Source organism: Artemia franciscana, chromosome 7, assembly GCF_032884065.1.
Source record: "Artemia franciscana chromosome 7, ASM3288406v1, whole genome shotgun sequence".
Classification (NCBI taxonomy): domain Eukaryota; kingdom Metazoa; phylum Arthropoda; class Branchiopoda; order Anostraca; family Artemiidae; genus Artemia; species Artemia franciscana.
The window spans coordinates 17,742,170-17,886,348 of record NC_088869.1 but is presented as its reverse complement, the minus strand read 5'-3'; the positions used below and the strand labels follow the sequence as shown (position 1 = coordinate 17,886,348).

The following is a 144,179-nucleotide window of genomic DNA, read 5'->3' as shown; positions in this document are numbered from 1 at the left end:
CCCTCCTTGACGCCTCACACTTTACAGTAAAGTTTGACTTTTTGTTCAAATCATTAAAGAATAACTCCTGAAACATAAGGGCTGTTTAATAAGAATAATAAGTTGTTTTCGTTCCAAAAAAACTCTAGCATAAAAAGCAAGGTATTGAGGAGGGACAAATTTCCCTCACACACATAATAATTTCTATTCGTTTTAAGTTTTAATGTTACTCGTTACTTTCAATTGAAAAAAAAACTTTTTTTAAAAGTTAATTTCTAATCGCCTGTTAAATAATGTCGGAAAATCCTGCTCCTCCTCCGTGAAAAATTTCCGTACCCCACGAAAAATTCCTCCATGGAAAGACCCTCCCAAGTCACCCTCCCTCGGCAGAAAAATCCCCCTCCCCTCGAAAAATGCTTGTATAATTTTGCATAATTAATACTATATGTAAACAACGGAGAAAGGTCATACCTTGCAACCCTTCCGCCGGGGAGTGCGGGGGGTAAAGTTATCCTCAAATATATATTTTATAGAACTTTAAAATGCGCTAAGCAAAAAAGCTGTCTAAAAATTTTGATCAGCGACTTTGGGGAAAAGGGGGCATAGGAGGGAGGCTAGCTGCCCTCCAATACTTTTGGTCGCTTAACGAGGCACTAGAACTTCTTATCTCTAATCAAATGAGCCCTTTTTATCACTGGTTCGATGCAATCACCAGTCAAAAAAATTAATAAACACGCATTCGAAATACAAAATTTCACATTTTTGTATATAGGAGCTTGAAAAGCCTACAGTAGGGTCATCTGATATATTAAATCTGATAAGATAAATTTCATGAAAATCATACTTTGTTTTGGGGTAAATTTGGGAAAATATTCTCAGGCTTGTAAATTTTGATGGCTAACATTAAACTTGATGAATTTTACACATTATGAATAAGCATCAAAATTCGATTCTTTTGATGCGTGCATTGTTATAAAGACTCTGTTTCATAGAGTTTAGGTTACTATCGAGCCGCATCGCTCCTTAATTACAGTTTTGTTTTTTTTGCGGGAAAAATTGCGAGATGAGGTTTGAAATAAACTGTATTGCGTAGTTATAAAACGATGTTTTCAAACAGTTCGTGGTAACGAACTGTGGTAAGGAGCGACCCGGCTCAGTAGTAACCAAAAATATAAAAACGGAATTTCGATACGAATAGTTACATCAAAAGAATTGCATTTTAATGCTGATTTTAAATATAAAAAATTCTTCACGTTTAGTCTTACCCGTCAAAAGTTACGAGCCTCAGACAATCTTTCTTATTTTACAAAAAAAGGGAGAAACACCCCCTAAAAGTCATAGACTCAACCAAAATCACATAAAATTTTGAGAAAACTATTTTGATCAGCATAGTTAAAAAACCTAATAACTATGTCTTTGGGGACGACTTAATCCACCACGGTCCCCGGGGGAGGGGCTGCAAGTTACAAACTTTGACCATTGTTTACATATTGTGGTGGTTATTGCGAAGTATACAGACGTTTCCGGGGGACTTTTTCGTATTGGGGTGATCGGGGGGAGGGGTTTGCGTGGGACGATCTTTCCATGAATGAATTTATCTTGAGGGAAGAGAATTTCCGTAAAGGAGGCGCAGGATTTTCTAGCATTATTAAAAAAAAACAATGTGAAAAAAACGAATTTTTCCAGCTGGAAGTAAGGAGCAGCATTAAAACTTAAAACAAACAGAAAATATTACATACATAATGGGGTTTGTCCCCTCCACAATACCTTGTTATTTACGCTAAAGTATTTTTAGTAATTTCAACTATTTATTCTACGACCTTTGTGATTCAGAGGTCACTCTTAAAGAATTGGGACGAAATTCAAGCTTTAGTGTAAAGAGCGAGGTATTGACGAGAAGGAGAACCTCCTCATATACGTAATAAAAATAAACAAACATAGAAGTTCGTTAAGTAAGTTAATTCGTAAGTTACGTATATTTATTACTAATAAAACGTTCGTAAAAAAATATAAGGTTCTAGTTACAATTTTTAAGTAACAAAATATTGGAGGGCCACAAGTCCTCCTCTTCCAACCTTTTTTTTATGAAATCGTTCGATCAAAACTATGAAAAAGCCATTTTGCAAAAAAATAACCTGCAAATTTCGTTTTAATTATACATTTGCGGTGAGCCAAAATCAAAACATACATTAATTCAAAAACTTTCACAAATTAAATAAAAATACAAGTTATTTTTTAACGACAACATTCTTTTTATCAAAATCGTCCGAACAAAAATATGAGAAAGCCATTTAGCCAAAAAAAAAATTAATATGCAAATTTGTTTTAATTACTCATGTACAGTGGGCCAAAATCAATGCATTAATTTAAAAATGTTCAGAGCTCAAATAAAAAAAAAACAAGTTTTTTTAACTGCAAGTAAGGAGCGACATTAAAACTTAAAACGAACATAAATTATTCTGTATATGAAAGGGGTTGTCCCTTCCTCAACGCCTCGTTCTTTACGCTAAAGTTTGACTCTTTGGCATAGTTCTACTTTTTAAAACAATAAAAAACCTTACAGTAAAGAGCGAGGCGTTGAGGAGGGGACAACCCCTTTCATTAAGAAACAATTTCTATTCTTTTTAAGTTTTAATGTCGCTTTTTACTTGCAGTTAAAAAAAACTTGTTTTTTTATTATTTAATTCTTATAGTCTATGTGGCTTCTTTTTCTAGAGTGTTACAGCACAGTTTTCTAGGGTACTGTTTTTTGACAAATTTTTGTGGTATTCTTTAAAACAATAAAAAACCTTAGAGTAAAGAGCAAGGCGTTGAGGAGGGGACAACCCCTTTCATTAAGAAATAATTTCTATTCTTTTTAAGTTTTAATGTCGCTTTTTACTTGCAGTTAAAAAAAAACTTGTTTTTTTATTATTTAATTCTTTATAGTCTATGTGGCTTCCTTTTCTAGAGTGTTACAGCACAGTTTTCTAGGGTACTGTTTTTTGACAAATTTTTGTGGTATTCTTTAAAACAATAAAAAACCTTAGAGTAAAGAGCGAGGCGTTGAGGAGGGGACAACCCCTTTCATTAAGAAATAATTTCTATTCTTTTTAAGTTTTAATGTCGCTTTTTACTTGCAGTTAAAAAAAAAACTTGTTTTTTTATTATTTAATTCTTTATAGTCTATGTGGCTTCTTTTTCTAGAGTGTTACAGCACAGTTTTCTAGGGTACTGTTTTTTGACAAATTTTTGAGGTATTCTTTAAAACAATAAAAAACCTTAGAGTAAAGAGCGAGGCGTTGAGGAGGGGACAACCCCTTTCATTAAGAAATAATTTCTATTCTTTTTAAGTTTTAATGTCGCTTTTTACTTGCAGTTAAAAAAAAACTTGTTTTTTTATTATTTAATTCTTTATAGTCTATGTGGCTTCTTTTTCTAGAGTGTTACAGCACAGCTTTCTAGGGTACTGTTTTTTGACAAATTTTTGTGGTATTCTTTAAAACAATAAAAAACCTTAGAGTAAAGAGCGAGGCATTGAGGAGGGGACAACCCCTTTCATTAAGAAATAATTTCTATTCTTTTTAAGTTTTAATGTCGCTTTTTACTTGCAGTTAAAAAAAACTTGTTTTTTTATTATTTAATTCTTTATAGTCTATGTGGCTTCTTTTTCTAGAGTGTTACAGCACAGTTTTCAAGGGTACTGTTTTTTGACAAATTTTTGTGGTATTCTTTAAAACAATAAAAAACCTTAGAGTAAAGAGCGAGGCGTTGAGGAGGGGACAACCCCTTTCATTAAGAAATAATTTCTATTCTTTTCAAGTTTTAATGTCGCTTTTTACTTGCAGTTAAAAAAAAAACTTGTTTTTTTATTATTTAATTCTTTATAGTCTATGTGGCTTCTTTTTCTAGAGTGTTACAGCACAGTTTTCTAGGGTACTGTTTTTTGACAAATTTTTGTGGTATTCTTTAAAACAATAAAAAACCTTAGAGTAAAGAGCGAGGCATTGAGGAGGGGAAAACCCCTTTCATTAAGAATAATTTCTATTCTTTTTAAGTTTTAATGTCGCTTTTTACTTGCAGTTAAAAAAAAACTTGTTTTTTTATTATTTAATTCTTTATAGTCTATGTGGCTTCTTTTTCTAGAGTGTTACAGCACAGTTTTCTAGGGTACTGTTTTTTGACAAATTTTTGTGGTATTCTTTAAAACAATAAAAAACCTTAGAGTAAAGAGCGAGGCATTGAGGAGGGGACAACCCCTTTCATTAAGAAATAATTTCTATTCTTTTTAAGTTTTAATGTCGCTTTTTACTTGCAGTTAAAAAAAACTTGTTTTTTTATTATTTAATTCTTTATAGTCTATGTGGCTTCTTTTTCTAGAGTGTTACAACACAGTTTTCTAGGGTACTGTTTTTTGACAAATTTTTGGGGTATTCTTTTATTATGCACACTTATTCATTGACTTTGCTCTACAAAAAAAAAAATTTGCTTTACTTATTTCTTTATAATTTTTTGCTGACCAAAAACATAACAGTGTGAATATTTTCAAACGGTTTGTACCTGAAAACGTAAAATATTCGTAATGCTATTGTATCGGTTAGTTATGCCTAATATAATTTAGACTTTATTCTTTTTGACTAAAACAAAATGTGTTTGATTAACTTCTATATCAGCATTTCTGTAGTATGCTTTCCAATATTTGAGTCTATGCTTTGAGTCTTGAGTCTAAGTAATATTAGTATGCTTTCTAATATTTGATTTGAGAAAGCTATGACATTATCAACTTTCCCTAATTTCAAAAATAAGCACAAATTTAAACCCGAAACTTTCGAGGCTGATTTTTTTTTTGCTTTTTTAATTTTACTGAAACGCTGTTGATGAAGCTACTCTAAGAGTTTTAAGACCCAAAAGGTGGAGTTATCGAAATAAATTTTTGTAATTCTTCATTCTTACTTGATAGTAGCCTCTTCACACTAAACGATAGGGACTCAATCCAAGTCCATGAACCCTTTTAAAATGAGAGGTGTTTACTGCTGCGTTGAGGGTGGTCAGCCCCCCAAGAACCAGATTAATGGTTCTTTGTTACGCTGTCCAGGGAATGTCAAATATGTCAACACTATCAAAATATTCCACTATTGTAGACTAACAAAATTATAGTTCATGATAATGCAATATTTATACCCCATTTGACCTGGCACGCCCAAGGTTGATTTTAGATAAGGCAAGGTCTATAATGTCCACTTAACAAGCGATCGGATCGTCTTTCTCATGTCTTCTTGAAGTATTGGACACCTTTCAGACAATTGACAACCTGCAAAATATAGTCAGGGTTTATAATAAGAAGTACTGAGTTTAAAGCTGTATTCGAAAAATATGTGAAACAGCAAATATATTAACTATGAGCAGTGAGTTAAAACAAAGCAATTAAGAACATTTTTTTTTAATTCTGGCGCTCTTACGAGTTTTTGCAACAATATGCTAAAGATTAATGGTTAATTCATTACTAAAATTGCACAAGATTCAGCCTAAAAAACTCTCTTTAGCATACTTTCATTTAAAAAGATTTATCATTTTTCGGATCACTCTGGAAATTCACCTTCCGTGGAAATTATTTCCCGGTAATCCTAACACTAAGAAAGTGCCCCCTGATAATATTCCCAGAACATCTCCATATACAAAGTTGAGTAGGCAAAGTACGGCACATAAAAAGAACTTTTTATAGGGATTCTGTCAAATCCCTCTATTTATAACTTCTCCTGGAAAGCTCACCCCCCAGAGCTTTGCCTCCACACGGATCATTCTTTCCAGGAGACCCACCCCAAGCACAAAGTCCCACCACACACTGAAAAATGTCTTTGTACTTTCCGACAACAAATACTATTCGTAAATAATGGGCAAATTTTATAGCTTAAAGACCTTTTTCCAGGGACTTTATTTTTTCCAGGGACCAGGGACTAAAGACTTTTCAACTATTTTGGAAAAAATCTCAGACGATTTTGGGGATTAAGGGATGTGGTAGGGGGGCTAGTTGCCCTCGTGTATTTCTGGTTATTTAAAAATGACACTAAAACTTTTAATTTCTGTTGAAATGAGCCCTCTCCCGATATCCTTGGGTCATTGGCTCGATACTATCACCCCTGAAAAAAAAAACACAACAAAAATAAAACAAATAAACGTGTATCCGTGATCTTTTTTTCTGACAACAAAATAAAATTCTACATTTTTGCAGATAGGAGTTTCAAACCTCTACAGTAGGGTTCTTTGATACGTTGAATTTGATGGTGTGATTTCAATTAAGATTCTTTAACTTTTAGAAGGTGTTCCCTCCTTTTTCGAAAATCTGACAAATTTTCTCAGGCTCATAGCCTTTTATTGGTAACTCTAAGCTTAATCTTATATATATTTGGAATCAGCATAATAAGTCGATTTTCTTATATATCTATTGAAATCAAAATAGCGGTTTTAATAATTTCGGTTTCTATTGAGCTGTGTCGCTCTTTAGTTCGTTACCAAGAACTGTTTGATTAACAAATCTACTTAGTTAAATTTAAAAAGTTTTTAGGGCACTGTTATATTTTGTCACTCTCATAGTAAGGAGCAATCCGGCTCAATAGAAACCGAAACTCTAAAAACGGAATTTTGATACTAATAGCCACATCAAAAGAATTGTATTTTGCTGTTGATTTTAAATATATAAGTTTCATCAAGTTTAATCTTACCCATCAAAAGTTACGAGCCTGAGAAAATTTGCCTTATTTTAGAAAATATGGGTAAATACCCCCTGAAAGTCACAGAATTCACACCATCAGATTAAGTGTATAGGAGAACCTTTTGTAGATAGGAGCTTGAACCAAATTTTCAAGCTCCTACTTACAAAAATGTGGAATTTTATATTTTTTGCCGGGAGACAGATCACGGATGCGTGTTTACTTGTTTTGTTTTTTCCCAGGGGTGATCATATGACTCAGTAGTCCTAGAATGTCGCAAGAGGGCTCTTTCTAACGAAAATTAAAAGTTCTAGTGTCCTTTTCAAGTGACCAAAAAATTCGAGGACCCCTAGGCCCCCTCTCACGCTCTTTTTTTCACAAAGTCATCGGATCAAAATTGAGATAACTATTTTGTTCAGCATATTAATGATTACTGGGGAGTGCACAGACATTTTCAGGGGGACTTTTTCGCGTTGGGGAGGGGGTTCTGGTGTAGGAGGTTACATAAGAGGATCTTTCCATAGAGTAGTTTATCGGGAGCGAAGAGAATTTCCATGAAGAGGGTGCAGAATTTTCTAGCATTATTTAAAAAAAAATAATTTTTTTTTTTAAGTATTTTCAACTGGAAGTAAGGAGCAGCATTAAAACTCAAGACCAACAGATATTATTACTTATATAAGGGCGTTCGTCTCCTTCTCATTACGTCGCTCTTCACGCTAAAGTATTTTTAGTAATTTCAACTATTTATTCTACTGCCTTTATGATTCAGGGGTCATTTTTAAAGAATTGGGACAAAAATCAAGTTCTAGTCCAATTCAGTTCTAGTCCAATTCAGTTCTAGTCCAGCAATTTTAGTGTTTCAGTTTTAGTGTTCCAATTCTAAGAGCAAATTCAAAGCAAAGGGTAGAGCAAAGGGTATAGTTTGAGTTAATCCCCACCCCCTATAACTGTGAATAATAAGTAAAAGTGCACACCTTCTGAGAATATAGCAGATGTACGAAGGGCGTTCTTAATCGCTAGTTATATTCTTAAAATAGGTTTACCCTTCTTTGAACTGAATTGTAGTTAAGGCACTATTTTATACCCACCTGCAGTTCTTAGTCTCTGGTTTCGACTTGTAACACAATCCTTTTGGCTTTATCACTACTTCTTATACTAAGAAGAAAAAGCCCGCATGCTTAGTTTCCTTAGAATCCTAGCCGAAGTGGACTATAAGGGTGCAGGTGTAGTGAATAAAAAATAGGAATAGGTAGGGAGTGATTCAGGCAGTGGTAGGCATTTATGAAAATGCTGAGGCAGGTAAAAGGTGTTTCCAAAATCATGAGAAGGAATCAATTTTTTTTTCTTTCAGTGAAAATCCAAAAAAAAAAATATTGCTTTTCAACGAAAATACTAAAAAGGACATTTGAAATCTAGAAGGGGGGTGGAGAAGCGGGATGAAAGATGCCCCCATTCAATTGAGTCCACTGAGCTCAGGGGTACACAGACGCCTATTTTTTCTCTTAGCCTGTCTTGTGACTTCGCTTGACGGGCAATGTTATCATATGCAGAAAAATTTTAGAGGGAACAAAGTGGGCGCTTGCCCCGGGTGTAATAATTTTGGGGCACACAGCTTCAAATAGATAAACTAACGGTTATCAGCCACATTTCTTAGAAAAAATCTTTCATTTATTTTCCTTGCTATTAAAAGACATTTATAGAGTTTATTTCCTTGTAGAGCATTTGTTCATTTAAAATGAATGTTCAATGAAATTTTTTCTCTTGGAGCAGGGCTTGTTTCTAAGTAATGAAGATATACACTAAGTAATCAAGCAATTTATGGTAGCGTACTGTAAGTAAGGAGCGACTCCTGCTAATAGTAACCAAAACGCTAAGAAAAATTATAGCAACGCTTAAATTTGAATAAATCAAAATAATCCGCGTTTACTCCAAATCTATAAGATCCATTAAGTTTCAAGATGCTCAAAAAGGAATCGAGCACACAAAGTTTGCTGAGTTCATAAGAATTGGAAACATCTCGCAAAAGGAGGGTAATTTAATGAGAATTGCACCATCGAATTCAGCATATCAAGCTACCCTGGCACAAAGGTTTCACCAACAAACAACAAAGAGAAATAAAACTCCACAAAAGCAAACTCAAACGAGACTGCGGCCAGTAGAGAAGAGAGAGATGAAAGACTAAAATAACGCGGCTATTTCGCCTGTATCTAAACTAGGCGTACTCAGCGCAAGATAAAACACTAAACTAAAAACAAACAAAACCACCACTAATAATAATAAATACAATTGTCGCTAATGATCCACGCAGCGAAAAGAAGCTATTAGAGTTACTTCAATGAGAACATCAAAGCAACTGAGGAAAAATTATAAAAATTGAAACTAATTTAACTATTCTGTTGCGAAATAATCCTCTTATTAGCCAATATTCAAGCAACTCTTTTTGGTCAAGTAGGTAATCTTGTCACCTGGTGATTGTGTAAACTTTTTATTCCCTTATTGACTAATGGTTCATTTTTTTGGCACTTGGTATCTACCAAGTGACAGATAGCGACCACAAATTCTGTCGGTCTGTCTGTCTGTCCCGGTTCTGCTATTTTAGGCGCTTTCAGGTAAGCTAGGACGATGAAATTTGACAGGCGTATCAGGAACCAGGCCAGATTAAATTAGAAATTGTCGTTTCTCCGATTCGACCATCTGGGGGATGAGAAGGGGGACGGTAAGTTTTAGTTGCCTTTTTAAGCAACCAAAAAATCGGAGTGCAATTAAGCTTCCTCCCCCGCTCCTTTTTTCTCAAAATCATTCGATCAAAACTATGAGAAAGCCATTTAGCCAAAAAAAATAAATATGCAAATTTCGTTTTAATTACTCCTCTGCGGAGAGCTAAAATTAAAACATGCATTGATTCAAAAACGTTCAGAAATTAAATAAAAAAAAACAAGTTTTTTTGACTGAAAGTAAGGAGCGAGATTAAAACTTAAAACGAACAGAAATTACTTCATATATGAAAGGGGCTGCTTCCTCATCAATGCCCCGCTCTTTACGCTAAATTATTTTACTGTTTTAAAAAAAAGAGTTGAGAGAAAGAGTCAAACTTTAGCGTAAAGAGCGGGGCATTGATAAGGAAGCAGCCCCTTTCATATACGAAGTAATTTCTGTTCGTTTTAAGTTTTAATGTCGCTCTTTACTTTCAGTTAAAAAAATTTTGTTTTTTTTTATTTAATTGATCATTAGACGTAGTTTTTTTTACTTTAAAGTTTTCCTAATACTATCAGATGAATTGGCTTTTTACGTTGATTTCAAGCTAATATCATAAAGAAATTTACAGGAAGATGGTGAACACGCCTAAAAGATGTGCGTGTTCTTAATAAGAATTATGTTATCAAACATGATAAGCCTGAGAGCCCTCAATTGGTCGTCGAATCCCAAATCCACAACTCATTAGTTTTCATATTTTTGTCGAGCAGAATAGTCATCGATGGATGTCTTCCCAGAATAATTCCAGCGAATCAATAGTCGCTGAGCTTCAAAACAGTGCTTATTGGTGAAGAAATTTTAAGTTCTAGTACCCTTTAAAAGTAACAAAAAAGATCGACCAAGTGCCAGTTTTGCCAACTTTATGGCGAAAAACGGTCATTTGCCCCGATCAGGGCCAAAATGGTACAAAGCCAAAATTATAATATAGCAAGCCATTCAGAACTATCAAAAACTGTCTATTTAGCCTCTCAGAGTAAGAAAACATGTTACTATGCTGTGTTATATTTGTCCCTAAAAGTATTTGTATTCCACACACAAAAGAATATTTTCAGCTTCTTCAGTAAGGATAAGAGCTACACACTATTACATAGTTTTTACTAACTAAAAGGAGGGTGTACTCGACTTTTTAGAGGGGGAGGGGTGGCGCTAAGGCCATAACGCTTAGGTAAAATGCGTAAAAAATTCAGTGATTGTTCATTCAGATCAATAAATGGCTCTTTGTCCTAAATTTCTGGATTTAAGGTAATATTTATTTTAAGGAAGATGGGGTTAAATCAGTGGTTAGTTTCAGTATGGATTTCGAATTATTTGGGACAATTAAAATATTGCAAAATAAACTAAACTTGAAAAGACACTTAGAGACACTTTTTATAAGGAAAGGGAGAGGTGAGTGCTTAAATTATTGTTCTATTATTGTGAGTTTTATTTCTATTTTATTTTGTATGTGTTGCTGAATTGTTCTTCTCGGTAGTATTTTATGTGTTGACATGGCCCTGTGGTTTTTTCGCAATGAATATCTGATTATCAATTTCTGTATATTTGTCTTTGGATTTTCTCCATAGGCTTCTTGCGTTTTGAAAGGTCATTTCTCCAATACACATGGTGAGGTAAAATTTTAACAGAAAATCCTTACTCCTTTCTTTTGCGGAAAATAAATTTTTGACGAAAACAATAGCATTGAAACATCCAAGCATTGTAATAAAAAAAAAAACAGTTCAACTTTAATGAGAAGATCGTGGGGTTCATGGGGAGGCAACTTCTTTCATATTTAGGAAAATAATATGTTTTTGTTTCAGGAACGGAAACCTAAATGGGTCCTTAATGTCGAAGCTCTGTGATTAAAAGAATAAACTTTTCTATAAAGAGTGAAGGCTTAGCAAAAACTCAGACTATGGTGTTGAAAAGGAGCAGAAATTAATTTCAAAAGAATTATTTTACAATCAAGCAGTCCGCGAAGACGAACTGTAAGTAAAAAATGGTTCGTTCCAATAATAATCTACTCCAATGAAAACCAAAACGTCAAAAAAAAGGTACTGTGATGGTAACATACATAAACAAAATGCCTTTATATGGTGCTTTAAAATACTTCAAATTTGTTAATGTTTAAATTATGCAACAAAATTAATTAGCAAAAGAAAAGTTGTATAAGTTTAAAAAGGTGGGAAAATACCCCAAAAAGTGAGCCAATGCTGATGAAAATTACATAATTAACTTTAACTTATCAGAAAACCCTGAAATAGAGGTTTTATATTCCTTTCTAAAAAAATACGGAATTCCATGTTTTTCCAAATAAGTATAATCAAGGATGCGTGTTTTTTTTGTTTGTTTGTTCGGTCTTCTGTTGGTTAGCTTGTTGTTATTTTTTTTCATAGGGCGGGTCCTGTTGAAAAAGCGGTTAAAATTCAAAACTTTAGTTTCTAAACCTTAAAGTAGAAATCAAAAAGGGAAATTTTGATTTCAATATTTGCATCAATATAATCTATCTTTGCTGCTAACTTAGATCAGGATTTCAGCAAATAGTACAGTTCAGCTTTTTAAGAGTAGTTCAACCAAAGCTATTAGCATAGAAAGGTATGGATTATTTTAGGAGAAGGGGTGGAGTAAAACATTGAGCATGATCTTAGTGAAAACTACACGATGGAACTTAACACATCTGAGAACCTTAAAAGTTGTGAAATTTTGCTTATTTTTAGAAGCTTAGTCTGCTTTCCAGTGCTTTCCTCTGCTTTCCATCTGCTTTCCATTCTTCCCAGTGGTTGTTGTATTGAGCCAATGACCGCACTATATTGGGAGAAGGCTTTTTCGAAAAGAAACATAACGTGCGAGTAATGTTTCTTTCCTTTTTTTCTTTTTTTTTGTTAAGCAGACACAAGAAACTACCCCAGGACGAAATCCAGATTTCAATCATTTTGTCCTGAAAAAGATCAATTTTGACATGAACAGGACCTATATATTATCGAAACAAGATTTGGAAGTAGGTAATTGACTTAGAATGATCAAAAAGAGATTTATATAGCCTCCCAGTATAAACAGTTCGTGGTAACGAATTGTAGTAAGGAGCGACCCGGTTGAATAGTAACCAAAACTCTAAAAAATGGAATTTCGATACCAATAGTTACATCAAAAGAACTACATTTTTATGATGATTTTTAATATATAAGTTTCATCAAGTTTAGTCTTACCAATCAAAAGTTACGAGCCTGAGACAATTTGCCTTATTTTAGAAAATAGAGGGAAACACCCCTATGAGTCGTAGAATCTTAACGAAAATCACACCGTCAGATTCAGCGTATCAGAAAACCCTACTATAGACATTTCAAGCTCCTATCTATTAAAGCACGGAATAAGATCACGAAAGCTTTTTTTTCCAGGGATGATCGTATCGACCCAGTGGTCCTAGAATGTCGTGAGTGGGCTCACGCTCATTTTTTCCCAAAATAACAAGATAAAAATTTTGAGATAGCCATTTTGTTCAGCATAGTCGAAAAACCTCATAATTATGCCTTTCGGGACGGCTTAATCCCCCAGAGTCCCGGGGGAGGGGCTGCAAGTTACAAACTTTGACCATTGTTTATATATAGTAATGGTTATTGGGAAGTGTACAGACGTTTTCAGGTGGATAATTTGCGTTAGGGGGGGGGTAGGGGTAGGGGGGTTAATTGGGATGATCTTTCCATGGAGGAATTTATCATGAAGGATGTGAATTTCTATAAGGGGGTCTCAGGATTATCCAGCATTATTTAAAAACAAAAAAAAAACAATAAGAAAATAAATAAAAAAAAGTTCTTCAGTTGGAAGTAAGGAGCAGCATTAAAACCTAAGACGAACAAAAAATATTACGAATATAAGGGGGTTCGTCTCCTCTACAGTACCTCGCTCTTTGTGGTAAACCATTTTTAGTAATTTCAACTATTTATTCTACGGCCTTTGTGATTCAGGGGTCATTTTTAGAGAATCGGAACAAAATTCAAGCTTTAGTGTAAAGAGCGAGTTATTGAGGAGGGGGTGAACCCCCTCATATACGAAATAGAATCTTAACGAAAATCACACCATCAGATTCAGCGTATCAGAAAACCCTATTTTAGAAGTTTCAAGCTCCTATCTACAAAATGTGGAATTTTGTATTTTTTGCCAGAAGGCAGATCACGGATGCGTGTTTATTTGTTTGTTGTTTTTTTCCCTCAGGGGTGATCGTATCAACCCAGCGGTCCTATAATCTTTCTAGAGGGCTCATTCTAACAGAAATGAAAAGTTCTAGTTCCCTTTTTAAGTGGCCAAAAAATTGGAGGGCACCTAGGTCCCCTCCTACGCTAATTATTTTCCCAAAGTCACAAGATCAAAATTCTGAGATAGCCATTTTATTCAACGTAGTCAAAAAACTTATAACTATGTCTTTGGGGACGATTTACTCCCACACAGTCCACGTGGGAGGGGCCACAAGTTGCAAACGTTGACCAGTGCTTACATGTAGTAATGGTTATTTGGAAGTGTACAGACTTTTTCAGGGGGATTTTTAGGTGGGAGGGGGGGTTGACAAGATGGTGATATGTTGGGGAAACTTTCCTTGGAGGAATTTGTCATGGGGGAAGAAAATTTTCATGAAGGGAGCGTAGGATTTTCTAGCATTATTTAAAAAAAAAACAATGAAAAAATAAATATGAAAAAGTTTTTTCAACTGAAAGTAAGGAGAAGCATTAAAACTTAAAACGAACAGAAACTATTACGCATGCGATGGACTCACCTCCTCCTAATACATCGCTCTTTACGCTAAAGTATTATTAGTAATTTCAACTATTTATTCTACGGCTTTTGTGGTTCAGGGGTCATTCTTAAGAAATTGGGACAAAATTTAAGCTTTAGTGTAAAGAGCGAGGCACGGACGAGGGGCTGAACCCCTTCATATACGAAATAAAAACACAAGAATACAGAAGTTCGTTATGAAAGCTAATTTGTAATTTACGTATATCTTTTACTAATAAAAACATTCGTAAAAAAATTAAAAGTTCTAGTTGCCTTTTTAAGTGACCAAAAAATCGGAGGGCAGCTTGGCCTCCTCTCATTCTCCTTTTTTTCTCAAAATCATTCGATCAATCCTGTGAGAAGGCCCTTTAGCAAAAAAAAATGAATTTGCAAATTTTGTTTTAATTATTCATCTGCGGAGAGCCAAAGTCAAAACATGCATTGATTCAAAAACGTTCATAAATTAAATTAAAAAAATAAGCATTTATAACGGAAAGTAAGGAGTGACATTAAAACTTAACGAACAGAAATTACTTCGTATATGAAAGGGGATACTTCCTCATGAACGCCCCGCTCTTTACGCTAATTTTTTTATTGTTTTAAAAAGTAGAATTAAGAGAAAGAGTCAAACTTTAGCGTAAAAAGCGGGGCGTTGATGAGGAAGCAGTCCCTTTCATATACGAAGTAATTTCTGTTCGTTTTAATTTTCAATGTGGCTCCTTATTTTCCGTTAAAAAAACTTGTTTTTTTTTATTTAATAAGTTTAAGAAGTCGTAGCATTGGAACTGATATATTAAACTTGCGGCTGAATAGTAGGGGCTAAGAGTCTAGAAGTCCTTCAATAAGACATTATGACATAAAAAAATTACTATTTTATATCATAATTTCGTCATATGTTTTCATGCCTTATCAAATATTTTCTATGCCATAATTTATAAAAGGCTCGAGGGGGTAGACTAAAACTGTGAAAATGCACTTTTATGCACGAGTTTTTAAATATCAACGAGAAATTTGTTAAACCAACATGGAGGAAGATTTATCAATATGAAGGAAGAATTACCCCGTGGCCTCTCTTCGTTTTCATTTAGAGGGATGAACCGTATTTCATCTATGGTGCAAAATGGGCACCAATATTGTCAAACCTATATACAGAGGGGTTAGGGGCTTTGAACCACCGCCTCCGAAATGTTTGTGCGACTCGTAAAAACGTAACAAAATGAAAATAAACAAGTTTTTATGTGTATTTTTGTAAAGCCCCCCTTCCGAAAAAAAAATCCTGGATCCGGTGCAAACTCCTCTGTGATTGCACAAACAGTGACTTTGTATTGATAATGGTATTTAAATCCAAGCTTTATAATCAATTCTATGACAAACCGTTTGTTTAAATAATAAATCTATAAACCATATTTCCTTTACAAAGTATAATTTATAAAAAGAGAATTGGAGCTGATAAACTTAATTGGAATATGTCAAGTACTTCCTTAACAAGGAGATGAGAGATGTGTGATTTCCCCTCTATCCTGGTTTATTAATCGTAGGAAAACTCAACTACTAGTAGTCTTTGATCTTAACGGCTAAATAATAGAATTTTATTTCTTTTCTATTTTCAAAAAGAAAGTGGGATCTTTAAGCATAATTGGTGGCAATTAAAACTGGGCTATAAATCATTTGAAATCTTTATTTTTATTTAATCCATATCATTTTTAAGGAACATAAAAATTTCTTTGAACTTAAAAATAAGGTTTTTATATAAATATAAACAGATACGTTAAAAACTGTAACAAAATAGAAATTATTTATTTATGAGGATGGCTGCCAGAGCATTGACCCCTCCCCCTCTCTTTTCACTAAAGCTTAGCTCTTATCGTAGTTCTTTCATTTTGAATGCTCTGAGAACAGTAATCAGTGTTTTGTTTGTGTTTTCATTAGAGTGCATGAAATTGACAGAATTTGTTTAGTTTTATTTGTTTGAAAAACTACCATTGTGAGTTTAAATGTTTTGAAGGACAAATACAATCTGGAAAAATAGGGGTTTGTGTTTAACAACTAGTTGTCTAAAATTCTTTAATAAATATGATAGTCAAACTTTATTATATGAGATATACATTTATTAAGAATAAGAAAACAAACACTATTCGCCATTCGCCTGCCAAGAAAGGCAACAAACTTGGAAGGGCAAGCAAGGTTATCACCCTCAACTAATTATTACCACGTTTATATCACGCTACTCAATACAAATGAAACTCTACTGATGAAGGAAGAAAGGAAAAAAAGAGAAAGAGGAAAAGACAAGAAGAAGACAGAAAAAAATTAACAGAAAAAAATTTACAGCAAATAAATCAGGGAAATGCCTTGAATAGAATGACAACCTGGAACGGGCCTCACATCAAAATCCCTCACGAGATAAAAGAAACTTCTTTACCCGTGTCTTGAAAGCCGGAAGACTAGGCACATTTTTTACACCCTAGGGCAAAATATTCCAAACATGGGGACCATAATGGTGAATCACAAAAGATACCCGAGTAGTACTCCTTATAAGGTCATACATATTCTTTTTAACTGAAACGTGGCTCTTTGATCTTAGTTGGACTTTTTTTTTATTTAAATACTAAATTAAAAATTTGTAATGATAAAATTTATTGAATTTTAAACTTTATTGAAAGTACCACATCCAAATTCATCCCACTGCTTTATTATTATATTGTTTTTTTTTAGCAAATGCTTTAAGAATGGATTTAGGACTCATTTAGGTCTGCTGAACCTGCACAACATAATAAGATTATCCTAAATATGAAGGCAAAGGAATGACTCTTCACACTACACTTGAACTTATTTATTATAATTTTTGTAAAAAAAAATACCAGTTTCTTTTCAAAATGACGGTTTGTGCAGTGAAATGCTTTCACATTTCTGCAGCTATCTGAAAAAAAAAACGACGTGTCACTCTTTATTTAGTCTACCCCGGAGTGTAGACTTCGATCCTTATTCGAAACACTATATTTGTTTCCGTTTTCCACGCAACCAGGAATTTTCAACAGCAATCAAACTTTTCAACTAAAATTAAATATTTGAATTAGCCAAGTGGTAGGAAAGCTGGAATTAGATTTCTATGTTAATAAGGACAGGGGGTTCAAGTCCCGTTGTCACTATGATTTTGGTTCGGAACGGTGGTCAGCGGTTTGACTCTATAAGCTAAGTCAGAGTCGACCCAGCTCCATGGGGATACCTAGAGAAAAATAGGGGAAAACACAAGAGGCTTCGGATGATTTCTCTCAACCAAAAACAGCACTCCAAACCAAAGGCGAAAAATTGGTGCCTAGGCTACGCAGATCATTGCATGAGAAAAAGTCTATTTTTTAAGTATTGCAGACAATGGGTTTTGGTTATAAACGGCTGAGTTTGCTTCGGCAGTTTACAATTTTTAATAGCGAGATATTATATGAAACCTAAGGAAATAGTAATAATTATCAAAAGTTAAACAGTTCAAAATAGGGATGAACACTGTATATGTGTTCGAAATATCCAGTTAAATAATTTTATATCTATTCACTGTCAAAAAAAAGGTTTCATCCCTATTTTGAACTGTTTTACTTTCGTCATGGAAAGGCAGTGTGGTCTTCGAAGTTATCTAAGTAATAATTATCATTGTTACTGAATCCGATATTTTTATCGTTTACATATCTTTTATTTCTGCTGCTAGAGCAAGAGAATGGAATCTTCGTGCTTTATCATGCACATTGAGCGTGCCATTGCAAAAGATTTCTTGATAATAGCCACAATGATGTGAATAGCGACAATGCTGTGTATGTCTACTTCCTCGGTTGGGGATTGAAGAGTTGATTGACATAATTTGGCCAAATCTGGGGCTATTCCATAAATATTGTACAGTTGCATAAACACAAATAACTGAATGCATTAGCAGTAATCCAAATACATACAAAAGACACTTGGATTTTCAAACTGAACACTTTTTTTCAAACGGGAATTTGTAGTCTAAATTCACGGAATCATTAAGTTATATCGATTGGCTCGCTCCGTCTTTCGTTGTTCTATTTAATTTCTCGATATAGTTTTTTATTAGAAATATTTTTTTTTTAATATTTGGAAAAAATTTACTAAAGGAAACTAAAGATCCATATCAAAACCTAAGATGAGCAGAAATGAGGTCCTAGAACGATCCAGAAAATAAAAATTACTACCGTTGAGTAAATTAAGCCCAAAAGGAACACCAATTAAAAGGAGTGATCCGGTAAAAAAAAAAATATACCATGAATTTTCAGTTTTCAGTTATTTAATAATATCTGTTATGTAGAATGGTGTTTTTATTAGGAGATTTTAACACCCAGGTTGGTAGAAACAGGTATAGAGGGTATCCTTGCCTAGGTAAATTTGGTGTAGGAAATAAAAACAGTAATGGGTACTGACTACTGCAATAGTTTGACTCTTTCTCCCAACTCTACTTTTCAAAACAATAAAAAAAAACTTTAGCGTAAAGAGCAAGGCGTTGAGGAGGGGACAACCCTTTTCATATATGGAATAATTTCTGTTCGTTGTAAGTTTTAATGTCGCTTCTTACTTGCAGTAAAAAAAAACTTTTTTTTAATTTAATACAGTCTTAGAAACATTATCATCAAGTAAAGATTTGAGGCTAGTTAATAGCAAGAGAGAAAAATGTTTTATGCTTCCTGTTTCGGAACATTTGCTCAGATCAATTTTTCCCCGATATTTAAGGTGCTTTTAATTCCTAACATCTATCAGTTCGAGATTAGATTTCTTGCTTTAAAACTTTTAAAAGTAGAAATGAATGCACCCTCCATTTCTATAAATAGGACGAAAATGAAATCATTAAAGAACAAGAAAATAGATATACAGTGAAAATTTTCCTGAATGAAAAAGAAATCATTAAAAAAAATAAGACTAAAAGCTTTTTATAATAATATTCGTACTACAACTAGATAGGTCAAATCCGTTGTAGCTTGGTCATGGAATTTGGTAGAGCGGGATCCGCTCCACGAATCATTTAATTGTTTTAGTTTTTAGTTCCAGTATTCAATTGATACTCTGATTATCTTATTAGGCATTAAAATGCCTTATAAGGGCTGATAACATCCTATTCCATACGTTTCGGATTCACATACAAACCCATCAAGGTAGAACTGCCTCTATGCATCAGTATGTTGTACGAAATGTCTGCTGAGAATAGAATAAAGTGAATTTAAACAAAATACGTATATATTTTCTCAAGATTTAGAAATTTTGTGTGCACGCATAAGCATTACCATCCCATTCTCTTTTTCTACTGTTATCAGTTTAATCATGCAGAACCGAAAGACCTAGGTTTCCTTGTGAAGGGAATTACAGACATAAAAACAATATTCCCTATAACCCCCTCCCCTCCAGAAATTCATAGGCCTACCCCTTATACCCTGGTTTACACATGAAAGGTTTGTTTTGTATTTTTTATAGAATTCATTTTTTTTACAAAGATACAAAGGGGAAGGTAATTTAAAACTCTGCGTTCAAATTTTCCTTCCAATTGACAATTAAATTACAATTCTAATTTTAATTAGACAATATCTAATTAATTTAAGGTTTTTGCCACAATGATGTCAGGAAGTGTTCTGATTTCTGGACATTCTTTGTCAAACAATACCCAATGGATAAATCAATAATTCTAACTTTATTTTTCGAATACTTTCAAATTTTAAATACGGTTGCTATTTAAATGTGGGGAATAGGTCATAAAATAATTTTACGAAATATGTGGTAATACTATGAGTTATCTTGTAACTTTACTTAGGCAGTGCTATTGCGCTGCTTATGATTTTTGTTTCGGTTTTATGTGGTCTGCTGAATCAATTGTATTTATTAATATAAATTGGCAAACCCACTAGCAGATTATCTTAATAAAAATTCATAAATAATATTTAAGTAAATCACGTATATTAAAGGTTTAATACAAATTAAATCTTACAGAGTCAAAATCCATTCAAAATTGTGAGCAAATGAATAGCGCAACGTTTGGGGCTATTAGAATAGAGCTTGGCTCAATTATGAGACTGAGGATCATGTGATGCACGTGGGGATTGGGGAAATGAGGGGGATATATACTGCAGCATTAGTGGTGCATCTGGCTAAAAAAGTCGAGTGTATATGATATTCACCTTCGCCCATGCGAAAGCTTGTTTACGCTATGCTACTATTACCTGCAGTAGCTAATTGCTGACAATTTTAGTAAAGGCCAAGCAAAGCACTTATATTTATGATTGCTAATGTGTGTTAATTGTTTATAATGTATTGTGTCATGTTTTTAAAATCACTAAGAAGAGAATAAATATTTACTGTTGTTCACTACCGCTTGAGTAGCATCTATTTCAATAGCATCCCTCTTGCCCCCCCCCCCCCCCAACTAAAATACTGTAGCTACCACCCTGGGTGGTATTTACGTAATAGTAAGACAGCAAACCTTATTGATTATTTTATTTTAAATCGAAGACAGGCAGGATTAATACAAGATACTAGGGAGCATAAGAGTGCTGTTATCGGTGTTAAAAGTAAAGGTCACCATCTAGTAATGTCAAGGGTTAATCTAAAGCTGAGATTTCGGAAGGGTAACTACCTTCCGGGAAGTAAGGATGTTGGTGACTCCAGGATGAGAATTTGAAAGAAACTTCCCAGAAACAGTTGAATACTAAACTGGAGAGTTTAAAAGTTGACAATGTAGATGATGGATGGAATAATTTTCAACAACAATTTGTCAAGTTGCTGACGGTGCCTTAGAGAAGAAAATTAAGAACGTCGCTAGGAATATTAGTGAATAGCTTTATGTTTAATAGAGAGGAGGAGGGACCTGTACAAGAATTATTCGAGTGGTATATCCTATGAAAACAATAGGAATGTAAAGAAAGTGGAGAAAGCATTAAAATTTAAACTAAGAAGGGGTGAAGTGGAGGTCATGGATAAATTGCCAAGGATCTGGAAGATGCAGTTAGACGACACAATAGTAAAATATTGTACTGGCATGCTAATAAATTGAGAGGGAGTACTTAATCTGGACATGTTTCAGTTAAAGATAGGAACGGGGCCGCAATTAGTGATAAGATAAGAGTTAAAGAGAGATATGCAGAACATTTTGACAATGTGCTAAACCGAGGTAGTGTTCCAGGAAATATATAGAGGAAAATGAAACTGTTGGTAATACCTTGGATGTGAAGGGAGATTTGTTTTATGAGGAGGAATTAGTGACAGCTCTAAAAGAATTAATGAATAATAAACCCCCAGGTGCTGATACTGATAAATGAGTTTCTTAAACGTGGCGGCAAATATGCTGGCAGAAGCTCTGAGGTTATGAACATGGTTTTTGAAAAAAGGGAAGTACCTAAGCCACTGTATAAGAAAGGTGATAAAAGTGAATGTGGTAATTATTGAGGCATTAGCTTGGTCTCTGTAGGTAGCAAGCTACTTAGAAATCTGATATTTTTTAGACTGAGAGAAACAGTAGACTCTAAGTTGGACTCTTTCTCTTAAATCTACTTTTTAAGACAGTAAAAGACTTTAACGTAAAGAGCAAGCCGTTGAGGAGGGAACAGCCCCTTTCATATCCGGAGTAATTCCTGTTCGTTTTAAGTTGTAATGTCGCTCCTTACTTTCATCTAAAAAAACTTGTTTTTTTTATTCAATTTCTGAATGTTTTTGAATTAATGCATGTTTTGATCTTGGCTCTCCGCACATGGATAATTAAAACGAAATTTGCATAATAATTTATTTTTATGGCTAAATGGCTTTCTCATAGTTGTGATCGGACGATTTTGAGAAAAAAAGGAGCGGGGGAGTAGGCCTAGTTATCTTCCAATTTTTTGGTTACTTAAAAATTCGACTAGAACTTTTAATTTTACGAACATTTTTTAGTAAAATTATTAGTAAAAATATACGTAACTTACAAATTAACTTGCGTAACGAACTTCTAAATTCTTCTGTTTTATTACGTATATGAGGGGGTTCACCCCCTTTATCGTCAATACCTCGATCTTAACACTAAAGCTTAAATTTTGCCCCAGTTCCTTAGGAATGACCCCTGAATCACAAAGACCGTAGAATAAATAGTTGAAATTAATAAGGTTACTTTAGCGTAAAGAGTGAGGTATTAGGTGGAGATGAGCCCCTCATGTGTGTAATGATTTTTGTTTGTTTTAAGTTTTAATGCTGCTCCTTACTTTCAGTTAAAGAAACTTTTTCGTATTTTTTTTTTCGTTACTCTTTAAAAAAAATGCTAAAAAATCCTGCGCCCCCTTCAAGGAAATTCTCTTCCTCCATGACAAATTCCTCAATGTAAAGCTCCCCTCGCATAAACCCCTCCCTCCCAACCAAAAAAAATCCACCTGAAAGTGTCTGTACGCTTCCCAATAACCATTAGGCTACTATGTGTAAACACTGGTCAAAGTTTGTAACTCGCAGCCCCTCCCACGGGGACTGTTGGGGAGTAAGTCGTCCCAAAGATATAGTTTATAAGTTTTTTGACTATGCTGAATAAAAGGGCTATCTCAGAATTTTGATCCTGTGACTTTGGGGAAAATGAGCGTGGGAGGGGGCCTAGGTGCCCTCCAATGTTTTTTGTAACCTAAGAATGGCACTGTAACTTTTAAGTTCCGTTAAAATAAGCCCTCTCGCGACATTCTAGGACCACTGGGTTGATATGATCACCCTGGGAAAAAAAAAACAACAAATAAACACGCATCCGTGATATATCTTGTGGCAAAAAATAAAAAATTCCACATTTTTGTAGATGTGAGTTTGAAACTTCAATAAAATAAGGGAAATTTTCTCAGGCTCTTAACTTTTGATGGGTAAGACTAAACTTGACAAAACTGATATATTGAAAATCAGCATTAAAATGCGATTCTTTGATGTAGCTATTGGCATCAAAGTTCCGTTTTTTAGAGTTTCGGTTACTACTGTTTCGGTAACGGTAGAAGTGTAAGCTCCTCACTACAGTTCGTTACCACGAACTCTTTGATACCAGATAAACACATTAAAGTGATTAGTGCTATGTTAGTGAATAATACTGCTGTAGTTAAGGTAGAAAATGAGGTTAACGCCTGGTTTTCTATTAAATCCGGAGTTAATCAAGGTTGTGTTCTATCTCCCTTTATATGGATCATTTTGATGGACTTCGTCTTAAGTAGCACAGGAAAGGCAATTGGAGACCATGGAATCAAATGGGGAGGAAAGACTCTCCTGCACTTAGATTATGCTGATAATGAATGTGTGAGCAAAATGTACGAATTTTTAGAGGTATTGCGAGTTCAAGGTGCTAGAATAGGTTTGAAAATTAATATTAAGAAGACCAAGTCACTAAGGTTCTTTTTGGGTTTTTTTTCTGTGTGTTTTTTTTATACTCCGCAGTGTCAGGTGGGTCACAAATAAATTATTATTAAGGCTAGGAATAAGTGAAGATAAAAAGTTGACTTGGATAACGAAAAGATTGATCAGGTAGACAGCCTCACTTACCTTGGTAGTATTATTAGTAAAGATGGTGGGAGCAGTGAAGATGTTAAAAGTAGAATAGCCAAAGCTAAGCGTGTTTTTTAACAGTTAAAAAAAAGTTCAGAAGAACAGGAAGACAAGTCTGCAAACCAAGATCAAACAGTTCGTTTTAACGAACTGTAGTAAGGAGCGACCCGGCTCAATAGTAAACGGAACTCTAAAAAAACGAAATTTTGAAGCTAAAATATACATCAAAAGAATCAGATTTTTATGCTGATTTTAAATATATAAGCTTCATCAAATTTAGTCTTTGTCATCAAAAGTTACGAGCCTGAGAAAATTTGCCTTATTTTAGAAAATAGGGGAAAACACTCCTTAAAAGTCACAAAATCTTAACGAAAATCACACCATCGCATTCGGCGTATCAGAGAACCCTATAGCATAATTTTCAAGCTCCTATCTACAAAAATGTGGAATTTCGTATTTTTTGCCAGAAGACAAATCATGGGTGCGTGTTTATTTGTTTTTTTTTTTCTTTTCTCCAGGGGTCATCGTATCGACCAAGTGGTCCTAGAATGTCGCAAGAGGGCTCATTCTAACGGAAATGAAAAGTTCTAGTGCCCTTTTTAAGTGACCAAAAAAATTGGAGGGCACCTAGGCCCCCTCCCAAGCTCATTTTTTCTCCAAAGTCAACAGATCAAAATTTTGAGATAGCCATTTTGTTCCGCATAGTCAAAAACCGAATGACTTACTCCCCCACAGTCCCTGGGGGAGGAGCTGCAAGTTACAAGCTTCGACCAGTGTTTACATATAATAATGGTTTTTGGGAAGTGTACAGTCGTTTTCAGGGGATTTTTTTTTTGGTTTTGGGGGTGGGGTTGAGGGGAGGGGGCTATGTGTGAGGATCTTTCCTATGGGAGATATGTCATGGGGGAACAGAAATTCAATGAAAAGGGCGCAGGATTTTCTAAAATTACTATAAAAAAAATGAAAAAATAAACATGGAAAAGTTTTTTCAATTGAAAGTAAAGAGTAGCATTGAAACTTAAAACGAACAGAGATTATTACGCATATGAGGGGTTCTAAAAATACTTTAGCATAAAGAGCGAGGTATTTAGGAAGAGTACCTCGCTCTTTATGCTATAGTATTTTTAGTAATTTCAACTATTTATTCTACGGCCTCTCTGATTCAGGGGTCATTCTTAAAGATTTGGGACAAAACTTACGATTTAGTGTAAAGAACGAGGTATTAACGAGGGTACAAACCCCCTCATATACATAATAAAAATTAAAGAATATAAAAGTTTGTTACATAAGTTAATTCTTAAGTTACTTATGTTTTTTACTAATAAAAAAAATCGTTAAAAATTAAAATTTATAGTTACCTTTTTATGTAACCGAAAAATTGCATGGCAACTAGGCCTCCTTCCCCATCCTTTATTTCTCAAAATCGTCTGATCAAAACTAAGAGAAAGCCATTTAGCCAAAAAAGGAATTAATATGCAAATTTCATTTTAATAATTTATGTGTGGAGAGCCAAAATCAAACATGCATTAATTCAAAAACGTTCAGAAATTACATAAAAAAAACTAGTTTTTTTAACTGAAAGTAAGGACCGACATTAAACTTTAAGCCAACAGAAATTACTCCGTTTATGAAATGGGTTGTCCCCTCCGCAATCCCTCGCTCTTTCCGCTAAAGTTTGACTCTTTGCCACAATTATGCTTTTTAAAATAATTAAAAGCTTTAGCGTAAAGAGCGAGGGATTGCGGAGGGGACAACCCATTTCATATACGGAGTAATTTCTGTTCGTTTTAAGTTTTAATGTCGCTCCTTACTTTCTGTTAAAAAAACTATTTTTTTTATGTAATTTCTGAACGTTTTTGAATTAATGCATGTTTGATTTACCCTGGTAGGATTATTAGTAAATAGGGGTAAAGACGGTTTAAGCAGTGAAAATGTTAAAAGAAGAATAGCCAAGGCTCAGGGTGTTTTTTGTTTTTTTTTTTACAGTTGAAAAAAGCTTGGAAGAATAGGACAGTAAGTTTGCAAATCAAGATCAGAATATTCGAGGCTGCAGCGATGTCAGTGGTCATATATGGTTCTGAAATATGGGCGCTCCGAAAAGCAGATAAAGATTTGCTAGATGTTTTCCAGAGAAATTGCCTACGGATTGTTCTTGGTACCCGACTGACTGACCGTATTTCAAACAGTAGGCTGTAGGAATTAAAAATTTATATTTTATATATCTCTGTTTTTTCCTTAGTAATCCATAGTTTGGCTTGCTATTTATATGTTGGAAAAACTTTTTCATTAATGTCTAACACTGACACAAATAGTATTGTTTTCAGGTCAACTCCTCGACGTCCTCTTGACAACTTGTGTGGGTATAGTGTGTTTCAATTTAGTTTCATATAGTTCCCGAGTTTTTAGTCTGAGGTTTAGTGGCAGTAGTAGTAGTAGAAGCGGTAATAATAGTAGCAGTAGTACTAGTATGAGTAGAAGTAGTAGCATTAGGATGGAAATATTTTCTTTTGGTTAGTTCAACATCCCCCACAACAAGCCCTGTTAGTTTCAACTTCACACACCGAACTGTTGCTAAGATATTGGTTTTACGCGCTTTTGGCAGCCTGCATAGAGACAGTGTGCTGTAATTAAGCTTACATTCCTCCCTCAAAACAAAAATCCTTGAAAATTTCACCTTCATACCCTTAGGCAAAAGCTTTTCTTATGGAAAAAGTTTTCTAAATTAATTTGTGTTTTTTATTGACAAAGTTTTTTCTTGGAAAAAAAGGCGTTTTCTATGTTTTTGATTTTTTCTATAATAACCTATAATTTGGCTTGCTATTTGTATGTTAGAGGAACTTTTTCAGCAACTTTTAATCCTGTCACAAATAGTATTGTTTAATTTAATTTTTTGACCTCCTCAAGTTGACCGGAAAAGTAAAACATAACATCCTTCCTAAGAAAATCTTTCTATAGTCTTTGACACCCTGGACACACTTACACTCCTTTCGTTTATTTAAATTGTAAGAGCAGAAGTAGTAATAGTAATAACCCCAAAAGTTTCGAATTAATACCCCCAGTCGTTCTCGATATATTGCTGAGTTATATTATTGGCAACCATACACACAGTGCTTTTTTGATTTATTTTTAAAGCAACACTTAGTTTTAAAGCATAATGGGATCAGCTACATAATTGTGGGGGTTTGACATACCTGATATCCCTAGAAACAAAGTCACTGGACCGTCCTACTGTGCTAAAGAAAATGGCTGTCTCTAAGTTTTGACCGGATTTGTTCAGAAAACGAAAGGGTTTGGGAGGATGGATGCCTGATTTCCAATCTCTTTTGACTCTTAAATGTGCAATAGAACTTTCTAATTTAGTTTAAAATCCACCTAAATTTTCCTTGAAAGAAGATCTTAATATTTTTACCTGGGGTAGTAGTAATAGTTATAATAGTATGAGTAGCAGTATGCACACAGCATCTTTAGTTTCTGCAAAACCCCCTTCAACATAGGCTGCAAGTTTAAACTTAATACTATCAACCGCTCCTGAAGCATTTCTGATACCTCCTCTTAACAACCTATGTAGGCATAGTGGTGTTTATTTAGTCCCATACTCTTTCAATATTTCCCAAATTTTTTGCCTTACTACCCTTAGTTTTAGTAGCACCAGTAGTTGTATTACCAGTAGAATTAATAGTGGTAGCCTTAGATTTAGTGGTAGCAGTGGCAGTAGAAGTAATAATATAAGTAGAAGTAGTAGTAGTATGAGTAGAAGCAGCAGCATTAGAATGGAAATATTTTCTTTGGGTTACTTCAACATACCCCACAACAAGCCCTGTTATTTTCAACGTCACAAACTAAATTTATCCTGAGATATTTGTTTTGTGCCCTTTTTACAACCTGCATACAAACGGCATGTTGTGATTAATCTCGGCCGAAAAAAACTTATTTTTTAGAAAACCTATTTTAAAAATCTATTTTTTATTTTTAAATATTCACCTTTATACCCTTAGGCATAGTAGTCATATTAGTAGCCTTGGTATCATATAGCATTACCACTAGGATAACACATTGCCTTTACAAGTAGTTGCAATAGGAGTAGTAGTAGCAGTAGCAATGATAGTAATATTAATATAGCGTGCAAATATTGCCTTTTTTGTCTCAGATGATTTTCCCTTTTTAGTATTTTCTGAGGGTTCTAACTTAATACCCACATCAATTCTTGAAATACACTCTTTGACAATCTATATGCACATAGCATCATTTGATTTAGTTCATATATCCCCTAAATATTGTAAATTGATTAATGTGGTAGTAGTAGTAGTAGTGATAGCAGTTGTAGTGATGGTAGTTAAAGCATTAGTGGTAATATGCAAACATGGCCTTTTGATCAGCAAAAAGATCTAAGGCTCACCTGAATGCTCTTTATCTTTTTGGAAAGTGATGTTCAAACATACAGATTTTTCTAAATAACATGTACTATATGTAAACAACAAAATGCCTAACTTACAATTGCATAATTTACAGCCCATGCCCTGACAGCTGCGGGGAGGTTGACATCCCTATAGACTTACTGGACCTTTCAAGAATGCTCAACAAACACCTTTCTTAAAATTTTGATCGGACGTGTTTTCGGAAATGATAAGCTTGTAGGAGAGTGGGTGGTTGTCCTCAATACACTTTTGTGCCTTAAAAAGGGCACTAGAACTTCCAATAAGATGAACCCCATCTGATCTGAAGTTTATATGACCACCCGTCTCATCAGAAACTTATATGCCCAGGAGTATTACTTACAAACCTTACCCCTGGACTCTAGAGAATTGGGTACACCCTGAAGTTATTACTATATGTGCTTTTGATTACTGTGAACAAAATTTTTATCTCACAATTTTGATTGAATTCGTTTGGGGAAAAGACTGTGGTAGGGAGGGGGGGTGCTAGTCGCCTTCGATTCTTTTCAATCTTAAAAGGGAACTAGAACTTTGAATTTACAATCAAATGAACTACCCCTCTAAAGTTCGCACAACTAGCCTTTTCATACAAACCTTATATGCCCCACGGCAAACCATCCTTGCCCCCAGACCTTGGGGGGTTGTTGGGAACCCTAAAGCCCTTACTATGTGATCTTTGGACTTTTTTTGAACAAATGGGCAACTCAAAATTTCTATGGGATGTATTTTGAAAAACTAAGACGTAAGCGGGGGGGGGGGGGGAAGTAGTTGCCTTCCAATCACCTTGACTCTCAAAAGGCACTAGAGCTTCTGATTTACAATCCAGAGAGCTCCGTCCAAAGTTTTTATGACTATATAATTCATAAAAACCTTATATACCCCCACGGCATAACTAACAACCCTTGTCCTGAGGGCTGTGGGTGGGGAGGAGGGGGGTTGTCATCCTCATAGCATTTGAGGAAAATAGGACATAAGGGAGAATAGTTGCCCTCCGACCACTTTGAACATTAAAAGGTGGCACTAGAACTTTGAATTTTCAATCTATTGACCCCCTTACGAAGTTTCTACGACAGCACCTTCTGTACGAAGTGTCCTGGTCTAAGAGAAGGCTAATATATCCGTACGCCCAAATCCTTCTCCTCGTCTAACCAATGTAGTACGTTTCGATAAATCAAGCATTAACTGCATATGTTTCATTCACAAGTTTTTCTTAATACACTTCATCAGAACCTTTTATAATCTATGAAAAAATATGAACGTCTTATAATCGTCTAAGAAAAAAATATTTCGTTTCAATAATATTTCTTGTCTCTCAGAAGGAGGATTTTGTGAAGACACACTATAAGCTTATTTTATTATAAAACCCAATATTTTTATAGCTACCATCTTATTCCTCGTCTAACCACTGTAATACAGTTGGATAAAATCAAGCCGTAATTGCTCATCTTTCATTCGTAAGCCTGTCTCAATACAATTCACCGCAACGTCGAAGAAAATATTTCTCTTCAATAATGTTTCTTTTCTCTCAGAATGAAGACCTTGTGAAGACACTTTCTTCACAACGAGATAATCTTATTTCCATCTTTGAGGCTAACCTTGTTTGCCTTGATTTTAACCGCTATAGAAGTCAGGTATGACATGAGGTTTAAACCTATTCCCTTCTGTTGACAGAAAGGATTAAAGATGTAAGAGATTATGTTGCATGTTTACATTACAGACGAGGGAGGTTTTGATGTAACTTTCATAATCCAGAAATTTCTAAGGTCTTTTCCACTGACAAAACAGATTCTTAATTGAAGATTTATAATCATCAGTTGATCATACTCGTAAGAATTTATAAAACCAGTTCAAAGACTCGGTTATCAAGCTGCAAATTGTGGCAGCAAAATTTATAAGTCCGCAATTGACGACCCAATCAAAAATCCCCCATCAAAAACCACAAATTTTCTTTCAAACAAAAGTTGTTCCAAATCTACATTTGGGTCCAATATTTACATTTGCAACTCACAATCTCGATTTGCAATGAAATCAAAAGGCACAAATTTATGAAAATGTAGAGGGGAGATAAAATGTATATTTCAAATTTAAAGGGGGGGATAATTTTGCTACATTTGTTTTCTCAATTAAAATACCGAAAAAAGGGTAATTTTCAAAAAATTAAAAAGTTTTTGGAGAATTTGTGAATTTACGGTGCAATAATAGGTTTGAAAGTAAGTGTTAAGAAGACTAAGTCACTTAAACTATGAATAAACAAACACGAAGAAGTGATGCTGGATAATGCAAAGATTTACCAAATAGTCAGCTCCACTTACCTGGGTAGCATTATTAGTTAAAGGTGGTGAATATAGGGACGCAAAAAGAAGAATACCCAAGGCCAGTAGTTTTTTTTCACAGTTAAATAAAAGATAATGGTGGGTACCAATTTGACTGACACGAGATATTATTTACGCTACTAAAACGTTTATTATATCATTGTAAATGTTCATTTTTATGTTCATTGTTATTTATATTTGTTAATAATATAATTTGTTTTTCTTGTGTTTCAATTTTAAAGATTTTAGCTTTACCTCGTTTCATTTCTTATAAAAAACCCAAATTATTATTTTTTTTTTATGGAATGTTTATTGGTAATTTTGACATAAATAAAAAGGATGATTTTGTCCTTGAGACAAAGGAAATTCCATATACGGCCAAAATCAACAATTATGGAGACATTCAGATGTTCCATTTGTTTAAATCGTATTCATAACTATAATAAATGCAGTTAAAATTAATAAAATCATAACAGGTAAAAGTTTTCAATTTTTTATTCTTGGAAATTGTTTTCTTTTCACTTGTTAATCTGGAAGAATTGTGTTGACTTCTAAAATTAGTATTAATACTCTCGAAGTTAATTTTATTTGACCTTTATCAAAAAATTAAAAATTTTTGGGAATGACGTTTGATAGTGTCTTCATCTTCTTATTTATTAAAGTGTTCGAGGCTTGAAGTTGTTTTGAATTGGACTGTTATAAATAGGATTTAATCTGTTATCTCCCTCATCTCTAATTATAGTAATTTTCTTATAGATATTTTCTTGTCTTCTGAGGCCTCTCTAATACTTTTTAACAGTTCAACGCAAGCATCAGCTAGTGTTTGATCAAATATTACGTCATCGTTAGACTGGCACGTACGCAGGGGGGGGGGTCTTCGGGCCCGGCCCCCCCTGAAATTTTGTAAAATGTTTAATTTCCCCATGGTTTCTTGGGATTTCTGGCAAAAGTAGGACATTTATTAAGAATCTAGATACATGTGTGAAGCCTTTTTTGGGGGATTTTACAGCATGCAATTATCCGGTCAAGTCACTGCCCAATTATTAGCCCATTTTCTGTCTAACTTTTTACCCTCTTTGAAGTAATTAGCAATTGTACTGTTATTTTTTTTGTAAAGAGAGTTAGTTTTCCACATCAAAATAGAATTATCCTTGATAATAGGGCGTTTTACCCCCCCCCCCCCCCTCCCTTTTTCAGGATAAAGTACAGCTTTTAATGGATCAATTTTGGAAACTATCATTTTTCATTAAAATCTAGGTTTTTTGCAATAGAAGAACTACCCCCACAGCACCCATATAGCACTGTTAACCCTAAAATTTCCCTTTCAGTGGGATATAATAGATTAATCACTGGTTCTAAATCGCTATGAACATAACCTGAGCCCAAAACGTACTTTTGAGGCTTCAGTCTTCTTCTTCCCCTCATCTACTACAATACTACAGATCAAACTTAATCTGTATTTCCCGATATACGTGCTTTTTCTATTACTAAATAAAAAAAAGTGCTACTTTACATCTGCTGTTTCGACGTGCCTGTCGTTAGTTGTATCAATTTTTGATGTATCAAATATTTGGTATTAAAACTTTCCCAGTGTTTTGTAAGTATCCTTTAGTTAGCTGGGGTTTAAAAGCTGTTCTAATAATTGTGTTGATTTTTAGTAGCGAAAAGGAAAATAGAAAAAAGTACCCAAGTACCATCACATCGGAATTGCTAAAGCAGATACTTAAGCTTCTTATTGAAGAGAGTTACTTTTTAAGCAGTAAATGTAGAGAAAAATTTCTAATTGTCAGAAGGGAAAAAGATGTAAGGGCAAAGTTTTGGCTTATGAAATCCATGTTCTAATGATTGTCGTCTTTTAAATAAAAAGTGTACGATCGATAAATTCTCGGAATATACTTTTCAAATTCCAGTTTATTTTTTGTGGACCTTCAAACTGAGAACACTTACATTTAAAGTAAATGATAGAAAGAAAAAATATCAATAATGCTACAAACAAAGATATTTGTCCAGTCATTTCTGAGACATGACATGAATCTGATGCTCCCCATCTATTTAATAGAAAGACGAACACGGTAGTGGAAATTAATCACGGAAGCATGAACATAATAGTATTTTTTTTTTTTTCGGTAGGACGTAATAACCCTAATTATAAGATCACGAAGCCGTTTTGACTGTCCCTCAAGGTCAAATAAAATAGAAACAAAATAAACGAAAGAAAAAATAATTTAAATATATAAATGTAATATTATCTGAATAAGACACGCTTCTGAATTCATTATTTTTATGGAAATTTGTCCTTTGAAGAAATATTCAGTTCCCCCATTTTGAATTTAACTAAATGAAGGAGCTAAGATGAAAACTTTTATTGATTCATCCAGCATGTATCTAGCCAATTGCCATGAATAATTAAATTAACCTTTTCGGTCATATCAAATGATTGCAGTGTGTCGGTTATTTACAATACGAACCACAATATTTTGGACTTTTAATTTTAGCGCCACTCAATACAATCAATAAAGACGACGTCTTCACGTGCATTTGTGTTCAATAGACCAATTGCACACATTTACTTAAGTAAATTAGTTATTTATAAGAAGAAAATGAATACATGGCTCTCAATACTTGTCATGTTTTGTTTCTGTTTTCTCTTTTAAAATGCCAACTTATTTCTTTCTTCAACATAAAATTGATCCCACACCAAAGCTTGCCAACGACGATTTCGATTGAAGCTTAAGCCTTATAATATCACAAAGGTCCAAATAAGATCATCTGTTTGGGCATTATTCATACGGAATTATCATATATATATATATATATATATATATATATATATATATATATATATATATATATATATATATATATATATATATATCAGTTTCTGGCCATGGATTTTTGTAGATCAGCCTCTTTTACTGATATTGACATTCAACGATAGAAACAAATATGTTCACATGCAATGATATTTATGACCATAAGAAACTAATAAAGCATTGTTTCGTCTGGAACTGAAGAGTCTTTATAATACATCTTGTTTGTTCTATAATTTTAACCCTCAAAAGACTTTTTTTTACCACAGTGTCCTAGGTGTCAGCCCAATTGTATTCTTAGCTATATAGAATATTTTTAGTCATAGCCGATTCCGATTCAAACAAAATTAAGAGAAATGTTTATTAATCTCCTCTGAAAGTTGCTGAATAAATATTGGCCTATTGCAAAAAATAGCTGAAATTCTGCATGAAAAATGGGTGTTATTCAAATGCGGAAAAATAGGATTATCAAAGCAGCAGGAGCTGTTGGGTTGTTGTGTCTTGTCTTTTTTCTCATTGCAAGTAATTCTAGCAGTGATTATGTTCACCTTCAAAAGGAAAACCTGTCTAAGGTATGAATCATACAAATTGAATTTGAAAGGTATGAATTTGTAAGGTAATAATGTAGGTGTATCAACCTCTATAAAGAGACAGGTTAAAACAAAAAGATTAGGCTAGTTGCCAAGGTTACCAGTAGCCTAGACTCCTTATTTTATAGTTTTTCCAAATATAATTAGTTTTATTCTGAAAATTTGCCCAATTACCACTAATTTCCCCTTTTGTATCTGTAACAGAGCATATTTGTTTGTTGTGTTTCTATTTTTTGTTATGTTGTAGACTATAACAGGTAGGCCTAGGGTTGCTTGTCTAGACTTTGTGCTGGAAATGAACTTTACCCCCACCCCTATATAAGCCCTAAACCAATTCAAGATATATGTTTACACATAAGGGGGTGGGAATGCCAATGAATGTTAAATTTGGATTCATGATGCAATTCTGACTCTATAGGTAAGTTTATTCCTTAGGTACCTGAATAGTATGTTAATATAAATATTAACTAATATATTCTAGATAATTATATTTCTATAGTCTATAATCTTGCCTGTGATTAAGTAGATTATTTACTGAAATAGGTATTTTTTTTTAATTATTCAAAACAAGAGCTAAGAGCTCATATGGCACTTGTGACAGGAGATCAGATCTGGTCCATTTATGTCAATTGTGCATCTAGATCTTGTGCTTTTTCTTGAACTCACCAAAGCACTAGAATTTCCCCTGTACTCCCCCAAAGAGATTAGATCTGGTTATGTCAATCATGTATCTGGAACTTGGCTTATTCTTTCCATCAAGTTTTATCCTGATCTCTCTACTCTAGCTGCTCTCCAAGATTTCTGTTTCCCCTCTCCACCTCCCAATGTCCCCAGATCCAATCCAAATTGAAAATAGAGCATCAGAGACATTACATCTTTCCACATATCAAGTTTGATTAAGATCCAATCACCCATTTGTGAGATAAGTACATCTCAATTTTCACAATTTCCCCTCCCTCTAGCCCCCCAGATGGTCAAATAAGAAGATTACTGTTATCAAGTCAATTTGTGCAGGTCCCTGACATGCCTACCAATTTTCATTGTCCTAGCATATCCAGAAGCACCAAACTTGCCAAAGCACTGGAAATCCCCCCCCAAAATCCCCCAAAGAGAGTGGATGTGGTCTGGTTATGTCAATCATTTATCTAGGACTTGTGCTTATTCTTCCCACCAAGTTTCATCCTGATCTCTCCACTCTAAGCATTTCCCAAAATTTCTGGTTTCCCTCTCCAACTCCCCCTAATGTCACCAGATGCATTTTGGATTTAAAACAAGAGCTTTGAGACACAAGGTCTTTCTAAATATTAAATTTCATTATGATCCAATCACCTCTTTGTAAGTTAAAAATACCTCTTTTTTTCTAACTTTTCCAAATTAACCATCCTTCCACTCCCCCCAGGTGGTCAAATTGGGGAAGTGACTATTTCTAATTTAATCTGGTCTAGTCCCTGATATGCCTGCCAACTTTCAGTGATTGCTATATTGATCACAAATCTAGTTTCAGATCTTCTTTGTGTAAAAATTGGGGTGGTCCAGGATTCAAGCCTGAGACCTCTCACACCCTAAGCAAGAATCTTACCACTAGACCAGCAAGCCACACTTAAGAACAACAATCATCTGTTTGTTGTCAAATAAAATTCTTCTCAACTATCTTGTTTGCTTGCCCCCCCCCCCTAGATGGCTAAATTGGGGAAGCAACTATTTCTAATTTAATCTTGTCTGGTCCCTGACACACCTAACATTTACTGTCCTAGCTGACCTAGAAATGCTCAAACTAGCAAAACCAGGACCAACAGACAGAACTTGCAATTGCTATATGTCACTTGGTAAATACCAAGTGCCATAAAGATTAATAACAATAGAAATAAACCTGATGATCTAGGCTAATTAATGGCCTTGAAATATCACTGAATACTTTAAAGTAAGGTTTCATTGCTTTGGTGTGTTTTTCTTTTACCTATTTATGTATTCCTACATCTATATCTGGAGCATCAGGGATGGTTCAAGATTCCTAAAATAAGGGATCTAATGGTAGGCCTGCTGCTACCAGTTCTTGTCTTTGCAAGACAAGAACTGACTTGCAAACCAAATCCAAGCAGTTAGTAAAAATTGTTTCTAGTTAGTGGTTTTATGTGCCAAATTCTAATTATTAAATTTGTGGTTTCAAAATATACCTGTAAATTTTTGCCAAATTTTGTTGATAAGTAGTAATTTTTCCAGGTTTTTTGAAACTCTTAATGCCGGTCAGAATTTAAAATAAGACCTCTGAGTCATGATGTCCTTCTAAATATCAAAATTCATTAAGATCTGATCACCCACTCGTAAGTTATAAATACCTATTTTTTCAAATTTTTCCTCTCTCTTTAGCCCCCCAGATGGTCGAATCTGGGAAAACAACTTTATCAAGTCAATTTGTGCAGCTTCCTGACACGCCTTCCAATTTTCATCATCCTAGCACGTCCAGAAGCACCAAACTCGCCAAATCACTGAACCCCTCCCCCCAACTCCCCCAAAGAGAGCAAATCCGGTACGGTTACGTCAATCACGTATCAAGGACATTTGCTTATTCTATCCACCAAGCTTCATCTCGATTCCTCCACTCCAAGTGTTTTCCAAGATTTCCCCCTCCAACTCCTCCCAATGTCAAAAGATCTGGTCGGGATTTGAAATAAGAGCTCTGAGACATGGATTCCTTCTAAATATCAATTTTCATTAAGATCCGATCACCTATTCGTAAGATAAAAATACCCCAATTTTCACGTTTTCCAAGAATTCCAGTTTCCCCCTCCAACTCCCCCCAATGTCACAGGATCTGGTCGGAATTTAAAATAAGAGCTTTAAAGCACAAGATCCTTCTAAATATCAAATTTCATTAAGTTCTGGTCACCCTTTCGTAAGTTACAAATACCTCAATTTTCAAAATTATCCCCCCCAACTCCACCAAAGAGAGCAGATCCGGTCCGGTTATGTCAGTCACGTATCTTAGACAAGTTTTTATTCTTCCCATCCGGTTTCATCCTTATCTCTCCGCTTCAAGTATTTTCTAAGATTTCCGCCCCCCCCCCAATGATGCTGGATCTGGTTGAGATTTAAAATAAGAGATCTAAGTTACGAGGTCCTTATAAATATGAAGTTTCATGAAGATCCGATCACTCCTTCGTAAGTTAAAAAAACGTCATTTTTTCTAATTTTTCAGAATTACCCCTCCCCAATAGAGCGGATCCGTTCCAATTATTTAAATCACGTATATAAGACTTCTGCTTATTTTTCCCACCAGGTTTCATCCCGATCCCTCCAATCTAAGCGTTTTCCATGATTTTTGGTTCCCCCACCCCACACTCCCCCTAATGTCCCCAGATCCGGTCGGGATTTAAAATAAGAGCTTTGAGACACGATATCCTTCTAAATTTCAAATTTCATTGAGATCTGATCACCCGTTTGTAAGTTAAAAATACCTCATTTTTTCATTTTTCATAATTACCTCCCCCCAACTACTCCAAAGAGAGCGGATCCGTTCTGGTTATGTCAATCATGCATCTAGGACTTGTGCTTATTTTTCATACCAAGTTTCATCCCAATCCCTCCACTCTAAGTGTTTTCTAAGATTTTAGGTTTCCCCCTCCCCCCCCCCAATGTCACCAGATCCGGCCGGGATTTAAAATAACAGCTCTGAGACACGATATCCTTCCAAATAGCAAATTTCAATAAGATCTGATCAGCCATTTGTAAGTTAAAAATACTTCAATCTTTCTATTTGTCAGAATTAATGGGCCCCCCACTCCTCCCAGATGGTCAAATCGGGAAAACGACTATTTCTAATTTAATCTGGTCCAATCTCTGATACGCCTGCCAAATTTCATCGTCCTAGCTTACCTGAAAGTGCCTAAAGTATTGAAACCAGGACTGACAGACCGACAGAATTTGCGATTGCTATATGTCACTTGGTTAATACCAAGTGCCATAAAAACTGCCGATTTTATTGCTTTCTGTCAGCTAGCCTACATTGTATATAAACAAAATATAAGCATATAAGTACAATATATAAACATAACGTACAGCAATTAGCCCAACTGGCTTGTCAAATAAAAGAATAATTCATAAATTCTTTCTGAAAGGATTAAAGTGACTCTCCCCTTTATGTGTTCTAGCTAACACTGACTTTTTTATTACACATAAAAAGTTACAGAATTGTAGAAGTTAAAGTAAATTAGATATCACTGACTTCTTTTAAAAGAATACAGGCACTAATGACTAATATTAGTAAAAATTAACTTATTTTCATTGAATTTCTTTCTGAAAGTCTCAGCAATGGGGATATTTGTATAGTAGCCTAAATGAAAAAGATAGAATAGAAATATTCTTGAAAGTAAAAACCTGATAGATTTGTCTTGAGAATCACTAAAGATTTCCTAATTTTGTGCAATTCCTGAAAAATTACTAATTCACCTGCTTCCGATTATTTGTCCCATCAGGACAATTTTTCTGTCATGATGGTACAAATCAGCTTGTGGAGGCGAATCTACACTTTAGATTCATGTTTAATTGGAGTAAAGATAAGACAAATAGTTTCCATGAGATTAAAGCTGGCTTAAATTTTTCAGAGTTGTATAAAAATGACAATAGTCTATCATCCATCTTTGGGTAGACCTAAGGTAGATAGGCATAGAGTAAGCAAAAATAAATGTAATTAAAACCTGTATAAAATTAACAATAGAGCTTAGGAAGTGCAGAGGGGAGATGAGGTGAAGGTTTCTTTACTACCCTTAGGTCTGCTACTGCATCTACTTAAACTGGACTTATTTTTCAGGGGCTAATAAAACACAGAGAGGCACCAGTATTCTTGCATGGTCAAATTGGTAACTTTGAGCCAGAACCATGGCCAGAAAAAGATGGCCCTGGTGAAGGTGGCAAACCTTACAATGTACCATCAAACTTGGAAAATGAGGCCCATCAGTCAGTTAATGAATATGGTATTAACATGGTTGTTTCTGATGCTATTGCTATGGATCGAACTATTCCGGATACTAGGCTTGAAGAGTATGTATCATGAGAAGCAGCAAAATAAAAAAGAACAAAAGCTGTTTTCATCATCATTATCATTTATTTATCTTAAATATTACACGACCAAAACAGGCAGATAAAAAAGAGGTCCCTAGAAGCAAGCTTTTGGAGAGACAAGCTTCCACTTTTGTCTTTTTAGCTAAAGTATTATCTGAAGACAATATTGTCTGAAGCTTTGTCTGAGACATTATTGTCAGACAATATTGTCCAAAGTTTTGAAAAAAAAATGTCTAATGGCAATTAATTAAAAGAGGTGTTTCTTATCCACAATTAAACGCGAGAAATATTGATACAAATTTTTGCTGCTGATCAGGAGTTTTATCTGGGAAAATGTAGTTTGGAAGAGCTTTAATGCTTTTATTGTTTAAACTAGCTTTTTTATGTAGAATAATGTCTACTGATTTGCACCATATATTCCATCAATCTGGCATGCGGAAAGGGATCCCCCTGTTATTGGTTTAGATTGAACACATCTTAGAAAAATTATAGCTTAGGAGTTTACTTTTCATGCAAGCACATACGCAGAAATTTGTTTCATGGGGGGGGGGGAATCCTTCAAATCCCTTATTCTGTTAGAAGTATCAGAAAATTATGAGAAAATAAAGAAAAATCACGAGAATTCGGGGGGTTGGATCTGGACCCCCCCCTCCCCAACCCTAAGTACGTGCCAGTTGCCTCGTTTGAAAAATATTAAACTGAAAATCACAATTAATATAAATAAAAAGATCAATTCTTATACATCAAAAGAAAAAAACATAAGTTTCCTTTCCGGTTTGAGAATGGCTCTTTTAATATCCAGTTTTATTTGTTGAGTTTCTTAATTTGAAATCTGGCATTTTAAATCTTTGTTTATTGATAAATGGTTATTTTTCCTTTATTTGGCTAGGATTCATTTTTACATTTTCTGTTTTGGCCTTATTTTTTTTCTGCTCTTTGATTTTCTATATTGTCTGGAACCTCTTTCTTCCACCTGCTAAAGATGGCATAACAGAAGCCTTTGCAGTGGTATCTTTTCGTGTTTTGCTCCCGGGCCAAAATTTCTCCTTGTTTTTGTTCTTTTTTGCTGTTTTAGAGTAAATATTTTGTTATCAGAAATAACAAGTTTATAAAATTGTTTGAAAGTGAACCTGTTTCAGAACTCTAGATTAGAATCAGCTTATAGCTGCCTATGGATGAACCTTGAGGCGAGGGGCATGGATGGATAGTGTCCCCAAGGAAACCCATTCCACCCTCCCCTATCTACCCATGAAAAAATTGACAAAAAAATGTAAAGCTAGGTTCTGAGAGATTATAGTAAAGGTTTGATGCATTTTATAATTAAGTCAACTCAACTGTGTATGTTCTTAGGAATATTAGGAAGGATGGTCCCATAGCTTTAGCGCCTTTTTTTATCCGCCGAGACTTTCTAGGCTTCAACTCCCGTCGTTGAAGTTTCGTAGACGTCTTAGTGACCTTATAAATGCGTTTCGTATACTTAAAGGAGTGGATGATGCTGATCCAAATTTATTTTTTAAATTTAGCCATTATCACTCTACTCATCAGCATGATTGCAAATTATAACCCACAAAACCACTTAAAAAAACTGGTCAAGTATCTATCGTTAGTAGAGCTGCCGGAACATGGAATGGTTTGCCTTTGGAGGTTGTTGAGGCAGAGAGTGTTCGAATTTTTAAGAGTGCATTAGTAAATACGCCTTCTTATTTAGACGCTTTTTTTGTGTAGTTTGGTGTTATTTAGAAGTTTTTGCTGTTTAGTTTGTCGTTGCCAGTTTACTTTAGATTAGTATTATGATTTTGTGTTTTTGCGACAAGTATTGATGCCTACCGCTATTGGTAATAATAAACAAATAAATAAATAATTCCCAAAATGAAAAATGTTTGGGTAGAAAAATAAAAATAATTAAAAGTAAATTAGGCTAATCTTAAATAACACACAGTTTTACAGATTCTTAATATTTCAGAAACTCAAAAGTAATCAGTGCAGGTTTTTTTATTTATACAAAGTAAAATTTGTGCATGGTGCCAGTAATATGCAATATCATATCAATTTTACAAGAGAGGTGAAAAAACAAGGAATTAAGATGGTTTAATTATCAACTTAATTGGTTTAATTAAGGCATTAAACTAGTTTAATTCATCTAAAGGAATTAAATGGCATGGAAGGTTTATCTTAGCATTCAAGATATGACAAACTGATTTTAATAATTCACCACTTTATACCACTAGAGAGAATGAGATATTTCTAAATTCGGCTAAATTTTTTATATTTTGAAAAATATTGACAGTTCTACATATCACTTGACAATTGAGAAAGGCACGAAAATGCATCAGACCGATCAATCGAACGTGTTGAGTTAAAGGTGACTTCCAATCCTATTTTGGAATAAAAGTCTTCCAAAGGAGAAAGAAAAAAAAAAGAATAGAAATATAACTGATAGAAAAATGTACAAGTCATCAATCTAGCCTTCGTTATTCTTTTTCTAAATCTAATACATTTTTTTCCCATTACTGTCAAAATCTAGCCTTTATTTCATCCTTTTCTTCTTTGAATAGGTGTCAGTACTGGGAATATCCTGAAGATCTGCCAAAAACTTCGGTTGTGGTTGTATTTCACAACGAAGGATGGTCTACACTATTAAGGACAGTTCACACCGTGATTGACCGGTCACCACCCCAATTTTTAGAAGAGGTTCTATTAGTTGATGACTTTAGCGACAAAGGCAAGATTATTACATGCTGTCATTTCTTGATTTTTATTTTCATGATTTTTATTCTTTTTATTCTTTTATTTCCTCTTTGATTCTTTTATTTTTGCTGCTTGTTCAAACGATCTAAGCTTCTCAAAGGTGTTAGTCTTTTACCATTACGTTAAATGTGAACTGTATGTTTTTTAAGGCAACTTAAATGAAAGGAATTTAATAAGCAAGCTTTGATTTCTTTATATGGATTTGAGTCTCAAATCTATTTAAATTTTTTTGTAAGTTGCAAATAGAGCTCAATATATTCATCGCAATACTTGTAGTTCAGTATAGACTATATTAGCTATTCTGAATGTTTTTGAGAAATCTGAAACCCTAAACACTAACATGTTTTTTCGCTTAGTGGTATTTTTTTATTCTTAAGAGTTTTGGTCTAGCAGTTGTTTTGCTCTGTGTTTCATCGTGTTTTGTGTAGTAAACTCGAATTCTGTAACAATATGTAGGTGAAGTATGGGTATATTCGATCAGTTAATAGCTTCCATAATGACATTTTACCTTATTTTTCTGCCGTATACTTTGAAACTAACCTCAAGTAATGGTCTGAGGGTAAAAATTAATGTTAATTAGCCCCCTAATGCTTGTTGTGTCCTGCTATGATTAGAAGTTAACCTTATCCACATTCTGTAAAAAAAAAGAAGAAAGTATCAAAGAAGGTGATATTTTCTTAGGCCAAGTAACTATAAGTGATTTGGCGAGACTTCTCTTATCTCTTCAACACAAACGGATTCGAATTCAAAGCATTCTAATTGCTTGGCTTTTAAAATGATAGTCTGAAAACTCAGGACTCTAAAAAGTTATAGCAGCTTTATTGCGCAGAAATTTCTCATACACCACTAAATGGTGCAGAATGACTTTGTAGGCTACAAGAAACTCAAAACCGTAGGCTACAAGAGACTCAAAACCAGAAATATTTGAACAATATACTTGTATATAAAAACCAAGGGGGAGGGATAGAGGTGGATAAGTATGCAGAATATCATTTCGGGAAGGAAGCGTATTTTAAGGGGCTATTTGTTAGAGCAGCAAAAAGAATGAATTAAATCAAATTGAATGAAAAAGTAGCAAAAACACGGGGCTGGGAAAGGGACCAGGCATCTAGCGCTCTTCCTCCCCTATATACGGGCTTTGAAGGGGATTTGGGTTTAATTCTCTTAAAAGAGTTCACGGACCTTAAGGCAGTTACTTGAAGATAAATTAAAATGCATACAATTAGGAAATTTTTGGTATACAATTTTTCGTATTCAAATAATGGATTCCTCAGAAAATTTCTCAGTGCCTGTATCAGATCTGATTCCCTTAGGCTTGACAATTTGGACTAAATCTTCACTCCTAGGGTCTTTTTTCATTAAACTCAAAGATGCCTCTACAAAACTCCTAGAAAACCCTTCTTGTCAATCCTGGAACTCCTTTTCTTCTGAGCCATATAAACTCATTTGAACATTTATCCAGGAAAAAGACACCCCTACAAATATGCAGGTACACTGTTCGCTCCAGTTGTCTAAAGGCGGAATTACCTAAAAAATAATGCGCGAAGAGCAGCCTTGTTTGATCTTGCATATTCCTATGTGGTCTATTCCGTCAAAGTTACCTGTTCATTCTCTTAAGTGAAAAATTATCAAATTCATAATACTTCGTAATCTAATACAGTAAAGGGTAAGGGGCATATTGAGCTCTATGCGTGTGCCTAGCATCACAAAATATGCAAAAAAAATTATTTCTGCTATCAAAACATTGAACTTTGGAGGAGCCTATCCAGAGGGAGGGAGCTAGGGAGTTGACCCCCCCTCCATTGGTTTTGACAAACTCGATGCTATATTTAGCTATTTTTCTTGTTCTTGACAAAAGAAATGTTCAACAATTGCATGTTTGTAACTTCAAAGTCGAATCTGTGTTTTGAATGTGACTTCATGACTTTATTCCCTTTTTGCTTGATATACGTACTGAAAGCGGCACGAAAGTATGCTGAATTGCAGTTTCCTAGAAACTGCAAGTTTGAAATTTTGGGACCAAGTTGTAACCTGGCCCAAACTATGATTGATTATAAGCTGACATTGCTTTTAGGCTCTGGTTCTGAGACTCTTCAAAGAATTGAACAAAATGAGCTATAATTAACTGATAAGCGTTCATGTAACCTGGCCCAAACTATGATTGATTATAAGCTGACATTGCTTTTAGGCTCTGGTTCTGAGACTCTTCAAAGAATTGAACAAAATGAGCTATAATTAACTGATAAGCGTTCAATAAAATTTAATCTTTGTTTGTAACCGTTGTGCACATTTTATTGTTTTTGTGTGACCAAATGTTAATAGAATTACATATGCAACAGCTCTTATTTGTGCTGGAAAAGTTTGTGTCAAAAAAAAAAAATTGGTGGAGATATACACTGTGTGTTGATCAGCTTGAAGAATGTTACGTGCCACAGTATAGGTATCTATACAGCAATGAGCGTTCCTTCTCCATTAAAGAAAAATGGGACACGGTATGTCTCAGACATTTCTTCTAGGCTCCTCCTTCACGCGTGCGCTTTAACAAATTTAAATACCTTCGCTATGCTTTCATACGCTATTAGGAAACCGATAAATAGTTCAGTATCCTCACCACTGTCCCTTGACGGCTCAGCGATTTGTTCTATTTTCGAAACAAATTTTTATAACTATATATATGTGAATAGACTATTGTTACCTACCTTTGTAATTTCTGACATGTATAGTCTATTTATTATATATTCTGTATCTTTTGTTGTGGTCACTCCGAATACATAGCAACCTGTCTTTAGTTTTGATAACCTGTAATGCGATGTCATTTTTTTTTTCTTAGTGGTTTCTATGTATTTAAAAATCTCAAAATACATTTCTTTTATTTTTAGCCAATCTTGGAAGGCCCTTGGAGGACTATATTAGAAGATTTAAGGGAAAAGTGCGCCTTATAAGGAACAGGGAAAGAGAAGGACTAATTAGGTCAAGGACTAAAGGTGCGGTTGAATCAAGAGGAGAAGTTGTCTTATTTTTAGATGCACATTGTGAAGTTGGACGTAATTGGCTTCCTCCTCTTCTGGCGCCTATCTATTTGGACAGGTACAAATCGATTTGAACTGGTCATACTAAAATGGGTAACATCTCTAAAAATTTGAGTTACAATAGTAACTATAATGTAATGGCCAGGAATGGTTTTAATATTTAACGCCATCTTTGGTGGATATAAGTATAATATCCTTGGCCGCACATTATCTTGTCTAGGAGTGTTGCCTCTTGAGAATTATTGTCTGTGGTAAAGGCTAACTACCTATACAGCTGATAATTATCCAATTGTCAAAGCTGATTTCAAATGATGCTAAAAACAGTGGAGTTGACTTAGTAAACACCGATCTGTATCTTGTTTTTTTCCAGTCTCATCATATAGAGCGGACCATCGTAGAAATTGGGGGGTGGGTTCACTCGATAGTAAAGTGAAGTTCCAAACTGATGAATTGCCGAAACTGATAGGAGGCCAATATCCTCCAGAGTTATCACTTGAACTTCCAATGTCTCCCCTCCCCCCACCAACTTCATGTAGCACGGGATCCATTTCAAAAAGGTCATTTTATTTTGAACGGTCGAAATATGCAATATATGTGCCTCTTAGGGTGACATAATATATGTTGTTCCACATTTCAGGTGTTTAGGCCCGGTTTCCTCTCCAAGTCACTTCAACTAAAATTTTGCAAAAATCTATGTTATCTATATCGATCTATGTTAGTAACTGAGAATCTTTAAAAGCCGAAGCAATACTGTTCAAAATCAAAACATATTCAGTACATATTTCCCAAATAGGCTAGTGTTTAATCTATGGTACCGATGGTCAAATAAAACTGAAAAACGGCTCATTCAATCGAGCTTCTTTTAGTTTACATGGAGTTTTTAAGGGAAAACCCGTTCAGAGAAACGTGACGACTCACTAATTCCCGTATGTATCTCTGGTTATTCCTGCAGCCCCGTATGGTATCGGGTCAGAAGTTTGAAATAAGCCTTTAATCAGACTGGTTGGAAAGTAAAAAACAGTTCATCCAGAAATAGCATGGTATGTGTAGATGTAGAGGTGAAATTATGGGATTTGTCCATGTAAAATAGAAACTAAGTGAATAAGCTTTAATAAATGGTGGACGTAGGGGTAGATGTAGATGTAGCTGTAGGGTAGATTTAGGGGTGAAATTATGGGATCTGTCTATTTAAAATAGAATGTACATGCATATGTTTTAATCAAATGGTGGACATGCTACACTTTGTTGGAATCAAAAGTCATAGAAATATATTTAATGTGCATGATTAAACAGCCTAAAGAGAGTCCTTTGGCTCCATGTCCCCTCCATATTCCCTAATCCCAAGCTGCCAATTACTATCATGTTTATCTCTTTCGGCTGACGACCCTTCGGGGATAATCTAGGAATGGTCCTAGAAGATCAAATATCAATTATCAAAAACATCAAATACAAACAGTAACAAGTAAAACAATTAGGAATTATGCTAAGGCAGTGAAAACTTTTCTAAAGGAATATTTCGACTCTGTAGCTAGGAGCTGCCATCAGCAAAGCACAGATAAATATCGAATAAGACTTAAATAAAATACTTGACCATTAAAACTAAATTAAAACAGTTCTAGAACCATCCATTCATGGAAGTTCAACCAGGACTGAAGAAGAAACACGAAACAAGGTATTTTTCAGGATGTGATTCTTGCTATAATAATAATTTATTTATAACCCACAAAGTACATTAAACTGTGGAGTAAACACACAAAAAAAGAAAAAACAAGACAAAAAACATAACAACATAAATAACATAGCAGCATAACGACATACAACATAAATAAATTACCTCCAATCAAAAAATGGCCAAAGAGGGTCAAAAACACCGACCATTTGCCGAGTTTTAAAACATATATCTTTAGATAAATGTTTCAGTCGCGAGGGCGCATCAACGATGTCAAATTTAGAGACGACTGTATGATTCCGATACCACCGAGGCAGACGCAGCAAATACTTGCAATACTTAAAATATCCTGAGCGTATTTTCTTTGTATCCTTCTTGCGAAGGAGGAAAGCAAAACCAGAAAGATAAAAAACAGCAGGGGCACAAAAACTAGACTAAAGACGGCATAGTCCATTTCGGTTATACCGACCACGATTTGGTGAAATTTTCGCGTATCCAACCCGCATACTTTTCAGCACGCTGGACGTAATAGCGGAGCAAGTAGACGAAAGTGACGTGGAAAAAGTGAGACCCAACCATTTAATACTTGCTGAACATGGTATAGTTAAAGAACCCAAGCAAAGAGGTGATGCTGGTGGAGGACTCCCAAAACACAAAAACTCACATTTGGAGGCATTAACTGAAAGGCCTACTGTGGATAGTGCGGCTGAAAGCCGGTAGAAGTTGGTAATTAGACTATTTTTTGTCCAGCTAAGAAGCAGAACATCATCAGCATATGCAACGTGACTAATGCCTAAATTATCATTGTAAAAAATTGACGGTTGAAGACGTTGGAGACACGAAGCTAAAACACATTTAAAAATGCTCGGGGATAACACGGCACCTTGCCTAACGCCTTTTTTAACAGAAATATACTCCCCTACCGTACCATTCCACTTCACCCTAACTGAAGAATTAGCATACCAATACTTAAGCACGGAAACAATAGAAAGGTTAACACCCGAGGCTGCTAGAGAAAACAAAGCATTTGAATGAATTACATTATCAAAAGCACTAGATATGTCAACAGTCAAACAATACAGGGGACTTTTTTGAGCAACAGCTTGTTTCATTAGCCTACCCACAATATGGTGAGCTTGAAAACAGCCCATACCTTTTCTAAAACCAAGCTGGAAGGGAGTAAAATTGCACTTGGAGTTAATGGCCGGTAGCAGTACATATTCAAATAGCTTACTAACAAAACAAGACACAGTGATAGGACGATAATTAGAGCAAGCACTGGGGTCCTTACCCCTCTTGACTATGGGAGATATACAACCGGACAAAAAACTATCTGGCACGACGGACTGTGCCAAACACATCTGAAACAATAATTGCAAATGCTTCAGCAGTTCAGGACAATCATAAGCAAAAAACTTGAAGCAAAGACCATCACTATCAAGAGACTCAGACTTATTCACTTGCATAAGAGCTCGGACTTTTTGGGCAGCCAACCTAAAAGGTCTTTTTGGTACAGGCTCATTGGTACCAACTATTGATTTTGCAATGTATTTTTTAAAATTATTTTGAATCAGATTTACACGTAATGGAAGAATATCCTCCCAAATTTCTATTTAAAGAAGTATTATTACTTAACTTAAGTTTAATTTCTATTGCCTCTCGAACAACTTGTTTAGTGCCCAAATCCTGGGTAATGAGGCAAGTGTTTTCAAAAAGTATTTTAAGGCTATGGTTTTCAGAAATACGGCTAACCAGAGCAGAATTAAAAGAACTAGGGACACTATTGGAACTTAAAGCCTTGGTTATATCATCCTTATGCTGTTGCAGAAGTTTTTCCAGATTTTAGTGAGTTCTACCCACATAATAATCACCGCACCCATATGGTATTTGATGAAACCCTCTTTGGCGAGTAACTTGGGTCTTATCTTTACCAATTTTTAGGATATTTTGTTTTTGAACTAATCGCACAGCTTTTACTATCCATGAGATCAAACGCTAAATTTCCATATAAAACAACCGATTGCTGTCTTGTAAAACCACCCCCCTTCCCTTATATTGGTCCAAAGCTCCATCTTAGAAAAAAAGAACTACTTGTACAAAAGTGCACACTGCTCCCCCTCCCCTTTCTAGTTTCTCTCGGAAAGCTTCTCTGATTTATTCCCAATAGGCAGACCAGTGTTTGCGTATGCCTCTCAGGTTGTACGAATACATTTCTCGTTTAAACCTTATATTTATATTAACGAACAAATAGATATTCAAATGTTGGTAAGTTTATTTATTAGACAGTGAAAAGAGATGCAAAAGCTTGGATGTTTTGACCACCTATACAGCGATTGTGATCAGCAGATATACCAACGCATTAAAATTTTAATGCTTTAGTATATCTGCTGATGACGATCGCTTTATATGTGGTTGAAATATCGAGACTTTTGTATCTTTTTTCACTGTCTAATAACTGGACTTATCCCCATTTGAATGTCTATTTGTTCGTCATAGAAAGGCAGCGTGATCTTGGAAAAAAAAAATAATTTTAAGTGTTTACGTCGAAAATATGTATTTTTATTATAAAAATTATCTGACTTATTGTTTCAATTTTTAATAGAAGTTTTTTTACAGAGCTAAATACAGACAGAGATTATGTTTACACGATGCTAATTAACAATTGCTCAATGCAAATGATAATGTTTAAGAACTAGGTGGTATCTTTTACAATGCTATAATATAACATATTCTTCGCTAATCTTCAAAAATGGAAATTTCTTGCTACATGTAATTAAAGAAAAGAATAGGGCGGTGGGGATAAATTTTGTTTAAGGAACACAATAAAGAAGAAACAAAAACATTTTTTAAGTATGAAAACCCAATAAAGGTTATTTAACCTAACGTTCTTATTAACCCCATGCACTCATACCTACACCCCCCCCCATCTAGAGATTGTTGTTAATAATATTCAGAAAATGCACCCTTGCTCCTGGTAAATCCGATGCATCAGTATCAGCATCAGTCCTTTGTACACTTGTTCTTTTATTTCTTGAAATTTGAAAAATAAATCGTCATCGCTACCAAAGATAAAGCGAATTTCTGGAATTAGCTTTAAATTTAAGTAATAGCCAATAAATAAACTAGGAAAAGAAATAAAGATTGTTATTGTTCCTCTTAGTAGCAGACCAATGATAGTGGATAAAATTTCTGGCAAAGTGACGTCTTCCCATTTAGTGTCGCCCTAAGCGTAAAGAGTGCACTCTAAGAGCCGATTATAATCAATGATAATTAATTACTTGTTATTTTCTTTGCGTTCCGTTACTCCGGATCATAAAAGAATCCGGTCAATTTTTTGCACTGTAAGTGCTAAAGGAACTAATACTAACTTGAAATTAACTTGAAAATTTCGGCTTTTTGTTGAAAATCGGAGTGAAAAATTTTACTTTAATATTTTATATTTTGAATAATTGCTGGAATTGGGGTCCAGAGACAAAAAAATTAAGAGTATGAAAAATGGAATTCTTAATTTCCTTCTTTTTGTCAAAAATTTGGAGTACTTTTGTTTTTTAAATTATTATTGCTTTACGATTGTGTTACTATTGTTTAGAATTGTTACTTATATTTCAAAGTGTTCTTTTTAGAATTTTGAGACTTTTCATCGTTTTGTGACTTTTAGATGCATGGCAATTTAATAGGACACAACTGACATGATCACGTTGCAAGCAAAAATAATAAATAGACTTCCAATTGATGTTGACAAAATAGGATCAGGACAATGTAGTTCAAAAAGGAAAAAAAAAATACCTCTAAAATTTTTGCCCGTATAAGCATCATGGTGGTTTCTCAGCAGACAATCCAGAAAAGAAAGCTGTTAAGACCTGAAAAAGGAGCTGACTTTAGAAGGAGAAGTAAAAATTGAATAGAAACAACGAAAGAACTGGAATGCGTTGCCAAATAAGAGCAGAAAAAATTTTCAAATATGCAGTTCTGATATTCGATACAGATAAAATGTTTATGATTTTTTTTTTTTTAATTTGACTAACATAAACTCAGTTTCTTAGTCAGAATCTCATATTCTTTCCGTCTTTTTTCTTTTTTCTTCTGTTTTTTCTCCTGTTCTTCTGTTTTTCTGCTTATTTTCAGTTTCTTCCTTTTTTCTTCTGTTCACTGTACTACTTCCCATTACCTTGCCCTCTATATGGAATATGTAAATTATTTAAAAATCTATAGACATTTTAGATACGCATTTGGCACATTATAAATATTTTAATCTCTTTTTTAGAACTACGATGAGTGTTCCTATTATAGATGGTATTGATCATGACGATTTTACTTATCGCCCAGTATATTCCGGGAAAACACATTTCAGAGGAATCTTTGAGTGGGGAATGCTGTATAAAGAAACGGAACTACCACTCAGGGAGGCCAAAAAAAGATCTCAAGAAAGTGAACCATATCCGTAAGTAAATAACTGCTACTCATATTGCCATTAATAAGAGGGAATGTTTCCTCCTATTTGTAGGGTAAGATGTGAGTGATTTTCTCCGGGGAGTGCTGTGTATTGAAACCGAGCTGGCAGCCAGAGAGCCTAAAGAAAGAGATCAAGAAAGTGAACCATATGAATTTTTAAATGACTGCCACTCTCATTGATATTAGTAAGAGGGAATATTCTCTCCTATTTGTGGGGAAAGATGTGAGTAATTTTTGAGTGGGGAATACCCTTCAAAGAAAGTGAACTGCCACTCGGGTGGCAAGACATCAAGGAAGTAAGCTATATTCGTAAGTAAATAACTGCTGCTCTTATTGAAATACTGCTGCTACTACTAACAACTCACTGCAGTACCAAGCTGCCTGAGGCCAACACAGCTACGCACGCTCCTCCTCCACCGAATCTATTCAAAGCCTTCCTCTTTACACCCTCCTTGGCAGTTCTCATTTCCTTTAAATCTTTCTTTATGACATCCTCCCTCACCAGACAAGGACGACCTGCTTTCCGTTTAGCCCTAGTTGGTTGGCCGAAACGGACAATCTTTGGAAATCTGTCATCCTTCTTCCGCAGAACATACCCTAGCCATCTCAACCTTTCTTTCATTTTAACTCTAGAAAGCGGGATTGAACCACATTTATCGTACAGCTTACTGTTTGAAATACAGTTAGTCAGCCGGGTACCCAGAATAATCCGTAGGCAATTTCTCTGGAAAAATCTAATAAATCTTCTTCTGCTTTTCGGAGCGCCCATGCTTCAGAGCCATATTTGACTACTGTCATCACTGTACCTTCCACTATTCTAATCTCGCTTTGCAGACTTATCTTCCTATTCTTCCAAACTTTTTTAGCTGTGAAAAAAACACCCTGAGCCATGGCTATTCTACTTTAACATCTTTAGTGCTCCCACTGCCTTTACTAATAATACTACCAAGGTAAGTGTAGCTGACCGCTTGATCAATCTTTTTGTTACCCAATGTCACCTTTTCATCTTCACTTATTCCTAGCCTTAGTAACTTAGTCTTCTTAGCATTACTTTTTAAACCTATTCTAGCGCAATGAACTCGCAAAACCTCTAAAAGTTCATTCATTTTGCCCACTATTTTATCTATGATGCTTTAATCATCTGCATGATATAAATCCAGGAGAGTTTTTCTTCTCCATTTGATTCTGTGGTCTCCTATTGTCTCTCCTCTTCTTCTTAAGGTGAAGTCCAACAAAAGGATCCATATAAAGGGGGATAGAACACAACCCTCCTTACCTCCTGATTTAATACAAAACCAGCTGCTAACCTCATTTACTACTTTAACTGCAGCAGTATTGTTCTCGTATATAGCACTAATCACTTTAATGTATTTGTCTGGTATACCATATAAGGATAAGACCTTCCCTAAAGCTCTATAAAACTCATTAATCTATAAAACTGGGGACCAAAGGTGTTTGACAATGAAGGAACTATTTAGTTATTAACCTAAGAGCGAAAACTCGGTCGACACATCTTCTACCTTTTCTAAAACTGAACCGTTTTTCTTTTGAAACTTTGTCAAACAGCATCTCTATTAGTTTAAGAAGTATCATATTACTAAGTAATATAGACTAATGCCTCGATAGTTACGGTAGTTACTCTTATCATGTTTCTTATACAGTGGTTTAATTAAGGTTTTCCTAAAATCGTTATATACTTCCCCTTTTTCAAAAATCATATCCTTAATCTTTAGTAGCTTATTTTTAACCTCAGAGCCACCATATTTAAGAAACTCATTTACCACAGTAAAAACACCTAGAGCCTTATTATTTTTTAACCCTTTTAGTACTGTTGCTAATTCTTCCTCGCAAAATAAATCTTCCTTCACATCCAAGGTATCACAAACCGTGATAGTTATTGATATAACTAAAGGGTAATTCTTCTTTCTATTGATAAGAGGGAAAGATCCGAGGGATCTTGGGATTGGTTGGGATAGCCTAAAAAAATCATATGTTTATATAATCATATATTTATGTATATATTATCTGTCTATCTGAGTTGCCTCTAAAGGAAGTCAAGGCAAGATCTCAAAGAAAGGATTTATGCCCGTAAATACTACTACTACTACTACTAAAACCTCAATGTCGCATCACACCGCCTAAGTCCATCACAGTTGCGCACCCTCCTCTGTCCCAGTTTATTAAAAACTTCTCACTTTACATCCTCTTAAGAAGTTCCAATTTCCTATAAACCCTTTCTTACGATCTCTCCCTTTCCCTTTCTTCCTACTCCTTCTTTCATTTGGCCCTAGATGGAAGGTTAGAAAGGACGATCTTTGGCAATCTGTCATCCTTCATCTGTGAAATGTGTCCTTTCCATCTCAACCATTAAATCATTATAGACCTAGAAAGTGGGATAGAACCACAGTATTCTACAGCTTACTGTTTGAAATACGGTCAGTCAGATGGGTGTCCAAAATAATTCGTAGATAATTCCTCTGGAAAAAAATTAGCAATTACTCCAGAACCATTGTCATCGCTGTAGCTTCCAATATTTTTATCTTGGTTTGCAGATATATCTCCGTACTCTTCCAAATTTTTTTTTAACTTTAGAAAAACATCCTGGGCCTGGGCGTTTCTGCTTTTAACATTTTCATTGCATCTACCATCTTTATTAATAAAACTAACCAGGTAAGTGAAGCTATCCGCTTGATTGATTTCATTGTTACCTAGCATCACCTCTTCACCTTCATTTGTCTCTAGTATCAGCGACTTGATCTTCTTAGAATTAATTTTCAAACCTGCTAATGCACCCTGAACTCTGAAAACCTTCAAAACATCGTTCGTTTTGCTGCCAGTTTCATCCAGGAAGCTCAAATCATCAGCGTTCAGGACAAAGTCCATCAAAACGACCCAAATAAATGGGATAGACCGCAACTCTGCTAAACTCCTGATTCAATACAAAACCCAAGTTTTCAGACATGCCTTGCTCCCCTTTTCTCTCTTTAATGTTGCTGTCTTCTTTCGAATAGCGTTAATTTTACCTTATTATATATTTTTTATGGTTTTATTTTTCTGTGTATCCTCTCTCCTACTGCTTAGGGATCTTGGGTTTTGACTAAGTAGATCCTTTTAGTTTTGTAAAATGCTCCAGGGGTTTTGTTTTGTTCTTTCTATTACAAACCGATATTCCACATGTTAATGAAGCTTGAGATATAGGAAATATGTATCTGAACATATTTTCAGTTTGCGATATGTTTGCAAAATCCTCTAATGAAAAGTTACATTGATTTAAAGCTTTTCAAGTTATTCTGACGTGGCAAAAACTCTTAGACAGTTTATTTTTGTTCCAAGTTATAAATTCTGACTGGGCATTTCTCCAATACGTTTTTCAAACAGAAATTGCTTCCTTTTTCCCGTAGAAATCCGAATATAGTAAACTTGACGAGAGGCTGTCATTTGAGATTATGAACCTAATCTCAATGCTCCCAGTAGTGGTGTTCTGAGGTCTCCCTAGGTTTTTTGTCATTACCAGACAGACCTTTTCTCTTCCCTTCAACTTTTTCTCCCACACAGTCGATAGGCCTATGTAAAATATATGCTGATAATTAGGCTCATCAAGATGAAGGGACCTCGTTTTTCTATGGATATGTAAACAAAAGGCTTTTACGTTTATCCTAATTCTCTTGTTTAATTTAGGTTTCGGGAATCACCAAATATATATATATATATATATATATATATATATATATATATATATATATATATATATATATATATATATATATATATATATATATATATATATATATATATATATATATATTTATATATATATATATATATATATATATATATATATATATATATATATATATATATATATATATATATATATATTTATATATATATTTATATATATATATATCAATATAGATAGATACAAACAGTATGATCATTCTTTATCTCAACCATTAGGCAAAGGCTGACCGAGATACAACTGCTCCAGAGAACATAGAAAACAAGTAGAAACTTAGCGACATTAAATTTTTTCATGGGTAGGCACGCGTGTGGTAAAGGTATTCACAGGCAAGACAACAAGAAAAGAAATTAGACAAGTCGAGCGTCAAGGGGATAAGAAAAAATGCAATACGTTGCATAGTCTTTATTGTCTTATATAGTCTTATATTATCTTTATCTACACTGCTTAATTGTATTCGTGTGCCTTATCATCTACTCCAATTGCAAGTAAAGGGTACTAAGCGTGATCTTGATAGATATTATGATGATATAATTAGATGTATGAAAGAAGCTGAAAAAATTGCGGTTCCCGAGGAACGTATTCGTATAAAAACGCGGAAATTTATATTGGCTGCCGATCCTGAATTAAAGAATTTTAAAAATAAGGCAAAACTTTGGCTTCGAATTTGGGTTGATTGTGGTAGACTTACAACGGGGTCTGTTGCGGATATAAAGCAGAAAATAAAGAATGATTATAAAAAGTACCTTAAATCTATTCGTTATAAGGGTATGGAATTTCCAGCCTCTAAAAAGGATTGGTCTAAATTGATCAATTCTGAGAAGCTGGATAAAAGTGATCTTTATAATAGTGATTCGATTTCTAGTTCAACTTGGTATGTTTACTGTTCGGGAATTTTTTCCAAAATTAATTTTTTCGTGCAGTCACGTTATTTTTGGTTACTTTCTAAAATTCTTCCGCCCTTCGCTTCATCAAGGCCATATTATTCCAGTATCAATAACTGCTGTTGAAAATGCAATTAAGCAACTGAAATCTTCATCCATTGATATTGATGGTATTAGCGTAAATAATATAAATCCAAAGTGTGTTGTTCTTTTATTTCATTTGCAGTTGTTGTTCCAAATGTGTTTAACATCTTCTCTGGTTCCGGATAGCTTTCTTTGTGGAAATGTCACCTCAATTCTAAAGCGGGGAAAACTCCCTTCTCAATGTTCATCTTATCGCCCTATAACCACTACGTGTAACTTGAGTAAAATCCTTGAATATATTTTAATTCCTCATTTAAATGAAAATATAAATTTTGGATCGAATCAATTCGGGTTTCAAGCTGGTATTGGTTGTCAACATGCACACCGTGTTCTTTCTTCCGCCCTTAAGAATAGCATGGCTGAGGGGTCGCCACTTTATATGTGTACTTTGGACCTTTCTAAAGCTTTTGACAATGTAGTTCACAGTCAAGCTTTTTTCCCCCTTTTAATAATGGTGTAAATCTTTCAGTCATTTTTCTTCTTCGTTTTTGGTATGAGAATTCTTTCCTCCGAATCATGTCCGTTTATGTCGAGGTGTCAAGCAGGGAGGGGTTTTATCACCTAGTATATTCAAAATGTGCATTTCTGGTATTTTAGATAAAATTAGATCAAATTATTTTATTGGACTTTCAGATGTTTCTTATCTTGCTTATGCAGATGACCTTTTACTTTTGTGTAAAAATAAGCAAGGTCTCTCGTTTATGGTTTCAAAAGTTTCACGTCTATTTTCTAATATTTGTCTTTCTCTTAATGTTGAGAAATGTGAATTTTAGTTTTTAATGGTCCAACTTCCTCTAATGCTCCCTTAGCTTGTCGCGGTTTTTCTATACCCTTTGTTTCCGCCTTTCGGTGGTTGGGTATTACTGTTACGAATTCAATTTCTTGCCTACGGCAGTGCACTGTTTGTGATGTTCAAAAGAAAATTCAAATGGGCTATTCTAAGATAGTTGCTAATCGAGGGAAGTATAATAGACGTGCACTCGGTAGACTATATGCTACATTCTGTGATCATTCTGTCCTTTATCTTTCTGGTCTTTATCCCCTTCTAAAGAAAATAGATGTTAATCAGATTCGGACTTTTTATTTCAGATATTGTAAATTTTTACTTTATCTCCCCCCTTGGTATAGCAATGGGAAGATAATTCGTAAGTTTGATGTCCCTGATATAAGTGCAAAGTTGGCCCTCCTGCATGGAAGGTTGTCGGAATCAACATTTTATCGTTTATCGCCTCTTCATCCTTTGGTCTGTCTGTTCGGTTAATCTCATTGTAGCGTAGTGTTTTTCTATTTGTAGTGTATTTTACTTGCAGTGTATTTCTTCTTTTTTTTTCTTTTTGTTACTCCACAAGTGCCATAACTTGTTATGATGTGGATTATAAATAAATTAATATTATTATAGATAAAAAGAAAAGCAAAATAATTGTTATGGCTGTAATAATTCAAAAGGTAAAGATAACATTGGTTGAGAATGGAAAGGAAAACAAAGAATGAATTTATAACGATAATCAAGGTAAAAATTAATGTGAAATACCAAATAATGTTGCTTGCTCTAAAGGCGGATAAGACAAATATATTCAAAAGCAGAAAAAGGCTTTATCCTTCTGGCTCCAAACACACCCTGGGCAAAAAAAAGTTTGATAAGCAACTGATAATAAACTTGGTAACTAGAATGATTAAATAATTTTTTTATAATCTTAACTCAATTCTGAAACATTTCAAGTTTTATACCTAACTTGCACGTAACCTGAAACTGGAAAGACAATGAAAAGAATCGTGAAGGTTAACTTAATTTGTCACAAAAAAAAAGTTCTTTCTGATGAGAAGTTTTACATAATTTGCAAGTTTGTGGCAGAATATTTACAACAATAATAATAAAAAGCATTACTTATGTCCTTCTTTTAAATACAAATACAGTTCTTTTCATGCCCTTTAATTTACTAAAAACTCACTAAGAATATCAAGAAAAGCAGTTCTTTAAAGACGTTTGATATTTTCTTCGATATGTCTATTCCACCAATTTATTAGAAGAAATACAAGTTCCTATATCAAATATTGAAGGACATTCTTATGGCCCAAAAAAAGAATAAATGAGGAAAAATTCAAGGAAATATTTTTACCAAAAAAAAAGTCTTAACGCTCTATGGCGCAATATTACTGACTAAAACCACAGATTATTGTGAAACCTAATAGATAAAACTATTAGGTCCCCCCTTTGTGGTAAAACATTGCGTGGCAAATTTCAAATAGTCCCGCCACGTCGTGGATCCCTCTCCCCTATTTATCAAATTCCAGCTATTTCTCTGTTGCATCGTTGATTAAAAGTTAGCACTAGAAATTTCATTATATGCTAAAATTTTATCCAAGCCTTCCTTTTAAAAATCCTTGATAGGTCACTCAATTAGATCAAGTCATACCTGTGAGATGGGACAGTAGCGAACCACTTCTCCGGCTTACCACATTTCTTTCTGCTTTCACAATTATGAATAATAAAAATTTGCACCATTATTCAGTGACTGAAAAATATACACGGGATCGTTGGGAGAGCAAATGGGAGGAGCTTTTATACCAAGACTGCAGTTGACAAATATTTTTGATTATGACCCTACTGGTTAAATTTATCTACATTGACATATATATATATATATATATATATATATATATATATATGTATATATATATATATATATATATATATATATATATATATATATATATATATATATATATATATATAGATAATATAATATAGATAATACAAAAAATAATTTTTCTTATTTTTACTCACATTTTTTTTTCCATAACAGCCGCATTGTCACCTGTTTTGTATATTTTAAACAACTTTTGAGACCTCAGTTGCATTTACAGCATTTACTAAAAAGGTTAACATGTATACAGGGCTACATAATACAGGGCTATAATATTGGGCTTCTGCTGAAAAAAGTAAACTTTAAAGCGAGTAGATTTGACAATCGACTTTAAATAAAAAAAAAATTATAATTTTGCGCTCTTTTGGAGTCCTAGGTGTAGCAGAAGACCTTCGCGCAAAACGTGTGGCAGTTCTCGTGTGCATTGCAATAGCAATTAATATGCATATGATGCTCCAAATTGAACTTTAATATGTTAGATCCTAAATATTTTTCCCTGTGAAGTTAAGGTGGAATGAAAATATATGACAATGGTAGGATTTTTAATTTATGCTGTGGAAAAATATCGAAAAAAATATAATATTCTAATGAAAGCCCAAATATTTTGGCTTCACCTCCAAAAGTTTTTCACCTCCAAGTTTTTATTAACAAAAAAGGAGAGAGAAAAAAAAATTAACTACATAGCATAAAGGGATGAAAAACAGTATACAGCAAAATAAAAAAAGGAAGAAGAGTGAAAGCAACTCAGATATGCCACACCATAGTTGGTATTTAGTTGATAATGGCTTCCCAATGTGAAGCCAAAATATTTGGGTTCTTATAGGGTTTTAGGTAAAATTATTACAGTTTGACCCTGAGCTTACATCATTGTTGTCTTGCCTGTACGTTGCATCACCTTATTTTGCACCTTTGAGATAATTGTCGTAATCGATTTGCTAAGCTTTCAAACAGGAGCGACCTGGCTCAATAGTAACCTAAACTCCAAAAAAAACGGAATTTTGATACCAATAGATACATCAAAAGTGTCGGATTTTTATGCTGATTTTAAATATACAAGTTTCATCAAGTTTAGTCTTACTCATCAAAAGTTAAGAGCCTGAGAAAATTTTCCTTATTTTCGAAAAAAGGAGGAAATACCCCCTATTTGTCAAAGAATCCTAAGGAAAATCACACCGTCAGATTCAGGGTATCAGAGAACCCTATAGTATAGGTTTCAATCTCCTACCTGCAAAAATTTGGAATTCTGTATTTTTGGCCCGAAGAAAGATCACAGATCTGTGTTTATGTGTTTTTTTTTCTGGGAGTGATCGTGTCGACCCAGTGGTCCTAGAATGTCGCGAGAGGGCTAATTTCAACTGAAGTTAAAAGTTCTAGTGCCCTTTTTAAATGACCCGAAAATTGGAGGGCAACTATTCCCCCTCCCGCTCTAATTTTTCCCCAAAGTCACCGTTTCAAAATTTTGAGATTGTAGTTTTGAGTTCAGCATAGTCGGACAATCTAATAAATATGTCTTTGAGGACGACTTAATCCCCAACAGTCCCCGGGGAAGGGCTGCAGTTTGCCCATTGTTTACATATAGTATTGGTTATTAGGAAGTTTACAGACGTTTTCAGGGGATTTTATTTGGTGGTGGGTTTGGTGGAGGGGGTTATGCGTAGGATCTTTCCAAGGAGGAATTTTTCATGAGGGAAGAAAATTTTCCATGAAGGGGGTGCCGGTTATCCCAGCATTGTTTAAAAACGGTCAGATATTAAATAAATAAAAAAACAAGCTTTTTCAACTTGAAGTAAGGAGCAACATTGAAACTTAAAACAAACAGAAATAACTACGTATATGAGGGGATTTGCCCCCTTATCTGTATCTCGATCTTTGTGCTAAAGTATTTTTAGTACTTTCAAAAGAGCTATTTATTCTAATTTAACGGCCTTTGTAATTCAGGGGTCATTCTTAAAGAATTCGAACAAAATTCGAACTTTAGCATAAAGAGCGAGATATGAGGGGGATGAACCCCCTCATATACGTAGTAATTTCTATTCGTTTTAAGTTATAATGTTTCTCCTCATTTTCAGTTGAAAAAACTTATTTTTTGTTTAATTCTTAATGGAATGATCAGCAAGGCAATGTAGATCAGGAGCACGAAGTGTAAGTGAACATATTCTACCCTGATGATTCTTTCTTTGACTACTCCTGCGTTATCATATCACAAACTTAAGTTTTTTTGGAGCCCTGTTTATCTTAGCCCTGAACTTTTCGACTGTAAACTCAAAGACAGGTGTTTATTCATCTTAAATATTTCCGTTAAGGTACATTTTATGATCAGAGTGGCTTCACATTGTTCTGTGGTTATACATGTCAAATAATACGTATAATATGTATGCTATTGTCATATAATATTGATGGATATATAATTGAATGTTCGCATCAAAGTTTGATCAAGACAAAAGTGTTGATGTTGGCCTGCCCCATGTTCCTTCTTTTTTTTGGCAGGTCTCCCACTCATTAAGGTGGATTATTTGCAATTGTCAGGAATTGAAAATTTCTGAATATACCATATGTATGCTATTGTCATATAATATTTACAGATATATAATTGAATGTTTGCCTCTACGTTTGATCTAAACAAAGGTGTTGACCTTCCTATGTATCTTTTTTTCTTGTCAGGTCTCCCACTCATGCAGGTGGATTGTTTGCAATTGACAGGAAGTACTTTTTGGAGTTAGGTGCATATGATCCAGGACTCCTTGTTTGGGGTGGAGAGAATTTTGAGCTGTCATTCAAAGTAAGTAAATGTTTTATGTCAGTTTAAAGCACCTGATTCCAAGATAGTCCTTAGATTTGATAAAATATGTCATTGAATGTTAAAAGCTCTATAGAAAATGTCATGAAAGCAATATTGCAAAACGTTGTTTAGTTTAGAACATTTTTATTTAAACACAAATGTAAATGCAATCTTAAAAAACAGCGGACATACAAGTGGCATACTTCAACACTGCCAATTAAATAGCATTAAAACTAAAGCCACTTAAAGTAACTTATCAAATAAAAAAAGCAAAAGAATCAAAGGAAAAGAATTTGAACTATTGCTCCGCAGATTCAACGTTAAGATATTTCCGAAATTTACGTTTTTCAGAATCTCCCGAAATTTAGTTAGGCTATAACAATTAGAAAAAGCTGTTAAGCTACAAAAAAAGTTGTTAAGCCACAATCTCTGTACATATTGAAAAACAAATAGCCGGAGTTTTGAAAATAAATAATAGCACAAAGATTTGGCAGCATAGATAAAACTGAATTGAAAGATATGAAAAGACTGACCAATAAATTTCATTTTCTTTCTTACATTAATATCCCCTGGTAGAACAGCGGATTAATGCTGTGCTCTGCTATACGGAGCCCACCAATCGATTCCAGCTGCCGCAGGACTGGGTGACAAGGCTTTCACTTGTCCTTTAAAGAGACCGGAAATGAAACGTTGATTTGACTGACCCCCTGTGTACTATCAATATTTCTGCAGTAGCCTCATCCTATCGTATTCCTTTTACATTAATAATGACCAGAATTTGTTGCATCTTATCAAAAATAAATTTTTGGAGGACTTAATAATTCTTCATATGAAACAGATCTTTTTTAATCTCATGTGTCTAGCCTAGGTTAATATTCAACACTAAATATTCAATATTTGACAGTTTTGACGAGTGTGGGTAACATGCTAACTTATGAGAGTAGAAACTGACGCTAGTGTCGAAATGAAAATTCACTAACGGCATGTAATACTGCCGCTTGTTTTTCTTTTCTAGGACTTTAAGATGCTGCGTAGGGTAAAGAAAGCAGATTTCTTTCCCATTCAGCCCTTAGTTTTTTAATGACAACTGATTAGCTTAACATACCAAAATTTTTCCCAAATTAACCTAGACCTAATTTGTGCAGACTGGATTTTGGCGTTAAATAATTGTTGAAAAAAATGCTGGTTAATTATTCAGCTTTAATCACACTGAACTGCAGAAATCTTACCAAATATCTAATTTTCTTTGACATTTTCTAATTTTTTAATCAACCAACCTGACGCTACACTGTCAATGGCGCCGGTAGTTTTTAATCACCGTCTGCCCCTGTCAAATCGCCGAAACTCCTATGAGTTTCAGATTTTTTTTTATTCAGTATGAAACAGATTGCATCAGCATGAACTTCTTGTATTAAAGCTAATTTTGATAGATAGATGTGTATTCATACAGTCGACAAACAATTAGTAAAGAGTAGGCTAACAGCACATGCATCATCAGAAACAGATATGATCCCATACCCATCAATATGATCTCGTATCCATGTCAATCAGCTTTGATCTTCCATGTGAAAATGACATGTGAAAAACCATTTTGCGTCATGCATTACGCTTGCAGCTGAGAGGAGAGACGTTTTGCAGCTGTGTTGGACTCAGGTAGCTTGGTGCTGCTGTGAGTTGTTAGTATTAGTAGTAGTAGAGGGTATAATTTATACTTAGTGAAGTTCGGTCATTTTTGAAGCGTCAGGTACTCACGCTAGGTAAGTGAAAAGCTAATGACGTCATCTAGAGCATTTAAGCCAGGAGACGCCAGCTTGTCAATTAAAATTATTGGTCTTGTCACTAGATTATAATTACAAGAAGAAGTATGTCGGTCAAATGATAATATCTCTGAATAATTGATATAATGGACTATGACTAGAAAAATGCCTTGGTGTGGGGAAGTTAGATGTGGCGCGGAATATACTGAAAAGCCTATTTTTTTAGACAAAATATTGTCAAAATATTTCGAAATATTTATGCAATTTCCAGTTTTTACATTCTAGTTTCTTTTCTTTTATTATATAGAAGATATAATCTGGCGTAACAAACATAGTGTAACAGACATAACAGACAGACAACTTGTTTTTATATATATAGATATCCAGCTTTATGAAGTTGGTCTGCTCTTTTAAATAGTTTCAAAAAATGTAGCAAGAGGTCTTGCTGTCCACCAGGGATATGGTGAACATGTTATTTTGTTTTTATTTTGAAAAATTTTGATTAGACCAAACTTGTGCTTGATTTGCCCAAGAAAAGTAGGTCAAAGAAACATGAGCTGTTTTGATATCTTAGTTTGAATGTTGTTCTCTATTGCCGTTCTCCCATCCCCCGGGGGGGGGGGGGGCGGGGCTGAAAATCAAAAGTTTCCGTGGCCGAGAGTTCAATATTGATTATATTTTTCTTCAATAAGAGGCACATGAAATATTTTATTTAAATACTGCAAGAAATGTTGGCTACATGAGTTTTTTTTTGTACTGTATCACAGTTTTAGCCTATTTTGGTAATTAGTGAATTCAAAACCTCTCCTGCGTTTAACATTGAAATCTACTAATTATAATTAGTGAGAACTCAAGACCTCTCCTACGCCAATTTTATTGAAAGTCAAGTACCATTTGCAAAATATGTACTTACCGTTTTTCGAAATATGTACTTACCGTTTTTCGATTTGGCCTGTTGCTACTACAATACTAGCCTCACATTTGTAATCAACTAGCTCAGAAATCCATAAAAATCAACTTCGGTGAAATTCAAACAGTTTGAGAAATATTTCCTTAGCCTGTTTTAACTTTATTTTTCTATTGCAATATTGATCTGGGATTTTTAATCAGTAAAACCCAGAATTTAAATGTCACTTTCGATAAAAATTTGGCAGGATTATTAGAATATCCATTGTGTTTTATATTGGACTTCTTTAGTCTAGTAATCCCAGGGTTTCAAGCCACTGTCTTAGAAATTATTCAATGCAAAATTATGGCTGAATTTTGATTATGGGCTTGCGTATTGCAAATGAGATTCAGATTTGTAGTCAGTAAGCTGAGGAATTATTAATTGCGAACTTGGGTGTAAATCAAATACCATTTGCGAATTTTGGTCTTACTGAGATTTTATTTTGGGTTTCTCTATTGCAAAATTTGCTGTAAATTCTTCAGCAAAAGCGTTAAAAGTATTGATTTTTGTGGAAATCAAATGCCATGCGTTGAAAATATACTTAAATTGTTTTGATTTTGTAATGCTTTGCAGTATTACTGCAGCATTTTGCTGGATAGTGCTGTTTTCGCTGTTATCCAGATCCGTGATCAGTGAGCTTGCAAATTATTGGATGCCAACTTAGTTGCAAATTAAATGGTATTCAATAAGTATGTACTTTAAGATTTCTCGATAACTCAGCTTATTTGGCCCTTCAGCTCTTGCAAATACAACCTAACGTTGTTCCCTCCCCACATCTCCTCTCTTTTGTATGCAATTTAGGAATTTACTAAATAAATATCTATACGCAGTATAATTAACCAAATCTGATTTGTGTTTGTTTCTAGATATGGCAATGTGGTGGAAAGATAGTGTGGGTCCCCTGTTCAAGAGTTGGTCATATTTATCGTGGTTTCATGCCATACAATTTCGGAAAGCTCGCTGAAAAGAAAAAAGGACCCCTAATTACTATTAATTACAAGCGTGTCATTGAAGTTTGGTTTGACGATGAATTTAAAGAATATTTTTACACACGTGATCCTATGGCCCGATTCTTGGATTCAGGTAATTCCTTTATACTAGAATTTGAATCTACTGTCGTTGAAATCTCAAGATTAAACATAGAAATTAACAATAATTTTCTTAGGTAAACATTTTCTGTGTAAACAGGGATTTAAAAAAGACAATCCTGTTGGCTAATCGATGCACCAGCAAATATGAGGCTCCGCTCCTTGTAAGTAAGTATTGGAATTCCCTTTTAGGAACAGAACTATTCCCATAGGAACAGAATAAAACAAACTAAATTTAAAATACTAATACTAAACTTTTAAGCTTAAAGAGCATATCTAAGAAATCCAAACGTTGGTAATGAAATCTCAATTGAAGGCATCCATCCGTTTTTAACCACTTAGCATAGTTTTTTTTTACGAAAGATTCAAGACTGGACCAGCATCTTGATTTTATCAATTGGTTGATTTTTTCTCTGATATCCTAAAACTATACGTTATTATACGTAAATTAAACAATAAACGACAACGTTCGTGTTTACCGATATTTTTAGAAGAGTAGTTCTTATTTCTTTACGTAATTTGCTTTTGAAGCGAATGTCGTGAAGTTTGGAGTCTAATAGTTTAGGTAACTTATATTTTGGATGTGTTTTTGCTGTTAAAAAGAGTTTTTGCCTAGTTCGAAAAAATTCTTACAAAATAATATCGCATGACTATTTCTTCTGGAAAACACTCTTTAAGAATAATTTCTTTTGCTTTTAATTGACAATGTTTTATGTAATTTTTAAAAATTACAAATTTTTGTGAAGTTTTTCAGTTGTTTTTGGTTAAGAATAAGTTGTTTTTGCTGAATATGCTGAATGTTCTGAGGGGAGTCTAATGTCTCTTCCGTGGTCATAGTTTTGTGTCACCAAATAATAAAACGTTTTTACGTGGGGAAATGTTCATCGTTGTCTAAAACTATCTAAAAACACTGAAGGAGAAGTAAACCCAGCAGTTAAGTGCCGCTAGGAACCTCTAGAAGTGCATTTCAGGCCCCATAATCAAACTTCTTTAATACGTCTTTACGCTTAAACTGAAACCGATATTTTCAGAAGAGTAGTTCATATTTCTTTACGAAATTTGCTTTTGAAGCAAATTTCGTGAAGCGTGGAGTCTATTAATTTAGGTAATTTATATTTTGGGTGCGTTCTTTTTTTCTTTGGGTTAAGAAAATGAGAGTGTGAGTAATTATAAAAAAAAATTTATGCAACCATAGCAATTTGACGTCTATAAAACGGGCTTTTTATTGCTCTAAATTGCAAACTTATACTTGAACTTTGGTAATTGTTTTTTTTTGGTATTTTTTACAAGTTTTCTATGTTCTTTTTCTGCCCTGCAACGGTTTTAATGTGTCAGTGTAAGATGAAATTTATGTTATCGTCGATCGCTGAGATACGGCCTTATCCATCTACTAAATTACATTTCTGAACTTTGCTTAGCATTTTCGATTGAAAAATACATTAGAACGGGACAAAAATAGGTAAACGGGACAAAATAGGTAAATTTCCCTCTTTTTAAAGCAAGTTTAGGTCGTTCTCAAATACTCCAATGGAAATAATTTTATATAATTCATATATATATATATATATATATATATATATATATATATATATATATATATATATATTTTTATATTATATTGCTGCTATATTCTATTTTAACCTTCCGGATGGTTACGATATCGATAGAGTCCAGGATGAGAATTTGAGAGAAGCTGTCCAAGAGTAAATCGGTATTAAACGGGAGAGTTTAGAATTTGGTAATGATACCATCTTGTAATTTTTGCATAAGTCACGGCTGTCGGATCGTAGTAGAAATCAGCACTTGCCTTGCCTATCCTTAGAAATGCTGGTAACAGAAAGAAACATTTCATTTCAACCACTGGCTTATGATATTGCTTGTAATTTTTTCTATGAAATTTTTTTAACCCTTAAATAATTTCTGGGATCACACTGGCTAGGCATGACTTTTTTTAGTGCTTGTTTTTTACGGTTTATTTTTCTATTTCTGGACTGATGACCGCTGAGCGGAGGTCTTGACCGGAATATTTGCACTGTTTTTTGGTTTTCATGGGCTGGAACTATTCTCGTTGTTTCTTCTCTACGCATTAACTTTGTTCTCATCTTCATCAAATTACAATTTGTCTACCAGAATGTTTCATTTCTTAAAGTTCCAAGGGTGGTGAAAACGAAATATGACTGTTTGAATCGGTTAAGTGGAAACTTACACAACTCCAACGTCAATATGCTGGTATGCAGTTTTTGATTGTTGCGGTTCACAGATAAAAAAAAAATGAGTGTTGGTGAAATATCATACAAAAATGAGCTAAAAACATATACCTAATCAAAATAAGCTAAACATATCATTAATGTTTAGTGAACATATTATAATGTTGAGCTTATAATAAAATAATTCCAATAAGCTCATAAAGTTCAACGCTCAAAGGAGGGAACGCCATCACCTCCTAACCACCCGGGTTGTAGACCTGTAGAACTCCCTGAGCAGACATACTGTTTCCAGTAAGATCGTCGAAGAATTCAAAGTCTCACTTGACAGGGAGTTGAGCAATAAGGAATGCAGGGTGGAATGGGACACCTTGGAGTCCCAGATCAGAGCTTAAACCCTAATCAATCAAACCCTTTTAATATTCAAAACAATTTCGAATCGATCCACATGGCAATTGTTGAAGAAAATACTGGACAATGATACTGGATGAAATCCTTCAATTCCTCCCATTTGCAATTTCAGGTAATATTACATTAAACTGAAAACATATTGCATCTTGGGACGCATAGTTGTCTTTTGGGATCGGCAGATTGTTAATATTTGGTTTTACGGATGGAAAGTGCAGTCAAATTGAGTTTAATAGATTTGCTTATATATTTTCATAGTTCAACGTGGCAGCACTGTAAAATATGGTACTGCCCTTTAAACTTATATAGAAAAAAATATTTTGATGTCTGTGGTTGTTTATTGAAATGGGTTATTTTAAAGACACTTAGAAAAGAACACAATTTTTCAGGGGATTGATTATTTAGAAGCTGTCCATCTAAAGGACTTGGGTTGATTCATAAGTCCAACAATTTTTTTTTTTTTTTTTTTTTTTTTTTTTTTTTTTTTTACAGTTTACCTTGTAAGCATTGACAGAGAATTACGGCTTTTCAGGGTAGTCTTAAATTAACCTGCTTGCAATGTATCATGATTTCTTTACCTTAGACCTTAGTTCCTCTGGGACCATTAGTGTCCCATAGGGTGTCGACTAAGCCTCTCCTTTCGTCCTGGAGTGATACTACAGCGGTGACATCTTTCCATTCAGGTACTAACGAAGTCCGTCAGATCTTGGTCAAAAGTTCACCGCAAAGTTTTCTTTGGACAGCCCCGTCTTCTTCTTTCGCCTGGTTTTCAGTCTTGGGGTGTCTGAGGAAGGCGGTCTTTTTTCATGCGGAGCACATGTCCTAAGTATGTCCACTTCTTCTTTTTTAGAACAACAATAATGAGAGGCTGGCCAGTTCTATTACGAACTTCAGAGTTACTGACTCTGTTGCCAGCTTATATTTAAAATTCTCCTTAGGCACATATTCTGGAATGCAAGAATTCTCTTTTCAAGCTGTTGATTCATTTTCCAGCACTCACTAGCGTAGAAGAGTATGGAGAGCACATTGCTTCTGAAGGGACGTAATTTCAGTCGCAAAGAATATTTGCTGCTCTTCCAAATTGGTTTTAGTCTATTAAAAGCTCCGGTTGACTTCCAATTCTGCGTTTAATCTCGGATATTATTTTCCCATCACAATTGATCCAGCTACCCAGGAATATGAGATTTTTCATCTGTTCTATATTTGTGTTCTTGTGATGTAGAACAAGCGGTGAGTTTGTGATGGACATGCTCTTGCATCAGGATTAATAAATAAAATACGAGTTCCCACAATCCAGGTTGCTGTTTGTAATCAAACATACAGCTAGAATTATGTTCTTGAATGTTTTTGGAGGAGGGGGAAACAGATGCCTAGTAAATATCTCATTGTAGATTCTATCAGAATTATTCATGGCAATCACGAGTTTAAGTTATCTCGTAGGCTAGACTTGAATCCAGTAAAGCTGTATTCTTACATAGGCTGATTTTCACTTGGATCTTCTATTCGAGGACTCTATTCGCAATACTTGGAGCACTCTGAAAAAAGAAAAAAGAAATTCAAGATTTTTCCCCGGGATTATTACAAATTTGGTTGTGGATTGATATGGTTACATCCTCATGTATGAAAGTGATCATAAACCATTAGCCTGAAGTATTTTTCGTTTCAGGCAACTTAACGGAACAAATTGAATTAAAAAGACGCTTACACTGTAAGTCATTCAAATGGTTTATTGAAAATATTGCTTACGACGTTCTTGACAAATATCCTTACTTGCCTCCTAATAGTCACTGGGGAGAGGTAAGTTTTTTTTTTGTATCTTTAGTCTGCTCATGCGGGGGCACCAAGGGAGTTTTAGTAAGGACTAGGTTAGGTATGGACAAAGTTCCAAAGCTGACAATAGCAAAATTTGACAGAATTTTAAAAACTGCCGACACTTTAGCAAAACCTTAGCAACATTTTAAACTTGTGTTTTGGCAGCTTTCCTTTGAGCAAAAAGTATTTTAAATGTAAATATGGTATTTTCAGGTAAAATCTGCCAACAAATTTGAAAACTGCCAAGTAGCTTTGCTTCTCTGATACCCCACTTTTTCCATGGTGGGACTAGGCTATGTGGGGGAATACTGGGGGGAAAGCATTTATATGGTTGATCAATCTCAAAAAAGAATTAGATCAGATCTAAATAACACGCTAATTTTATACTTTATATTTAGTATTAAATTTCCTCTTAGTATTAGAAATCTTAGATTTTGATGATTCAAACCATTTAGATTGATGATTCAAAAGTATTTTGCTGCTCTGAATTTTTCAAGACCACGAAAAACATTCTCATTTAAAATCAAAAAAGTTGTTTTAATTTCCAAATACATATTATTCCCTCTTTATTGTTTATTCTAGCTTTATTTTTTTTATCATTTTTCTATTTGTTTCTCACCTCATTTCTCTTGTTTTCCTTTTATTCTCCATTTTTTCTGATTATAATTGTTGTTTGTGCTGCCGTTAAATTCTTTTATTTTCCTATTCTTTTATTATTCGTTTTATTTAAATAGTAACCCACCATCTAAATCAACGTTCTGAAAGGAATTAATCGTTCTGAAGGCTGTCATTATCCCCAGCATTATAACTTCCTCTAATGACGACTTACTAACCGCGTCGGCAGTAGTGCCTCAAAATAATAATACTCTATTAGTTTAAAATTCTTTTCAAATAGCAAAATTATTTTATCTATATTAAGTTCAGTAAAGTTGATTTCGAAACAAAATAACAATAATAGTAATTTTGTAATATTGGCACTGTTTCATACCGATTTTCTGTACAAAATAACATTTGGACTTTATTTGTCTGTTATAGTATCAAATTGAAACTATGCCGCTTGTTGTTCTTGCACGTGCAGCTGTTTACGTATTAGGAGCTAGTGTTGTTTTATGTTCTGTTCTCCAGCCCCATAAAGTTTTCATAGATCCAAGGACCCTGAGAAGTCCTTTTGATGTGAAACCTCCGAGTGACGTGAAATTACGGTAATAAGGATCCGTAATGGTAATTATGGTTGCAGTTGGGGCTGCAACTTAGGAAAGAGTGAACCATGGCCCACAGCAACTGGAAGTTTCTAAGCGTTTTGTTAAAAAACTTTCCGGTGAGGAAGAATCTCCGTTTGAAGCTGAATCAGCATTGGTAACTGTTATTTCGACTGATCTTAATAGTAAAAGTCGATTGCAAAAACAACTTATGGATATTTGGATGAAGAATTTGGAATCCCTCGAAAATGGTTTCGGAATGAAATGAAAACGGCACCAATGAAATTATTGTGGTCGAAAAGTCCATACGGAGAATTACATATAGGAGAATTATAGTCCCATATCTTGAACAACAAGGATGATCGCTTTTTCCATGTGAAGCACTCACATTTCTCCTGATTTTGCTATAGTTAATCCTACCGAACCAATGCTAGAAAGAATTTTGGGAGAGGGCTCATTTCAAAGAACATTGACATAACTGCTGGTTCTTAAGTAATAAAATATGATATTTAAAAGTGAAATGCAATTTTCGAAAAAAAGTGCATCCTCATGAAACAGATTATCTTTTATATATATAAAAATAAGTTGTTTGTGTTTTATGTCTGTTGCACTATGTCTGTTACGCCAGATTATATCTTCTATATATAAAAAGAAAACAAACTAAACTGTAAAAACTGGGAATTTCATAAATATTTTGAAATATTTTGACAATAGATTAAAGTAATTCGAAAACCTTAAAACAGATACTTAAATTTTTTGAGGTTTATTATAAATTGTCGAGCTTTAGCAAGCTTGGCACGTAAAGAGGAATTTTTAGTATAGATCTTAAAATGACAGCCGAGGAAGCTGCTCAAATAGTTAATTCAAAGAAAAATGTTAGTATAAATCCTACAATGGCAGAAAAAACAGCCGAGGAATCTGCTCAAAGGGTTAATGCCAAAAGGCTTGCGGCTAAAGAACGCAAAACCGCGCAGTTAGATGAAAATCCACCTGGACAGCGAGAGTCAAAACGTATCAAAGCTGAAAATGATAGCGATGATGATTGGGTTTGGGATTTTGACTTGGATAAGGTCATCAATGCCTACCAGATTTTAGTTAAAAAAAACAAAGGTTTGGCGATATGTATTTCATAGTGACGCTGAAAAATAAAGAAGAAAAAGAAAACTGAAGAAAGAAAAAGGTAAAAAACTAAAAAAAGCTAAAAAATTAAAAAAAGAAAAAACCTAAAAAGAAAAAAAGGAAAAAATAAAAAAAGGTAAAAAACTAAAAAGAAAAAAAACTAAAAAAAAAGCTAAAAAACTAAAAAAAAAGAAAAAACTAAAAAAACTGGGAATTGCACATATATTTCAATATATTTTGACAATAGATTAAAGTAATTCGAAAACCTTAAAACAGATGCCCAAAATTTGAGGTTTATTATAAATTGTTGGAGCTTTAGCATGCTTGGCACGTAAAGATTTTTTCAAGTGTCAATGTTAGAATGAACATTGACAAATTGAAGAAAACAAATCAATAAAAAGAAGAAACTAAAAAAAAGAAAAACTAAAAAAGAAACAAAATAAGAAAAGAAAAAACTTCAAAAAGAAAAAAAAACTATAAAAGAAACTGTATCTATATATGTAAAAATAAGTTGTATATATGCATGTTTGTTTGTTTGTGGGTTTGCATTTGACGTCATTATAAGTATATAAGGCTTTGTATATGACGCCATTATAAGATGACACTACAGACCGGGACACCGGGACACAAATGACGACCGGGACACAGGGAATATAAATGACGACCGGGACACAGGGACACAACTACAACGGGGACGCCGGGGGACACAGTGGGGGATATATAAATGACGATTGGGACACAGGGAATGTTCGATTAGCAATCACCATCAACAAAGCTCAAGGGCAATCATTAGAATAATGAGGTATAGATGTGAATACGGAATGTTTTTCCCATGGGCAATTATATGTTGTATGTTCAAGAGTCGGTAAACCTGACAATCTTTTTATATGCACAGACAATGGGACAGCGAAGAATGTTGTATATTCGCAATTTTTACGTAGGTAAAAACATATATATATATATATATATATCTATCTATATTCACAGGTGGGACACGGGGACATAACTTCAATGGCGCGTAACTAATATGGCGCGTAACGACTTACGCGCGCAGGGGGGCTTGGGGGGGTTGCGCGAAGCGCTCCCACCAACTAGGTGTTGGGGTGGCGCGAAGTGCCACCCCAACAGCTAGTATAATATAAGTATCTTATGAAATGCTGCTTCTCTGGAGTAGGCTTAGAGCACCAAGTTGAAACTTTTGGGGACTTGAGGGGTATGTTGAACTAACCAAAAGTCACTAAGGATATACTGCTAATGCTACTGCTTCTATTAATACTGCTTCAATTACTTCATATTTTAATTCAGATTTTGGATTACAAATGAAAACTGGATGGCTCTCAAGGGGAACAATGACATTATTGCTAAATTCTCTTACTTCCAAAACTTGATCAAAACAAAATACATAAATTCCTTCCCTGAAAAAAAGGTAAAAACATGTTCTAAAGACAAACCGTACATTACTAGCAAATTGGAAAAGCTAATAAGAATTAAAATGGATATACTTAAGAATGGTAAAACAGCCGAAGCTAACTCACTGTGTAAACTCATAAAAAAGAAATTTGCAAATCTACTTCTTCATATTACAAATGTAAAGCCAAAGATTTGTTTTTTATTAAGCCAAAACAGTGGTATAATAGAATAAAAAAAATGCGGAAAAACACGTAATAATATAGATTTTCATTTCCAAGAAGAGCCCTCAGTTACAACCAATTATGTGAACAAATTTCTTTCTTCCATAGTTCAGAACCTCCATCGCCTTTCTTTTGACACTCCTTGTGATTTATGCTCTCTCAATTTTCCTGTTATTTCGCCTTCAGATGTGGAGACAAAAATTAAGAACATTAAAAAGTGCAGTACTTGTCCGCTAGACATCAGGATTGTACTAATTAAAGCCTTTGCTGACACTCCTTTGCTAGGCCCAATTTTATTTCTTGAATGATAAACAGCCTTGGTGTCGATTTCTCGGATATCTGGAAATTTATTGATGATATAACTGTCTTACAGACATGTTTCAAAAATTTAAATAGTAGGCAAATGGGCATCTTGGAATCGATATCAGAGGAAGCTTTTACTAGTGATATGATAGTCAACGCCTTAAAGTCAGCGGTTTTAGATATTAATTTCCTTAAAACTTCCCCTTCTTTCACCTGCCCAATCCCCCCTGAAATGTCTGTCACCACTATAAAATTACTGGGTGTTACCGGGTCAGGCGACGTAGATTGGGATTGCCATATTAATAATATTTTAAAACGTGCAAATTCTGCATTTTCCCTCCTTAAAACTCCTTAAAAATTTTAATGTCCTAAATCGCATTGTTTGATGATTTTCCTCTCATTTGTACTCCCAACCCTTGAGAAAGCTTGTCTTGTTTTGCATCCTAGGATCTCCATTGAATTGAATCCGGACAGAATAGAGGCAGTCCAAAGTAGGTGCCTAAGAATTATCTTTACTGAGGGTAAAGTGCCTTATATTTCCCTTCTTCGGCGAGCCCATCTTGTTACCCTTGAGGAAAGGAGAGTAAAAATTTCCTTGCGTTTCGCTAACAATGCCCTTCATAACAATTGGACAACTGCCCTTTTCCCTAGTCAATATTCACCCCGTCAATATTTTATCCCTTATATAATTGACATATTCAATCAGTAAATCTTCTCCCCCCCTTTATTCCCTTCTTACCTTATAATTTTAATGTCTCACTGTGCAAGTTTCTATCGTTCTGGTTTTTGGTCGCATAACTAAATTGTTTTTGTTTTAATTATTTTATTCCCTTTTTAATTTTACGAGTCCTTTTTGTTTTATGTTGATGTTTTTCTGATTCGGAATTGACCTTTTAATTTTTGAGTTTTAATTGTCTTTGACATTTTTAAGTATTTAATATTGACCATTTTATAATTTTTTCGTTTTTTTCTTTTGTTTATTGACGTTAAATTGCAAATTCGGCCCATTTGGGTTTTTGGCAAATTCGGCCCAGTTTTTGACCAATAATTCTTATCTAATCTTACTTCTGCTACCTGGGCTAAGAGTATTACAATGAAACTTCGAGGACATATTTTAGTGGATATTGAGCTAAATTAAAGCACTATGAGCATGCAGGTTGTCTAAGGGGCGTATTAGCAGTATTCCAGGATTGGCTTAGGGTATTATATTGATTCGTTCTGTGCATGTTAAGCGTGATGTTAATGTTTAAGTAATCAAAAGGAACTATCCACATACTACCATTATTACTACTACTGCTGCAACTGCCACTACTACTACTACTGAAGCTATGGGTATTAAGCTGAAACTTCGGAGAATGTTGGACTAAATTGAAAGCCATTGTTTGAATACAGGTTATCAAAAAGGCCAACCACCAGTTCTCTTAGGGGGAAAAGGGCCTGATAAGCTCGAGTGCCCCAAGCTGAGGTTGGGACCTCGTAGCTATGATTAATGCTCCCGTCCCTAGTGAGGCTAGAAGAGAGCCCTAAGTTGCACTTAATCGCTTTGGAGTGGCGAAACCTTCTGCTGGTTGCCCAGCCCGACCGGCAGAACAGCTAACGCAACGGGGTGCCAGAAGTTTGGATAGCTGCTGGTCAAGAAAATTTACATGAAACACCAATTGATACAGAAGATTCAGATATAATGATCAATACTACGGTGTTCGCGGTAGCCGACGCGGATAAGGTTTGGATGGTGCCTGATTCAAGGAGTGGGCTAATCATCCCCGCAAAGAAACTTAAAGTTGGTTCTGTGAATCTAAGAAGTTGCAAGAACGATTCAATTCAGATACTCCTTGCTAATGAAATGAAAAAGTATGTTCTCAATATATGTTGCCTTTTGAGACTATGTTGAGCGATTTTCTGACAAAGTCAATTGACCTCACTGATTCAGAATCATTTAAATTTTACAACTGTGGGCTGACTGATGGGAGTGGTCTCCACGGAGTTGAATTCCTCCTAGACCCAATTGTTACATTATCTGTCATTTCTTGGCAGCCAGTGTCAGCTAGAATCTTTACCCTGAGACTGAAAAGCCGGATTTGTAATGTTACTCTATTGTCCGTCTACGCGCCTATCAGAGATAGCCCTGATGACGGCGAAAATGCGCTGTACTTTGAGCTGCAGAGAATACCTGTCCCAGGATGCGACATACTATCTGTCGCTGGTGACCTTAACGCAGGGGTCGGTAGACCAGATGCAAACACCGAAGGAGGGATTCAATGCGCTACCATTGGAGGTAAATGCTCGAACAGCGAGAAGTTGCTACGGCTTGCCGAATACAATTACCTATATCTCGTTAACACCCAGTTCGAGCACAAGAAGCACCACCTTGTGACCTGGAGATCTAACGATAGGGTCACCAAAGCCCAGATCAACCACATCCTCGTCAGAAGACGTTGGAGGAGCTCACGTCTGGATACAAGAGTTTACAAAGGCACAGATACAGACTCGGTGAAAGGCTCCGATCACTTTCTTCTCATCAATAAATTCAGTAAAAGACAAAGATAAAAACCCATCGGTTTGATGTATCAAAACTAAAACTACTGAGCCCACAGATCAAGACTGATTTTGAGCTACAGCTTAGCAACCGATTTGAGGCCCTTAGTGACTATAGTGACATCGAAGACCGATTTTCCAAGCTGAAAGTCTTGACGCAAGAGGTTCCTGAACAGGTTCTTGGTCACACCAAGAGGAAGCAAAGGCTCTGGATCTGGGCCACCACAATTGAGCTTGTGGAAAAGAAACGGCCTCTTCTCAGTGGCCCTAAAGAACCCCTAAAAAAATGCTCGCAAGCTGGTAAAGCAGTCTGCCCATAGCGACAGGGAGAAATACTGGTCGCAAGTGGCTTCTGATATGCAACAAGCAGCAGAATCGTATAACCTAAGTGAAACATTCAAACTGGGGGAAGCGACAGGTAAGTCGTCCATCTCCACGGACTCCCTGAAAGACAAAAAGGGGAACCTTATTCAGACGGAAAAATACCGCATTTAGAGATGGAAAGAACATTTCTCCGATCTCCTTAATTCCACGGAAGCTCCGTGTGATCTACCTGATTTCCAGAGTTTCCCGAAGGAGCCCTACTAGATAGACACTGTCACTTTCTGATGTTCTGTGGGCACTGAAAAACGTGAAAAATAACAAAGCCCCCGTAGAGGATGGTATCTCAGCAGAGATGTATAAGCCATCGCCCACACTTTTATGTCAGCTGAAAGACTTGCTAGTTGAGATATGAACGACAAAGAAATTCCCGAAACATTGGAAACTTTCAGTACTTATACCGGCTTATAAAAAGGGGGACAAGGCAGTCTGGTCGAATTGCCGAGGTATATCACTAACGTCATGAAGGTCTTTTGCATAATCGTCCTCAACCGTTTCAAGGACACCCGAGACAAGTTGACAAGACCAGAACAAGCAGGTTTCAGCCAGTTCGTCAAGAACATATTCTTACTCTCCGAACATATTCTTACTCTCCGCCTCAGCCTACAATAGAGCGAGAGATTTTAATACTCTCCCATAATCGCCTTCATCGACTTTGTTGCCGCTTTTGACTCCCTTTTCAAGGCCGAGCTTTGGAAGATTCTGGTGGAAGACGGTATCCCAGCAGTACTGATCGAGATACTCAAAGGAGCCTGTGAGTTTACAGTTACGAGAGTCCGAACTGCCGACGCCGAAACAACGGAATTTGACGTTGAGTCAGGGGTCAAACAGGAGTGCCCTCTTTTGCCAGCTCTGTTCAATTGCATAATAGACTGGATAATGGTGAATTCGCTTTGCACCCACAAAGGGTTTGTCGTCGGTCAGAAAGAAGACAACTCGATTGTCTTGACAGACCTTGACTTTGCAGACGATGTGGGTGCCATAAGCAGCTCATCGACTAAGTTCATAAAGATGGTCAACGGTGAATCTTCTACATCAAAGAAAGTTGGCCTCATAATCAGCAAGTCCAAAACAAAGGTCATGAAAGCAAATGCCCCAAACCGCCCAGATATTCAACTAAGGGGTGAATCCATCGAGAATGTTGAAAAGCTCCGCTACCTTGGTTCTATTTTAACACCTAACGGAGGTGTAGAAGCTGACGTTAGAGCTCGGATAGGAAAGACATGAGGTGTCTTAACAAGTATGAAAAAGTAGCTTTGGAATAGACGTGAAATTAACATCAAAACGAAGATGAAGGTCTACAAGGCAACTGTTCGATCGATCCTGCTGTACGCCTGTGAAACTTGTCCTTTAAAGGCCGAAGAAACTGTTCATTAGAAGCATTCGACCATCGCTGCATGAGGCACATGCTACGGGTTAGCCGATGGTCTAACATCCCAAACGCTGTGGTTCGAAAGCTTTTTGCCCAGAAGGCCCCTCGGTAATGATAAAACAACGGTGATTGAAATTCTTGGGACACGCACTCTGACGGCCTGTTGGAACCATATCGCGTGATATCCTCACGTGCGACCCCCTTCCAGCTTGGAATCGAAGACCAGGCAGCCAAAGAAAGAGTCTCTGGTAGAGATTCAAGAATGACCTGGATTCTTGGGGTGGCTTCCGCAGACACGGACATCATTGCGATAAGGACTGGCTGAAGATTGCAGAAGAGGTTGCTGCTGACGGAAGTTTTCAGCCCTCCAGCCTCAAAACTGAAGAAAATTAGATTATAGCCTTTTCTACTCTTTTTCCCTTTTTTTTACTGGCGCTAACAGGGCACTAGAGTTTCTTTCTTTTTATTTTTTTTTTGTTCACTTTGATAGTATTGAAGTGCCAGGGAGTTCATATGTGTGAAAGGTGTGACTTATATTATATTCACAATGATGATATTTTAATGGGGAAACAGGGCTGCCATGATTCTTGAAATGTCTATCAATCAGAAGCTTTGTATAAAACTTTTCTCTCTTCTGCAAAGCCTAAAGACTTTTCGCTCATGTTTTTAGCTATTTCTCTTTCTAATCCTCCCCCAAGACTTCTCCTGCTTTATATATGCACTTGGTCTGACTAACAAATGTTTTTCTAATTACCCCCGACCATTTATAAGTGAAGCATAGCTAGTTAAGGCATGGCTGATCACACATTATCTTCTATTTAGTCACACATTAGGGTCATTATTATATTACTCGTTATGTTCTATCTTCTGGGTGTTCTTAATATTGTCGCAGCATTTTAAATAATGTCATAAGTAAGCTTTCAAAATCTAGGCCTAAGAATAAACTTATAACCATACCTGACGTATGAATGAGTTCAAATTGCTAGTAAAACCAAGTGTTCTAATTGTAGACAATTCAATTTGAAATACTCATGCTTAGAAAATGAGCGTTGTTAAAATGTCCTTTATCCAAGTTTTGTTTTTTCAGAAAGAACTATTTGATATAGTTTAAACGCTAGCGTCCATATGTCTAAAAATTCTTTATTATAGCTAAGAAATGTCGCCAATGGAGAGTGTCTTGATACTATGGGACATGGTCCTCCGGCATTGATGGGTATTTCCTACTGTCACGGTTTTGGAAATAACCAGGTATGCTTTTCTCTCAGTCTCTATCTTTCTATATCTCTTTCTGCCCCTTCTCTCTCTTTTTGTCTCTTTCTCTCTTTTGTTCTATTTCTCTTTCTGTATCATTTACGAAGTTCATAATTAAACCCAGATACACTAAGGATATGGGGCCCATTAATTTCAGTTTGCAATTTTGCAAACTGAAAAATTTTGTGAACAACATGAGTCATTACTGTAATTTTTTTTTGCAAAACGGGTTGATTTGTAAGTTTCATTGCAGAGTAAAGTCTTTTGGAGGCCAGAATTATTGTGTTTTCGAAGTCTAACAATCTATACTTATTTCGATCAGATTGAATCTGTTGTTCTTCTTTTTAAATGTAGTTAGGGGTGGGAGTTTATATTGTCCTAGAGACACTGATAGTGTACAAAACTTTTTGAATTATTATTTTCCATGAAATCTACTCTTTTTGGGGTTGTTTTATGAATTTTAATCAGGTAGGGGGGAAGGCATGGCCTTCTTAGCTCTTAAGCCTATTCACCTCCAAATAGGGTACATCCCTTAAGACTAAAATTATCCCGGTATTCCTCGCAGTTTCGGGTTTCTCTAACATATAATAAGAACGCCTTAAATATTTATTATTATTCAGTGTCCTGAACATGCCTTAACATGTGGCTGTTCGGGGTTTGATGCATTCATCAGTAGGTCATATGCGTTTGTATCACTCGATTTTTCTGCGCCTTCTGTAATCACTAGCTTGCTTGGGTGTCCCTTCAGTCAATATTTACTGAACTCGATCATGCATCACTTACCTTGCAATTGGCTGGGAGCTATTCACCTGCAGCAATTGCCTGTATTGAAAAACGGGAATCATAATAATGCAATTTTGCTTGTTATATGGTAATTAAAGTACATATACAACACAATTATATCAAATAATACAATTTTACGTTAAAACTTGTCTCATACTTCCAGGTATAAAATTTTAAACAGATAAATCACGGATAATGTAAATAAATAAATAATAAATAAGCTAACTTTAATAAAGCTTTTAAACGCGGAAAAATTTTTTATAGGGAATGAACCAAACTAATAGTCTTTTCAAAGCTATCTAATAGGTTCGTGCGTAGTCTTCTAGCCCAAGGAGGGGAGATGTGATAATCCAGAACAGAACGCATTATAAATGCCTTGTCACAACAATTCCTTAGTATTTCCCTCTACTTTTCATATTTTTAAAGTTGAATATGATGTGATGTATGTCTTTGTACGCTCCAAATGTGTTACAATTGGGGGATGGGGCCATTTTCCATTAGAAAAGGTAGATTTTGTTTTTGCATAGCCACCGCTAAGACGGAAAAGGCAGGTTGAAAGTATACGAGATCTGAGGTACATTTCTTTTGAAAGCTGCTTATAATCATAAAATTTAGAAGCTGGGTATGAGAAGAATGGAGCCAAGCCCCATCTTCCTTCAAAATTTTGAGCTGATTGAAGACAGGAATTCAGGACCAGCAATAGTAGTATGAGTGATCATACCCAGTTGGGAAGCTTGTTTTGTAACCTGATCTGCTTGTTCATTTCCTGCTATACCACCATGTTCGGGAACCAATATAAATAGAACAAAAATCCCCTTCAGTGGTAGTTGTGTAACCTAATTTTCAATCTCACTAGCATCGTTTATTGCTTTGTTTTGCTGGTTTGAAAGGTAATCCAGAGCTGACCGTGAATCAGTCCAGACAATACACTTCTGATGTTTGGTGTCTGTTTGGCTTGATATGGTTGAACAGAAAACTTGATTGCCATAAGCTTAGCAGAGAAAAGTGTCAGGTTGGGGGTATACGATAGGAAAGAGCTAGGCTCTGGGTGCGTATAACTACTTCAAGACTGCATTTTTGTAATATTATCAGCATACAGAAAGAGCTCTGCTCCATGGACGTTTTCCAGGCTTACGTCATGACAATAAACTGATAAGAGTAGTGGACTTAGAACATCCCCTTGATGGAGTCCAATCTTTTCTCTTAAACTCTTAGTAAGAGCCCCAAAGAGGTCTGAGTTTCACTACCTATCAAGAATCGGTGAATCTAATTTACCAGTAGGTCTGGTAAACCTAGTACAGACTACAGATAGCTTTCCAATTTGTTGCCGTATTACAACTCTGTCAAATGCTGAATCCATACCTAGAAATATTACATGGACTACTTTTCCTTTTTTAAAGCTTTGTTTCATAAGATGTTCTAGTCTGAATAGGACATCCGTTTTACTCCTTCCTGGGAGAACACAAAGCTGTTGAATTTGGATGTGGTCTGATAATGGGGTTAAAATACCTTGTTTTATTATCCTCTTAGTTAGTTTTGCAACAAGATATAAGTAATATGGGGTTGGGTCTTTTCCTGCCGTGGGTAGTAGGATCACTGTTGCCTTATTCCACTCAAATGGTATTGATGACTCATTTTCTTTGCGTTTTCTTTCAACTTTGATATTTCTCTGTTTAGGTTTTTAGCTATGTTAGTCAGGCTAAGGGCTGTATTTTCAAGACCATATGGCAGTATATTTGCGACTATTTTGCAAAGTAACGTTATAATGTGGGTCAGATCAGAGACTTTCAAACATGGGCATGCACTTCTTGTTCAGCATTTGGAAGGTGGTTAGTTGTCAGATGAGGGTTAGAGTTTGTATGAACCATATGAACATATTTTGTATGCGTCAAGGCCTTATGGGGTCTCTGCAAGACCTTAGCAGCAGTCCTCATGGGGTCGTCAACTTATGAAAGAATAAGTAGCAATAGCTTTCTTCTCCATGAGTACTGGGTACTCCCTTGAGTTAACGATATGCTCTCCATTGCAGTTTTGGCACTTGAGCACCTGATCTTCGTCTTTGATTGGGGACTTTCTTCAAGGGTGTGTTATCCTCTACATAGTAGATATCTTCTGTCTCTGCGGTAATTTGAAGCCTTATGGGCAAAACCTTGGCTATTGAAGTACTGTATTTCACGGGGCATAAACTGTTCAACTGTATACCTTGCACCCCAAACAAAGATTTTCAGTAGGAACTGAACACATTGATTGAAGGTGAAAAGTAAGGAATAACCAATGGGCTTGGATTTTGAAGGCTATTGTCAATTGTTGGATTCATCGTGACCTTAGACCTCCCCAACAAAATCATGCAGATTGGTTACTTCCTCAGATGGGATGAATGCAATGCTTTTTCTGTTTCTGATTAAATTAGGGTTGATGCTAGGATCAAGCTAAAATTTCAGCAAGCCAATGGCCAAAAATGCACCACAAAACAAGTGTACAGGTGCTAAGGACCCCAAAGGGAGAGCTCCTTGTTATTTAATCAACACACTGTGACACAGAGCTATCCCAACTAGGGATTTAGCAGCTTTAAAGATGATTGGTTAATTTCAGTTCGTCTTTTTTTTCTTCTTCTTTTTTTTTGTCTTCACATTCATTTTTTTTGTCTTCACATATCACTGAACAAGTCTCGACCTTTATATGGCACATTGTTGATAAACCCGCGTGGTTCTGGCTTGTGCTAATCTTCAAACAGTACTTGGCGAAATTTCATGGCATTCTTACCGTCAGTTGCTTTTTTACAGTTGCTTGAGTAAAGTGAATTTGTGTAGGATAGCTGACACCTTGAAGATATCATAAGATACTTTGGGCGGTGCAAGTTGCTCTCATTTTGTCAAATTTCAAAAAAAATATCTTAGTTTTTGGTGCTAGCTTGTACGCTTCAATGCACACTCCATACCAAATTAGCATATTTTAAGGGTGATCCGGTTAAAAAAAAACTTATTTTTCAAATTTGAGGGGAGTGACTTTAAAACTGAAAACGAATGAACTTGAACGTGATGTTTCTTTTTGTGTTTTTTTTTTCAAAACGTGTTTTTAAGTTTTTGATTACTATGGTTTAGAGTTTGTTCTTCACCTGGTTGCAGCAGGTGGTGCAGCCATAAATAAAATAAATACTTAAAAAAAAACTTGAATCCAAACCTATGGCACTTATTTTTTTTACAAATCAATTTAAACTGAATCCCGCTTAAAATTGGCTACTTTAGTTTGAAACGTATGCAGAAGGGCATAAGCCAGCACAAGAATTGTGTTTTTTGTTTCTTTTTTACCGAATCACCTTTACAAAATGGAATTGGGTTGAGAATATTTAATGAAGCGTAATGTTTGCACGAAAAAGCTATGGCAATTTTTCCTCCTTATGAACGTTGCATTAAAAAACTAAACCGACGATGAATCTTTGTTTTGAGTCTTGTCGTTGTTTGTTTGTCTGAATGGATGTCAGTGGATGTCTTCTGGCTTATTCACTTGATATTTTTTTTTATTAAACAAGTTTTTGAATTCTTGTTTACTATGGGCTAGAGTTCAATCTATACTAGGTTGCATCTGACGCTGCAACCAAGATCGATCTTCCATTCCTGCTCTTACTGCGGCCAGATCGCTTGTCCTGCATGTTTTTCCTTTGTTTTTCAGTGCGAACCTTTAATTCCCATGCATTAAATGTGTCTGTTTCAGCTGATGCGACTGAACACTGACGGTCAACTGATGACAGGAGAGAGATGTATCATTGCGGATGGCCAAGGTGTCAAGCTCGTTGTTTGCAGGCTAGGAACTGTTGATGGACCTTGGCAATACGACGAGGTAATAAACCTCTTCTTAACGACTTAATAAGTGATATAACCATTTTTACTCTAAATTGTCATTAAGATTTTACTACTCTTTTATGGGGGTAGAGGGCCTGGTTCATATTATTGTGTATATGTAATATGAACATATTACAGTTCATATTATTGACTTACTAATAAAGTGAACATACCACCCGATGCCTTTTTTTATGTTCTTTACGAATATAATAATCGCTTCTATCGCAAATTCAAATTTTAGCGCTCTTTTAGCTCTTAAAAAGACGAATCCTCGATTAAAGTATAAGTAATCGGTTGTTTCCCGAAAAAATAATCCTATATTTTCTAGGCGCCGTCTTCTCGGTCGCCTTCGACAAAATAATACTACATTTTCTTAGTGCCAAAATTATTTATAATAAGGTTAGTTTAGGTTAGATTAGGTCAAAGAGTGCTTAAATTTGAATTTGCAATTGAAGCTATTGTTATATTCATAAAGAGCATAAAAAAAAGCATCGAGTGGTATATTCGCTTTATTGGTAAGTCAATAACATGAACTGTCATACATTTACCGAGAGCTCCTTTTTGTTAAAATGTGTGTTTACAAGATAGAACCGAACATTTTGAAAATTTCAGAGCGTGAAAATTCTCTTTTGTTATTTTACAGAGAGATATTAGAAAATTCGCTAGATATTAAATATTTAATTAAAATATATCTACAAAGTAGTTTTTTCCTGAGCCTAGGCTAATTGTCTCCAAATACAGATAGCTCAACCAAGTTTTGTCAGATCTTGCAGATCAAAATTCTTAAGTATATTCCGTATGATTAACAAGTACCAGATAAATTTCGATTCGTGAATTTTTGAGATATGGTCTACTCTTCAAAAGAATTTTTCTCTTTGCAAGATTAGTCTATTCTATGTGTGCAAATTATATCTAGTGTGTTGTTTCAATGAAAAGGGGAGAATCTTACATCTTGATTGAGTAAGAAAGATGTAAAAATAAATAAACAAAGAAAAATCTTCATCCCGTGGAAGAGATAAAACAATGCTAACCTTTTGGCTGAAAGTCCCTCAGCCCTTCGTGCAAAAAGGAAGGAAAATTTTGAGCAGAATAAAATGTGTCAAACGAATTAATAAGACACCTAAAAAAAGAAAGTTAAAAAAAGAAAATTTACTTGGTGTTCTGAGCGAATCTGAGTGAAGGGTTGTGGTTGTCTCCTAGCCGAGAGTTGGTAAAATTAGCTGGTTGGTCACTGATATTTTAGTATTAGAAAGTTTCTTACAAAAAAAATGTTTTAAAACTTATTACACATGGGATGTTTTTTTTTATCTCCATGAGTATGCTGGTCATAATTTAAGTATTCTTGCCTCGTCGTTAATGTCTCTTTTTTTTTTCAGCAAACCCATGTGATGTACCACAAAACCCTGAAGAAATGCTTATCTGTTCATGCAGTCACAAGAAAACTCGCAATGCTTCCGTGTAGTGAAGGAGATAACTATTTCAAATGGGTATTTAAGCCTCTTGAACCAAAATGGTAGCTTTACAATTTGTTTTAGGATTTTGTTTTAATTTTTATTATTATTATCATTGTAAGCGGTAAAAGGAAAATTTGGACCACAAAATGTATATAATGTAGATTCTCAATAGACCTAACATGTAACGTTAAAAAAGAGAGTCGGGTATTATGCATGCCTTCAAGCTATCCTTGATGATAGTGATGTAATTTTGAAGCCAGGGTGTATCCTGGATCTTCGTTCGGGGGTATTTTTGGGGGGTAGGGGGCTGCAAAAAACTTAAAAAAGCGCATTAAGATGTGTTTCTAAACATCTTGTAACGCTTTTACGAATTGAATAAAAAAAAATTGAGGGGGTGGGGTCAAACCTGGTACCCTACCCTACAGCCTTGTTTTTAAGCCAGTGTTGCCCTGTTGACTGAACGATCAATTTATTCAAACGACCAATTTATGTGTATTAAAAATATTTATTAAACTATAAAAGGTTTCATACTGATAAGAATTCGCAAGAGAATTTATTAATCTGTCATAAGTTATTTTGAATTTGCTTGAATTTATTTTGTTAGTATCAGATCTTCCGAATAGGTTTGGTTTTAACAAGCAATATTCATGAAAAAATATATCAAAGAAACTGAAGACTTTTTATCTGTGCTTTAAGCCCTAACTATATGTTCCTTTTTGTGGATCATCTTTTAGGTCTATTAAGGACACTCTTTACTTGTAGTTATCGCAATACAGGAGAGATGAGACTCTCTTCATTAATGTCTGAGATCAAACTGCTTAGTGATAATGTTTACTTCTTGATTAACGTTTGTTAAATTTTTACAGCAATAATAAATATCATATTCTTTTTCTTTTCTTTACTAAGTAGAAATGTATAGAAGAAATAGTAGAGAAAAAAGTTGGTATTGCTTTCAAATAGTACTTTTCAATGTTTTTTATTTACATACATAATAGTGCTTTCTTTCTTTTTTAATGTTAAGCTTTATTAAAATAAAACTGCCTTGTAATTCATATTCCCTCCTTTTTTTTCATTTTCCCTCCAAAAACAAGGGAAGTACCACAAAACTGGAAAAAGTAAATCTGTTCTACTACTGCTACTACTATTGACAACTCAGCGCAGCACCAAGCTGCATGTAACCAAGACAGCAGACTTTTTGCTTCTTCTTTACCCCTATCTTTTTTAAAGATGCACCCTTGAATCCTTCCCAGGAAGCTTCTGCTTCCTTTAAATATTTCCTTACGACCTCTTTCCAAACTATTTAAGGACCTCTTGTATTATGCTTGGCCCCAGCAGTGTTGTCAGAAGTGCACTTTTCTTGCAAACACAAATCAAAGCCAATTAATGCATATACGATGTTATGACTGATAAGTTTTTCATTTCAATTTTTCTCTAGCAAGTGGCTCTGAAATTTTGTTGAAAATACATAGAAGTTAAGTCCTTCTCAGGACAAATGGAAGCAATTAGTGTTTGTCAGTTACACACGAGTTTTGTTCTGTTTGAAGTAACTTGCTATACAGGTCGCTTGTGTAAGGTTTTGGGTACAACATCACACATCACACTCTCACAAGCTCTGAAGGGCCAAATTTGGATTTCAGAGTAACAAAATATCATAAAAACACCAAAACTAGAAAACTGGCAAAGAATGCCAAAACAAAAGCAGAAAAATCAGGATGGATAATCATTAGTCAGTCAATAATTTAACTGGAAAATATTAATTAAAAAGGGAACCTATAAAAGCAGTGGGCAGGGGGTTGCAAAACAAGTGAATAAATAGGCTGCACCGTCTTCCAATAAAAAAAAGAAGAAGAGAATTTTGTTAAAATCTTTTGAGCAAATGGCGTTAAGGTGTTATTCGCAGTTTTGGCAAATCAAGTCCTTGTGCTTAGCTCAAAATAAATGGAATTACTTTATATTCGTCAACCCTTTAAATAATTCTTTATTAGTACATTACACAAATCTCATGGGGAAGTTTTAACTTTTTTTTTATGTATTTTAATAATATTTGTCAGAAAATCAGTGTCCATCTCTACCAATTACGAAGCACAACATTGGCGCTGTTCTTGCACGATCTGTTACGCTTGAAAGCTCCTAAGCAAATTTAAGACAAAAAACGTATACATTGAAAACGGCTCTAGACTGTGGGATCACCATAGCTTCTCATAGGTGCCAATCTGGGATATATAGATACTCCCTATAGACGTTCTGAAAACGTTTCTTGTATTCCCGTTAAAGTTTAAAGTGTTTTCGTTTCAGAACCATGCTTATTAGGGTTGCCACCTGTAGCACGGACGTGCTATTTCAGCACTATTACAGTAAAAAAAATTTACTGTCGCACCGAAAATCGCTCGTGGCACGCAAATTCGGGCAAATGTAGTACTTTAGGAACTGACCCTGGTGGCAACCATTTTACGTTTGCATGCGATATGTGTAGACACGTGGATACGCTTGTACTTACCAGAACGTTAGCATTCTTTTTTTTACTGAAGGTAACAATTATTTTAATTGGGCTTTTCGATTTGTATTTGGAGCTTTTTCCACATATTATTTTGGAGAGCAGTAGAAGACAATTGTTTTGGTCAAATACATTTTTGCAATTTCCAAATATCTGCTCTCCAAAACCATGCTTTTTCGTTCGTTTCGTTCGAATCTAACCAGAAAACTTGTAGTTTCCTTGTAATTAAAATGACAATTATTTCGAGTTCGCCATTCAATTTTGAAGCTTCGAGATCACAAAGCTTGCAGAAATCTGTAGTAGAACATGGTACTTTTTTGGTTTTGTCTTGGAATGTTTAATCCAAAGCTACATAACAATCCAAAGAAAGAAACGGGAAAACAATTTACATGTCCCTCAATGTAATTGGGGGGGGGGAATAAGCGTAATCTACTGGTGTGCTAAGAAATTTCCTGGGTATGGGTAAGTTCTTAACATTTTCATCAAGGTAAACAAATAATTAATTAAATTCTCTTTTGTTGACTTGGGAACAAAGGTAGAAAGAAAAAGTATAAAACGTATTTAAAATTACTAACTTTCGTCTATCTCATAGACCAGATAAAGTGCATTTTTTCAAATGTTATTTTCCAAATGTGCTTAAAACACATGAATGTCCAATTTTTCGCAGAAGTTGGAAAGTTTTGTCTACTCTGGCAAAACTTTTGATTCAGAAATAGCAATGCGACTTTTCATCATAAATTTACTCCCCTTCACATGGAAAACTTTCTTATGATTTTTGGAAAGGCTTTTTTACATATTATTGAAAAAGAAAATTGAAATGCCTTAATATTTTGAGTACCGAACAAAATGAGAATTAAGGAAATTAAATAGATTCGGTGAATCGACCCAGTGTGCTCAGGTAGCATTAGCGGCTAGAGCCATTCACTTTTAGTAATTAAATATAATATTAGCTTTAATTAACCCTAAATAACACAGTGAGCTAAGAGTAGAATGAATCATGTGTTCATATCATTTACTCTTGAAATTTTCTAGTATTTTTCAAAGTCTTTTGTCTTCTTTTTTTACCTTTGATAAATTTACATCCTCCAGAAATACCATAAGACAATTAAGTTTAACTTATATAGAGATATCGCATACTTACGCGTAGTTTCCCCTTTTTTTGTAAAGACTTGTTGGGGGAAAGATATGTGTATTCTAACAAGCAAGTATCAGAAAATTGTTTCTAGATTGTTTTTGTTTTCTCTTTTTGGTTCGATTTTTTCCCCTCATTTTGTTACGCTAAGAAGTGGCTTCTTCTAATCGACTGATACAACTGAGACAAAACTTCATCTACTCTCCATGATTTGTGGGTAAACTTCCTAAGGTGTAGAATGCATATTACTCTTGCTACACCAATGAAGATGGGTTTTAAAAGAAGTGGTAACTACATGGAACAGAGTAAAGAGAGACACTCTGAAGGGGGTTGGGCGGAGGGTGAGTGAGGGGAGATGGATTGGCATCAGGTGTGTTAGATCTGTCGAGAGTTATCGGTAGACTTATACATGAATTGACAAAAGGTCATCTACTCTCCTAAATTTGTGTGTAAGCTTCCTAAGGTGTAGAATGCTTATGACCCTTACTACACTAATGCAGATTGGGCTTTAAAAGAAGTGGTAACTACATGGAACGGAGTAAAGAGAAGCCTCTGAAGAGGGTGGGACGGAGGGTGAGTGAGGGGAGATGGATTGGCATCAGGTGTGTTGGTTCTGTGAAGAGTTGTCGGTAGACTTATGCATGAATTGACAAAAGGTCATCTACTCTCCGAAATTTGTGTGTAAGCTTCCTAAGGTGTAGAATGCTTATGACTCTTACTACGCTCATGCAGATTGGGCTTTAAAAGAAGTGGTAACTACATGGAACGGAGAAAAGAGAGACCCTCTGAACAGGGTGGGACGAAGGGCGAGTGTGGGGAGGTAGATTGGCATCGACAGGGTGGTTCTGTGAAGAGTTGTGTGTAGTAGTAGTAGTATCTGACTGTTGTCTAAAACTTTTCTTGAAATGTTTGGTTAGAAATTGTATTAGTAATTAGATAATATGTCCAAATATATTTCTTTAAAACAAAGTGTCTTCTGCTTCAGAGGAATATTCCTGTGATTTTTTAATTGTTTTGTTTTTATGCAGGTCTGCAGAGGTGATGGATAACTGTTTTGTTTATTTATTTGTAGTAACTTCTGCATTTTGGACTTGTGGGATGTATTTTGAATAAATTTTTTTACTGGAGACATATGAAATGTTTTCTATCGATTTTTCAGGCCCTGATTTGTTTTTACTTATTTATTTTAAAATAACTTTTCATGCAAGAGCAACTGTGCTACAGTGCCTCAAAAATGTTTCAGGCTAAACGACGCAAATTTCAAAGGTAGGCATATATGTTTTGAAGTATTTATTTTTTCATAAGGAATAATTTGCTTGGGTATGGAACTGATTGCTGCTATTATCCAAAAAAAAGAAGAAAACTAAAAAAAACTTTCTAGGTGTTAACCAGTTGCTACGAATTAGTTGTAACCGGCTACAGTGTCTTAAAAAAAATCTTGTGTTCTAGTCGACGACCCTTGTCTTTCTTCAGACGCCCTTGTCTTTCAAAGACCCTTGTCTTTCTTGCTTGGGAATGGAACTGGTTACTGCTATTATCCAAAACCATTTTCATATTTGGAGCTCCTACATCCCAACTATGTCAAGGAGTGTGAAAACGGGTTATGAAAAAGAAGACAAACTAAAAAAAAAAAAAACGTTCTAGGTGTTAACCAGTTGCTACGAATTAGTTGTTACTGGCTACAGTGTCTTAAAAAAAAATCTCTTGTTCTAGTCAACGACCCTTGTCTTTCTTCAGACGCCCTTGTCTTTCAAAAACCCTTATCTTTCTTGCTTGGGTATGGAACTGGTTGGTTCTATTATCCAAAACTATTTTCATATTAGGAGCTCTACATCCCAACAATGTCAAAGAGTGTGAAAACGGGTTGTGTAAAAGAAGAAAAACTGATAAAACCGTTCTAGGGGTTAACCAGTTGCTACGAATTAGTTGTTATCGACAACAGTGTCTTAAAAGGTTTGTTGTTCTAGTCAACGACCCTTGTCTTTCTTCAGACGTTTTTAAAGAATTTTGACAAAAGGTCCAATTTTGGCATAAAAAGTGAGGTTTTCAGGCGGAAATAGCCTCCTCGTATTTGGATTATTTTCTGTTTGTTTTAAGTTTTAATATTGCTCCTTATTTTTAGTTTCAATTTTTTTTTTAATTTAATTTCTCATTGTTTTTAAAAACCATTTTAAAAACTTAAACAACGCTAAATAACCATTTTTATTTAGCTTAACCAAGAATAAATAAAAAAAGAGTTTTTTTTTCAGCTGACAGCACCAAGCAACATTAAAACCTAAAACGAACAGAAATTATCATGTATATTAGGGGTGTTGTCCCCTCCTCAACACCTTGTTCTTCACTCTTAAAGTTTTTTAGTATTTTTAAAAAAGCTTCTTACTGTTTTAGTTAAACGAACTTTTTGTTTCAGGAGTCGTTCTTAAAGAATTGGGACGAAATATAAACTTTAGTGTAAAGAGCGAAGTACTAAGGAGGGCAACCCCCTCAAGCATGTAACAATTTCTGTTCGTTTTAAGTTTTAATGTTGTTGCTTACTTTCAGTTGAAATAGCTTTTTTTTTATTTGATTTCTAATTTTTTTCTAAAAAATGCCAGGAAATCTGGCTCCACCTCCATGGAAAAATCCCTCTCTCCAAGGAAATATCCTCTAGACAATTCAATCCCGATGAAAATTTACCCCGAACAATTACCTTTAACATCTCGGTACGTAAAATTGATTCGGCAAAGAGAAACCAAGACGTATAAATTACGGAATTATTGTGCAATAATTCCGGTAAATTTTCCTGAAAATTTTACCCCGTGGAAAATTTCCTCTCCGTGGAAAGCCCCCAAGCAGAAAATTCGTCCCCCCCCCCATCCGAAAAATGTATGCATACTTCCCAATAACAAATACTATGTGTAAACAATGAGCAAATTCTATAACTTAAAAACTTTTCCCCTGAGGCTTTGGGAGTAGCTATTGGCCTCTCAACTATGCTGAACAGCATGGCAAACTCAAAATTGTAATCGGACGATTTTGAGAAAGGGGGACCTGAGAGGGGGCCTGCTTGTCCTGTAATCTTTTTGGTCATTTAAAACTAGCACTAGAATTTTTATTTTCTGCTCGAACCTCCACAACAGTGGTATCTAGTGAATAAATATATTGTGAGCCCTCTCTCGGATCTTCTAGGACATTTGGTTTGATGCGATCATCCCTGGAGGGACAAAAAAACATACATCCATAATCTTTAAATAATGACGAACACCGCGCTGCTTTCCCATCATAAAAGCAACAAACTTGGGACTGTTTTAATTTTTCAGTTTTAAAGATCTTATTTTATTGTAAGTTTTATTTAATTTATAAACATAGTTTACTTTCGACGGCTTTTGGGTATAGAATCGAAATATTTAAGGTCTTAACAAATTTCTTTGTCTTTGGTAAATTCCCCGTTGTTTGTTTGCCATCCATGATCATTATTTGGTAAAAAATACACAATTCCAGACATTTGTATAAAAGACCTTTTAACCCCTACAATGAGCTTCTCTAACTGTTTTATTTTTAGGAAGGGAGAGAGGTGGATTTTAATGCTAAAACATCCCAACTCTCATTGAGCCTTCGAGTAAATATAGAATTAGTTCTAAGGGAGAGATGAGGGGAGGGTGGAAGTAGAAATTGATATATGGTCCCGAGGGCTTTTGCTTGGGAGGGCGTGGTGGTTGTATTTTTCTGAGTGTGTGTGCGTTTGTTGTTTTTTTTTTTTGGGGGGGGGGGGGGGGGTAGAACAAACTCAAAAAGCGCATCAAAAGTGGTTTTTATGCATCTTTATTATATTTTTTTTTACAAGTCGGAAAAACATTTCCACCCCTTATTGAGCCTGCACGTAAATACAGGATTATTTAAAAAAAAATCGTTATTTAGAGTTTTGGTTACTGTCGGGCAACAGTTCGTTACAACGAACTTTTGAATAGATGCAAAAATCATAGAGACAGGTCTCCTTTGCCTCAAATTTACCGGAAATGTAGACAAATTATTAGTCTTAGCTTATAATGCGTACATCGACAAGGAGAAGTTCCAAGACCCTCATCAGCAAAGATGACTGGTTTTACATTTGAAAATTACTTCGCCTCAGAATTTTAATCTAAATACTTTCTTTTAATATTTATGTTAAAACTGAAGTTGTCAACCCCTGGAAACTTTTAAATGCTATAACTGTTGTAAGAGCTCAAAACCTGCAATATAATCATATCGAGCCTAGTTGGTACTATGAAGCTTTCTGTCACTTTCCATAACCATACTACTATAAATCGGCACTGCAAAGATAAAAGAAGGACAAGCCAATCGTTAGAACTTACAACCCCTATCCCCTGAAGGCAGCCGTGGTCCAACAATCAACTCTTAATCAAAACTCTTCCACTCTTCTTGGAATTGTTTTTCTGCGCAAGACTAGATTGGAAAATTAATGTTAAGAAGAATAATTCGCTAAAACTAGGAATAAGCGAAGGTGAAAAGGTGATGTTGGATAACACGGAAGATCGATCAAATGAACAGCTTCACTTACCTGGGTAGAAATATTATTAAAGACAGTGGGTGTAGTAAAGATTAAAAAAATGGAGTAGTTAAGGTTCGGGTATTTTTTCACAGCTAAAATAAGTTTGGAAGAAAAGAAAAATAAGTATGCGAAACTAGATTAAAACATTTTTCATTGTTTGATATTGTAGCATTATCTGAAACTTGATTGGAAAATTAAATTCAGTTTACAAGGTTTAGTATTCCGGTGTCCATTGTAAAAAATTTAGGAATGGACGAACTTTTGGTGAAGTAGCAATTTCTATTTCTGAGAATTTTTGTCTAATCACTAAGTCCAACAGCTGAAGAGTACTTCTTGTAATTTGATATGGTTAACAGTCGAAGCATATGGACGGTTTATTATTTTTTGTGCAATTTATACTCCTCCAGAGTCAAGCTCGTTCAACGAGAAGGAGACGTGGTGTATATTAGAAGACGAAAAATGTAAACTTTCTATTTAGTTTCCTTCTGATTCGTTTTGCCTCATGGGGGCTTTGATGGTTATGCTTGGGTTACTCCTGCATTGGGTTACTCCTGCTGGGATGGGTGACTCCTGCAGTTTTAGTCTTACCTCATTTCTGTATTGCTGAAGCTACTTTTTGCAATTGGGGTCGTAAGACTTTGGATTTTTGTGGTAAGGAAATGTTCTTTATTTTGTATGGAAGAGTTGGAAAGAATGGAGGAGTGGGAGATTTTATTTGTTTTTCAGGGGCTTCTTTAAGCGTGATTGATTATATTTTGTTGGGTATTCCTCTTTGGCGTCTCTGTGTGGATTTCGAGGTGATGACAGCAAAAGGTTCGGATCACTTGCCTACTAAGGCTATTTTTGAGTGGGTTCGTTGTAAGAAACTAGTGGCTAATGGTGATGGGAAAAAAAACAAATGGAAAATGAGAATTTAGGGATTAGAAAGTAACAAAAAGATTTTTAGAGAATGATAACGAATGAAGAAGTTCAGCAGGAACTACAGAAATGTTTGGTTTTATTAGGGGATGCAAAAATAGAGGATCTATTAGCATTAGTTTATGATGCTGTATATGACTTGGGTTCAAAGTGAAATTGCAAAGTTAAGAATTATATTAAGAATGGATTTTGAAAAAGAAATTTTGAAGATTTTGAAAAGAAACGCCATGAAGTTTTAGAGGCTTGGTGGAAAGTGAGGGATATCATAGGTAGCAGGTAAAATACTAGATTTTAAATGAACTATAAGTTGATTCGGAAAAATTATAAGAAAATTTTGAAGACTAAGAGAATAGAACATGAAATTAGGACAGGAGAGCAACTGAAGGAATATTACAGAGATCGAATATTAGGTTTTTTGTAAGGGGTGGTCGTGTAAACATCAGAGGTGGCTCATTTGATTTGAAATTCAAGGCTGGAGCCTTGGGGAGTTTGTCTACCCCAGAATTTTTTTATAGGATCTTTGAACTGTTTTGGCTATACAAATTGGCTATCTGAAATTTTTTTGGATGTATTTGGGAAAAAAGGGCGTGGGGGGATAGTTGCTCTCTGATCTCTTTTGACTGTTAAAAAGCGAATTAGAACTTCCAGTTTCCAATCAAATGAGTCCTCTCTGGAGTTTATACGAGCATCCCTTCTATAAGACCCATATATGCCCCCAGGGCATAACTTACAACGGATGTCACCAGGCCCTGGGGGTTGTATCGACCCCTGAGTTTTTGTTATAGGGTCTTTGAACTTTTTTTTAACAAAATCGCTGTCACAATATTTTATCGGGTTTGTTTGGGAAAAAAGGGTGTGGTCAGGGGCTAGGGCGCCAGAGGTAGGTCTACTCCAGGTGTAGATTTAGTACCATCCGCAGTGTGGAAGTAGGGACGGCTTTGGCTGCTGCCTGCTATAGCAGGGATACTTTCTGGTATATTGAGCAGGCAGAATGGCCCTTGTCTTGAGCTACGTCTATTCTAATGCTGTTATTTAAAAATGGGGATATATTAGACCATAAAAATTATAGAGGTATAAGCTTGAGTATTGTGCTTAGTAAGATTTTTGCAAAGACATTATGTCGTAGGATAGACCAAAATAGAACTTTATGAGGTTCGCAGGCAGGGTTCAGAAAAGACTATAGTCCTATAAATCGGATTTTTATTTTATTAGGGCTGATTAGGAGAAAAGAGGGCAGGCTATTTGTTGAATTTCTAGATTTAAAATGGGTGTTTGATGGAGTGGATAGAAGCTAAACGATAGTCTTTGTTAGCATTAGTGCTACCAATTCTATTTGTTAAGATTATAGCATCTATGTTTATAACAGTTAAAACTGTAGTACGGATAGGTATGTATTTAGGTACAGTACGGGGTAGACTGTCGTACAGGTTAGGTACTGGGATAAGGCTAACGCTCCCTAAGCTTTCTAAAGATTAGAGTGTCATTTGTGGTTCACTAAAACAAAAATAATGGACAACAGTTTTCAAAACAGTTTTTTTCTTGCTTTTATAACTTTAGTGAATTCAAAATTGCCAAGACTTTCAAGAAGGAATACGAATGGCACTATTGTCTTTTGAAAGCTTAGGAAGCGTTAAACCTATTCCTTTTTGTGGCAATTTCTGTTAGTTCTAACTTCGACTTGATTATTTATTGTAATTTATCTTTGTCTTAGGTTTCATTTATTTGTTGATAGTGATTTATATTTGTTTGAAGCTTGAATTATTATTCATCTTCATTTCCTCTTGTCTTTTGGTTTAATGTAGCTTTTGACTTTTTTTAAAAAAAACTTCTTATATGGAAAAGTTTTTAAACTGATGCATTAAAAACCTGCATTGTTATATAACTGTAAGGCTATATAATGGCATGTTATATGGTTATATATATAACTTCTTTCGTAGTCATAAGTCGTGTTCATCCCATCTCGTGTTACAGGGGAAGATAATCTAAGTCCCGTCTGGATTCGTTCTTAATTGTTAAAATGGAAACCGAATATGCTTTTATGCTTAAGTGCTCTGTTATAGACCATAATAACAGCAAATGGATAAAAAAACATATAAATAAAAATAATAACAAAAAATAGCAAATGGAGAAATTATCTTTTTAAAATGAAAAATGTGTACTGTTTGACAAATTCATGTGCTGACCTTGCTACTTAATATTCAGTTGTATACCCTCCTAATATTGATAGTGACATTTTTGGCCATCTTGGCAATTATGGTGAATTTAGTGTTCCTAAGTGGGCTTGGAAGAGCAAGAATTCAAAAGACAATTATCAATGATATATTAAAAATTTAAGTATAAATGCTTGTTTTTCCGTGACAGTATATTATCTCCGGGTCATTTACAGGCTAACGAAGAAGGAACGGGGAACAATAGACTGTAAACTGACTCAAATTTCAACATAGAAATGACTGACAACAGGAATTAAATTAATAATTAATTTATTTGTTACCCGCTTGTTTTGACAATTTAAGCGGAGTAAAAACACTAAGGAAAGAAAAACAAAATAACACAGACAATACAATCAATATAGTCTAATCAAAGGGTGGTAAGGACCCAAGCGTTGACGGGCCTCATCACTTAACCCAGCATAGAGTTTTTTATTGCACCAAGTTGGATTAAAGAATACCAAAGTTGGCTATGGCATATGTAATCAAATGCTTTTGAAACAACGAGTGCACAAAAATGAACCTCAATACCATTTTTATGCGCTTCAAGTAATAGCGAAGCTATAGCACGATGAGCATGTTAGCATTCTATATACGACTTGAAGCCAAACTGATTAGACATATAATCTACTTTAGACAGGAGATCAGAGAGCAAAACTTATTCAAATACTTTACTTTAAGTACAAGCAACCGTAATAGGCCTATACGAAGCGCAACTAGTTGGATCCTTACCACGTTTCAAAATTGACGTAATGTTACCAACTAAAAAAGAATCAGGGACTAAAGAAGAGCATAAACACATCTGAAAAAGTAACTGCAAGTGATAAACTAATTCCTCCGAATCAGTATTGAGGTGAAAAGCACTGATGCCGCCTATATCATAAGATTTCGATTTAAGTCTCTCCACACCTCTTTTGACACGGTCAACACAAACAGGAGGTACATGACCTTGAGTGATTTTCTTAGGCAACAAATTAGAAAAGAGGTTGGCAAAACGAGAATGAACCGCATATATCACTGTATCGAAAATCTTGCTATAATGATTGATCCAGGATACATTAGGGATTCGGTCGGCCGTAGGCGATCTATCAAACTTTGCGACATTAATCCCTTTTTTCCACTGCCTAGGAGTCTTTTCTAGGAGTCTAGGAAATTTGGCACCACTATGCCTAACTCTTCGAAGATAGCAAACTATTCCCTAACTCTTCGAAGAATTATTCCCTGTATTAAACGATTCGGCCCCTCCTCAGCGCCTTGCTCCCTGCGCTAAAGTTTGATTCTTTCTCACAACACTACTTTTTAAAACAATAAAAAAAAACTTAGCGTAAAGAGCAGGCCGTTGAGGAGAGGATAGCATCTTTCATCTACGGAATAATTTCTGTTTGTTTCAATTTTTAATGTCGCTCCTTACTTTCAGTTAAAAAAAAAACTTGTTTTTTTTATATTTAATTTCTGGATGTTTTTTAATTAATTCAGATTGTTGTTTTGGCTCACCGTACCCGAATAATTAAATACTTTTTTGGCTAAATGGCTTTCTAAAAATTTGATCGAATGATTTAGAGAAAAAACGGGTGGAGGAGGGAACTAGTTGCCCTCCAATTTTTTTCGTTACTTAAAAAAGGCACTGGAATTTTTAGTTTTATTCACGAACGTTTTTATTAGTAATAAATATACGTAACTTACAAACTAAATTACGTAACAAACTTCTATATCCGCATATTCTTATTACATATATGAGGGGGTTTGCCGCCTCGTTAATACCTCGCTCTTTACACTAAAGTTCGAATTTTGATCCGATTCCTCAAGAATGACCCCTGAATCCAAAGGGTATTTAATTAGAATAAATAACTCTTTTGAAATTACTAAAAATACTTGATCGTAAAGAACGAGATGTTGAGGAAGGAATAAACCCCCTCACACGCGTAAGAGTATCTGTTCTCTTTAAGTTTTAATGTAGCTCCTTTCTTTCAGTTGAAAATTTGTTGTTTTTTTTATTTAATTTCTGATTTTTTTTAATAGTGGTGGGAGATCCAGAGACCCATTCATGTAACTTCTCTTACACCATAAATAATTCATCCATGGAAAGATCCTCCCACGTAACCCCCCTCCCTACGTGGATCCACGTGGAACCCCCGTGATCTTTCTTCTGGAAGAAAATATAAATTTCCACATTTTTGCAGAAAGAACTTGAAACCTCTACAGTGGGGTTCTCTGACACGCTGAATTTGATGGTGTGATTTCCATTAAGATTATATCGGACTTAGGGGATGTCGCCCCCTTTTTCGAGTCTCTTAATTTTTGATGAGTAAGACTAAACTTGATGAAACTTTTATATTTAAAATCAGCATAAAATCCAATTCTTTTGATGCATCTATTGGTATTAATATTCACGTCCTTAGAGTTTAGGTTACTATTGAGTCGGGTTACTCCTTACTTACTGTTCGTTACCACGAACTTTTTGATAGGAACGACATCTCTTGGGATAGAGCAAAATTGGATTTGAGTGAGTTCTTCTGAACTTTTTATTTGTAATTGATCGTTTTTTGTAAATTCGACTTAAAATTATAAGGTCCCATATAGTACCCAAAACCGTACTTTGGGTTGTTTTTCAAGTTTTTAAATGAAAAAAAGAGTCGAGTGGAGCGAAAAACTCCATGGACAAATTTTTCCAGAACCCCGCCCCTGCAGAAATTTTCCTCCATGGAAAATATCCTCCCTTGGAAATTTTATCCATTAATGATTGCATTTTAAATTTAAAAATATCCAAAAATAAAGTTAAAAAAGAATTGTTTACTTATGCATTCGGCGTTGTTCGATAAACAATAGCCATAACATCTTATATAATACGTTACTTTATTTGTAAACACAATTATGTTTATAATTATAAATACAATATTTTTTTTTGGCCTATTGTAGCAAAAATTAACTACTTTCTAAACACACCAAAAAATAACCTAATAAATAACTAAAAAAAAGAAATGAACATACCACAAAAAATATCAATTTCCTTGACAATATCCCTTCAAAAAAAATCCAACAACCCTACTTCCTCACTACCAACCATCCACCCATTCCTTCTTACCAACCCCAGCCAACCAGACCTCCCTACTACCTCCTATCTCCTCACAAATGAATAGAAATTCAACCATTCTTTATTAAATCAAATAAAAAAAAACAAGTTTTTTTAAATGAAAGTAAGGAGCAACATTAAAACTTAAAACGAACAGAAATTACTTCTTATGAAGGGGATTTTCCTCCTCAATGCCTCGCTCTTTACGCTAAAGTTTGACTCTTTTCCTTAACTCTATTTTTAAAGCAGTAAGAAACTTAACTTTAGCGTAAAGAGCGGGACGCTAAGGAGGGAAAAACCCCTTTCATACACGGAGCAATTTCTGTTCGTTTTAAGTTTTAATGTCGCTCCTTACTTTCAGTTAAAAACTTGTTTTTTTATTTAATATTCTGAACGTTTTTGCATTAATGCATGTTTGATGGCTCTCCGCAAATGAATAATTAAAACAAAATTTGCGTATTAATTTTTTTTTGCTAAATGGCTTTCTCTTTGTTTTATCAAACGATTTTGAGAAAAAGGGTGGGGGAGGAGGCCTTCAATTTTCGGTTACTTAAAAAGGCAACTAGAATTTCTATTTTTAACGAACGTTTTTATTATTAAAAAATATACTTAATATACAAATTAAATTACTTAGCGAACTTCTTTATTTGTATGTTTTTATTATGTAAATGAGGGGGTTTGCCCCCTCGTTAATACCTCGCTCTTTGCACTAAAGCTTTAATTTTGTCCCAATTCTTTAAGATTGACCCCTGAATCACAAAGGCTGTAGAATAAATAGTTTTAAAATTACAAAAAATAATTTAGCGTAAAGAGTATTCAGGAGTTTGACTCTAGTTCGGCATTGTGGAGTGACATGCATGCACGGAGAGGTGTAGTATAAATGGGAGACAGTAACAACGGTAATCAAAGGGGTAAAATTAACTTTGACTGGGTTGCCCACCTAATTGGACAATCTGTCTTGGCTTTTTTCTACAATTGGCCATGACTTTGACTTTTCCCACAACTATTCCCTTTTTCTAAATTAAAAAAAAAGGTATTCAGGAAGAGATGAACCCCCTATATGTGTAATAATCTCTGTTCGTTTTAAGTTTTAATGCTGGTCCTTACTTTCAGTGGAAAGAACTTTTTCATATTTATTTTTTCATTGTTTTTTTTTTAAATAATGCTAGAAAATCCTGCGCCCCCTTCAGGGAATCCTTCTTATCCCATGACAAATTCCTCCAGGGAAGATTCTTCCACGTATCCCCTTCCCCTCACCCCCTCAACCAAAAAATCCCCCTGAAAAGGTCACACTTCCAAATAACAATTGCTGTATGTAAACGCTGGTCAAAGTTTGTAACTTGCAGCCCCTCCCCCGGGGACTGTGGGGGAGTAAGTCAGCCACAAGGTCATAGTTATTATCTTTTTTCGACTATGCTGAACAAAATGGCTATTTCAAAATTTTGATCCGTTGACTTTGGGGGAAAATGAGCGTGGGAGCATAGGTGCCCTCCAATTTGTTGGTCACTTAAAAAGGGCACTAGAACTTTTAATTTCCTCTAGAATGAGCCCTCCCACAACATTCAAGGACCACTTGGTCGATACGATCACCCCTGGGGAAAAAACAAACAAAAAAGTAAACACGCACCAGTGATCGACCTTCTGGCAAAAAATACCAAGTTCCACATTTTTTTAGATAGGAGTTTTAAACGTCTACTGTAGGGTTCTCTGATGCTTTGAATGCGATGGTGTGATTTTGATTGAGATACTATAACTTTTAGGGAGTGTTTTCCCCTATTTTCCAAAACAAGGCAAATTTTCTCAGCCTCGTAACTTTTGACGAGTAAGAATAAATTTAATGAAATTTATATATTTAAAATCACCATAAAAATCTAATTCTTTTGATGTGTTTATTAGTATCAAAATTCTTTTTTTTAGAGTTTCATTTACTATTGAGCCAGGTCACTCCTTACTATAGTTCGTTACCACGAACTGTTTGATAATCTTTTAACTTTCTCATAAATTCTAGAAGATGCTCAGCCACCCTGATGCTCTCTGGTAGAGAATTCCAGATTGCAGATATTCATGAATATTACTGTTAGCACGGCAATTGTCACGAAAAACACTTGGGACTAAATTATGGACGCACTGAGAAACGAAAATGCTGCTCGATAATCCTGCAGTTGGCCCACATCAAACAAATTTGAGGACTTAAAACAAGCACTTGTGTCATTCATATCCTTGACATACTTGCCTATGATCCTCACGGTATTGTTCTGAAGAATCTGGACTCTTTCGAAATTACTCTAAAAATTGCTGCTCCAAATCAGATAGCCATATGAAATATATTGGTAAACAATTGAGTGCCCAGCAAAATCTTGAAATCTACATTATCAAATGCTTTCCTTATATCAATGAAAATTGACATTGTGTACCCTTTATCCAACATACCACTAACACATTCTACCAGATGCTGCAGTTCATAAGTTGTGGAGTGTCCCTTTTGGAACCCAAATTGGGTTTCCGTTAATAATTTGTTAACCTGGAGAAAATCATATAGGAGTTTATGGACAACTTTTTCTTATACTTTTGAGAAAAGAGGTAAAACAAAATCGCTCGCCAGTTTTTAATATCGCTTTTGCAGCCACCGTTGTGGAGGGGTATGAACTTCGTGACTGTAAACAGCTCAGGGAACTTATCCTTTTCTAGAGAAAGATTAATAATAAACACCAGATAGGGTAGTATGTACCTAAAATTGCTTTTTAAGCCCTGAAAGAATTAAGCCATCCACTCCAGCTGAATTAGACTTCAGCAACTTCACAATTTTACTGACTTCCTCACTAGTACGCAAATTAAAATTCTTTCCAGAGATTCACTTCTTTTGTCACTAAAATTACTACCCTGCGTTTCTTGATACTTGTCATAAACACTGGCTTGCACTTCAAGACCAATATTCTAGAAAAAAATACCCAATTTATTAACAGTTGCACTTTTATCATCATGGTAACAACCGCTTAAACACACTTCTTCATTCTTCTTATCTCCTTTGTCACTAATAAGGTCATTTACTATCATCCATGTTTCTATCATGTTCCTTTTGCTATCCTTAAAATTATGATTATAAAAATTAGAAATTGAATTTCTTCGAAGTTTATCACTAGATTCCTCTGTTTTAAATAGGTGAAAACCTTCATCACTCCGACCATCTAAATATCTCTCATATAACCTATTTCTCAATACTATCTCATCTATTATTTCCATCGACATCCATGGCTTTCGTAGAACAAGTTTGTTTTTGCTTTATAGTCTTTAGGAGGCATGCGCTTTCATAAATAGGCAATATGGCTGACATAAGGATATTTAAAGCTCTATAAGGGCATTTTTCATTTTCAACAAGAGCTCATACATCACTTGTGACGAGGTCAAAAGAACCAAGAGCTTCTTCCCACTAAGTTTCATTACGATCCCTCCACTCTAAGCGTTTTCCAAGATTTCCAGTTTCCCCCTGCAAAAGAGATTAAAATAAGACCTCTGAGACACGAGATCCTTCTAAATATCAAATTTCATTAAGATCCTATAACTTGTTCGTAAGTTAAAATATCTAATTTTTTCTAATTTTTCCAGATTAACCTCCTTCCACTCCCTCTAGATGGTCAAATCGGGGAAGCAACTATTTCTAATTTAATCTGTTCGGGTCCCTGATATGCCTGCCGACTTTCGGCAATCGCTATATTGATCACATATCTAGTTGTAAAAATTGGATTGGTCCTAGATTCGAATCTGAGGCCTCTCGTACCTTAAGTGAGAATCATACCCCATGACCACAAGCCATACTGAAGAACAGTCATTTTTTATTGACGAATAAAGTTCTGCTCAACTATCTTGTTTGCTTGCTCCCTCCCCCCCAGAAGGTCGATTCGTGGAAGAGAATATTTCTAATTTAATTTAGTCTGGTCCCTGATACGCCTGCCAATTTTCATCGCCCTAGCTTATCTGGAAGCACCAAAACTAGTAAATCCCTCCCAAATCCCCCAAAGAGAGCGGATCGGGTCTGGTATGTCAATTACGTATCTAAGACATGTGCTTATTTTTCCCACTAAGCTTCATCTCGATCTTCAGGCTCTAAACGTTTTCCAAGATTTCCGGTTTCCCCCTCCAACTCCGCCCAATGTCACCAGATCTGGTCGGGATTTAAAATAAGAGGCCTGAGCGACGAGGTACTTTCTGTAAGTACCCAAACTAGCAAAACCGGGACAGACCGACAAACCGATAGACCGAAAGAATTTGCGATCGCTATATGTCCCTTGGTAAATACCAAGTGCCATACTATCGTCTAAACTATCTTTTTTGCTCCCTCCCCCCCCCAGATGGTCGAATCGATGACGAAAATATTTCTAATTTAATCTAGTCTGCTTTCTTATACGCCTGCCAACTTTCATCGTCCTAGTTTATCTGGAAGTGCCCAAACTAGTAAATCCCCTCCAATTCCGCCAAAGAGAGCGGATTCAGTTTGATTACGTCAATAACATATCTAGGACATGTGCTTATTTTTCCCACCAAGTTTCGAAGGAATTTTCAACGAGAATAGAATTTTCCAGGAGAATTTTCGTAGCCCTTGGGTGGTGGGGAGCATTTTACGTTGGAGGAACTTTCATGGAGGGATTTTAAGTGTGGGGAGGAAATTTTCCATGTACGAGGAAATGGTTTTCCAGGTATTATTCAAAAAATGATCAGATGTTAAAGGTTTTTTTTTTCAAATAAAGGTAAGGTTACTGTCATTCCAACAAGTTGAAAGTGATGCTCCAAAGACCGAAAATTCTCAAATCATTGGCCCAAATAATAGAGTGCGGAATACGATACAGCCAACTTTATTAGAGATAGAACCTCTTAAGGAATTTTTCCAAGATCTAAGCAATTGGTCGTAAGAATAGGGAGGGACATGGTGTTTTGCAGGAAATAATAAATATAATGTATTGGAACATTCAAGGATGGGTGAAATGGAAATCAATTTCATTTTTATTGTTTGATATCGTAGCATTATCTGAAACTTGGTTCGGAAATGAAATTCAGTTTAAAAGGCTCCAGTATTTCGGTGTCCATCGTAAAAAATCTAGGGATGGACAAACTTATGGTGGAGTAGCAATTTTTGTATCTGAGAGTTTTTTTCTAACCATAAAGTCCAACGGATGAAGAGTGCTTCTCGTAATTTGATATGGTTAAAAGTCGAAGCCGATGGACGGTTTATTATTTTTTGTGGAGTTTATATCCCTCCAGAGTTGAACTCTTACAACGAGGAAAATATGTGGTAAATATTAGAGGATGAAGAACGTAAACTTTCTATCTAGTTTCGTCTTGATTCGTTTTGTCCTATCGAGGACTTTAAAGGTTATGTTGAGGCTAATCTTGAAGTTTTGATTTCACCACATGCTTGTATGGACGAAGCTACTAAGGACGTTTGGGATGATTTGGTAATCAACCTCCATCCGAGGGCAAGTAAGGGCCATAGTAGACGGAAGAATAATCGGGGTCGTAAAAATTTTGGATTTTTGTGGTAAGGAAAATTTTGTTATTTTGTATGGAAGAGCTGGAAAAGTATGGAGGCGTTTGAACTTTTTTTTCTTTTCAAGGGCTGCGCCAAGGTGATTCATTATATTTTGTTGGATGTTCCTCTTTGGCGTCTCTGTGTAGAATTCGAGGTGATGGCAGCGAAAGGTTCGGATCACTTTCCTACTAGGGCTACTTTTGAGTGGGTTAGTTCTAAGAAACTAGCGGCTAATGGTGATGGGAAAGAAAATACAAGGAAAATGAGGATTTATGAATTAAAAAGGCACTGGAAGTAACAAGAGAGAAAGAAAGAGATTTTCAGAGTATCATAACAAATGAAGAAGCTCAGCAGGAGTTACAGAAATGTTTGGTTTTATTAGGGGATGCAAAAATAGAGGATTTGTTAGCATTAGTTTATGAGGTGGGTTCAAAGATTTTGAAAGGAAACGTCAGGAAGTTTTAGAGGCGTGGCGGAAAGTTAGGGATAGCATAGGTAGCAGGTAAAATACTAGATTTTATATGAATTATACGTTGATTCGGAAATAGTATAAGAAAATTTTGAAGACTCAGAGAATAGAGTATGAAATTAGGACAGGAGAGCAACTGAAGAAATATTATAGAGATCAGATATTTCGATTTTGTAAGGGGTGGTCGTGTAAACATCAGAGGTGGCTCATATGATTTCAAATTGAAATTTCTACTTACCTTTTTAAGAACGCTTGCCGCCGGACCTTGTGCAGTTGTGTCTATCCGTGAGTTTGATGTAGGATATTTGAACTATTTTTTACAAAACGGTTAGCTGAACATTTTTATCGGATATACTTAGGAAAAAAGGCCGTGGGGGGCTAGTTGCCCTCTGATCACTTTTGACACTTAAAAAGTCAACTAGAACTTTCAAATTTCCAATCAAATAAGCCCTTTCTGAAGTATCTACGAACATCCCTTCCATGAGAACCACACATGCCCTCAGGGTATAACTTACAACGGCTTTCTCCAAGACCTGAGGGGTTGTGTCGACCCCCGAGTTTTTGTTATATGATCTTTGAACTTTTTTTTTACAAAACGGCTATCTCAAAATTTTTATCAGATGTGTTTGGGGAAAAGGGTGTGGTAGGGGAAGGCTAGGGCTTGAGAGGTGGGCCCGCTCCAGATATAGATCGAGTACCAGGCGCACTATATAAGTGTGGACAGGTTTGGCTGCCGCCTGTTATAGCAGGAATATTTTCTGGTATATTGAACAGTACGGAATTAGAGCTTGTCTTGTGCTACCTCTATACTAGTGCCGTTATTTAAAAAGGGGTATAAGTTAGACCATGAGAATTATAGAGGTATAAACCTAAGTAATGTGGTTAGTAAGATTTTCGCTAAGATATTATGTCGTAGGATAGATAGTTGGATAGACCAAAATAGAACTTTATCAGATTCGCAGGCAGGGTTAAAAGGGGCAGGCTATTTGCTGCATCTCTGGATTTAAAAGGGGTGTTTGATGGGGTGGATGGAAACTTAATGATAGAGTCGTTGTTAACACTAGGGCTACCAAGCCTATTTGTTAAGAATGCAGCATCTATGTTTAAAAGAGTTAAGACTGAAGTACGGGATTAAGCAGGGATTTACAATTTCCCCAAGGCTTTCATTGTATATTCATGATTTTGAAGTGCATTTGATAGGCAGAGGTGCCCCAGTAATTAAACTTTTAAGTGCAAGAGTTATGGCATTACTTTGTGCAGACAACATAGCATTAGTAGCAGAAAGTGAAGAACATTTGCAGCAACTACTAGCTCTAGCATACTTCTTATTTCAAAAATAGGAAACTAGTATTAAACGTAAAGAAGTAGGTGGTAATGGTTTTTAGAAAAAGTGGAGAACAGATAGATTCGCAGTGTCAGTTTACGCATGAAGGTAGGACACTAGACCGTGTAGATGAAGTTCAGTACTTAGTTTGTAGGCTAACGTCAGATGGGAAGTGGAAGAAACATGTTAAGATAGTAGAAAGTAAGGGAAATAGACTACTAGGAATGTTAAGTAAAAGTAGTATTAAGGAAATTAGGGATGTAGGCTTGCTAAAGCACTGTTATTAATGTTCATGTAATGTAATGTTGTTCATGGTTAGATCAGCTATGTATTACGGGGCGGAATTTTGGGGGTTTGATAAGGGGGTAAATTTAGAAAGAATACAGTTGGGGTTTTTAAGGGTATGTTCGGCCCTCATAATAGGTTTCAGCGCTGAGAAAGGTTATAGGGTTCAAATGTATGAGACAGAGAGAGTTATTAGTATGGTTAAACATTGGGAAAGGGTGTCTTCGATAGAAGATTATAGGTTAATTAAACAAGCATTTTTAGTCATGCTCCAAAATAGGAGGAAGGGTTCATGGCAAACTCAGGGGAAGAATATATTAGACCGTACAGGGCTTGGTAATTTGTGGAATGAGGAAAGGGGATAAGAGGGATTAAAGAGAATGTATCTAGGTTAGTTGCTACTAAACTAGAGTCATGAGAAGTTCAAGTTTGGCAAGCTGAGAAGGGCACCTTGCCGTCCCTCGGGCTATATGTGGAGGTCAAGGAGAACTAGGAAGAAGAAATTTACCTAAAAATAGGATTGGCTCCGGAAGATTTCAAATGGGTAATGTATGTAAAAGGGGAATTTTATGCCTCTTGGAGAACGTAAGAAGTATTTAGAGATGGATGGATTTAAGGATGATCTTTACAGTTGCCCTATGTCTGGAGAGATGGATGAGTCTTTGAATAATTTTTAGGGGAATATAGAAAGTTGAGGGAATTACGCTTGGAAATATTTGGTAAAGAGGTCAAACGGAGAGACAGGGTTTTACAAATTTTGAGAAGTAGGTGTTACTTAAATATAAATAATGTCGGAAATTTCGTCCGGGTAGGTATGAGGTATCGTGACGATATTCTTAAAATATTAGTTTCAGTGTCTTCTCAGTTTATATTTTGTTGCTGTATTTTTTCGCTTTTCTCTATGTCACCATGGCAACCGTGGGCTTTTATATGAATAAATCTATCTATCTATCTATCTATTTTTAAACAATAGGTAAATTTCATAAATTACATCCTTTATCTGGGGAAGGGGGCTGTCATCTCCAGTGCCATTGTTATTGGAGCTATCAACTATATTGAATCAAATGGCTCTCTCAAAATTTAGAGAATTTAGAGTAAAAAGGAACGTGGGGAGGGATTGTTGTCGTCCAATCTTTTTTGCAACTTAAAAGTGCACTGTAATTTCCAATTTTCACTTGAATGAGCCCTCTCTCGAACTCCTAGGACCCTTGGTTCGATATGATCACACCCCTGGGAGAAAAAGAATAACAAACGAAATACCAGAATTCTGGCAAAAAAATATAAAACTCCACATTTTTTAGAGCTTGAATTTTCTATAGAAACATTTTTAGATAGGCTATGCTGAGACTGATGGTGTGATTTTCATCAAAATTTCGTGACTTGTTTGGGGTGCTTCCCTGATTTATCGAAACAAATTTTAAAGGCGAAAGGCAAATTTTATCAGGTTCGTAGCTTTAGATGGGTAACATTAAACTTAATGAATCTTAGATGCTTAAAATCAACATAAAGAACAGATAATCGGAATCCAGGACCAAAGAAGGAAAGATATAACTTCTGTAGGGGGAGCCCGAACAAGAGAACAGTGCTTTTCTTGGGTTTCGTTTCTGGGTATTTATAGTTGGTTTATCTTTATCAGCATAAATAATTACAATAGTATACTATTAAATCGTGTATTTTGTAATTTTTCATTTTGTAATTTGATTTGTAATTTTGTATTTCCGTAATTTGTAAATATTTTGCAATTTCGTCAACGTTTGCTTCAGCAGCTTGGTTTGAAACTTAGAAAACACGCGCATGCGGTGTGGTATTTCACCTTAGGGGACAACTCATCAAAATATTGAATACTGGAGAGTCACATATAACATTTGTGAAAAAATTGAATAAAACAAAATGACAAACATTAATAAGAATTTCCACTCTATGTTTTTCCATATGTTACCTCCATATGGAGAAAAATTTTAAATGGTGATATTCCAGTGGGTATACCTAAAGGTTCGCTCTGGACATGTATCCCTTTTCAAATGTATTTTTGATGCTTTATCGATTAATTCGACACTCCCTGAATTTTAGTTGATATTTTCTCCTTGTCAATTTGTGCTAAAGAGTGTAACTTTAGTTCTATATATTAAAAACTACAAACATATATTTTCGTTTTCTGGTTCGTTATAGCTCTTGACAATCCTTTTTAATCCTTCTTTTTTTTCTTGTTTCTACTGAAGCTATTGCCATTGTTGTTGGTTCAGCTATTTAGAATTTAGGAATTTTTGTAGTTTTGTTTCAAGCTGATACACAAAAAGTATATTATCCTGATCACACTTGACACAAGTTAATCTGTATTTTATTCTGTTTTATTAATAAATTACAATAGTTATCAATGTTAGCATTTTTTTATTGTCAGTCATAGATACCTTTCTGAAATAAGAAATGAGGGAAATGGGATCCATAGTCTACTTTATTTTGAAGTGATTTCCCAAATGTTTTTAAGTGGGGCCTCTGGATAGTATTTTGGGATAAAGGTCCTTTTTGAAACAAAGGTCTTTAGGTTTGATACCCCCCCCCCTCCTGGGCTATTGACCGATCAGAGTCAAGTTCTATGCTAAAATTTTCGATAGGTGAAAAGATGGAAGCTTTGAGTGGTAATTTTTCCGTCTGTAACAGGAATTCAATAAAAATTAAAGAGACTATTAAAATGTCTCTAAAAGACTAAAAACTAAAAAAGTCTCTAAAGACTAAAAAAGACTAAGAGACTAAAAAATTAGAGAGTGGAGTACAAAATATAATTAGGTATTATAAATAAGAGAAGTGATTAAAGATGGAAGCTTTGAGTGGTAGTTTTTCCGTCTGTAACAAGAATTAAATAAAAATTAGAGAGGCATAGTGTTAGAGGAGAATAGTTGAGAACTATAATAGTTGAGTACCAATTCCTTGTCATTTTAATTTCGCGCTTCTTAAGTGTGAAGTTAAAATCAAGAAAAAGTCCATAACCATCATAAGATTTGGCTTTTGTATCAACAGGCTCAAATGGTGTGGCTCGAGCCTTAGCCAATCAGCAGCAAATACAAATATCACCTGAAAAAACAGCATTACTGAAAAAATTGCATAAAGCATTAAATCCTTATTCCAACATTTACCTTAAACGTTGAATCCCTAAGCTTCAAATTCAAGACCTTTGTTTAGACAACGTTTTTATTTATATTAAATAGCTTCATTAAAAAAAATATTAATAGTTTCAAGTTATATCTTGTTCATGCTTTCAAAATGGGCTTCTTTTAATGCCCATATCCACCGCCACCGCAAACGCATACTCCACAACCTCCACCGCCTCCTCCATAGCCTCCACCACCTCTTCTGACTCTTATCTGTTCGGCAAGCTCATTCGCTTCAGCCTCACTAGTAGCAGCCTGAGTGGCATACAATGATTCGTCTGGGTTTTCTTGATACTGACCACACGTAAAGTTAATGGTTGCCAATACTACAAGGAATAAACATAGAAACTTCATCTCTTCTCCAGAAACGGCTGAATCGCACTGAACAAGAAGTTTAGTTCATTGCTATTTATACCATCGTATTAATGATTTTCAATTAAAAAATAATTTCACTTACTGTGAATAAGAAAAATTAAAGAGGCAGAGAACCATAAATATAATTATGAGATTAAAATAGAACAATTAAAACAATACGCTGGTTATTGTTCCTGAGTCGAGTCTCTTGGTTAAACGCGAAAGTTAGAAGGGGCGTGACAATAATAGAAACCACTTCGGCATGACCAAGACATTGTCAGGCTTGGTTTAACTTTTTTTTTCATTTTTCATGAAAATATTCGTGCATCATTGAAGTTCAACAGAGAAAACTAGTGATGTATGCGTTGGGAAAAAAAAAGGAAAATTACCTATTATTGCCTTTGTCGATTGTCGCTATGATTCTAAGGTTGTATTAAAAAAAGAAGAAGAAAATCAAATTATAAATAACAACCACTAAAAATGAACTAAAATTTTTGGAAAACCTGAAAAATGTTCAGGTTATGAAGTAAAAAACATAGAAACGCAGATGTTTTTAATATAATAAATTTGTCTGGTTTGAACACCTAGGGTAGGAGCACTGACTAAAATATTAAGCTATAGGGCTCTTCCACTTTAGCTGAACAGACCTATTACATTCGCTAACATAAACTTGTAAACTTGTATCTGATTGCTTTATCATCCAGTCATTGGTTATTGATTAGTTTATTATATCCAAGATTAGAATGCTGGAAGCGACAGTGATGGCAGTGGTCATGTGCCCGGGCGCTCCGAATAGCGGATGAAGATTTACTAGATGATTTCCAGAGAAATCGCCAAGGGATTTTTTTGGGTACTCGGCTGACTGTCCGTTTTTCAAACAGTACGCTCTACAAAAAATGTGGTTTTATCCCACTTTCTAGGGCTATAGTGACAGAAAAGTTGAGATGGCTTGGGCACGTTCTGTGGATGAAGGATGACAGACTGCTTAAGATTGCTGTTTTTGGTCAACCGTCAAGGGCTAAACCAAAAACAAATTGTCCACGGTTTGGGTGGGAGGATGTCACAGAAAGATATAAGGAAAGTGGGTAGCTGTGTTTGCCTCAGACAGCTTGGTACTGTGGTGAATTGTTAACAGTAGTGGCATTTAAAATTTTCCTTAACTAATAAATAAGTATATATATATATATATATATATATATATATATATATATATATATATATATATATACATATATATATATATATATATATATATATATATATATATATATATATATATATATATATATATATATATATATATATGTATAATATAGAGTGCCGGGAGCCTGGCACTCGGCAGGCTTCTGTGTATGGATTCTCATTGTTGTTGGTCTTCTAACCGCAGATGTGAGCCTCTTCTTGTTTTCATGACGTCACCAAAGGCTCGTTAAAACCAACCTCGAAAGAAAACGAATTCTTTATTACAGTCCAATCCTATATAGATCGTATTTGTAGCCAGGCGCAATCGCTTTCTCACTGTCGCTCTTAATAGGTTCTTCAAATGTCTTCTAGTCATTATAATTACACTCTTTACTTTCTCTACTTACTCTAGGTATTATAAAACTACTTAAAACGCCTTTTCAAAAAGCTCGTGGTAACGAACTGTAGTAAGGAGTGACCCGGCTCAATAGTAACCAAAACTCTATAAAACGGAATTTTGATACCAATAGTTACATCAAAAGAATTGCATTTTTAAGCTGATTTTAAATATATAACTTTCATCAAGTTTAGTCTTACCCATAAGAAGTTTTGAGCCTGAAAAAATTTGTCTTATTTTAGAAAATAGGGAAAAACACCCTTTACAATTCATAGAATCTTAACAAAAATCACACCATTAGATTCAGTGTATCAGAGAACCGTACTGTTGAAGTTTATAGCTCCTATTTATAAAAATGTGGAATTTTGTATTTTTTGCCAGAAGGCAGATCACGGATGCGTGTTTATTTGTTTGTTTGTTTTTTTTTTTTTTTCCCTTAGGGGTGACCCAGTGGTCCTAGAATTTCGCGAGAGGGCTCATTCTAACGAAAATTTAAGGCTCTAGTGCCCTTTTCGAGTGACCAAAAAAATTGGAGGGCACCTAGGCCCCGTCCCACGCTCATTTGTATCCCAAAGTCATTGGATCAAAATTCTGAGATATCCATTTTATTCAGCATAGTCGAAACTTAATAACTATGTCTTTGAAGTCGACTCACTCCCACACAGTCCCCCTGGGAGTCCCCGTGTTACAAACTTTGACCAGTGTTTACATATAGTAATTGCTGTTGGGATGTCTACAGACGTTTTCCGGTTTTTTAGTGGAGGGGAGTAAGGGGAGGTGGTCACTTGGGAAGATCTTTTCATGGAGGAATTTATCACGGGGGAAGAGAATTTCCATGAAGGGGGCGCAGGATTTCTAGCATTATTTAAAAACAATGAAAAAATAGATATGAAAAAGTTTTCTCAACCGAAAGTAAGGAGCAGCATTAAAACTCAAAACTAACAGAAATTATTAAGCATATGAGGGGTTCACCTCCTCTTAATACCTCGTTCTTTACGCTAAAGTATTTTTAATAATTTCAACTATTTATTATACGGCCTTTGTGATTCAGGAGTCATTCTTAAGAAATTGGGACAAAATTTAAGCTTTATTGTAAAGAGTGAGGTATTGATGAGGGGGCGAAGCCCCTTATATGCCTAATAAAAAGTTTGTTACGTAAGTTAATTTTTAAGTTACGTATATTTTTTACTAATAAGAATTTTCGTAAAAATTAAAAGTTCTAGCTGTCTTTTTAAGTAATCAAAAAATGGAGGGCTACTAGGCCTCCTCCCCCACCCTTTTTTCTCAAAATCGTCCGGTCATAACTACGAGAAAACCATTTAGCCAAAAAAATTAATACGCTAATTTCGTTTTAATTATTCATGGGCGGAGAGCCAAAACTAAATGATGCATTAATTCAAAAACGTTCCGAAAAAAACAAGTTTTTTAACTGAAAGTAAGGAGCGACATTAAAACTTAAAACGAACAGGAATTACTCTGCACATGAAAGGGGCTACTCCCTCCTCAGCGGCCTGCTCTTTACGCTAAAGTGTTTACTGTTTTTAAAAGTAGAGTTAAGAGAAAGAGTCAAACTTTAGCGTTAAAAGCGGGGTGTTGAGGAGGGAACAGCCCCATTCATTTACGCAGTAATTTCTATTCGTTTTAAGTTGTAATATCGCTCCTTACTTTTAGTTAAAAAAGACTTCTTTTTTTTATTTAATACTTGCCTAAAAAGCCTTATTATTCCAATTTATGTTTCAAACAGTTTGTGGTAACGAACTATAAGTAAGAACGACTCTCTTTAATAGCAACCGAAACTTTAACAACATAATTTTATAGACTAACTAGCTGTTGAGGTGGCGCTTCGCGCCACCCCAACAGCTAGTTATATTCCCTCTGTCTCGGTGTCCCGGTCGTCATTTGTGTCCCGGTGTCCCAGTCTGTGATTTCTCTTTGAGGGTCCCAGGCGTCATTTATATTCATTGTGTCCCGGTGTCCCGGTCGTCATTTGTGTCCCGGTGTCCCGGTCTGTATATACATTCGTTTTTGAATTGGTCTTTTTTTAGGTTTTAGTTTTTTACCTTTTTTTTAGTTTTTTTAGTTATACCTCATTATTTTAATGATTGCCCTTGAGCTTTGTTGATGGTGATTGCTAATCGAACATTCCCTGTGTCCCCGTCGTCATTTATATATCCCCCTGTACCCCCTGGCGTCCCCGTTGTAGTTGTGTCCCTGTCGTCATTTATATTCCCTGTGTCCCGGTCGTCATTTGTATCCCGGTGTCCCGGTCTGTATATACATTCGTTTTTGAAATGGTATATGATGAAATAAATTTTTGTTTTTTCCCCCTTTTTCTTTTTAGTTTTTTTCGGTTTTTACTTTTTTTAGTTTTTTTATTTTTTTTTTCTTTTTAGTTTTTTTATTTTTATTTTTTTTTAGTTTTGTTTTTCTCCTTTATTTTTCATTTTTTTCCTTTTTTTTCTTTTTTAGTTTTTTAGTTTTTTAGCTTTTTTAGTTTTTTCATTAGTTTTTAGTTTTCTTTTCTTTTTAGTTTTTTTTGTAGTTTTTACCTTTTTTTTTAGTTTTTTAGTTTTTTTACTTATGTTCTGGTCGTCATTTATACTCCTTGTGTCCCGGTCGTCATTTGTGTCCCGGTGCTTCGTCGATGGTGATTCCTAATCGAACATTCCTTGTGTCCCGGTCGCTTTCTCTTTGAGTGTCCCGGTCGTCATTTATATTCCCTATGTGCCGGTGTCCCGGTCGTCATTTGTATCCCGGTGTCCCGGTCTGTATATACATTCGTTTTTGAAATGGTATATGATGAAATAAATTTTTGTTTTTTCCCCCTTTTTCTTTTTAGTTTTTTTTCGGTTTTTACTTTTTTTAGTTTTTTTATTTTTTTTTCTTTTTTCTTTTTAGTTTTTTTATTTTTATTTTTTTTTAGTTTTGTTTTTCTCCTTTATTTTTCATTTTTTTCCTTTTTTTTCTTTTTTAGTTTTTTAGTTTTTTAGCTTTTTTAGTTTTTTTATTAGTTTTTAGTTTTCTTTTCTTTTTAGTTTTTTTTGTTGTTTTTACCTTTTTTTTTTAGTTTTTTAGTTTTTTTACTTATGTTCTGGTCGTCATTTATACTCCTTGTGTCCCGGTCGTCATTTGTGTCCCGGTGCTTCGTCGATGGTGATTCCTAATCGAACATTCCTTGTGTCCCGGTCGCTTTCTCTTTGAGTGTCCCGGTCGTCATTTATATTCCCTATGTGCCGGTGTCCCGGTCGTCATTTGTGTCCCGATGTCACGGTCTGTAATTTCGTCAGTCGAAAACATGACGTCAGTCGACTCACAAACATGACGTCACCCGACAGACCCACACACACACAGACAACTTATTTTTATATATATAGAAGATTACACCCGGTATTTTATAATTAGCTATGTTCCTTTTGTAATGTCGCATGCGTCATAGATATAAAAATGATACATTCACTCTTGTTTGTATTCTCTTGAAACGTACTCATAAATGGGCTAATGAAGATGCGCAAGACGAGGGAGGCCTTTCACCTTCCCTCTGAAATTCCTAGATTTTCCCTCATTGATTAGCATCTATTATTAAACTTACCGAGTAGCAGGTTTTTGTTACCCCCTCCCCCCTCCTGGTAAAAGATTTTGAACCGCGGGTGTAGAAAAATAATAATAAAAACCTTTAAGAGATTCAACACAAGAGAAAAATAATAATAAAATGATTACGAGTGTCATACATTAAGAGGCTTTTCCTTTTGTTTTAGTTTGATCCTACCGACAATGGAAGCCTTAAATTAAAACTGAAACTGCCTAATATATGATAAAGCTTGTCGCTATCAATCATTCAATCTTTATGCTAATCCCTGGTAGAAAAAAAGTTTGAAAATGAGCAATAAATCTAGAGAGTAAAATGTTATTTTGTCACAAGACGAAAGGTGAGGAATGGTATCCCCTTAAAAAATAGCGCAATTTCTGTATATAAGATTATCATTTATGTAGTTTGTAGCATATGCATTTGAAAGATAATATACTTTGATTTATGGCTTTCTGCTAGTTGAGATTTTTCAAACAGAATTCCAAGTCCTCTGCAACAATTGAAAATCCTTGTTAATGATCTGTGTCCCACTTGTAGTTTTTTACTTCTGACTTGAATGTTTCACTGCATTGTCTTACATATCATTTTATTCTTATATATCATTGTTTTATATATCATTACATATCATTAAAAGTATGCGAAAGATGCATACTTTTTTAAAACCTTTCGACGGAGAGAAAAAACAATTTTATGGGGAAGGGATGTTTGATGCTTCAATGTTTAGGATTTTAACACCTGATTTTTACGCTTTTCTTAGAAACTTGTTCATATCAATAAAATCATGGGCACATGAAGAAGATTTATACCCAACATTCATATTTCAACACCCTACTCTCCTCTCCCCAAGAAAAAGAGACAAAGTCTTCTCATTTCATTTGATTCGGATGTTCCGAAACAAAGTGACAAATTTTATCAAAATGGGGAGTTCCCAGCCGCGGCATCCCTAAGCCACGGCTCCTTGGGCAGCGGCCCCCCTTTTAACGCCTATAATTGAAACGAAATGAAAAAATAAAAACAAAACAACTAAACGGACATGATTTTCATTTCAGTAGGGTTTTACCTATGCACTAGGACTATTCAAAACATTCAAAATTATCAATTTACACTAAAGCTCCTTATCAGTAGATTCTATAAGGAATTTTTTTTTACCTTATGCTAGCGATAAATCTGTTTTTCTTATTATATTTCTCTTACACCTTCGATGAAGTTTGGCTAAGGGTTAAAAACTTAGGCCTTTGATAAAGCTAGGATAAGGGTTAAAACACTTATTTCAAAAAAAATTTGTGACAGATAGGTAGGTGGAAAGGTGGATAGCTGGAAGGGGCTAGGGTACCTAAGGTTAGGCTTTACCTGGGAACTAGTACTATTCAACGCATTCTAAGTTAGACTTTATAAGAATTTTCAATGTTATACTTGAAATAAATTTTTTTTTTCTATTAATTAATTTTAAAAACTTTTCCCACAAAACAACTCTTTCAAAGAAAAGTAAAGAGATCAATAACCTACAGGCTTTCTCACGATCATAACATAATTTACGTTTTACCAAAAAAATTCAAATGAAGTGGATTGTCAGTTTAATTTACATGTGCTGATACTTTTTTTTTTTAAGCTTTAATAATTTTTAATGATTAAATTAAAAAAAAGTGCAAAGATTTAAAAAAAAATTCAGTAAAACACAAATTATGTTCTGGTTTTGAGAAGGCATGGGGGTTATCAGCCCTACTTATTTTAATTTTTATTCGTTTTGAGTTTGACTTGGCTATTTATTGTAATTTCCGTTCATTTTTAGTTTCATTTATTTATTGGTAATTATGTGTGTTAGTTCTCCACTTGGAAGATTATTTGACTTCGTTTCTGCTCATTTTTAGATCAATTGAATTCTTTACTTTTCTTTGAAAAACTTATTTTGTTGAAAAGTTTCTAAATTAATTTCTGTTCGTTTTTTATTGATTTAGTCTTTTTTAAGAATAAATAATATATAATATTATTTTGGGTTTTTTCCTATAAGAATCCATAGTTTGGCTTGCTATTTGTATTTTGGAGAAACTTTTTCAACAATTTTAATACTGACACAAACAGTATTTTTTTTATTTAACTCTATAGCTAAGTTGACCTGAAAAATAAAACTTAATATAATTTCCAAATAATTCTATCTATGCTCTTTGAAAATCTGGATACACTTACACCAGCAGAAATGCTGGGGTCATTTCCCGTGGTAAATTCCTATCCAGCAAGTGCTATTCCTTTTCCCTGGGGCCAAATCTTATGAAGCAGGTCCGATTCCTTTTTTCTGGGGGATTTCCTATCTAGCATGACAATTCTTATTTCCCTGGCCCCAAAACCTATTCAGCAGCTCCAATTCCTTTTCTAGCGGCCGTAAACCGGGTTTATATGCCAAATCATATAGACCAGTCCTCACGACATTGTGTAGACTATTTTTACTGCCTTGTATGGGAAGATAGCTGAGTCCTCACGACATTTTGACATTTTCTCAAACCCTGTCTTATCAACAAATTGGTTGAAAAAAAAATAGCATGCCAAAATATCTTCTTTCTTTAACCCATTTGAAACGCATTATTTTCCAAAATAAAGGAGCTACCATTACTCGCAGAGGGACAAACATTTCAAAAATATCGTTCATTTTTTAGTTTCTATACCTCGCTCACAACAGACAATACAAAACTAGGTCGCTTTCAAAATATTCCAGCGACCCCCTGATAGAACCAGAAACATCTGGCAAAATATAAAAATAGGTTGAACCTATAAATAGGCCCTACCTATTTAGAAGATTTGCTCCGGACCGAAACAGCGCTTGGAAACAAATCGGCATACCATTACAGAACTCGTGACGTACATCTTACTGAAGTTCAACCTCAAGTTTTTTTTTTATACGAGAAATGGGGTTTTACCTTTTGCGGTTCAGTGTAGCGTTCTTGGTATATTTTCTTGCAATGAACATTTTTGGGTTTTTCATTTCATTTCATGTGTTTTTACCTTTCGGAGGATTTCCTATAAAGACCCATTTTCATTTAGTAGATAGTTCTTTGGGGAGCCCACCCTTTTATGTCATTTCAGCTTTTTTTATATTCCTTATTATTTTTTAGTGCTTTATGTTTTATCATGGGTTATACGGACATATTGGTAGAGATCCCATTCCGAGGCAGTGACTTTTCATCACATTCCATGGTTATAACCTTTAGTAATACAATGCGGCTTGGGGGTCGGGCTTCGGTATACCTCGGCGGAAACCCGTATATTTTACACTTATTTTCAGCTTTTATTATTCCACATCTTTTTAAGAGCTTTATATTTATCTTTGGATATACAGACATGTTAGCAGAGATCCCATCCCGAACGCATGGCTTTTTGTCTCATTTCAGGGTTTTTACCTTTAGTGATGTAATGCAGCTTGGGGGTTGGGCTTCGGTACACCTCGGTGAAAACCCCAGCATTTTAAACTAATTTTCAGATTTTATTATTCCATATCCTTTTTGAGAGTTTTATATTAATCTTGGGATTTACAGACATGTTGGTAGAGATCCCATCCCGAGCGCGTGACTTTTCATTCTATTTCAGGAGCTTTTTACGTTTCGGGAGATTTCCTATGAAGACCCACTTTCACAAAAAAAGTGGTTCCCACGTTGCTTCCTAGCCATCTCAACCTTTATCATATTGCAGCTCTCGAAAACGGAATTTAACCACATTTTTGGTACAGCTTACTGTTTAAGGTACAGTAAGTCAGTCTGATATCCAAAACAACCCGCTGGCAATTTCTCTGGAAAACATCTACCAAATCCACTCGGTTTTTCATAGTGCTCACGCTTCACAAACGTACTTGACAACTGTCATCACTGTTGCAGAATGATCGATTCAATAGTGGAATTAACCTGTGCTGATAATCATATCTAAATAACCGACATTGCTCCTGTGTCAACTGCTTCATATACCTGAGAATGTCAAACACCTGAATAACGCAGATCTAACCTGAGCTAATTGATATACATTAAATTTTTTTGACCTTGTCTGAATAATTAAATTTTCAATCTATAATACACTAGCTGTTGGGGTGGCAGTTCTTACCTTTTTTTTAGGTTTTCTTAGTTTTTTTCTTTTTTAGTTTTTAGTTTTTTACCCTTTCTTAGTTTTTTTAGTTTTTTTGCTTTTTTAGTTTTTTTAGTATTTTCTTTTTAGTTTTTTTTGTAGTTTTTACCTTTTTTAGTTTTTTTTTCTTTTGTATTAATGCTAAAGCCAAGATTCGAACCTGAACCTCACGGACCTAGAACCTGGAACATAACGCTTTACCAACTGAGCTACTTCGGCTTGAATATATTCGTTTTTGAATTGGTATATGATGAAATAATTCAGACGTCATATGCGGACAGACAGACAAACAACTTATCTATATATATAAAAATAAGTTGTCTGTGTGTGTGTGTCGAGTAACGTCATGTTTGTGTGTCGACTGACGTCATGTTTGTCGACTGACGTCATTATAAGGATTGAGCTGTATGCGTCATGAAGTTGTTTGTCGACTGACGTCATGTTTGTCAACTGATGAAATTACATACCGGGACACCGGGACACAAATGACGACCGGGACACAGGGAATATAAATAACGACCGGGAACCTCAAAGAGAAATTACAGACTGGGACACCCGGACACAAATCACGACCGGGACACAGGGAATATAAATGACGACCGGGACACAGGGACACAACTGCAACGGGGACGCCGGAGGCACAGGCGGGATATATAAATGACGACCGGGACACAGGGATTGTTCAAATAGAAATTACAGACCGGGACACCGGGACACAAATGACGACCAGGACACCGGGACACAGGGAATATAAATGACGACCGGGACACTCAAAGAGAAATTACAAACTGGGACACCGGGACACAAATGACGACCGGGACACAGGGAATATAAATGACGACCGGGACACAGGGACACATCATTAGAATAATGAGGTATAGAACTGAATACAGATTGTTTTTCCGATGGACAATTATATGTTGCATGTTCAAGAGTCAGTAAACCTGACAATCTATTTATATGCAACATCTATATATATATATATATATATATATATATATATATATATATATATATATATATATATATATATATATATATATATATATATATATCTTCTATATATATAAAAATAAGTTGTCTGTGGATCTGTGGATCAGGTGACGTCATGTTTCGGCTGACGTCATGAAATTAGTTGCCATCATTTTTGCTTTGAAGGTGACGTCATTCAAGTTATATAAGACATATGTTCGCGTAGAATTCTATTAATGTTTAAGTTTACAATGACTGATGAAGATGCTCAAAGAGTCTATGCCAAAAAACTTGCTGCTGATAGAGAAAGTCAGAAAGGAAAGCGTGCCGAGGAACTACCAGAGCAACGCGAAAGCAGACTTGCTGCTAAAAGAGAAAGTGAAAAAAGAAGGCGTGCCGAGGAATCAAAAGACCAGCAGGGAAACAGGCTTGAGGCTGATAGAGAAAGAAAGAACAGAAAGCATGCCGAGGAACTACCAGAGCAACGCAGAAGCAGACTTGCTGCTAAAAGAGAAAGTGAAAAAAGAAGGCGTGCCGAGGAATCAAAAGACCAGCAGGGAAACAGGCTTGAGGCTGATAGAGAAAGAAAGAACAGAAACCATGCCGAGGAACTACCAGAGCAACGCAGAAGCAGACTTGCTGCTAAAAGAGAAAGTGAAAAAAGAAGGCGTGCCGAGGAATCAAAAGACCAGCAGGGAAACTTAATATTGCTTGCGGGAGATTTCAGGCAAACATTACCTATAATACCTAGATCAACTCCTGCAGACGAAATGAATGCTTGCCTGAAAAATTCTAATTTATGGGCACACGTAAAAACATTAAAATTAACTACAAATATGCGTGTCCGATTGCAAAACGATGACTCTGGTCAAACATTTTCAGATCAATTGCTGGCAATGGGAAACGGAAAGCTCCCAGTAGACTCAATTTCAGGACGTATACAACTACCTGCTGATTTCTGTAATTTAGTGACGTCCAAAAATGAATTGATTGAAAAAGTATTTCCGAATATTCTAAAAAATTATAAAAATAATAAATGGCTAAGTGAAAGAGCGATTCTCGCACCCAAAAATATAGACGTCCACGAAATCAACAATATTGTTTTGACCAAGATTCAAGACCAGGCAGTCCTTTACAAGTCAGTCGACACAGTTTTGGAACCAAATGAAGCGGTTAATTATCCATCTGAATTTTTAAATTCCATAGATCTTTCAGGGTTTCCACCACACGTGCTACAACTAAAAATAGGCGTACCAATAATACTTTTAAGAAATATAAACCCACCAAAGCTTTGCAATGGCACTCGACTTGCCGTAAAAAAAACAATGGAAAACCTAATAGAGGCCACAATCCTGACAGGGCCTTTTGAGGGTGAGGCTGTTCTTATTCCTCGCATTCCCATGATTCCAACAGATCTGCCTTTTCAATTTAAAAGATTGCAATTCCCAATTCGATTAGCATTTGCAATCACCATTAACAAAGCTCAAGGTCAATCATTTGAAAAATGTGGCATTGATCTTAATACTGATTGTTTTTCCCATGGACAATTGTACGTTGCATGTTCGAGGGTCGGTAAACCTGACAATCTATTTATATGCAGCGAGAATTGGACAGCGAAGAATGTTGTATATTCGCAAGTTTTACGCAGTTAATTTGTATTTCGGAACCAAATGAAGCGGTTAATTATCCATCTTAATTTTTAAATTCCATAGATCCTTCAGGGTGTCCACCACACCTGCTACAACTAAAAATAGGCGTACCAATAATACTTTTAAGAAATATCAACCCACCAAAGCTTTGCAATGGTACGCGACTTGCCGTAAAAAAAAAACAATGGAAAACCTAATAGATGCCACAATCTTGACAGGGCCTTATGAGGGTGAGGCTGTTCTTATTCCTCGCATTCCCATGATTCCGACGGATCTGCTTTTTCAATTTAAAAGATTGCAATTCCCAATTCGATTAGCATTTGCAACCACCATCAACAAAGCTCAAGGGCAATCACTAGAAAAATGCGGTATAGATCTTAATACAGATTGCTTTACCAATGTACAATTGTATGTTGCATCTTTGAGGGTCGGTAAACCTGACAATCTATTTATACGCACAGACAATGGGACAGCGAAGACTGTTGTATATTCACAAGTTTTACGTAGTTAATTTGTATTGTATCTATCTATCTATCTATCTATATAAAAACGAGTTGTGTGTATGCATGTTTGTTTGTTTGTAAAAAGAGCGTTTGCATATGACGTCATTATTAGTACATACGGCTTTGTATATGGACAGACAATGGGAAAGCCAAGAATGTTGTATATTCGCAATTTTTACGTAGTTTGAAACACATATATAAATCTATCTATATTCACAGGTGGGACACAGGGACACAACTACAATGGCGCGTAACTAATATGGCGCGTAACTAATATGGCGCGTAACGACTTACGCGCGCGGGGGGGCTTGGGGGGCGCGAAGCGCCCCACCACCTAGGTGTTGGGGTGGCGCGAAGCGCCACCCCAACAGCTAGTATATATATATATATATATATATATATATATATATATATATATACTAGCTGTTGGGGTGGCGCTTCGCGCCACCCCAACACCTGGTTGGTGGGGGCGCTTCGCGCCCCCCCAAGCCCCCCCGCGCGCGTAAGTCGTTACGCGCCATATTAGTTACGCGCCATTGTAGTTGTGTCCCTATGTCCCACCTGTGAATATAGATATATATATATATATATATATATATATATATATATATATATATATATATATATATATATATATATATATATATATATATATATATATATATATATATATATATATATATATATATATATATATATATATATATATATATATATATATATATATATATATATATATATATATATATATATATATATATATATATATATATATATATATATGTTTTTAACTACGTAAAACTTGCGAATATACAACATTCTTTGCTGTCCCATTGTCTGTGCATATAAATAGATTGTCAGGTTTACCGACTCTTGAACATGCAACATATAATGGTCCATGGGAAAACAAGCCGTATTCAGATCTATACCTCATGATTCTAATGATTGCCCTTGAGCTTTGTTGATGGTGATTGCTAATCGACCATTCCCTGAGTCGCCATCGTCATTTATATATCCCCCTGTGCACCCCGGCGTCCCCTTTGTAGTTATGTCCCTGTGTCCCTGTCGTCATTTATATTCCCTGTGTCCCGGTCGTCATTTGTGTCCCGGTGTTCCAGTCTGTGATTTCTCTTTGAGTGTCCCGGGCGTCATTTATATTCCTTGTGTCCCGGTGTCCCGGTCGTCATTTATATCCCCCTGTGCCCCCCGGCGTCCCCATTGTAGTTGTGTCCCTGTGTCCCGGTCGTCATTTATATTCCCTGTGTCCCGGTCGTCATTTGTATCCCGGTGTCCCGGATATTCCCTGTGTCCCGGTCGTCATTTGTATCCCGGTGTCCCGGTCTGTATATACATTCGTTTTTTAGTTTTGTTTTTCTCCTTTATTTTTTTCCTTTTTTCTTTTTTTTCTTTTTTAGTTTATTTAGATTTTTAGATTTTTTAGTTTTTTTATTAGTTTTTAGTTTTTTTGTAGTTTTTACCATTTTTTTAGTTTTTTTAGTTTTTTTTTTACTTATGTCCTGGTCGTCATTTATACTCCCTGTGTCCCGGTCGTCATTTGTGTCTCGGTGCTTTGTTGATTGCTAATTTATATTATATTTATATTTATATTTTTTATATTTATTAATATTTTTTTAGTTTTCTTTTTCTCTTATTTTTCAGTTTTTTCCTTTTTTTTAGTTTTTTCTTTTTTAGTTTTTAGTTTTTTTTTGTTTTTTACCTTTTTTTAGTTTTTTTAGTTTTTTTAGTTTTTTAGCTTTTTTAGTTTTTTTATTAGTTTTTAGTTTTTTTTTAGTTTTTGCCTTTTTTTAGTTTTTTCAGTTTTTTTTAGTTTTTAGTTTTTTACCTTTTTTTAGTTCAGACGTCATATGCGGACAAACACGACGTCACTCGACAGACAGACAGACATACATAACCCACAAACAACTTATTTTTATATATATTTATTCATATTTTTTTAGTTTTCTTTTTCTCTTTTATTTTTCAGTTTTTTCCTTTTTTTTAGTTTTTTTCTTTTTTAGTTTTTAGTTTTTTTTAGTTTTTTACCTTTTTTTAGTTTTTTTAGTTTTTTTAGTTTTTTAGCTTTTTTAGTTTTTTTATTAGTTTTTATTTTTTTTGTAGTTTTTGCCTTTTTTTATTTTTTTCAGTTTTTTTTTAGTTATTAGATTTTTACCTTTTTTTTAGTTTTTTTTAGTTTTTTAGCTTTTTTAGTTTTTTTTTCTTTTTAGTTTTTTTTGTAGTTTTTACCTTTTTTAGTTTTTTTCTTCTTTTGTATTAGTGTGAAATAATTCGGACGTCATATGCGAACAAACATGACGTCACCTGATCCATCCACAGATCCACACACAGACAACTTATTTTTATATATATAGATTTAGTTTTTTTGTACTTTTACTTATGTTTTATGTTTTTTTTTACTTATGTCCTGGTCGTCATTTATACTCCCTGTGTCCCGGTCGTCATTTGTGTCTCGGTGCTTTGTTGATTGCTAATTTATATTATATTTATATTTATATTTTTTATATTTATTAATATTTTTTTAGTTTTCTTTTTCTCTTATTTTTCAGTTTTTTCCTTTTTTTTAGTTTTTTCTTTTTTAGTTTTTAGTTTTTTTTTGTTTTTTACCTTTATTTAGTTTTTTTAGTTTTTTTAGTTTTTTAGCTTTTTTAGTTTTTTTATTAGTTTTTAGTTTTTTTTTATTTTTGCCTTTTTTTAGTTTTTTCAGTTTTTTTTAGTTTTTAGTTTTTTACCTTTTTTTAGTTTTTTTTAGTTTTTTAGCTTTTTTAGTTTTTTTTCTTTTTAGTTTTTTTGTAGTTTTTACCTTTTTTAGTTTTTTTTTCTTCTTTTGTATTAGTGTGAAATAATTCAGACGTCATATGCGGACAAACACGACGTCACTCGACAGACAGACAGACAGACATAACCCACAAACAACTTATTTTTATATATATTTATTCATATTTTTTTAGTTTTCTTTTTCTCTTTTATTTTTCAGTTTTTTCCTTTTTTTTTAGTTTTTTTCTTTTTTAGTTTTTAGTTTTTTTTAGTTTTTTACCTTTTTTTAGTTTTTTTTAGTTTTTTTAGTTTTTTAGCTTTTTTAGTTTTTTTATTAGTTTTTATTTTGTTTGTAGTTTTTGCCTTTTTTTATTTTTTTCAGTTTTTTTTTAGTTATTAGATTTTTACCTTTTTTTAGTTTTTTTTAGTTTTTTAGCTTTTTTAGTTTTTTTTTCTTTTTAGTTTTTTTTGTAGTTTTTACCTTTTTTAGTTTTTTTCTTCTTTTGTATTAGTGTGAAATAATTCAGACGTCATATGCGAACAAACATGACGTCACCTGATCCATCCACAGATCCACAGACAACTTATTTTTATATATATAGAAGATATATATCTATTCACAGGTGGGACACAGGGACACAACTACAATGGCGCGTAACTAATATGGCGCGTAACGACTTATGCACGCGGGGGGCTTGGGGGGGGGCACGAAGCACCCCACCAACTAGGTGTTGGGGTGGCGCGAAGCGCCACCCCAACAGCTAGTTTCTATATATATAGATTACATACACAATGTGTTTTCGACACCTTCGGCGATACTTTCCGTGCCACAAGCAAAGGTTTTCGGAAAATTGGGCAAAAAAATTGGAATACCATTTAGCCTAAAAAGGATATAATGTGTTGCTATACACCCACAGGTATTAGAAATTAGTTCTGCAATGTAAAAGGTGCCTGTCTTTATCATAGATGCGGTCCAATTTAAATATTCCATAAATATTCCGTGGAAGGGGGTCTTGTTGCCCTCCGTTTTTTTTTTGTCACTTAAAAAAGCCTCTAGACCTTTTTATTTTCATTAGAATGAACCCTCTCCCGGTGTTCTAGGCCCACTGGGTCGATACGATCACCCTTGGTAAAAAAAACAACAAAACAAACAAAACAAAGAAATAAAACACGCATCCGTGATCTTTCTTCTGGCAAAAAATTACAAAATGCCACATTTTTGAAGAAATGAGCTTGAAACCTCTATACTAGGGTTCTTTGATACGCCAAACCTGATGTAATTTTCATTAAAATTCTATGACTTCAAAGGGTCTTTTCCCCTTTTTTCTGAAGTAAGAGACTTTTTTTCCAACTCGTAGCTTTTGATGGGTAAGACCTTAATGAAACTTATATATTTGGCATCAGCATAATAAGCCAATTGTATAAAAATGCCGTTTCTTAGAGTTTCGGTTACTACTGAGCCTGGCGGCTCCTTACTCACAGTTCGTTACCACGAACTGTTTGATTACCATCAAAATCCAAATAGAGGTCATTTAAATATTGATCTTTTTTCTGCGTTACCGAAAGTATTGTCTTCATAAAACTTTACGGTTTCATGAAATGTAATTAAACAAATAGAAAAGGTTTGTCAACTATAGAGTAAGGAGCAAGTTTAAAACTTAACAAGACTAAACAAAATAAAAATTACTTTGTTTATAAGAGTGACTGCCTTCTTCTCAACACCTTGCTCATTAAACAAACGTTTTTTAGTGCTTTGAACAATCTTGTTTTTTTCTAATTGCAAATTTTCTTAAAAAAATTGGACAAAAGCCAAACTTCAGTAAAGAGTTGTTTGTATTCTTGTATAAGCCATACCTTGTACTTTTTAATAGTATCTATACCAAATTGGGTACAAGATCTTATAAACAAATGTTTTGCCGATGCCGTCTGGTCCATTTATAAAAAGAACATTTTTCCCAACAAAAAATGCAAATCAATTCACTTTGAATTTGTGGTAGTGACAGAGCAATTTGACCATGCAAGCAGCTATGTCCAAAGGAATTACCTTTGTTTGGTACTCTTTCCTCGGTAAAACTGAGGGGTTTCAATGACTTACATGCAACATTAATTGTGTTTATGGCATGTTTGAACGTATATGCTTAGCTCTGTGCTAACACGATACACTCACTCTTGTGGGAGTGGGGTGGTGGTGGTGGTGGATAGAATCCTTGGTTTTGTGTAACAATAAAAACATTTACAAAATAACTAGCGATTCTTAACTGAACTTGCAAATTTTTAAACTTTTTCATGTCTTAAGAAGACATTGCTTATAGTTATAAGAAAACAATTCGGTAATAACGTTTTTCTAATAGCGATTTCTACTAAGCTTCAAATTTTTTGTTTTATTTTTTATATGTTTTAAAACTATTGCAATCCCTTGTTAAATAATCGAATTGTAATAATTACATTACAATTACAGCATTTGTAATAATTACAATTTTTTTTTGGCCTACCTACTGACATTATTTAACTAGTTGTGTTCAAACCTATAAGCTTAATCACTTACGAGTAGATTTTACCCAACAAAAAACAAACTAATTTAAAACTGTCAGGCATCTTTACAGTTTGAATTAAAACATTAAAATTATTACTCAGGCACCGTAGAAATTTGCCGTTTATACAATAACTTTATTTTTGCCATTACCAGTTTTTTACTTTTGCGCAATCTAATGTCATTACATACTGTTTCTTTTCAAATATATTTGACTGTTAAATTAAGGCCAATTTCTAACATTGATTTCTGCTTCAAAATTTTTGTTTTATTTTTTTAAGTTTTAAATTGTTGTAATCCCTTGTTAAGATTTAATTTAAAAATATAAGTTTTTTTTTTAACTGCAATTAAGGAGCGACATTAAAACTTAAAACGAACAGAAATTATTCCGTATGTGAAAGGAGTTGTCCCCTCCTCTACGTCCCGCTCTTTACGTTAAACTGTTTTTTTGTCGTTTTAAAAAGTAGAGTTGTGGCAAACAGTCAAACTTTAGCGTAAAGAGCGGGACGTTGAGGAGGGGACAACCCCTTTCATATACAGAATAATTTCTGTTCGTTTTAAGTTTTAATGTCGCTCCTTACTTGCAGTTAAAAAAAATATGTTTAATTTCTGAACTTTTTTAAATTAATGCATGTTTTGATTTTGGCTCACCGCACATGAATAATTAAAATAAAATTTGCATATTAATTTTCTCTGGCTAAAGTGGATTTCTCATATTTTTTTTGGATGATTTTGATAAGACAAAGGGGTGAGGGAGAAGGCCTAGTTGCCCCCTAATTTTTAGTTTTTTAAAAATGCAACTGGAACTTTTTAGTTGTTTTTTTTACGAACGTTTTTATTAGGAAAAAATATACGTAAGTTATAAATTATCTTACAAAATGAACTCCTATATTTGTATATTTTTATTACATACACGAAGGGGTTTTCCCCCTCGTCTATACATTGCTCTTTACGCTAAAGCTTAAATTTTGTCCCAATTCTTTAAGAATGACCCCAGAGCCACAAAAGCCGTAGAATAAATAGTTGAAATTATCAAAAGTACTTTAGCGTAAAGAGCGAAGTATTTAGGAGGAGATGAATCCCTCATATGCGCAATAGTTTCTGTTTATTTTAAGTTTTAATGCTGCTCTTTACTTTCAGTTGGAAGTTTTTTCATATTTATTTTTTCATTGCTTTTTTTTAAATAATGTTAGAAAATCCTGACAATTTAGTTAAATTAAAGATCCTTCCACTTTGAAAATTTGAATCACTCTTTACAGACTAAAATATAAATCTTATTGAAGATGTTAAGATTTTTTTGGTCCCATTAACTTGAAGAAAAATGTTTTTATTCCTCCGTGTAAATTAGATATTTTCTCAAATATTCTGGGATGTTAACACCATTAATAAGGAAACTTAGTTCTACATTGCCAATAGTTTTCCAAATTACATCCCGACAAATTGATTTAAGTGAGCTGTTATATGCAACTTTATATATTTTCGGATACCATTTAGTTACTATTTTCTTGAATTTCTCCACATATTTACCTTTGACTTTATTTTATTGTGGATTTATAAACTGCTTTGTTGCTTAAAAAGTATTCAGCTGTCGGTCGCTAAGTCGCGTTGACGATAGTTTTTAGATAAAAAGATGTTCCTCAAAGCTATCATCAAAGCTGTCTCGTTATTTGAAATAAAAATATTTATGTCAACTCCCTTTCAAACTAGTAGTTGACAAAGGCCCACATTACCTTGATTAGCTGCTAGATGTAAGGCTATTTCTTACTTATAACCACCCCTTGTATTTGGGTTTGCTCCATTCTCCAGGAACTATGACGAAGAAATGTTCGTCATAATTTGTTGCTTGAAACTACTACTACTTACAACTTGTCACAGCACCAACCCACCCGAGGCCAACACAGCTACGCATGCTCCTCCTCCATCCCAATATATTCAAAGCCTTTCTTTTTTGCACCCTCCCAAGAAGTTCCCATTTCTTTTAAATATTTCTTTATGACATCCTCCAACCCCAGACAAGGATGACCTGCTCTCCATTTAGTCTACTCTTTGAAATAGGGTCAGTCAGCCGGGTACCCAGAACAATCCGTAGGCAACTTCTCTGTAAAACATCCAGTAAATCGTTAGACGCTTTTCGGAACGTAAACGCTTAAGAGCCATATTTGACCAGGATGATCACTGTATCTTCCAATATTCTAAACTTGGTTTGCAGACTTATTATCCTATTCTTTTGGATTTTTTTTTTTTAAGTGTGAAAAAAACCCATAAGCCTTGGTTATTCCACTTTTATCATCTTCACTGCTCCCACCGTGCTTTACCAACTCAGCTACTTCGGCTTGAATACATTCGTTTTGAGCAGCTTCCTCGGGTGTTGCCATTGTAGGTTCTTCAGTCATTTTACAATTAGAAATTTCTCTTTCAACGATCTTCTTACAATTAAAAATTTGTCTTTGAACGATATTCTTAAATACCTGTGTCCTGGTCGTTATTTATATTCCCTGTGTCCCGGTCGTCATTTGTGTCCCGGTATCCCAGTCTGTAATTTCTCTTTGAGTGTCCCGGTCGTCATTTATATTCCCTCTGTCCCGGTCGTCATTTGTGTCCCGGTCTGTAATTTCTCTTTGAGTGTTTTTTCTTTTTAGTTTTTTTTTTAGTTTTTTACCTCTTTTCTTTTTTCAGTTTTCTTTTTCTTCTTTATTTTTCAGCGTCACTATGAAATACATATCGCCGAATCTTTTTTTTAAAAACTAAAATCTGGTAGGCATTGATGACCTTATCCAAGTCAAAATCCCAAATCCAATCATCATCGCTATCATTTTCAGTTTTGACTCTCGCTGTCCAGGTGGATTTTCATCTAACTGAGCGGTTTTGCGTTCTTTAGCCGCAAGCCTGTTTTCTTGCTGTTCTTGTGATTCCTCGGCACGCTTTCTTTTCTTACTTTCTCTATCAGCCGCAAGTTTTTTGGCATAGACTCAGTTTTTTGGCATAGAACAGCCGCATAGACGGCTGTTGCCATTGTAGGTTCTTCAGTCATTTTACAATTAAACATTTTTCCGAACTAAAAAAGGAAAAAAACTGAAAAATAAAGGAGAAAAAGAAAACTAAAAAAAAAATAAAAAAAAAGAAAAAAGGTAAAAACTACAAAAAAAACTAAAAAGAAAAAAAAAACTAAAAATCTAAAAAAAAGGCAAAAACCAAAAAAAAAAACAAAAAGAAAAAAAGGAAAAAAACAAAAAATTATTTCATCATATACCAATTCAAAAACGAAAGTATATACAGACCGGGACACAGGGAATATAGATGACGACCGAGACACTCAAAGAGAAATTTCAGACTGGGACACCGGGACACAAATGACGACTGGGACGTGTGTGTCGACTGACGTCATGTTTGTGTGTCGACTGACGTCATGTTTGTCGACTATAAATGACGACTGGGACACAGGGACACAACTACAACGGGGACGCCGGGGGGCACAGGGGGATATATAAATGACGATGGGGACACAGGGAATGTTTGATTAGCAATCACCATCAACAAAGCTCAAGGGCAATCATTAGAATAATGAGGTATAGATCTGAATACGGATTGTTTTTCCCATGGACAATTATATGTTGCATGTTCAAGAGTCGGTAAGCCTGACAATCTATTTATATGTACAGACCATGGGACAGCGAAGAATGTTGTATATTCGTAAGTTTTACGTAGTTAAAAACATATATATATATATATATATATATATATATATATATATATATATATATATATATATATATATATCTATATTCACAGGTGGGACACAGGGACACAACTACAATGGCGCGTAACTAATATGGCACGTAACGACTTACGCGCGCGGGGGGGGGCTTGGACGGGGCGCAAAGCGCCCCCACCAACTAGATGTTGGGGTGGCGCCAAGCGCCACCCCAACAGCTAGTATATAGATATATGTGTGTGTGTGTGCGTGTGTGTATGTATATATATTTATCTCCTAGTATTCTCACTCAAGGTCTCTTAAGGCTAAATTGTAATATGTAAGTATAAAAAAGGGTCTTAGATTAGGTCCTTAGAAAAGTCATATCCTGATTTTTGTTCAAGAGGGGGGGGGGATTTTTTTTAGGGCAGAAGATTACAAAAAAAAAATCTTTAGAAGAAACATCAGAAATTTGTTTACATGCATTTTGTTGTGTTTTTACGAGTCTGACAAAACACGGAGTGGGTCCCTTCTTGATGAATTAAAATCAAGTCGTTTGTGGCATCAAGCCATGGCTAACTGTAGAAAAAGTTAAGACAGATAGTCGGAGTGACAGGCAAATATGCCATAAGCCTCTTTTTAGGATTGTATAAAAATGATGTTATTTCACTTGTTAATTGATAAGTGGTCCTTAGATAGATTGTAAAATTATAAGACCTTCCGGGCAAACGTTACTGAAATCACCAAAGGCTTGTTATTTGATTTCTAATTTTTTTTTTTTTTTTTTTTTTTTTTTTTTTTTTTTTTTTTTTTTTTTTTTTTTTTTGCTTAACTCCGTAAAGTTGGTATGGCCAATGAACTTTCGGGAATGGTGGTGGTGTAGGTGGAACCAACAATGAAAACTTTATTTTTATGTTTAATGTAGCGGCTGTTTCAATTAAAAGTGCGTATTTGTATGCGATTTTTGCATTTTGGAGGCAGCTCCCCCTTCTTATAGTTATGTCGCCAGTCCCTCTAAAGTAATGCAGTGAAGTGGAGGGTGGACCTCAGGGAAAGACTTATATATGCGTTGCAGCACCAACCCATTAGAAATTTATGAACTATTTTGCCAGTGTTGACTGTAGTCCACTAATTTTAATGACTGCTAAAAGCAGCATGCTTGAACTGAAAGTTAATTTAATTCAGAATTAATATAATATTTTTAATAGGAAATGGGGTCAGATACCCACTTTATGCCTCCAATAGTGCAGTTTAAAATATTGCGCGTGATTCTGCTTCAAACAAAGGTTCAACATGCTTAAATTTCTTCTGAAAAGAGGGGAAGGGCCTTGAAATCCCTTTTTTGCACAGGGTTGTTTTATTTTTGTTCTATGTATATTCAGCTGATATTGACCTCCGAAGTTTTCAAAATGGTATGTCTCTAGAACAAATTTTTGCACAAAAGAACTTATGTGATATACTTTTATCAGGTCTCCGAGAATTATCGATCAGTTTAGGGAAAAAAAATTATCTCTCTTAGTTCAAAAGTGTGTTTTCTTGCCCCGGGCCAAATTTAAGAAAGGAGCAGAGGGTAAACTCAATTTTTTTTTTTTTTTTTTTTTTTAGGCGGTACATGTGATACTGTTTCTCTGCCTTAGTCCCACATGTAGATAATGAAATAAGAAACTCCAGTGAAATCACAAGCAGAAATGGCTTGTAACGATTCAGGACTGTTTCCAGAATCGTGAGAAATGCTACTTTTCTGAATCTTTTATTTATTTTTTCTTATTCTTCAAAAAAATGTTTGTGTGAAGGGACCAGCTGGTCCAAATCTCAGTAACTTTTAAATTCCAGTCTAAGATCAGTTTGGAATTGGTACTTGCTTACCTGCCTGAATAGAGGTTTCCTCTTGAAAATAGAAGTTTTACTAAAGAAATAAAAACCTGGAGGAACAAATTAATTTAATCCTCCTTTTATCTATATACTAGCTGTTGGGGTGGCGCTTCGCGCCACCCCAACACCTAGTTGGTGGGGGCGCTTCGTGCCCCCCCCAAGCCCCCCCGCGCGCGTAAGTCGTTACGCGCCATAATAGTTACGCGCCATTGTAGTTGTGTCCCTATGTCCCACCTGTGAATATAGATATATATATATATATATGGTTTTAACTACGTAAAACTTGCGAATATACAACATTCTTTGCTGTCCCATTGTCTTTGCATATAAATAGATTGTCAGGTTATCCCCCTGTTTCCCCCGGTGTCCCCGTTGTAGTTGTGTCCCTGTGTCCCGGTCGTCATTTATATTCCCTGTGTCCCGGGTCCCGGTCATCATTTGTATCCCGGTGTCCCGGTCTGTATATACATTCGTTTTTTAGTTTTGTTTTTCTCCTTTATTTTTTTCCTTTTTTTTTCTTTTTTAAGTTTTTAGTTTTTATTTCTTTTTAGTTTTTTTGTCCCGGTCGTCATTTATATCCCCCTGTTTCCCCCGGTGTCCCCGTTGTAGTTGTGTCCCTGTGTCCCGGTCGTTATTTATATTCCCTGTGTCCCGGTCGTCATTTGTATCCCGGTGTACCGGTCTGTATATACATTCGTTTTTTAGTTTTGTTTTTCTCCTTTATTTTTTTCCTTTTTTTTTCTTTTTTAGTTTATTTAGATTTTTAGATTTTTTAGTTTTTTTATTAGTTTTTAGTTTTTTTTTCTTTTTAGTTTTTTTGTAGTTTTTACCTTCTTTTTAGTTTTGTTAATTTTTTTTTTTACTTGTGTCCTGGTCGTCATTTATACTCCCTGTGTCCCGGTGCTTTGTTGATTGCTAATCGAACATTCCTTTTGTCCTGGTCGCTTTCTCTTTGAGTGTCGTCATTTATTTTTTTCTTTTTTAGTTCTTTTAGTTTTTACCTTTTTTAGTTTTTTTTTAGTTTTTAGTTTTTTTAGTTTTTTACCTTTTTTTAGTTTTTTTAGTTTTTTAGCTTTTTTATTTTTTTTATTAGTTTTTAGTTTTTTTGTAGTTTTTGCCTTTTTTTTTAGTTTTTTGTCCTGGTCGCTTTCTCTTTGAGTGTCGTCATTTATTAGTTTTTTCCTTTTTTTTTTAGTTTTTTATTGGTTTTTACCTTTATTTTAGCTTATTTTTCAGTTTTTTCCTTTTTTTTAGTTTTTTTTTATTTTTTATTTTTTTTAGTTTTTTACCTTTTTTTAGTTTTTTTAGTTTTTTTAGTTTTTTAGCTTTTTTACTTTTTTTATTAGTTTTTAGTTTTTTTTTGTAGTTTTTGCCTTTTTTTAGTTTTTTCAGTTTTTTTTTTAGTTTTTTATTGGTTTTTACCTTTATAGTTTTTTTAGTTTTTTAGCTTTTTTATTTTTTTTATTAGTTTTTAGTTTTTTTTTGTAGTTTTTGCCTTTTTTAGACCGGTACACCGGGATACAAATGACGACCGGGACACAGGGAATATAAATAACGACCGGGACACAGGGACACAACTACAACGGGGACACCGGGGGAAACAGGGGGATATAAATGACGACCGGGACAAAAAAACTAAAAAGAAATAAAAACTAAAAACTAATAAAAAAAACTAAAAAATCTAAAAATCTAAATAAGCTAAAAAAGAAAAAAAAAGGAAAAAAATAAAGGAGAAAAACAAAACTAAAAAACGAATGTATATACAGACCGGGACACCGGGATACAAATGATGACCGGGACGCGGGACACAGGGAATATAAATGACGACCGGGACACAGGGACACAACTACAACGGGGACACCGGGGGAAACAGGGGGATAACCTGACAATCTATTTATATGCAAAGACAATGGGACAGCAAAGAATGTTGTATATTCGCAAGTTTTACGTAGTTAAAACCATATATATATATATATATCTATATTCACAGGTGGGACATAGGGACACAACTACAATGGCGCGTAACTATTATGGCGCGTAACGACTTACGCGCGCGGGGGGGCTTGGGGGGGGCGCGAAGCGCCCCCACCAACTAGGTGTTGGGGTGGCGCGAAGCGCCACCCCAACAGCTAGTATAGATATAAAAATAAGTTGTCTGTCTGTGTGTCTGCCTGTGGATCAGGTGACGTCATGTTTCTGTGTTGACTGACGTCATGAAATTAGTTGTCGTCATTTTTGCTTTGACGGTGACGTCATTCAAGATATTTAAGACATTTGTTCACGGAAAAATGTTTAATTGTAAAATGACTGAAGAACCTACAATGGCAACAGCCGAGGAAGCTGCTCAAAGAGTTTATGCCAAAAAACTTGCTACTGATAGAGAAAGTAAGAAAAGAAAGCGTTCCGAGGAATCACAAGAACAGCAAGAAAACAGGCTTGCAGCTGATAGAGAAAGTAAGAAAAGAAAGCGTGCCGGGGAATCACAAGAACAGCAAGAAAACAGGCTTGCGGCTAAAGAACGCAAAACCGCGCAGTTAGATGAAAATCCACCTGGACAGCGAGAGTCAAAACATATCAAAACTGAAAATGATAGCGATGATGATTGGCTTGGGGATTTTGACTTGGATAAGGTCATCAATGTCTACCAGATTTAAGTTAAAAAAAACAAAGGTTCGTCGATATGTACTTCATAGTGACGCTGAAAAATAAAGAAGAAAAAGAAAACTGAAAAAGGAAAAAAGGTAAAAAACTAAAAAAAAAACTAAAAAGAAAAAACACTCAAAGAGAAATTACAGACCGGAACACAAATGACGACCGAGACAGAGGGAATATAAGTGACGACCGAGAAACTCAAAGAGAAATTACAGACTGGGACACCCGGACACAAATCACGACCGGGACACAGGGAATATAAATGACGACCGGGACACAGGGACACAACTACAACGGGGACGCCGGGGGCACAGGCGGGATATATAAATGACGACCGGGACACAGGGATTGTTCGAATAGAAATTACAGACCGGGACACCGGGACACAAATGACGACCGGGACACCGGGACCCAGGGAATATAAATGACGACCGGGACACTCAAAGAGAAATTACAAACTGGGACACCGGGACACAAATGACGACCGGGACACAGGGAATGTAAATGACGACCGGGACACAGGGACACATCATTAGAATAATGAGGTATAGATCTGAATACGGATTGTTTTTCCCATGGACAATTATATGTTGCATGTTCAAGAGTCAGTAAACTTGACAATCTATTTATATGCACAGACAATGGGACAGCGAAGAATGTTGTATATTAGCATATTTTACGTAGTTAAAAACATATATTTATATCTATCTCTATTCACAGGTGGGACACAGGGACACAACTACAATGGCGCGTAACTAATATGGCGCGTAAAGACTTACGCGCGCGGGGGGGCTTGGGGGGGCGCGAAGCGCCACCCCAACAGCTAGTAGACTATATATTTTTTATATATTCAGCCTTCTTTCCTTTGTAGCCACTCGGAGGTTGAAAGAACAGCAACCCTTGTAATACATGTGCATGAAATATGAAATTTTTTATATATATCAATAGTGATCTTTTAGTAGTTTAGAAGAAGTTACCTAAAACTATTTTTATCTCGAATTCCCTGAGTGTGACGTCTTTTGACGTCACACGTCTTTTGACGTCATTTTTTTGAGTGGCAGACGGTGCTCGAAAGTATGAAAAGTGTACTTATACTAAAAACAAACATGTCAAAAGAAATGTATCTTTGTAAGTTATTATTCTTTTCAGAAAGAATTCTTTCATGCAAAACTTACAGAGGGGAATGATACCTATCCTGTTTATGTGCAACTATGTCGTTAAGATTTACGTTGAAGAAAAAAAAAACCACTCCCTGCTGGCACTTATTACGTTGAAGAAGGGGGAAGCGAATGTTCCAGTTCAAATCAAACTTTTGGCTCCAATTTTCTTGAGAGAAGGCCAATCCTGGGGGGAGGGGCTCCTGAGAAACTCTTCTTGCATTATCACCTTTGAGGACAACTTACCGAAAAATTTCGAGAGATTGCGTGACGAAACTGTTGGTGAAACTTTAATATTCGTCCAGAAAAAAAAAAGCATTTTCGCTTTTTATTATGTTTTATTTGTAGCACAAGTCCAGCAAATGATTGCTGACATGCATGCGACTGGTGATGAGAAACGTCAGCCTGAAGCAACAGACAGAATGGCATCGCTTGTGCTCCGCAACAACGAGGAATCACTACCAGCGTTTCCTGTCAGACTAGTCGTTAGTGCTGTGAACCATCTTTTATCAAAGGAAGAATAACAGAACTTTCTCATTGTAAGTGTTACTATATTGTAACAAGCATTGTGGAGGCAGTGCTAATCTATTTTATGAAGGTATTAAGCTGTAAGGCAGTTATACTTTTGAATTGAACTCACTGAAGTAAATTACTTTTAAATAGCCTGTGACAATAGATGTCTCAAATATTCTTGAACTTCAAGTGGTCATCTCGACACTTAGATGGCCCTCCACTTTTTAAGGCATTCCCTACATTTTTACACTTTCTACTCAAATAGACTAAATGTGATCTTGAATTTTTTTTATATCATAATAACTGTTTATTTTAACCTCGTACAAATCCAGAGCAATTGGTTAAAAAAACTCACTATAAAACTGCTACTTTTGTATTTGACCCGTATTAGAGGGGGAACAACTATTTGCCCCCCTCCTCCATCAATGGTAATCTATAATTTTTTCACTTTTTTTAGAGTACCTTTTATTGTTTCTTTTTTTGCTCAATTCAATCTTTTTAGTATATTGATATAAGAACACAAAGGGTGTGGCAAGGGTTCTAGAGGAGTTCACTAGATTTCATTTGCTTTCCCCGCCTATGGTATGGTCCTTGGTTGATATAGAATTAAAGCCTAGAAAAATATATGTGATTCGTGGAAGGCTCAAACAGAAAACAATCATATCTAAATGCTGCTGATTCAAATTTTATTTAAAAAGAAATCAAATTTTTAAGATGTTTCTACTAAATAGACCTTCAATACAGAATTCAAAACCTTATAAATCCTTTGTTTTGAAGCTGCTGCTTGGCAGGGCATGTAGTATGAATTGGGGTGGGTGGTCGAGTTGTCCTGTCGAAACCTCTATCAATCACACATGTCTGACTTATTTTCCTTGATCTTATAGGCTTTACAAAAGCACAAAAATATCTCTTGAGTACTGTTAAGTGTTAAAAAAATGTTCTAAATGCAACATTAGAAGTGTCCTTTTCATAACTAATTTTTTTCTGAGTATTTTCAAGATTGCGATTTTGCTGCCCTGAAAATTGTATTTAAGTAACCTCAGTTTCTTCTTATGTTTTTGCGCTGTAAAATTGTAGGCACAGAGAGCTCTACCGTAGAGGTTTTAAACTCTTAACTACAAAAACGTGGAATTTTGCATTTTTCCAGAAAAAAAAGATCACGGATGCGTGTTTATTCCTTTGCTTTTTTCCTTTTTTTCCCCAGGGATGATCGTATTGAACCAGTGATCCTAGAAAATCGAGAGAGACCTTATTGGAATGGAAATGGGGCCTTATTGGCCGCATTTTCTCCAAAGATATTTGATGAAAATTTTGAGATATACATTTAATTTAGAATAGTTGAAAGATCCAATAATTACGCCTCTGGGGATGACATGAACCCCATAGCCCCTAGGGGAAAGGACTATGAACTATACCCGTTGTTTAAAGATGGTATTTGTTATTGCAAAATATACGGAACTTTTTCGGAGGATGGGATTTTTCATAAAGACATTTTCTGTGGGAGAAAAGTTTCCAGAGGGAAATTGCCACGGAAATTTTTATACGAAGCTGGGAGTTTCTGGCATGATTCGAAAAACGGTTAGAAAGTAAATACAAAATATTTTTTTCAGCTGATAGTAAGGCGCGGCAATAAAGTTGAAAACAAACAGAAATTATTCCATGTACGTAGGGGGGGCCTTTTCCCTTGTGGTTTTATGCTAAAGTTTGGCCTTCTTGTTATAATTCATAAAGAATGACTCCTGAAACGCAAAGCCAGTTGAATTTGAATTAAAAATCAAACAGTTCGTGGTAACGAACTGTAGTAAGGAGCGACCCGGCTCAATAGTAACCGAAACTCTAAAAAATGGAATTTTGATACTAATAGTTACATTAAAAAAATTGCATTTTAATGCTGATTTTAAATATATAACTTTCATCGATATTAGTCTTACCTATCAAAAGTTAAGAGCCTGAGAAAATTTGCCTCATTTTAGAAAATTTGTCTTATTTTGGAAAATAGGGAAAAACACCCCCTAAAAGTCATACAATCTTAACGAAAATCATACCATCAGATTCAGCGTATCAGAGAAACTTCAGCTACTATCTACAAAAATGTGGAATTTCGCATTTTTTGCCAGAAGACAAATCATGGATGCGTGTTTATTTGTTTTGTTTTCCCAACAGTGATCGTATCGACCCAGTGGTCCTAGAATGTCGTGAGAGGGTTCATTCAAACGAAAATTAAAAGTTCTAGTGCCCTTTTTAAGTGAACAAAATATTGGAGGGCACCTAGGCCCCTTCCCACGCTAATTTTTTCCCCAAAGTCACCGGATCAAAATTCTGAGATAGCCATTTTATTCACCATAGTTGAAAACCTAATAACTATGTCTTTGGGGAAGACTTACTACCCCGCAGTCCCTGTGGGAGGGTTTGCAAGTTACAAACGTTGACCTGTGTTTACATATAGTAATGGTTACTGGGAAGTGTACAGGGGGATTTTTTTGGTTTTCAGGTGGATTTTGTTGGTTTTGGAGGGAGATTTGAGTTGGGGTGGGAGAGGGTTACGTGGGAGGATCTTTCCACGGAAAAACTTATCATGGGGGAAGGGACTTTCAATGAAGGGGGCGCACGATTTTTTAGCATTATTTAAAAAACAATGAAAAAATAAATATGAAAGTTTGTTTTTCTGCTGAAAGTTAGGAGCAGCATTAAAACTTAAGAAGGGCAGAAATTACTACGCATATGAGGTTTAACTCTTCGTAATACCTCGCTCTTTAAGCTTAAAGTATTTTTAGTAATTTCAACTATTTATTCTACGGTCTTTGTGATTCAAGGGTCATTCTTAAGGAATTGGGACAGAATTTAAGCTAAAAAAAAGTAAAGAGCGAGGTATCGACGAGGGGTGAACCTCCTCATATACGCAATAAAAACATACGAATCTAGAAGTTCATTACGTAAGTTAATTCGTAAATTATGTATATTTTTTACTAACGAAATTGTCCGTAAAAACTCAAAAGTTCTAGTTGCCTTTTTAAGTAATCAAAATTATTGTTTTAAGAAGTAGAGACGAGAGAAAGAGTCAAACTTTAGCGTAAAGAGCGAGGCGTTGAGGAGGAAAACCCCCTTTCATATACGGAGTAATTTCTGTTTATTTTAAGTTTTAATGTCGCTCCTAACTTTCATTTAAAAGAAAACTTTTTTTTATATTTAATTTCTTGTACAAATCAGCACTTAATGAATGGTACTCAATGAAAGGTTTCTCCAAATGTAGAAGATAAACGACTCAGTGTACTTAATCTGCGGACTTTTGGGAAAGAGATACTTGGCAACTATAGACCAGTGCTATATGAAGAGCCACAAAGATGGTGCTATATGAAATAGGCGATGTAGATGACGAGCTAGTCAATATGAGAAAAAAGATATCGCTGATAAAAAGATCCAGAGAAAAAGACCTATGTTAGGAATTGGAGAAGGTCTCTCAAATTCTCCTTAACTAGAATATATTTTTAGAGTTTAAAAATCAATATAAAAGTAACCTCAAAATAATGCAGAAGCATTATCCCATTAACAGCAAAGAATCAAACTCAGCCACAATCACCCTGGATATAGCCTAGATGGCACATTTAATCAAGTTACTTTATTTTTTTTAGTTCTACTTGGTTATTTATTGTAATTTCTGTTTGTTTTGGGTTTCATTTATTTTGTTATGGTAATTGGTTGTAGTTTTATCCTTGGAAGGAAAACTTATTTTGAGGAAAAAGTTTTAAAATTAATACTCACCAAAAAACACCCAGGCTATTTAGTTGAGCTACACATGTAATGTTAATGGGAGTGTTGAACTAAATCAATACACACTAAGAGTTTGAAAAATCATTGCGGTTGAGAGGACGGCTGCTTGCCATCCAACATCTTTTGACTCTTAAAAATGGAACTAAAAGTTTTTGATTTCGTTCAAAATCTGACTAAATATTACTTGAAAACTTCATTTTAATACTCTTTGCTTGCATAATAGCAATAGGTGTTATATACTGAGCCAAAATATGCACATAGTATCTTTGATTTCTTTAACAGCTCCAACACAAGCTGAAAGTTAAAACTTAATACCATGAACCGTTCCTGAAGCCTTTATGATACTTCTTCGATTTAGTTCCGTATAGTTTTAGTTTTAATTTCCATATAGTTTTATTTTCCTAAATTTTTCGCCTTAATACCCTTAGTTCTAATAGGAGTAGCAGCAGCAGCAGTAGTATCAGAAGTAGAAACCCTAGCATGAGGTTTATCATTGTTTTAGCAGTATGGCTAGTCAGACTTATTGGTTGATAGTAGCAACAGACTGACTACCGAGGTTGTATCATAGTTTAGGTAAGTGAATTACTTCCAAGGCAACCAGGGTGATTTTGTGATACAGATAAATTCGTAATTCAATTTCAGAAGTTAAGGCTGTATTCTATCACGGTCAGCAGCTTTTTTGATCTTCAGATCTCTGATAGCTGTTTAAATTTCAGAGTGAATGGGGAGAAGGCTTGGGTTGGTAGCGATTACGGGGAAGCGGGATAACACAGCTATATCAGGGAGGATGGTTTAGTTTTTTTCTCAACCTGCTCTTTCCATCTACATTGGATTCTTGTATAGTCCTTGAAAGGCTTGCTCCTTCAAATAGGAAGCAAGCGGTATGGTTCTTCCTTTTAGCCAGTTCTCATACTCTTTTGTACATGAAGTGCGAGTCTTCATTCTTAAAAACCATTTCACACTGCTCACGTTTTTTTTCAAAAATACGACAAACCCAGCGTATTGCTTTCCCTATATCTCTTTTTAGTTACTTGCATCTATCTTTGTTTTCTTTTTTAAACTGGTTTGAGACGTTACGCTTTTTTATAACAGAGATGAATGATCTTTTCTGTGATCCAGGGCTTCTAGTTATCTTTCTGGACAAGTAGTCTGGAGAGAAAATCATCACGGACCATTTGCGTGATGCTATTCACTAGGTTGTCATTGTCACTTATGCAGAGGCAGTAGGGAGTTGGAATTGAGATCCGAGATCTCGACAGATAGACTGGCAATGTGAGCTCTTTGAGCTGCTTTGTCATTCAGTAGATCTATTCAAAACTTGAAAAACCTCCTATACAGCTTTTTTATTCTCAGGCTCTTTGTTTAGTTTTAAGCCGTTTTAAATCTCATTTCGAAGTGGGACATTGCAAGAGTGGTTACTCTCTAAGTCACCACCAGTACATTATAGTATTTTTGAACCCTCTTTCTTTTAAAAATTCAACGTTTTTACTACCCTCGATCATTTTTATTAAGGTCTACCAGGTATAAAATCTGTTTAATAAAATTTTAGGAAATACTTTTTAATAAAAACTTCGCAACAAAACTTTATTTTGCTATCCCGTGAAAAGCTAGATAGAAGTGGATTTTCATGAAATAGGATCCACACGTGTTCCTTATCTTCTTATATTACAAAGCTCTTCAACACCAAAGTAGTTTATTGTAACCTTCGTTCCTAAAGACTATGTTGATGATACGGACGAACAAGAAAATGGAATTTTCAAAGCATAAAAACTAAATTTCCGCAGCATACGCTGTTTTGAACACTAACAGTTCCATTCAGGCGCTGTGGTTCAAACGGACAAACACATTACTGGATTTATCATGTGTTCGTGATGTTGCAGTGAGTTTAACCTTAGATCTGTTAGATTGGTTTAACCAGGTAAGATGATCAGACCAGCATTAAAAAAGAGGGGATGGGCGCAAGACTATACCCAGGGTCAAGGAAGGCTGAACCAACTCCCATTAAAAGTGGTGGAAAATTACATAACAGTTTAATCATTATCATGCACTCTATGGCTAATAAAGGCGGGTTCAATACTGCCGTATTGTAACCGCCGTTATTCAGTTACCCGTAAATTGTGGGGAATAGGTGAGGGGGTCCTTACGCTTCCCTTGTTTCTGGGTTTTTTCAGTAATATGGGTATTCAGTATTCATTCAGCGCTCGGCGCAGGCACTTGAAGTAGACTCTCTTGGATTATTATTAACCTGCCCTACGGGTAACGACTTGTGCTTACTAGCAGACTGATTGCAGAATAGTTACGGTAGTGATGTAAACATGGCTGGCTACAGTTATGTTTATG

At 35.0% G+C, this 144,179-nt stretch overlaps 2 protein-coding genes across 2 annotated transcripts; one reads left to right on the top strand and one right to left on the bottom strand.

Annotated features, from left to right (window-relative positions):
- Positions 1 to 33,537: 33,537 nt before the first annotated feature.
- LOC136028922 (N-acetylgalactosaminyltransferase 7-like) lies at positions 33,538 to 89,801 on the top strand. The gene is made up of 11 exons (XM_065706897.1): positions 33,538 to 33,796; positions 38,622 to 38,851; positions 41,428 to 41,594; positions 44,500 to 44,707; positions 50,583 to 50,759; positions 60,844 to 60,961; positions 64,534 to 64,750; positions 69,034 to 69,164; positions 78,869 to 78,967; positions 83,465 to 83,590; positions 84,969 to 89,801. Exons 1-11 carry the CDS (start codon positions 33,659 to 33,661, stop codon positions 85,107 to 85,109), a joined length of 1,752 nt encoding a protein of 583 aa, XP_065562969.1. The 5' UTR covers positions 33,538 to 33,658; the 3' UTR covers positions 85,110 to 89,801.
- Positions 89,802 to 110,162: 20,361 nt separating this feature from the next.
- LOC136028923 (discs overgrown protein kinase-like) lies at positions 110,163 to 141,676 on the bottom strand. The gene is made up of 2 exons (XM_065706899.1): positions 141,587 to 141,676; positions 110,163 to 110,521 (listed from the first exon to the last, which is right to left on the bottom strand). Exons 1-2 carry the CDS (start codon positions 141,605 to 141,607, stop codon positions 110,264 to 110,266), a joined length of 279 nt encoding a protein of 92 aa, XP_065562971.1. The 5' UTR covers positions 141,608 to 141,676; the 3' UTR covers positions 110,163 to 110,263.
- Between the last annotated feature and the right edge of the window lie 2,503 nt (positions 141,677 to 144,179).

What these genes read in the sequence shown, in the direction of transcription:
- LOC136028922 (XM_065706897.1), top strand. Translation starts at nt 33,659, where the DNA reads ATGGGTGTTATTCAAATGCGGAAAAATAGGATTATCAAAGCAGCAGGA. An exon ending in ACGGTTTTGGAAATAACCAG is followed by an intron (nt 78,968 to 83,464) that starts GTATGCTTTTCT and finishes TGTCTGTTTCAG; the next exon opens with CTGATGCGACTGAACACTGA. An exon ending in GACCTTGGCAATACGACGAG is followed by an intron (nt 83,591 to 84,968) that starts GTAATAAACCTC and finishes TTTTTTTTTCAG; the next exon opens with CAAACCCATGTGATGTACCA.
- LOC136028923 (XM_065706899.1), bottom strand. Translation starts at nt 141,607, where the DNA reads ATGCTTCTGCATTATTTTGAG. An exon ending in TGCTTCTGCATTATTTTGAG is followed by an intron (nt 110,522 to 141,586) that starts GTTACTTTTATA and finishes CTTCTTGTTCAG; the next exon opens with TGCGATTCAGCCGTTTCTGG.